This window comes from Oncorhynchus tshawytscha, linkage group LG33 (genome assembly GCF_018296145.1).
Source record: "Oncorhynchus tshawytscha isolate Ot180627B linkage group LG33, Otsh_v2.0, whole genome shotgun sequence".
NCBI lineage: Eukaryota > Metazoa > Chordata > Actinopteri > Salmoniformes > Salmonidae > Oncorhynchus > Oncorhynchus tshawytscha.
The window spans coordinates 868,602-1,004,758 of record NC_056461.1 but is presented as its reverse complement, the minus strand read 5'-3'; the positions used below and the strand labels follow the sequence as shown (position 1 = coordinate 1,004,758).

At 42.0% G+C, this 136,157-nt stretch overlaps 2 protein-coding genes and 1 pseudogene across 2 annotated transcripts; 1 reads left to right on the top strand and 2 right to left on the bottom strand.

Moving 5' to 3' along the window:
* Positions 1-11,910: 11,910 nt before the first annotated feature.
* On the bottom strand, positions 11,911-16,893 carry LOC112244567 (zinc finger and BTB domain-containing protein 43-like). The gene is made up of 2 exons (XM_024412280.2): positions 16,805-16,893; positions 11,911-15,287 (listed from the first exon to the last, which is right to left on the bottom strand). Exon 2 carries the CDS (start codon positions 15,266-15,268, stop codon positions 13,853-13,855), a length of 1,416 nt encoding a protein of 471 aa, XP_024268048.1. The 5' UTR covers positions 15,269-15,287; positions 16,805-16,893; the 3' UTR covers positions 11,911-13,852.
* A 21,046-nt stretch (positions 16,894-37,939) lies between these two features.
* LOC112247252 lies at positions 37,940-86,226 on the top strand (annotated as a pseudogene).
* A 10,595-nt stretch (positions 86,227-96,821) lies between these two features.
* LOC112247251 (serine/threonine-protein phosphatase 2A catalytic subunit beta isoform) lies at positions 96,822-124,968 on the bottom strand. The gene is made up of 7 exons (XM_024415962.2): positions 124,606-124,968; positions 103,447-103,656; positions 102,718-102,891; positions 100,786-100,875; positions 100,113-100,274; positions 99,211-99,329; positions 96,822-97,600 (listed from the first exon to the last, which is right to left on the bottom strand). Exons 1-7 carry the CDS (start codon positions 124,684-124,686, stop codon positions 97,528-97,530), a joined length of 909 nt encoding a protein of 302 aa, XP_024271730.1. The 5' UTR covers positions 124,687-124,968; the 3' UTR covers positions 96,822-97,527.
* Between the last annotated feature and the right edge of the window lie 11,189 nt (positions 124,969-136,157).

The following is a 136,157-nucleotide window of genomic DNA, read 5'->3' as shown; positions in this document are numbered from 1 at the left end:
CGACCATAACAGTTAAATATGTCATTCACCCACATACAATCAACTTCTTGGACACAACCTTTTTCCCCAGATACTGACACGTCTCTTTACAAACAAAAGTATATTTCAAGGACACAGACACACGCCCTACTCCACAAGTACAGTTATCACCCAAAAACACACATTCACTGGCATTGTCAAATCACAACTCATTCGATTTCCTCATTCGATTTTGTAGACTATGTACATAACAGAAAGACTTTCATTCAGTCACACAGACCCTCTTTAGTGAACTGGGGAAGAGGGGATGCTCAAAGCGGTCATTGAGGTATATAAAGGCAAACACACTAACAGGCTTTACCCAGAACAGAATGCTTGATCCGCCCAACCCTAACACACTGTCAGGCCTCACCCAGAACAGATTGCCTGATCCCCCTAACCTTAACCCGAACCCCAACCCTAACCATAACCCTAACCTCCATAACTTTCCCTGCAGAACTCTGGACCAGGCACTGACTTCTGACCTGGGCGAAACGCCCACATCTATTGTTAAACCTTTCCCGATTCAGGGTCCGTATCCCTATCTCCCCATCCTATCCCTGTCCTCCACCCTCAGACCTTTCCCAGGCCCGTTGTTCCCATTCCCCCAAAAGATACAGATCCTCAGATTATACCCCTCATCGCAACCTTCTCAAACATAAACAGACTCCTTCATTCCAGACTCAAACCGCATTCACCCAAACACAACATACCCACTCCAGGAATTCAGACCTACTGTATGTCAGCATGCTGCAGGAACCACAATCTAAGGGATCTCTTAGTCTATGCATAATATTCCAATAAACCACCTATAGAACGACAGTACTATAGACAATTCCCACACATTCAAAATCCACATGCACAAACCTCCAGTCCTATTCCTCAACTCATGACCATTCAGAGCACCAACATTGTATATGCCATAACATGCACATTATGTCACAACATTTACAGTGCCTTGCGAAAGTATTCGGCCCCCTTGAACTTTGCGACCTTTTGCCACATTTCAGGCTTCAAACATAAAGATATAAAACTGTATTTTTTTGTGAAGAATCAACAACAAGTGGGACACAATCATGAAGTGGAACGACATTTATTGGATATTTCAAACTTTTTTAACATATCAAAAACTGAAAAATTGGGCGTGCAAAATTATTCAGCCCCTTTACTTTCAGTGCAGCAAACTCTCTCCAGAAGTTCAGTGAGGATCTCTGAATGATCCAATGTTGACCTAAATGACTAATGATGATAAATACAATCCACCTGTGTGTAATCAAGTCTCCGTATAAATGCACCTGCACTGTGATATTCTCAGAGGTCCGTTATGGCATCCAGGTCATATTGGAGACTATAATAGTGTACATGGCATGCAGGTCATTTTAGAGACTATAATACTGTACATGGCATCCAGGTCATTTTAGAGACTATAATAGTGTACATGGCATCCAGGTCATTTTAGAGACTATAATAGTGTACATGGCATGCAGGTCATTTTAGAGACGATAATACTGTACATGGCATCCAGGTCATTTTAGAGACTATATACTGTACATGGCATCCAGGTCATTTTAGAGATGACAATACTGTACATTGCATCCAGGTCATTTAGAGACTATAATACTGTACATGGCATCCAGGTCATTTTAGAGACCATAATAGTGTACATGGCATCCAGGTCATTTTAGAGACTATATACTGTACATGGCATCCAGGTCATTTTAGAGACTATATACTGTACATGGCATCCAGGTCATTTTAGAGATGACAATACTGTACATTGCATGCAGGTCATTTTAGAGACTATAATACTGTACATGGCATCCAGGTCATTTTAGAGACTGTTTCTGTACATGGCATCCAGGTCACTTTAGAGACTATAATACCCTATATGGCATCCAGGTCACTTTAGAGACAATAATAGTGTACATGGCATGCAGGTCATTTTAGAGACTATAATAGCGTACATGGCATCCAGGTCATTTTAGAGACTATAATAGTGTACATGGCATCCAGGTCATTTTAGAGACTATAATAGTGTACATGGCATCCAGGTCATTTTAGAGACTATAATAGTGTACATGGCATGCAGGTCATTTTAGAGACTATAATACTGTACATGGCATCCAGGTCATTTTAGAGACTGTTTCTGTACATGGCATCCAGGTCACTTTAGAGACTATAATAGTGTACATGGCATCCAGGTCATTTTAGAGACTATAATAGTGTACATGGCATCCAGGTCATTTTAGAGACTATAATAGCGTACATGGCATCCAGGTCATTTTAGAGACTATAATAGCGTACATGGCATCCAGGTCATTTTAGAGACTATAATAGTGTACATGGCATCCAGGTCATTTTAGAGACTATAATAGTGTACATGGCAGCCATGCCATTTTAGAGACGACAATACTGTACATTGCATCCAGGTCATTTAGAGACTATAATACTGTACATGGCATCCAGGTCATTTTAGAGACTATAATAGTGTACATGGCATCCAGGTCATTTTAGAGACTGTTTCTGTACATGGCGTCCAGGTCACTTTAGAGACTATAATAGTGTACATGGCATGCAGGTCATTTTAGAGACTATAATAGCGTACATGGCATGCAGGTCATTTTAGAGACTATAATAGTGTACATGGCATGCAGGTCATTTTAGAGACTATAATAGTGTACATGGCATCCAGGTCATTTTAGAGACTATAATACTGTCCATGGCATCCAGGTCATTTTAGAGACTATAATAACGTACATGGCATCCAGGTCATTTAAGAGATGATAATAGTGTAAATGGCATCCAGGTCATTTTAGAGACTATAATAGTGTACATGGCATCCAGGTCATTTTAGAGACTATAACAGTGTACATGGCATGCAGGTCATATTGGAGACTATAAAACTGTACATGGCATCCAGGTCATTTTAGAGACTATAATAGTGTACATGGCATCCAGGTCATTTTAGAGACTATAATACTGTACATGGCATCCAGGTCATTTTAGAGACTATAATAGCGTACATGGCATGCAGGTCATTTTAGAGACTATAATAGCGTACATGGCATCCAGGTCATTTTAGAGACTATAATAGTGTACATGGCAGCCATGCCATTTTAGAGACGACAATACTGTACATTGCATCCAGGTCATTTAGAGACTATAATACTGTACATGGCATCCAGGTCATTTTAGAGACTATAATAGTGTACATGGCATCCAGGTCATTTTAGAGACTGTTTCTGTACATGGCATCCAGGTCATTTAGAGACTATAATAGTGTACATGGCATGCAGGTCATTTTAGAGACTATAATAGCGTACATGGCATGCAGGTCATTTTAGAGACTATAATAGTGTACATGGCATCCAGGTCATTTTAGAGACTATAATACTGTCCATGGCATCCAGGTCATTTTAGAGACTATAATAACGTACATGGCATCCAGGTCATTTTAGAGACTATAATAGTGTACATGGCATCCAGGTCATTTTAGAGACTATAATAGTGTACATGGCATGCAGGTCATTTTAGAAACTATAATAGTGTACATGGCATCCAGGTTATTTTAGAGACTATAATAGTGTACATGGCATCCATGCCATTTTAGAGACTATAATAGTGTACATGGCATCCAGGTCATTTTAGAGACTATAATAGTGTACATAGCATCCAGGTCATATTGGAGACTATAAAACTGTACATGGCATGCAGGTCATTTTAGAGACTATAATACTGTACATGGCATCCATGCCATTTTAGAGACTATAATAGTGTACATGGCATCCAGGTCATTTTAGAGACTATAATAGTGTACATGGCATCCAGGTCATTTTAGAGACTATAATAGTGTACATGGCATCCAGGTCATTTTAGAGACTATAATAGTGTACATGGCATCCAGGTCATTTTAGAGACTATAATAGTGTACATGGCATGCAGGTAATTTTAGAGACGATAATACTGTACAAGGCATCCAGGTCATTTTAGAGACTATAATAGCGTACATGGCATGCAGGTCATTTTAGAGACTATAATACTGTACATGGTATCCAGGTCATTTTAGAGACTATAATAGCGTACATGGCATCCATGCCATTTTAGAGACTATAATAGCGTACATTGCATCCAGGTCATTTTAGCGACTATAATACTGTACATGGCATCCAGGTCATTTTCATTTCTCTTGTTGTAATAGATACAGTTGACGAGTAGAAACAACAAAAAAAGTTAGATTTTTATATAGGCCATTCATTGTACGGTAGAGACACATTAGCGCCTTGGGACCCAAAAGAGTAATCAGTGCTCTTTCTCCCCCTTGTTCTGGTGTGAAGCAATGAAACAGGGTACCGTACTTAACCACAAATTACCTCTAAATCCCGCTGAATAATCTCAAAACTTTTAGTTGAGGAACCAGTAGTAGATGCAGTAGATGCAGACCCTTGGGCTTGCTGTCCCACCTCTCCTGCCACACATCTATCAGAATGGCTCTAATCTTACATTTGTCTTCATCTACCTCTCCCGGTCATACTTTATGAACTCCTCTCCTGCCACACATCTATCATAATGGCTCTAATCTTACATTTGTCTTCATCTACCTCTCCCGGTCATACTTTATGAACTCCTCTCCTGCCACACATCTATCATAATGGCTCTAATCTTACATTTGTCTTCATCTACCTCTCCCGGTCATACTTTATGAACTCCTCTCCTGCCACACATCTATCACAAGTCACCCATGGTACATGGCGGTTTTTATGTTCTCAAACACGGCCAAAGCCTTTTGTTGTCACCTAGAGTCACATTTGTTTATTCCCAAGCTACATCACACAATATTTTACATACAGCAGGTTTTTTAAAGGCCCATAGAGTTCAGTCTGCTTTGTGTTTTCTTTTTGCCATGGAAAACTCAGTGCCGTGGTATCGCAATACTGGTATCAAGACAACCCTCCATTATTTGACCGTCTCAAAATACACCACCCTGTGGTAGGGTGTCATAGGTTGTTCCATTTACACAGCATAAGAGAAATAGTCCACAGGTAATATCATTTAAATAATTCATGTAACCTAGTGAAGTAGAGATTTCCAAACAACATCACCTATGAAATGTTACACAGGGAGCAAACATTTATTGCTGAAAACATTTTGTTTGTACAAAACATTCAAAGTTCTTCTATAAGAAGAAAATATCAAAAATGGTGACAAAGAAAGTTTTAGGAAAGAGTTCTGGAAAAATGGGAGCAACTTTTGTTAGATAGTAAAAATCTAAAGACACATGCTAATTTATGTGAGGTAGTTTTAGTTTCACCGCTAATATAATGGACACGGGAGCAGAAACATCTTCCCAAACAAGCTCAATTGGTCCTATTGCTTAATCATTGTTTTTTATCCTCAAAATGAAGTTAGCTTGCTCTTTATTTTCCCAGGACACCTGTAATACAGTCACAAAAGTAGCAACTAGCTGGTGCTAAATCTCAGACTGTTCACTTGAAATTTATTTAACAGTACCTAGGCCTATCATTCCGAGGAATTTATTTTCAATTGATAATTAGATTACACTTCTCCAGATAACCTACAGAACTTCTGATAAATGTGGAAGCAAATACCGTAGCATCATTTCAGATACCATATTTTGTACCGCATACAGTAGACATAGAGGTCCTACTTTGAATCAAATTCACCAATGTTAGCTTTCACATGAAAAAGACTGTCACTCTAAAATGATTGTCTTTTGTTTCGTTAGCAGCCAATACAAAAATACAATTTGCATACTAGTAATCAAGAATCCTGAAAAATAATGAAAAATGACCTGTTCCAGACACTTGCAATACCTTTGTTGGTCCAGGTTCTTTTCACCTTACAGCAGGACAATAACTGAAAAACACAAGGCTGAACAGACACTGGAGTTGCTTACCAAGATGACATTGAATGTTCCTGAGCGGCCTAGTTACAGTTTTGACTTAAATCTACTTGAAAATCTATGGCAAGAAATGACAATTGTTGTCTAGCAATGATCAACAACCAACGTGACAGAGCTTGAATATTTTTTTAAGAATAATGTGCAAATATTGTACAATCTAGGTGTGTAGAGCTCTTAGAGATTTACCAAGACTCACAGCTGTAATCACTGTCAACCGTGATTCTAACGTGGATTGACTCAGGGGTGTGAATACTTATGTAAATTACATATTTCTGCATTTCATTTTCAATACATTTGCAAACATTTCTAAAAACATGTTTGATCATGGAACCTGATCAAGGGATACTAACAGGTGTAGTATCGTATTATTCAGTATACTACAAAATGTCATCACTAATATAAGGAAGCAAAAGCAGAAACATCTTCCCAAACAAATTCAGTTGGTCCTGTAGTTCAATCATTATGTTTTTTTTATCCTCAAAATGAAGATAGTTTGCTCTTTATTTCCCAGGGCACCCGTAATACATAGTCACAAAAGTAGCAACTAGTGCAAAATCTTAGACTGTCCACTTGAATTTTCTTTAACAATACCTAGAAAGCTATTGGTGAACAGATTGTGGCATATTCCTCATTGTGGTGGTATAAGTACCAATTGTCACCTTTTTTACAAAACATTTTAGGATTTAACGTTCATTCTACAAGGATCATATCTTAAATTCAAAATCCATTAACGCGTGCTGATTTAAAAAAATAACAATATATCAACAATGTCAGTCATAAATTATCTAAAAACAATATTTATTAGGCTATAAGAGTAGTAAGAAACCACAAACTATATTCAATATGTTGATTATCAGATGTTGTGTAACTACAAACTACAGTAATCTTGTGCATTTGTACATTTATTTATACCTACTTCCCGAAAATATAGTTAAATATTTTATGATAAATATGTTGAGGTTTTAGTATATGTAATTGAGGTTTCCAGTTAAACATATCAATTGTCGTTTGGAAATATAACATCAGTCAAATCCTGTTTGAATTGAAATAGTATAAACTGTAAAACCGACCTAGCATCACAAACCTAGCAAGTGAAACAGTCTTATGACTTATCGCAGGCATAATTTTAAAATTAGGCATACTACCTTTCTTGTATTATTTTTCACATAACTCTTTATGTGGCTGACTGTACAAAAGTGTGAAGAGACTATCTAGCAGGTAGCCTACTGGCAAAAAGTCACTAGAAAGGCATGCTCTGGTTCAAACTAGGTTTAAGTGCCTTTAAGAATACTATTTCCAAAACTGAAATGCATGACTCATTAAACTTAAAGTAACTGCCCAGGGAAAACCTAACTTTTAAAAGTATATATTCTGTTAACTCAAACCCAAATCATTTTGTTGACTCGTTTCATACTCAGATTTGTGGCCAAAGCATAAATTGGAGAAACAAAACACTTAAACTCCACCTCAAACTTGTATCTCAAACAGACCATTTATAAAATACTTGCTATTTACCCATAGAGAATGATGTCACCCTGCCTCATTGGCTGAGCAGGGCAATCTTCAGTCAACTTGCATGAACATTTTTAATGAACGGTATACACCCATACCATTCTGTTGTTGGGTTACGCACACACAATTCCAACCCAGAAAAGCTGTGTTTTAACATGCTTAATTACCCATTTTTGGAAGGAAAAGTATTTCACTCAAATTGTAATTAATTTTAGGGTCATATTTCATAGAAATCTGGAAACACTGGATGGTTACTTTAAGTATGTTCAATAAGTCAAAAACGTGTGCTAATATCATAAGTACTATTCCATTTACATAGCTCAACAGCCTCACAAGTTATATTGACCTAACTTGGGCTACACAGTACATTGGCACACCTTAACAAACCATACTCACCATCATTGAACATACCATCATTTTCTACAACTGTACAAGTATGTCAAAGATACACTGTCTCGTTTACATGATTCCACTCCCAAAACCATGAATAAATAAACTATTAATACACTATGAACAGGAGAATCCCAGATTTTCAAGGTGACAGATATGAGAAGTCATCGGAGGATAGACGAGTAAGGTTTCAAAATGGCAACTCCTCTGGGGAATGGCTGGCTAATTGACAAGATAAATGGCACTACTCTCCAACATCCAGTCCTGAGGGCGAAAAAACGCCCTACCACATAGTTAACAAAAGAAAGGCCCATATATGGTTTAAACCAAGTAAATATAATGGCTTTAGCCAGTGTGCTATTGATGTGTCTATGTGAGAACATTGAGGTAACATGGACCCCACATTAGATGTGTGACCAAACCCATTCATGCTTCAAAGTCTATTTACAGTGCCTTCAGAATGTATTCACACCCCTCGACTTTTTCCACATTTGGTTGTTACAGAATTCATTTAAACATTGGTTAAATGTAGATTTTTTCCCCACTGGCCTACACACAGTACCTGATAATGTCAAAGTTGAATCATGTTTGTACATTTTTTACAAATGAATTAAAAATGAAAAGCAGAAATGTCTTGTGTCAATAAGTATTCAACCCTTTTGTAATGGCACGCCTCATTAAGTTCAGAAGTAAACATTTGCTTAAAAGACACATAATAAGTTGCATGGACTATGTGCAATAATAGTGTTGAACATGATTTTTGAATGACTACCTCATATCTGTACCCCACACATACAAATAATTGTATGGTCCCTCAGTCAAGCAGTGAATTTCAAACACAGATTCAACCACAAAGAACAGGGTGGTTTTCCAGTGCCTCGCAAGGAACGGCACCTATTGGTAGATGGGTTCAAATAAAAAAAAGCAGACATTAAATATCCCTTTGAGCATGATGAAATTATTAATTACACTTTGGATTGTGTATCAATAAACCCTGTCCCTACAAAGATTCAGGCGTCCTTCCAAATTCAGTTGCCGGAGAGGAAGGGATTTTACCATGAAGCCAATGGTGACTTTAAACAGTTACAGTTTAATGGCTGTGATAGGAGAAAACTGAGGATGGATCAACAACATTGTAGTTACTCCACAATACTAACCTAATTGACAAAGTGAAATTGAAGGAAGCCTGTACAGAATAAAAATATTCCAAAACATGCATTCTGTTTGCAAAAAGGCACTAAAGTAATACTGCAAAAAAATGTGGTAGCTAATTCACTTTTTGTCCTGAATACAAAGTGTTATGTTTGAGGCAAATCCAATGCAACACATTACAAAGTATCATTCTCCATATTTTCAAGCATAGTGGTGGCTGCATCATGTTATGGGTATGCTTGTAATCGTTAAGGACTGGAGAATTTGTCAGGATAAAAAATAAACTAAATGGTGCTAAGCACAGGCAAAATTCTAAAAGAAAACCTGGTTCAGTGTTTTCCACCAGACACTAGGAGATTAATTCACCTTTCAGCAGGACAAGAACCTAAAACACAAGCCCAAATCTACACTGAAGTTGCTTACCAAGAAGACAGTGACTCTTCCCGAATGGCCGAGTTGCAGTTTTGACTTTAATCTTCTTGAAAATCTATGGCAAGACCTGATAACGGTTGTCTAGCAATGATCAACAACCAATTTGACAGAGCTTGAATTTTGAAAAGAATAGCACGCAAACGTTGCACAATCCAGGTGTGGAAAGCTCTTAGAAACTTTCCCAGAAAGACTCACAGCTGCTACAAAGTATTGACTCAGGGGTGTGAATACTTATGTAAATGAGATATTTCTGTAATTGTATTTTCAATAAATTTGCTAACATTTCTAAAAACATGTTTTAACTTTTTCATTATGGGGTATTGTGTAGATGGGTGAGAAGTAGAAGAAATGAAATGTTTTGAATTCAGGCTGTAACACAACAAAATGTGGAATAAGTAAAAGGTTATGAATACTTTCTGAAGGCACTGTACATGCACTCCATGTTTCTCCTGTTAAGTAGCTATAGCAGTCCACACACCACAATTTCTGAGGTTCTGATTCTGACTCGGCAGATCTGAGTAGCTGACTAGACTGCAAAGCTGGCATCCCAGGATTCTGATCTTGGATCAGTTTGTATGTGACGGTTGGCTCAGGCCGCTGCCCCGTTGTAAATCTATAAGGGCAAATCCATTTGAAGTCAATCACTTTCTGATTTAAACAACACTTTCCATACATGTTTGCCCATGGAAGAAGTGATCAGAAAATTACTTTTTGGACCTGAATGCAAAAACATTCAGAAGATAAAGGTGCTCAAAGTTGACCCATGTCACCATACCATGAGACATCCCTGTCTTCAGTACTGATTTTAAAAAAGATAAACGGTTGAGTTTGATGTCATTTAAAAGATGACAAAGTGTTATCAAACTATTTCATGATTTACTTAATATTATATTTATCCTTTTCACTTGTGAGTTCCAAATATCTCTATCGGTCACACCAGCGTGAGTTGTTTAATACACGTGATGTCCGATTTTTTAAAATTGTACCTTTATTTAACTAGGCAAGTCAGTTAACTTCTTTGGGGTAGGGGGCAGTATTTTCACGTCCGGATGAAAATCGTGCCCAGATTAAACTGCCTGCTACTCAGGCCCAGATGCTAGGATATGCATATTATTAGTAGATGTGGATAGAAAACACTCTGACGTTTCTAAAACTGTTTGAATGATGTCTGTGCGTATAACAGAACTCATATGGCAGGCAAAAACCTGAGAACAAATCCAACCAGGAAGTGGGAAATCTGAGGTTTGTAGGTTTTCAAGTCTTAGCCTATCCAATATATAGTGTCTGTGGAGTCATATTGCAATTCCTAAGGCTTCCACTAGATGTCAACAGTCTTTAGAACCTTGTTTCAGGCTTCTACTGTGACGTGGGAGAGAATGAGAGCTGATTGAGTCATGGGTCTGCCAGAAGGCCATGTGCTCAGTCAGGCGTGTGCCCGTGAGAGTTAGCACCGTTCCCTTTAATTTCTAAAGACAAAGGAATTCTCCGGTTGAAACAATATTGAAGATTTATGGTAAAAACATCCTAAAGATTGATTATATACATCGTTTGACATGTTTCTACAGACTGTAATATAACTTTTTTGATTTTGTCTGGACCAAGTGCCTGCACATTTGGATTACTGTACTAAATGAACAAACAAAAAGGAGGTAATTGGACATAAATTATGGACTTTATCGAACAAAACAAACATTTATTGTGGAACTGGGATTGCTGGGAGTGCATTCTGATGAAGATTATCAAAGGTAAGTGAATATTTACAATGCTATTTCTGACTTTTGTTGACTCCATAACATGGCGGGTATCTGTATGGCTTGTTTTGGTCTCTGAGTGCTGTACTCAGATTATTCCATGGTCTGCTTTTTCCGTAAAGCTTTTTTGAAATCTGACACAGCGGTTGCATTAAGGAGAAGTATATCTTTAATTCCATGCATAACAGTTGTATTTCAATCAACATTTATGATAAGTATTTCTGTAAATTGTATCCGGTGAAAGCTCTCTGAACTTTCACTGGATATTTTGGAGGCAAAACATAACAACGCACCAATGTCAACAGAGATTTTTGGATATAAATATGAACTTTATCGAACAAAACATACATGTATTGTGTAACATGAAGTCCTATGAGTGCCATCTGATGAAGATCATCAAAGGTTAGTGGTTAATTTTATCTCTATTTCTGCTTTTTGACTCCTCTCTTTGGCTGGAAAAATGGCTGTGTTTTTTTGTGTCTAGGTGCAGACCTAACATAATCGCATGGTATGCTTTTGTCGTAAAGCCTTTTTGAAATCGGACACTGTGGTGGGATTAACACGTTTATGTTTAAAATTGTGTTTTCTGTTTGAATTTGGCGCCCTGCACTTTCACTGGATGTTGGTCAGGTGGGATGTTAGCGTCCCACTTACCCTAGAGAGGTTAAGAACAAATTCTTATTTTCAATGACAGCCTAGGAACAGTGGGTTAACTGCCTTGTTCAGGGGCAGAACGACAGATTTTCACATTGTCAGCTCGGAGATTAGATCTTGCAACCTTTAGGTTACTAGTCTAACGCTCTAGCCACTAGACTACCTGCCACCCCCAATGAATGCACTCACTGTTCCTAAATGTGATCGTTCAGTAAGAGGACAGTTAACCCTCGCAGCCTGCTAATTATCTATCGGCTATGTTTCAACTAGTCAATGTAAAATTATTTTCTAACAAGTTTTATTTTCTAACAACAGTTTGAATTCAGATGTGTTCCACCTCCTCATTAAATTCACATAGAAGTAGCCCATTTCACTGTTGTGGACAATTTATGTTTGAGACTTTACTGAACCGGACAAACTTCTCACTTCGAGGAGAGCCCAAGCCAAGCACTTCCCCAGTGTTTCCGCAGATCAAGTGTGCAGACATTTGTGCATCTGTAGTCAGAACAGGCCTCAATCTTTCCTCAGTTAGCGCTAGGACTAATGTAGCCTACATTTTCCGGTTTGGATGATTATGTTATGCTGTTGTTACTTCTGTGAATGTCTGGACATTGCATCCAAAAATAAACTGGTCATATTCAGTACATAACTTTGTAAGGACTGTGATTGTGCTAAATGTTTCTGAGAAAAAGCAGTGTGGCCAGCTCAAACACGGACTGCTGGGTCAATCAAAACTGGATGTTCTAAATAAGCATTCTAATCACACTGGTTTGAGCATACGCTGCAAGGACCACACCCGTTTGTTGGTACGTGTCAAAGGATTAAAAAATTTAAACATTTTTTTAAACCTTTAACTTCAATTATCTAAAAATGTGTAAACTGATTTTTCTTCTTCATATTTGCATATGTAGCTTAGGCCCTATTTCACATCATCTGAGTTTTTTGTGTTTTGCCCACCAACAGTTGAGACACAACTTGCTCTAGAATACAAGGTGGGTATCATTTCAATCATAGAAATTTAATGGACCTATCCCTTCAGACCACTGCAATTTAGCTGGGTTTAAAAAATAAAACATATTTAACCTTTATTTAACTAGGCAACTCACTACTGAATAACCTCCAGGTACACCACTGAAATTATCATTGAATAAAATGTTAACTTTAACTACTGCCAGTCTACCACAAAGGTGACCGCCGGTCAACCCACCATTAAATGTACACTTAAATCGTCATATCTATTCTATTATCTATATTTCCAATTATCTATTTTATCTATGCTCCGTCAAGATTGTGGCTTTGAGTCCCACAAGGGACAAGTATTTTTATTTTTAAATTAAAAAAAGAAATAAAATGTGTGCACTCACACATAAATCGCTCTGGATAAGAGCATCTGCTAAATGACAAATGTAAAAATGTAAATTCCTATGGAGGATTGACAGTATAATTTAAAACAACAGATATTCCCATTCAAGTCAACATTCTCTGATGTCTGGACCTCCAACCATCTTTGTGGTTCCACTTGAAATGTAAATGTTATTCCCATTTTACTACATTTATTAGCCAAACCATTATAACCACCCTGTATTCAAGAGCATGTTGTGTCTCAACCGATGGCAAAATATATCAAATAGTTTGACAACCCTGTTTGTAAGCTTTTCAAATGGTATAAATCTAATCCGTTTATCTTTTCCAGTGATGAAGACATGGATGTCTTATGGTATGGTGGGGTATGAAGAATGGGTAAACTTTGAGCGCCTTAATCTTTTGAATATGTTGGCATTCAGGTAAAAGAAAAAGCTGTTTCTGAGCACTTCTACAATGGGCAAATATGTATGGAAGGTTTTGTTCAAATCAAAAGGGGTGGCTTAACCCTATATCCACCTAAACTGATTGGAGGGTGGTCATCCAAGCTAGTGTGTTAATCTGATCCAGGATCAGCAAATCTGGGAAGCCTGCTCAGTGAAACTGATACGGGACTGTGGGAGATGACGAGGTGAACTGTAGTTGGAAATCTGATCTGGGGTCAGCAGATCTGGGCAGCCTGCTCGTTGACGGCAGTCCGGGCCTGGTGGGCCCTGGTGCAGGAGGACGTGTGTCTGTTGAAGCTGTCCCGCCACATGAAGCGCTTGGCACACAGGCTGCACTCGTAGGGCTTTACACCCGTGTGAATCTTCATGTGGCCCACCAGGTGGTGCTTCATCTTGAAGCTCTTACCGCACACGGCGCAGCCGTATGGCCGCAAGCCAAGGTGCATGCTCATGTGCCGGTCCCGTTGGCTCTTGTGGGTGAAGCTCTTGCCACACTGGCAGGGGTACAATTTGTAGACCACTGAGGCAAAGCCCGAGTGGGAAGTCTCTTCCTGGAGGCCACTGGGGTTTCCTTCCAAACCACCGCCACTCTCCTCACCCCCGGTTGCACCTCCTAGCAGGTCGTTCTTCAGCCCAAGCGGGGTCCCTTCGACCTTGTCGGCGGAGAAGCCCTCCATGGATGTGCCATAAAAGTCCAGCGGGTCCTCCTCCAGGCGATCCTCCAGCTGAGATGCCAGCTTCTCGTCGATGCTGTGGCCCAGGGAGCTCTTGCTGGCCGAGGCCTGGGAGAGGTTAAAGTTCATCTGCTCGGGGTCAGTAACCGCAGGGTCCCCGCTAAACAGAGCCCCGCCGCCCCCGCAATCCTCACGCCTCTCTGACTTCACATGGACCCATTTCCTGTGGCCCATGATGCTGGGTGGGACGTAGGCTGGTCTGGAGTACTGGTAGTCCCCCTCACCAACCTCCTCCTCATCCCCGTCCTGGCTGGTGGCCTCGCTACCTGAGCCGTCGTGGTCGACCGGCGGAGAGCAGCTGCCGCCGGGTTGGGTGCTGTTGTTCTCCAGAGAGGATGGGGAGAAGCTGTTCTCCAGGAGCTGATCCATTTCCATCTTGGCAAAGCCCTCCACTGCTACTCCGCCGGCCTCCAGGCCCATGGAGCCATCCCCAGGGCTGTGGTAGCTGCTGTCCCCAGGGGAAGGCCTGTCCCCAAGCCCACCAGAAGACTTGTGCACTAATGTTCTTGCGCCGCTTCCTACCACCTCTAACAGCTCAGTGCACTTGTCCACCACGTGCCACATCTGGAGGAAGCTTGCTGCAGTGAGGAAGGCTACCACTTCGCCGGCTGGTAGGTGCAGGGTGCCTGTGTAGCAAGAGAGGAGGAGGCGTTCGAACACACATGGGTGCATGACGTCAGGTAAAACACAGCGGGCGCTGTTTTTGAGGAGGACCTGGTCGCAGAAGTAGGGCGAACTGGCGGCCAGGACGGCCCGGTGAGCGCGGTACTGGTGGCCCTGGATGACCACAATGATGTCACAAAGCTGGCCCCTCTGCCGTTGCTGGTTGAGCTTCTGAAGCAGGGATCCGGAGAAGTTTGGGAAGTCCACACGGAGCACGTTACCCTCGGACTCCATGGCAGCCAGGGTTCTAGATCTAGAACATGTAGAACATCAACAAGTCATTCATTATGTTGAAGTTAAATATGTGGGTTCTAGATCTAGAGCATAAAGGTATTACTGTACATAGGCCTAGTACTTTGCAATCCACTCATGTTTTAACTTTGCGAGCACAGTTTCTGTGATCTTCCTTATATCACTGACAAAACAGAAAAATGCACTTTCACTCCCACTTAGCTAGATGTGATAAAAACAATACTTGTGATTAACTATTCATGTCAGTTTAAAAGAAGTTAGACAAGTATTTCATAATTCTATTAATCATGAGATCACATGGAGTAGCTAGAACTTGCTAAAGATGGCCATAAAATGTACATAAGTGGGGTGTACTCACTAACCACCTTCGATCCACAGTGTTCATGTGAGCAAAGTAATACCGTACAAAACCTTTTTTTAAATTATTATTACGAAAATGAATGACAGCTGTGATGGAAACAGGAAGGTTCGGTATAATTGTATAAATGCCTACAGATAACGTGTTCATTCCACATGGTGGGACCTTTGTGTCGGTAACATGTATTATGCCAGAAATGTAGGTGGAAACGCCTTCATGCGCAAATACTGATTTAAAAACTATCATATTGAAGCAAACTTGGGAGTCAGGCGATGATATGGTGTGTGGTCCTCGCACTACGACTCGGGAAACCATGCAGTTTATTAGGTACAGATGAAGTTAGTTATGAGGAACTTCACAGGGTGCTGAAAGTGCACGCTATGAGCTTCATGGTCTTTTCCAAAAAATATCGATGGACTCATTCTGGTGACATGATGATCGATGCTTGACAAAAACAAATATCCATAATAATCTCATAATGTAGACTAGCCTACGCGCACTGTATCTGCGAACTGTTGGTTAGAACGCATGTGCCAAGACCAGAGGACGCAGGCTATTTAGGCAACAGTTTTTGTGACAAAACTATTGGTTGAGTTGAAAATGCGATGGAAACACATTTAGATTTGTATTATGTACATGAAAACGTAATAAAAATGTAATGCTGTGTGTCTACGTCATCACGCACTGTTTTTTTCTCCGCAACAAGTCAGTTTTGGTGGAAACACTCCACTTGACGGAAAATGCAAATATTTTCTTTATGCAGATTTTAGAATATTCGCATGAAATCTGTCGCCAACTAGCTAATGATACTCAATGATAGAAGCTGTCACCAAGCAAATACAATTGAATACTCACAACGAAGAAAAAACGTAGGTAAGCCATATAGGTTTGGATTTCAACATCTGCAAACTGTTATGTGCAGATTTGCATTCAGAACACTGCGTGCAAGTGTAAACATTTCCATTTCCCGTGTGATTCACAAGATGCTGAAAAAACAATGTTGCAGAAGCTGGCTAGCTGAGCTATGGCGCTAACCCAAGTAGAATGCACGGAATACATAACATTCTTACGATCATGATGAATTCCTAGGTTCTCAAGAATGACTGGCCGTACGTAAATATCTAGGTGTCGTACATGCATGAAAAATAGAGTTGTCTCACCTTTGATTTCATTTTGATCTTTTGATTTAGAATACAACAGTCACCTCTCTTCCGAGTTCCACCGGATTTCTTTCAGGTTACGTCATCACGTAGCCAGGAATCGCATGGCGCGTTATGAGCAATGTAAACAAACTCACCGGCAGCCCGCCCCCACTGTCTGGTTTCCACAAGATAACACAGCAACAAAGTCACAGTCACAAATCAAATCGAATGTAATTTGTCACATGTGCCCAATACAACACCCAACACCTTACCGTGAAATGCTTATTTGCAAGCCCTTAACCAACAACGCAGTTCAAGAAATAGAGTTAAGAAAAAATGTACTGATTAAAATAAAGTAAAAAAATGAAATAAAAACGAACACAATAAAATACCGAGGCTATATAAAAGGGGTTCCGGTACCGAGTAAATGTGTTAGTCGAGGTAATTTGTACATGTAGGTAGGGGTAAAGTGACTATGCATAGATAATAAACACATAGTAACAGCAATGCAAAATCAAATGTAAATAGTCCGGGTGGCCATTTTATTCATCGTTCAGCAGTCTTATGGCTTGGGGGTAGAAGCTGTTAAGGAGCCTTTTGGACCTAGACTTGGCGCTCCGGTAGCAGAGAGAACAGTCTATGACTTGGGGGACTGAAGTCTTTGACCATTTTTGGGGCCTTCCTCTGACACCGCCACGTTAGTATATAGGTCCTGGATGGTAGGAAGCTTGGCCCCAGTGATATACTGGGCTGTATGCACTACAATCTGTAGTGTCTTACAGCTGGATGCCGAGCAGTTCCCATACCAGGCGGTGATGCAACCGGTCAGGATGCTCTCGATGGTGCAGCTGAAGAGCTGTTTGAGGATCTGGGGACCCATGCCAAATCTTTTCAGTCTCCTGAGGGGGGAGTCAACTTTTGCTACAAAAATGTGCTTTTAGGTCTTAATTTAAGGTTAGGCATAAGGTTAGCATTGTGGTTAAGGTTAAGTTTAGATTTAAAATCAGGTCTTAACTAGTGACAACCCAACTGTCTGAGTTGCCATATCAGTTAGAATGGCAGGTGAGGGTTCCAGAAGGTTGCAAGAGGTTTATCTGACATATTCTTACTCCTGTAGATTCCTAATGTTGACCTACAGCAATGTCTTTATTGTTCATTGTAAAAGTTGAAATAATGAAAGATATGACTTTCAAATTACACGTTTCTGTTCATCTCATCCTATATTAACAAAATAAAAATGAAATACTCCCTTGTTTGTGTAATGTAGTGAGACGATGAGCTGATATTTGACAGAAAAAATAAGAGGGAAACAGTTATTTGGTAGGACTATTCTTCCAACCACATTCATACATCTTTGCAAGAAAATAAAATTGGGTTATTTATGAAATAAGGTGTGAACAACAGCAGGTGGCACTATTGACTGAACCAAGAGAGCTTTCAGATGACTGCATGTCCAGTTGGGATCTTTCACACGGCAGGCCTAACCAGTGAACTTGAACTGTACGAATGTTTTGACCCGTTAAAAGTAAAGAATGATGTCATATTTCTCTGATGACAGTTATTATGCATTATAATATGGTTTGAACACTCAACACCTTAAACCTTTGCTCCACCATTAGTCAACTAATTGTATAAATAAGAGAAGAAAAAAAAAATCCTTGCGCAATTAGCTCCAGACAATTAATGGAAATCCAAGATTCCTTGACAAGACACGTACGCACACACAAAACTGACATACACACACACACACACACACACACACACACACGCACGCCATGCCTATAAGGGTTACAGGGGCTCCCTGAGTGTTCCCTCAGATTTGTCGCGCATATACAGTTGAAGTCGGAAGTTTACATACACTTAGGTTGGAGTCATTAAAACTCGCTTTTCAACCACTCCACAAATTTCTTGTTAACAAACTATAGTTTTGTCAAGTCGGTTAGGACATCTACTTTGTGCATGACACAAGTAATTTTTCCAACAATTGTTTACAGACAGATTATTTCATTTATAATTCACTATATCACAATTCAGTGGGTCAGAAATTTACATACACTAAATTGACTGTCTTTCAACAGCTTGGAAAATTCCAGGAAATGATGTCATGACTTTAGAAGCTTCTGACATCATTTGAGTCAATTGAGGTGTCCCTGTGGATGTATTTCAAGGCCTACCTTCAAACTCAGTGACTCTTTGCTTGACATCATGGGAAAATCAAAAGAAATCAGCCAAGACCTCAGAAAAATAGTCTGGTTCATCCTTGGGAGCAATTTCCAAACGCCTGAAGGTACCACGTTCATCTGTACAAACAATAGTACGCAAGTATAAACACCATGGGACCACGCAGCTGTCATACTGCTCAGGAAGGAGACGCGTCCTGTCTCCTAGAGATGAACGTACTTTGGTGTGAAAAGTACAAATCAATCTCAGAACAACAGCAAAGGACCTTGTGAAGATGCTGGAGGAAACGGGTACAAAAGTATCTATATCCACAGTAAAACGAGTCCTATATTGACATAACCTGAAAGGCCGCTCAGCAAAGAAGAAGCCACTGCTCCAAAACCGCCATAAAAAAGACAGTTTACAATTTGCAACTGAACATGGGGACAAAGATTGTATTTTTTGGAGAAATGTCCTCTGGTCTGATGAAACCAAAAGGGAACTGTTTGGCTATAATGACCATCATTTTGTTTGGAGGAAAAAGGGGAGGCTTGCAAGCCGAAGAACACCATCCCAACCGTGAAGCCGGGGGTAGCAGCATCATGTTCAATATTATATATTGAAGCAACATCTCAAGACATCAGTCAGGAAGTTAAAGCTTGGTCACAAATGGGTCTTCCAAATGGACAATGACTCCAAGTATACCTCCAAAGTTGTCGCAAAATGGCTTAAGGACAACAAAGTCAAGATATTGGAGTGGCCATCACAAAGCACCAGAGGTATGACCAAGTCATTGTTTTACAAGTAAGTCTCAAGTCTTAGCACTCAAGTCCCAAGTCAAGTCCCAAGTCAAGACAGACAAGTCTCAAGTCAAGTCCGTCAAGTATCAAGCCAAGTCTCAAGTCCTAAACCTTGAGTTTCAAGTTCTAAACAAGTCATAATGTGCTCTTCACCAAATGTGATACCTTTTCACATTTTTAACTAGAGTAATAGTTAGTATATTACATTTACGAAAATCATGAATGCTTTAAAAATATCTCTATATTTATTACTTACCAAATAAATGTTATATTTCCATGGAACTATATGGATAGCCATGAGAAAGACTATCGAGGATCGCTATGGAGCGCAATCGGGCGATGTAGGCTTGTACACAATCTCCCAACCTTACACACACACACACACAACTGCCTAGACAGTTGTAGCTCAATCTTGGGTGCAATGATCACGTTCCCGTACTGACTGACTGTGTGGAGGCTCATTGATTTAACGTTACGTTAGTCTACATCCTACACTATTAAGTTAAAGTTATAAATTATATAGCTATCGGCTATATTAGCCATGACTTACTGCAGCTTCAAATGTCGAAGTTGGAAATTGTTGCGACTCCGTCTGCAATTTTATTCCCGCATGTTTTGCAAGTTGCAATCTGTTTTTTTGTTGATACAGCGTCATCTTTATATCAGAAAATAATAATTTGGGGTGTCATCTCTGCAAGGGCTCCATCTTAATTCACCCGCCAACGTTCCTCTGCACTGCCACGCACAACTTTTTCTCAGCTGGCACAATTTGATTGGCTGCTGTCCGATTCAAACTGTAATCCGTTAAATGAAGAGTTGATGCGCTGCACACTTTTTAAAAAGCATATTTTTTTTACATTTGGGCTTGGGGAGGGTATCAAGTCAGGTCGAGTCAAAAGGCTCAAGTCCAAGTCAAGTCAAGATTCATTGGTGTTAAAGTCAAAGTCAAGTTGCAAGTCATCATATTTGTGACTCGAGTCTAAGTCTAAGTCATGTGACACCTCTGCAAAGCACTGACCTCAATCCTATAGAAAATTTGTGGGCAGAACTGAAAAAGCGTGTGCTAGCAAGGAGGCCTACAAACCTGACTCAGTTACACCATCTCTGTCAGGAGGAATGGGCCAAAATTCACCCAACTCATTGTTGGAAGCTTGTGGAAGGCAACCCAAAATGTTTGACCCAAGTTAAACTATTTAAAGGCAATGCTACCGAATACAAATTGAGTGTATGTAAACTTCTGACCCACTGGGAATGTGATTGAAGAAATAAAAGCTTAAATAAATCATTCTCTCTACTATTATTCTGACATTTCACATTCTTAAAATAAAGTGGTGATCCTAACTGACCTAAGACATGGCTTTCACTTTAGCAGTGATGAATTCATGAACTTCTTTGAGGAAAAGATCATGATTATTAGAAAGCAAATTACGGACTCCTCTTTAAATCTGCGTATTCCTTCAAAGCTCAGTTGTCCTGAGTCTGCACAACTCTGCCAGGACCTAGGATCAAGAGAGACGCTCAAGTGTTTTAGTACTATATCTCTTGACACAATGATGAAAATAATCATGGCCTCTAAACCTTCAAGCTGCATACTGGACCCTATTCCAACTAAACTACTGAAAGAGCTGCTTCCTGTGCTTGGCCCTCCTATGTTGAACATAATAAACGGCTCTCTGTCCACCGCATGTGTACCAAACTCACTAAAAGTGGCAGTAATAAAGCCTCTCTTGAAAAAGCCAAACCTTGACCCAGAAAATATAAAAAACTATCGGCCTATATCGAATCTTCCATTCCTCTCAAAAAATTTTGAAAAGTCTGTTGCGCACCAAATCACTGCCTTCCTGAAGACAAACAATGTATACGAAATGCTTCAGTCTGGTTTTAGACCCCATCATAGCACTGAGACTGCACTTGTGAAGGTGGTAAATGACCTTTTAATGGCATCAGACCGAGGCTCTGCATCTGTCCTCATGCTCCTAGACCTTAGTGCTGCTTTTGATACCATCGATCACCACATTCTTTTGGAGAGATTGGAAACCCAAATTGGTTTACACGGACAAGTTCTGGCCTGGTTTAGATATTATCTGTCGGAAAGATATCAGTTTGTCTCTGTGAATGGTTTGTCCTCTGACAAATCAACTGTAAATTTCGGTGGTCCTCAAGGTTCCGTTTTAGGACCACTATTGTTCTCACTATATATTTTACCTCTTGGGGATGTCATTCGAAAACATAATGTTAACTTTCACTGATATGCGGATGACACACAGCTGTACATTTCAATGAAACATGGTGAAGCCCCAAAATTGCCCTCGCTAGAAGCATGTGTTTCAGACATAAGGAAGTGGATGGCTGCAAACTTTCTACCTTTAAACTCAGACAAAACAGAGATGCTTGTTCTAGGTCCCAAGAAACAAAGAGATCTTCTGTTAAATCTGACAATTAATCTTAATGGTTGTACAGTCGTCTCAAATAAAACTGTGAAGGACCTCGGCGTTACTCTGGACCTTGATCTCTCTTTTGAAGAACATATCAAGACCATTTCAAGGACAGCTTTTTTCCATCTATGTAACATTGCAAAAATCAGAAACTTTCTGTCCAAAAATGATGCAGAAAAATTAATCCATGCTTTTGTCACTTCTAGGTTAGACTACTGCAATGCTCTACTTTCCGGCTACCCGGATAAAGCACTAAATAAACTTCAGTTAGTGCTAAATACGGCTGCTAGAATCCTGACTAGAACCCAAACATTTTTTATCATATTACTCCAGTGCTAGCCTCCCTACACTGGCTTCCTGTCAAAGCAAGGGCTGACTTCAAGGTTTTACTGCTAACCTACAAAGCATTACATGGGCTTGCTCCTACCTATCTTTCTGATTTGGTCCTGCCATACATACCTACACGTACGCTACGGTCACACGACGCAGGCCTCCTAATTGTCCCTAGAATTTCTAAGCAAACAGCTGGAGGCATTTTTATGGAACGGTCTGCCTACCCATGTCAGAGACGCAAACTCGGTCTCAACCTTTAAGACTTTACTGAAGACTCATCTCTTCAGTGGGTCATATGATTGAGAGTAGTCTGGCCCAGGAGTGGGAAGGTGAACGGAAAGGCTCTGGAGCAACGAACCACCCTTGCTGTCTCTGCCTGGCCGGTTCCCCTCTTTCCACTGGGATTCTCTGCCTCTAACCCTGTTACAGGGGCTGAGTCACTGGCTTAATGGGGCTCTCTCATACCGTCCCTGGGAGGGGTGCGTCACCTGAGTGGGTTGAGTCACTGATGTGATCATCCTGTCTGGGTTGGCGCCTCCCCCCCTTGGGTTTTGCCGTGGCGGAGATCTTTGTGGGCTATACTCAGCCTTGTCTCAGGATGGTAAGTTGGTGGTTGAAGATATCCCTCTAGTGGTGTGGGGGCTGTGCTTTGGCAAAGTGGGTGGGGTTATATCCTTCCTTTTTGGCCCTGTCTGGGGGTGTCCTCGGATGGGGCCACAGTGTCTCCTGACCCCTCCTGTCTCAGCCTCCAGTATTTATGCTGCAGTAGTTTATGTGTCGGGGGGCTAGGGTCAGTTTGTTATATCTGGAGTACTTCTACTGTCCTATTCGGTGTCCTGTGTGAATTTAAGTGTGCTCTCTCTCATTCTCTCTTTCTCTCTTTCGTTCTCTCTCTCGGAGGACCTGAGCCCTAGGACCATGCCTCAGGACTACCTGACATGATGACTCCTTGCTGTCCCCAGTCCACCTGGCCGTGCTGCTGCTCCAGTTTCAACTGTTCTGCCTTATTATTATTGGACCATGCTGGTCATTTATGAACATTTGAACATCTTGGCCATTTTCTGTTATAATCTCCACCCGGCACAGCCAGAAGAGGACTGGCCACCCCACATAGCCTGGTTCCTCTCTAGGTTTCTTCCTAGGTTTTGGCCTTTCTAGGGAGTTTTTCAAATAAATTTGATTTGATTTGATTTATACAACAGGTTTCTGTGTTCTCTTTTTGACTCCCACCATATTTGCAAACATACTCTGCTTCCACTGGGCATTCCACTGATTTAAAAACTCGGTCAACTTCTTCCGTGACAACAACACTATTGATCACCATTCCACTGTCATGGAAAGTTAAATAAAAAAATATTTCCTTGTCTGATTCATTTTCAGAGTCCGCATGGCACGATCGTCCTCCAGAAAGTAGCCCACCAGAACTTTTTCCCACTGATCTTTGTCGATACCGCATGTTAAATTCAGGGCAGCAATGTTGAGAAGAGTAGTAATACTTTTGCAGTTCTTCATGATATTTTCAAAAAAGCCGCTGTAGAAATGGTTATCTACACATACAGAGCAGCTCATGTCATAGACAGAAGCCTGCTACGTGGCAGACCAATCTGAACTCATCTCTCGGCATGTCCAGCTCATCCCTTGGCATGTCCTGCTCATCCATTATCTCAGCCAATCATTGCTAGATTATACTTTCAGAAGGCTGGGCATACTCCGTCAACTCCTGCTCTGTTCCCGTGCCTCAGATTTCGTTACTGATCTTCCCCTGCCTGATGGCTTCACCACTGTTATGGTCGTTGTGGACATATTCTCCAAATCCTGCCATTTTAGCCCTATCTCTTGTCTCCCTACCGCTCTACAGGTCGCTGTTCCAGTAGGTCTTTGTTTCCGAACGTGGCACCAATTCACGTCGTGGGTATGGAAAGCCTTCATGGAGAAGCTGGGGGAGTCGGCCAGCCTCACATCCAGGTATCGGCCTCAGTCCAACGAGTAGGTGGAAAAGACCAACTAGGAGCTGTGTAAGTTTCTTAACCTCTCTGGGCCCACCTGGCCAAAAGCCAGGGAAAATGCAGGGCGCCAAATTCAAATACTATAAATATCTAACATTCATTAAATCACACATGCAATATAGCAAATTAAAGCTACACTTGTTTTGAATCCAGCCAAGATTTCAAAAAGGCTTTCGGCGAAAGGAAACGATGTTATTATCTGAGGATAGCACCTCCGTAAACAAAGAGAGAAACCATATTTCAACCCTGCAGGCGCGAAACAAAACGCAGAAATAAAAATATAATTCATGCTTTACCTTTGGCGAGCTTCTTTTGTTGGCACTCCAATATGTCCCATAAACATCACAAATGGTCCTTTTGTTCGATTAATTCCGTTGATATATATCCAAAATGTCCATTTATTTGGCGCGTTTGATCCAGAAAAAACACTGGTTCCAACTTGCGCAACGTGACTACAAAATATTTCAAAAGTTACCTGTAAACTTTGACAAAACATTTCAAACTACTTTTGTAATACAACTTTAGGTATTTTTTTACGTAAATAATCGATAAAATTGAAGACGGGATGATCTGTGTTCAATACAGGAGGAAAACAAACTGTAGCTAGCTTTCTGGTCATGCGCCTCTATCTAACAGTACACTACAAGTTACCTTCGTTCAAGATGGCCGTAACTCTTCATTACACCAAGGAAAAACCTCAACTGCAAGAGGGTCCCTTAGAAATCTGGATTCCCAATGAAAACCCATTGAAAAGAGAGTGACCTCAAAAAAAAAAATCTGAATGGTTTGTCCTCTGGGTTTCGCCTGCTAAATAAGTTATGTTATACTCACAGACATGATTCAAACAGTTTTAGAAACTTCAGAGTGTTTTCTACCCAAATCTACTAATGATATGCCTATCTTATCTTCTGGGGATGAGTAGCAGGCAGTTGAATTTGGGCATGCATTTCATCCGTGCGTGAAAATACTGCCCCCTGTCACCAAGAAGTTAAGAGTCACTGCCAGGATCGGCAGGGGAGTGGGCCTGGTTCCTTCCCTGGGTAGAGATTGCCCAGAACTCACTTTGTCACTCCTCCACCAGGCTAACTCACTTCCAGTGCGTCCTGGGATATCAGCTGGCCCTGGCCCCATGGATCTGGAGCCAGACCGAAACACCTGCAGCGGTTCCGGCGTGCGAGGAGGTTTGGAACGCTGCCCATTTAAGGCTCCAAAGTGCCGTCCGCTGCCAGAAGGAGCAGGCGGACCGCCACAGCAGCACCTGTGTTCCATCCTGGTGATCACATCTGCCTCGTAACCAGGAACTCCCGCTCTGCCTACCCTGCTGGAAGCTGAGCCCCCGTTTTTTGGGCCCCTTCAAGGTCCTCTGGAGGCTCAATAATAGAGGTTGACCGATTATTATTTTTCAACGCCGATACCGATTATTGGAGGACCCCAAAAAAAAAGAAGACGATACCGATTAATCCGCCAATTTTTTAAATGTATTTGTAATAGTGACAATTACTATAATACTGAATGAACACGTATTTTAATTTAATATAATACATCAATAAAATCAATTTAGTCTCAAATAAATAATGAAACATGTTCAATTTGGTTTATATAATGCAAAAACAAAGTGTTGGAGAAGAAAGTAAAAGTGCAATACGTGCCATGTAAGAAAGCTAATGTTTAAGTTCCTTGCTCAGAACATGAGAACATATGAAAGCTGGTGGTTCCTTTTAACATGAGTCTTCAATATTCCCAGGTAAGAAGTTTTAGGTTGTAGTTAATATAGGAATAATAGGACTATTTCTCTCTATACCATTTGTATTTCATATACCTTTGACTATTGGATGTTCTTATAGGCACTTTAGTATTGCCAGTGTAACAGTATAGCTTCCGTTCCTCTCCTCACTCCTACCTGGGCTCGAACCAGGAACACAACGACAACAGCCACCATCGAAGCAGCGTTACCCATGCAGAGCAAGGGGAACAACTACTCCAAGTCTCAGAGCGAGTGACGTTTGAAACGCTATTAGCGCGCACCCCTCGAACTAGCTAGCCATTTCACATCACATCGTTACACCAGCCTAATCTCGGGAGTTGACAGGCTTGAAGTCATAAACAGCAGAGCTGCTGGCAAAACGCACGAAAGTGCATTTTGAATGAATGCTTATGGAGGTTGCTGGTACCTACCATCGCTCAGTCAGACTGCTCTATCAAATCATAGACTTAATTATAACATAATAACACACAGAAATGCGAGCCTTAGGTCATTAATATGGTCGAATCCGGAAACTATCATCTCGAAAACAAGACGTTTATTCTTTCAGTGAAATACGGAACCGTTCCGTATTTTATCTAACGTTTGGCATCCATCAGTCTAAATATTCCTGTTACATTGCACAACCATCAATGTTATGTCATAATTACGTAAAATTCTGGCAAATTAGGCGGCCCAAACTGTTGCATATACCCTGACTCTGCGTGCAATGAACGCAAGAGAAGTGACACAATTTCACCTGGTTAATATTGCCTGCTAACCTGGATTTCTTTTAGCTAAATATGCAGGTTTAAAAATATATACCGTGGGGCAAAAAAGTATTTAGTCTGCCACCAATTGTGCAAGTTCTCCCACTTAAAAAGATGAGAGAGGCCTGTAATTTTCATCATAGGTACATTTCAACTATGACAGACAAAATTAGAAGAAAAAAATCCAGAGAATCACATTGTAGGATTTTTAATTAATTTATTTGCAAATTATGGTGGAAAATAAGTATTTGGTCAATAACAAAAGTTTCTCAATACTTTCTTAAATACCCTTTGTTGGCAACGACAGAGGTCAAACGTTTTCTTTAAGTCTTCACAAGGTTCACACACACTGTTGCTGGTATTTTGGCCCATTCCTCCATGCAGATCTCCTCTAGAGCATTGATGTTTTGAGGCTGTTGCTGGGCAACACAGACTTTCAACTCCCTCCAAAGATTTTCTATGGGGTTGAGATCTGGAGACTGGTTAGGCCACTCCAGGACCTTGAAATGCTTCTTACAAACCACTCCTTCGTTGCCCGGGCGGTGTGTTTGGGATCATTGTCATGCTGAAAGACCCAGCCACGTTTCATCTTCAATGCCCTTGCTGATGGAAGGAGGTTTTCACTCCAAATCTCACGATACATGGCCCCATTCATTCTTTCCTTTACACGGATCAGTCGTCCTGGTCCCTTTGCAGAAAAACAGCCCCAAAGCATGATGTTTCCACCCCCATGCTTCACAGTAGGTATGGTGTTCTTTGGATGCAACTCAGCAATCTTTGTCCTCCAAACACGAAAGAAAAGTTATATTTTGGTTTCATCTGACCATATGACATTCTCCCAATCTTCTTCTGTATCATCCAAATGCTCTCTAGCAAACTTCAGACGGGCCTGGACATGTACTGGCAGGGGGGCACTGCAGGATTTGAGTCCCTGGCGGCGTAGTGTGTTACTGATGGTAGGCTTTCTTACTTTGGTCCCAGCTCTCTGCAGGTCATTCACTAGGCCCCCCGTGTGGTTCTGGGATTTTTGCTCACCGTTCTTGTGATAATTTTGACCCCACGGGGTGAGATCTTGCGTGGAGCCCCAGATCGAGGGAGATTATCAGTGGTCTTGAATGTCTTCCATTTCCTAATAATTGCTCCCACAGTTGATTTCTTCAAACCAAGCTGCTTACCTATTGCAGATTCAGTCTTCCCAGCCTGGTGCAGGTCTACAATTTTGTTTCTGATGTCCTTTGACAGCTCTTTGGTCTTGGCCATAGTGGAGTTTGGAGTGTGACTGTTTGAGGTTGTGGACAGGTGCCATTAATACAGGTAACGAGTGGAGGACAGAGGAGCCTTTAAAGAAGAAGTTACAGGTTTGTGAGAGCCAGAAATCTTGCTTGTTTGTAGGTGACCAAATACTTATTTTCCACCATAATTTGCAAATAAATTCATTAAAAATCCTACAATGTGATTTTCTGGATTTTTTTTCTCATTTTGTCTGTCATAGTTGAAGTGTACCTATGATGAAAATTACAGGCCTCTCTCATCTTTTTAAGTAGGAGAACTTGCACAATTGGTGGCTGACTAAATACTTTTTTGCCCCATTGTACGTCTGTGTATTGATTTTAAGATAGGCATTGGTGTTCATGGTTAGGTACACGTTGGAGCAACGACAGTCCTTTTTCGCGAATGCGCACTGCATCGATTATTTGCAACGCAGGACACGCTAGATAAACTAGTAATATCATCAACCATGTGTAGTTATATCTAGTGATTATGATTGATTAAGTTTAATGCTAGCTAGCAACTTACCTTGGCTTCTTACTGCATTCGTGTAACAGGCGAATGCATTCGCGTAACCGTAAGGTTGCAAGATTGAATCCCTGAGCTGACAAGGTAAAAATCTGTAGTTCTGCTCCTGAACGAGGCAGTTAACCCACCGTTCCTAGGCCATCATTGAAAATAAGAATGTGTTCTTAACTGACTTGCCTAATTAAATAAAGATTAAATAAAGGTGTAAAAAAAGAAAGAAAAAAAAACAGGCAAAATTGGCGTCCAAAATTACCGATTGTTATGAAAACTTGAAATCGGACCTAATTAATCGGCCATTCCAATTAATCGGTCGACCTCTAGTCAATAAGGTAACATATCGATTACAACTCCCCATCTACTACCGTATCTCACCGTCTTTTCAGCCCGGGGGTTCCTGGTTCCTTGGCTGGTGGCGTCCCCCACGACACCCCTCCCCTGGACATCAATAGGACCCCCGCCTATGCCGTCAGTTCCTTCCTTTACTCCCAACGTCGTGGGGGTCGGTAGCTGGTAAATTCACTCTGGCTATCTACTCCGATTTCAGACCACTGGTAAGATAGTCTAGCTAGCTACATTTTCAGATATGACATGTTTTTAATTTTGACATAGTCTTTTCATTTCAAGTTAAAGTGTACTGTTAGCTAGCTAGCTGATGAAAGCTGGCTGTCTCGCTAGATAACATTACGTTTATGATCTTATTATTCATGATCTTATATCCATTTGCTTGGCTAGTTATAGCCTAATGTTAGCTAGCTAACATTGAACCTGGTTGGGTAGCTACCTGCAGATTCATGTAGGGTAGTAACGTCGTGGGTTGGGATTATGGTTCATTGTTTAGCTAGCTAGCTAGATGTCTTAACAAAAGACTCCAATATGCAAGTAACCATTTCGGGTGCATTCGTAAATTCAGTCTGGCCATCTGCTCTCGTCTGAGTGTGCTAGAGAGCAGAATAACTGATGAATTTACGAACGCTCAACACACATTGAATATGGCTGGAGTCAGTAAAAGTAAGGAAAACAAATGTAATTCAATTGTTGCCAGCAGCACAGTTACAGTCACCAAAGCTCTGGATAACAAAAACAGCCTAACCATCTCTGCTAGGGTGAGACTGCTGGTGCCTGACTGCTGTTGTTAGGTCAGAACGCTTGGATCAACCCTACTCCTCGGCCAGAGCGTCCATCGTGCGCTGTGAATGCTCCGAGATTACGAATGCCCAGAGCCATTCTGGCACTCAAGATTGAATTTATGAACACACCCATAGAATAAACCAGTATTTAATCTTGAAATATTTGGTTGTGTAGTACATGGCCTCACATGTGAATCCTTAAAGAGATGGGTGGGGCTTTAGCTTAAGAGGGTGTGAACAATACTGAATACGTGTAGACAAAGAAGAGCTCTCCAGTAGGTTTCCCAAACATTCAAGGGCCATTTTCTCAAAAGTGAGGTTACAAGTTTATCAGCTTCCAAAGCAGAATTACTTTCCCATTGTTCCTTAACTGTAGTGTATGATATACCATTTTCTAGCTCTGAGTCTCTACTTTTATCCAATGTAAGAAACACAATTTCAAATTTTATTACATAAGATCGAGCCGATCGGTCGAATTTGTGAATGGTGTGAGAGAGTTATTTGAAATCACTTGCTGCCCTTTCTCAGTTGGTGTATTTCCTTTGCAGTAGAAAAACATAAATAAAGTAGTTCTCAGTTGAAGAATATGTTTCAGAAACCACAGTCCTGATGAGTGTCACTGTGGGGTTGTCAACTCTGTCTACTGTCTTTCCTGATTGAGAAAATACAGAAACACTGTGTATGAACTTTGAACACACAGTTTGAACACACTGCGACTGACTGCAAATGGAACTCATCTAATTTAAGTGTCCATAAAAGAAGACTAATTTCTTCTAACTCAGTTTCTATTTCATTAGATTAGTGCAGTAACCTGGATGCTAGTTTGTTATCATGCAAAACTGTACAACAACACAGCCTAGTTTACTCTGCTGCTACCAGATCGCGTGACAGAGAGGCCTAGGCAAGCCCTGCAGTGAGCACATTCACTAATAAGCTTATAAAGGGAGGAGGGGAACTGGCCCTTTTGCACCAGAGCCAAATGGAGGAGTGTCTGGTTGGAGAGAGAGAGCGAAAGAATGAAAGTGAGAGGTAATGAAGAGAGCTTTGAGTGTCTTGCAAGCATCTCCAGGAAGTACAACAGAGTTGCAGCAGCATTTTATGCTGACACACAGTCAGCCTCCCTCTGCTGTGTTGCTTCCAGTCCCCTTCTGGGAGGTCTGTCATGGACCCTCTAGACCACACATTCGGGACCTCTGGCCTGTGCACCTGGACTCCTGTGCTTCCCGGCCAGGTCTTGGATCCTACAGGTAGGACCCCTTGTTGCCGGGTTGTTTTTATTGTGAAGTGCACTGTGCTCCTCTCTCGATCTAGTTAGTGATTGGATGCAGAGGAAATATATATCTTTTGGGGGGCACATTTAGAAGTATTGATTCATGTTCATTGTCCATGTCGAATAAATTGAAATCAAATCAAATCAAATCAAATACAGTCAGTTGAAGAAGTAGGGAGGCTTCTAAAATGGTACAGGGGTAATCGTGTTTCTGTGTCTCGTCTTGGTGCTCTCTTTTTTAATACAATACACTTGGTGGTACCTTAAACTAGTGCTTGTCTCTTACAATAGTCTCTTTTAACATTCAGAATAGCTTCTGAAAGTCCCCATATCACTGCTGTTGTGATGGAGTCAGAGGCCTTATTCTAGCGACAGCATGAGCCTAGCGCTGACAGATCTCTGTCCTTGCTGTTCTGGTTATGGACCACATGTTGCTGCCAAAATGCTTTTCTCAGCTTCTTCACTTCCTAAGCTCTGGTATTGTACAGCTTAGTGAGGTGAGCTCTTAGGTAGCACACTGTCCTAACAACCACTTACTACAGCACTTCATGACATTCAGGTAAACCATACAGAGCATTAAGGTACATTATGTTAGTGTGTTTATCGGCAGAGCATATCTGACTGTTTCCCAATCCGGGTCCTGGAGACCCATAGGGGTGGACAATTTTGCTATTGCTCTTGCACAGGGCTCTCCAACCCTGTTCCTGGAGAGCTACCCTCCTGTAGGTTTTTACACCAACCACAGTTGTAACAAACCTGATTCAGCTTAGCAACTAGCTAATTATTAGAATCAGCTGCCTAAAATAGGGTTGGAACAAAACCTACAGGATGGTAGCTCGCCAGGAACAGGGTTGGAGAGCCATGCTCTAGCACTAAAACTATAACATTGTTCACATTGACAGTTTGAAGTGACTCTAATCCTATTTTCTTTGCATATCCGATTCCGATCTCTTCTTTTTCCTGCAGTCTAAACAGCCAAAAAGCATATGGAATCAGATATTTCAAGCCAAAGCCTTTTAAGGGTTTTTAGACTGTTATTTGGCATATCTTATTGCTTGCAAACTACTCTGACAGTTTGACAATAACTTGTGGTAGCTACAGCAGCTAACTAGCCTGTTAAAGCTGCAATATGTCAACTTCTCGGCAACATGACCATTGAATACTTAGCATAATAGCCTGTATGATGTAGGCTGTATGATGCAATCAGATTAGATTGTCTTTTCCAGAGCGAAGTTAGGGAATAGTGATGTGTAATGTGCTACCTTATACCAACTGCATAGGGATTGCAGTCACAACTTTATGGCATTGTTGGCATCATGTTGCAACTAACTGAGCAAACAGGGCAAAACGTGTGTTTGATGATGCATTGTGAGCAGGCAAACTGAGCTTGTAAATACTGATAGTGCACGCTGATATACAGTACCAGTCAAAAGTTTGGACACACCTACTCATTCAAGGGTTTTTCTTTGTTTTTACTATTTTTACATTGTAGAATAATAGTGAAGACATCAAAACTATGAAATAGCACATATGAAATCATGTAGTAACCAAAACAGTGTTAAATAAATCAAAATATATATTATATTTGAGATTCTTCAAAGTAGCCACCCTTTGCCTTGATAACAGCTTTGCACACTCTTGGCATTCTCTCAACCAGCTTCACCTGGATTGCTTTTCCAACTGTCTTGAAGAAGTTAATTTGGCTGCTTTTCCTTCACTCTGCGCTGCATCCCAAACCATCTCAATTGGGTTGAGGCCGGGTGATTGTGGAGGCCAGGTCTTCTGATGCAGCACTCCATCATTCTCCTTCTTGGTCAAATAGCCCTTACAAAACCTGGAGGTGTGTTGGGTCAAATGATAGTCCCCTAAGCGCAAACCAGATGGGATGGTGTTCCACTACAGAATGCTGTGGTAGCCATGCTGGTTAAAAGTGCCTTGAATTCTAAATAAATCTGCAACCGTGTCACCAGCAAAGCACCTCCACACCATCACACCTCCTCCTCCCATGCTTCACGAGGGGAACCACACATGCAGAGTCCATCCGTTCACCAACTCTATGTCTCACAAAGACACAGTGGTTGGAACCAAAAATCTCAAATTTGGACTCCTCAGACCAAAGGACAGATTTCCATGGTCTAATGTCCATTGCTGTTGTTTCTTGGCCCATGCAAGTCTCTTCTTCTTATTGGTGTCCTTTAGTAGTGGTTTCTTTGCAGCAATTTGACCATAAAGGCCTGATTCACTCAGTCTTCTCTGAACAGTTGATGTTGAGATGTGTCTGTTACTTGAACTCTGTGTAGCATTTATTTGGGCTGCAATTTCTTTCTTTTTTCTTTTCTTTTTACCCCTTTTTCTCCCCAATTTCGTGGTATCCAATTGGTAGTTACATTCTTGTCCCATCGCTGCAACTCCCGTATGGACTCGGGAGAGGCGAAGGTCGAGAGCCGTGCTTACTCCAAAACACCACCCAGTCAAGCCGCACTGCTTCTTGACACAATGCCTGCTGAACCCGGAAGCCAGCCACACCAATGTGTTGGAGGAAAGACAGTACACCTGGCATCCGTGTCAGTGTGAATGCGCCTGGCCTGCCACCGGAGTCGCTAGAGCGCGATGGGACAAGTACATCCCTGCCGGCGAAAACCTTCCCTAATCCAGACAACGCTACTCCGCCCCATGGGTCTCCCGGTTGCGGACTGCTGTGACAGAGCCTGAACTCGAACCAGGATCTCTAGTGGCACAGCTCGCACTGCGTTGCATTGCCTTAGACCACTGCACCATTCAGGAGGCCCTGGGCTGCAATTTCTGAGGCTGTTAACTCTAATGAACTTATCCTCTGCAGCAGAGGATGTTTTTTGCAACTGCACTTGAAGAAACTTTCAAAGTTCTTGAAATTGGATTGACTGACCTTCATGTCTTAAAGTAATGATGGACTGTCGTTTCTCTTTGCTTATTTGAGCTGTTCTTGCCTATAATATGGACTTTTACCAAATAGGGCTATCTTTTGTATATTTTAGATTAACTGTCTTCAAAGTAATGACTCGGGACGTCGGGTTTGATATGAAAGCTTCTTTTAGTAATAATACTTGTTCACGTTACATTTAACCACTTTAGATTCTACAGAGCAATGCAAGCAAGATGCTAGCGGAAAGGTCAGCTTAATCACCTTGCACCTGCACATAACTGGCGCGTTATCTCTCTCATTCCTGTCGCAAGGCATTCTGGAACTTGCAATCAAAAGCGTAATTCAATACTAACCAATACAATTACATATGTAAATAACTGTAAAGAAATGTCTTTAGATACAGCTCAATGAATTAACTTAAACATGAACTCTGTAACACATTAAAGTTACAACATCCTCCCCCCCGATGAACAACTGTGTTCATCTAGATCTCTAGGCAGTATATCAACTGAATAGGTCTCCTCAACAAAGTCCCTGAAGCTGTACGAACTGAACATGATCTAACTAAGCCATCTCAGCCTGGAAACAGTTCCTCAATCTTTCCTAGTTTCCAGGTTTGTCTGGGTGTGTTATCTTCTCCAATGAGTACAACGTCCCCCGCTTTCAGTGGGGTGGGCTGTGGTGTGTCACAGCGGTGTGCTGACTTTAGATCCAGCAAGTAGTCTCTTCGCCAACTGTTCCAGAAACTGGTCACAAGTCTCTGCCTGTACTTCCCCCTGCGTGTCATTTCCCTCTTGTTTAACGTTGGGTGCGGAGTGTCACTTGCTCCAGAATGCATCACCTTCTCATGGTGGTACTGTATCAGCATTTCTGAGTATCTGTACTTATTGGGCAGAACCCATGAGTGCTGCTCTCTGAATGTGAAGTTGGACTGTTGCAGTCTTCCTCCTACACTGAGTAGTTTGTGCTCCTCCAGGAACGGTTTCAGTTCTCTGATTTTACAGTCAATGTTTACGCTTTTTCCTGCCTTCAGTAGTTTGAACTCCTGTCCAAAATTCTGTTGTTGTGTTACCTTAATCCAGTACTCTTCTGCATCGAACAGTTCGTCAGCAGTCAGTTCACCTTGCATCTTTATGGTTGTACGAGCATTGGCTATGAATCTCTTTATCCAGGCGGTGACTCTGAACACTCTTTTCAGTTTGCTGTACCTTTCAAGCTCCAACACAGGTTCAGTAATGTCTGTGCTGTTTGCTGCGAGTTGTACAGTAATCTGGCAACTGGACTTGAGTTCTATATTCACCTCTTCCGGAACCTTGTTATCATCAGTCTCTTCGGACTGATTGGGTGATGTCAGAATTCAGGTTCCATTCCACCATAGCTCGCTCTGTGTCAAGTTTCGAACAGTTTGTCCTCTTGTAGGGAGGTCAGCTGTATTAGTTTTCCCTTCAATATGTGACCATGACTCTGGATTGGTCAAGGACTGGATCTCCGTCACTCTGTTCGCAACAAACTGTTTCCATTTCTGAGCTGAGCTGCAAATCCAATGCAGCACGATCATCGAGTCTGTCCACATTTTGATCTGTTTTTCTTCCATTTTCAGTGTGGTCATCAAGTTGTTTGCTAGTCTCGCTCCAATCACAGCTCCCATGAGCTCCAGGCGTGGCAGCGTCATTTTCTTAAGTGGGGCTACCCTGGACTTGGATGCGACTAGACTTGTTGTTTCCCTGTCTTGTGACTCACCTTGCAAGTAAGCTACTGCACTGTAAGCCCTTTCACTTGCATCACAGAACACGTGTAGTTTCAGGGTGTTTCATGGCTGTTCTGTACCACCTTGGTATGGTAAGCTGGTGTAACTGGGGTAGTTCTGAACACCACTGTTGCCATTAAGCTACTGTAAATAACTGTAAAGAAATGTCTTTAGATACAGCTCAATGAATTAACTCAAACATTAACTCTGTAACACATTAAAGTTACAACAGCATACCACCCCTACCTTGTCACAACACAACTGATTGGCTCAATAATATTACCATGAATGGCATCTATTGCAAGATAAATCAATGTTAGAGTTTAAATAGCTAATGTTTAGTTTTATTTAATGGGTTACGAAGGCTTCTAAATCATTGCTTCCTACTTCAATACAGATACTAAAACGAGTAGGCAGTAATTAATAATTAATCAATAATTAATTATAATTACATTAAAAAATGTAACGGCATTCCTCCTCCTCTTCTGAGGAGGATTTAACGTTTATTTTAAGATAGTGTTCAGTTTCTATGAAAATGCAAAACAGTGAACATGAACGAAAACCGAAACAGTACCGTGTGGCAACAAACACCCACAACTCAAAAGTGAAACCCAGGCTACCTAAGTATGATTTTCATTCAGAGACAACTAACGACACCTGCCTGATTGAGAACCATACTAGGCTGAACTCAAAACCCCAACATAGAAAAACACACATAGACTGCCCACCCCAACTCACACCCTGACCATACTAAATAAAGACAAAACAAAGGAAACAAAGGTCAGAACGTGACAAAAAAACAAAGTCTGTCAGATTTCCAGTGATTTCAATTAATTAACTACCCTGTGATTTTCGAGAAAAGGACTTGGAAATATTGCATTTTCCAATTGTTTTACCTGAACATAAACCAAATGTAAAGGCCTTATTAGCTACTCTGTTGTTTATGTTTTTTTTGTCATGGAGGGCACGTTGCTTCAAAACATTTACATAAAATACATGCTGCTATCCTGGAATGGCATTCTTCTGAGTACTGCTGAAAATTGCTGTTTGCATGACATATGGAAAATGTAATGCCATATATTGTGTTTGCTTTAGGCCTATTTTTTTATTTTTGGGGTGACCCCATAGAATTATGAGTTAGAGTTCTTCATGTATTTTATAGGATCTCTATGGGTGACACTTTGCTATCTCAATCATTTGTAGATGTTGAAGTCTATCCAACTCACAGATTAGAGATACAGTTTCTTTTGTAATCCGTTACTCCCCATCCCTGGTTATTGTATCTTGAGTAACCATTAGGCAACTGTCACTGGAGTAGAGAGGAGTAGGCAGAAGACAGCCGCATGTTTAGAACTACATAATTTATTTATGCACCATAGATCAAAGCAGGACTAAACCCAAACGCTGTTGTGCTCAAAATATATATTCATAAACAAAAAGGCACAGGGCAAACCCAAGGTGCAAAATATAAATTAATCAGGAAATAGGAGAGATTCCTCTCAGGAAAACAAGTAACATTCACAAAAGACAAATGGCAGGAGTATATATACAGTGATAGAGTGGGGATTGGAACCAGGTGTGTGTAATGATGACGAGACAAGTCCGGTTGATGAGTGAAGGGAGTTTGCCAGCAGTTGGTTCGGGAGCAGCTGGAAAGCCGGTGATGCTCAACGCCTGAGCTGGACAGGAGGGGGAGCCGAAGCGAAGGCTGGTGTGACAGCAATTCACCTGTGTTTGTCTGTCAGGAAATTGTACACCTATTATACACTCTATTCTCCAATAGTCAGTATCCTGACCCATGTTGCTTATTATCACACTATAGTTCTACAGAGGCTATAATCAGGTTGTTCAATATGTAACTTTTACCTCTGGGTAAATGTAAAAAATGTATCCAGAAATATTTCCCATAAATTAAAAATTAAAAAGGGGCTCACCAATGAGCAAAACCATGTATTCTCAGCTTAAAACGAAAGATTGTGAATGTGAACACCTCTCCTCTAACCTTCCATCGCTGTCTCTCTCTCTTCGTAGGTTCGACGTGGATAATGGCTCGTCGTCAGGGCGCATCCCGCTGGACCCCATGGTCAGCCCGGGGTCAGGGCTCATCCTGCAGGCCAACTTTGTCCACAGCCAGCGGAGAGAGTCCTTCCTCTACCGGTCCGACTCGGACTACGACCTTTCACCCAGGTCCATGTCCAGAAAATCTTCCATCAACAGTGACATGTGAGAGCAAATCCTACACATCTCTTGTACTTAATCTCTTCTGTGTCTCACTCTGCTTACCTCTGTTGGTTGTGACTTTATTTCTGTAATAATACAAATTATAGATGTAGAATCTTCATTTGATCACCCTGTTGCAGGAGAACATTCCTGAAATGTGTAATTCCCACTATGAAATGTCAGACTTGATTTTGCCTTACCAGAAATGTATCAACCCGTACAGAAATGTCCATTAATTATAATCCATAATAATTCACAATCCCCGTTGCTGTAGGATTATTATTCTGCTGTAGCAAACTGGCTGAAATGAAGATCCTACATCTGTACAACTGAGTTTAGTTGGGTAATTTATTATGTCTAGCTAACCAGCTAAATGGTTGACCATTAACATGCCTAAGCTGTACCATTGTTCCAAAGATGTTAAAACAAGCACGTGTTCCCACCAGAAGAGGCATTTAGTTATGTTATGGGAAGTCAAATAGTGGTCTTTCACAGTGATTGAAATTATATGACTGAGGTGCCCCCCAAACATGACTCAAATGTTAAGTTCCATTTTGTCTCCCAGAGAGTTTGTTGAGGTCAGGTCGGGCCAAACGTGAAGTTAGGATAGGGCCCCTAGGAAAAGATCCAGTACTAAACTGCCCTGCAGTAATCTGGGCTAGTGACTGTCATCTCAAGTAGTAAATCTTATGCTAGTCTTTTTCCCCCTGCTACAAATGTTTGACTCCTTTCCCAGGGACATATCATGAGTCTGTTCGCACTAGTCATCAAGGTATTTAAACAGACATTACAGACCAGGGCACCAGGCCCTCTCTCTTTTACACAGCATGACGCCACACTTCATCAGTTATTGCGATAAACCGCCCTGTGCACGCCTGCTGGAGTCATCATATACTTTTAACTCAGTCACTCAGCCGGGCCTACTTCAGTAAGAGGACTTCTGATGGAGCCCCTAGAGCAGGAGTTATAAACTTAATTCAAAACCTTTTGTTCTGATTTAGAATTAGAGACCAGATTGATAAAATGTTGCCAATGAATCAATCAATGAATCAATTAGCTCAGTTGGTAGGTAATTAGTAGAGACAGGTGTGGTGCCTGGTTGGAACTCAACCCTCCAGTACCTAAGGCACTCAGGACCAGGGTTGCCTACCCCTGTCATTCTATCGCTCCGGATACAATGGAATCCTCCATTCCATCTCTTCCTCCTGCTCGTCATCCTCTCGCTCTCTATCCATCTGCCCTATCTTTAATGCCCTATAGTTACATACCAGATCACTGTCCTCAATGTTTTCCTATCTCTGTTTTGAGATCCTCACAACAGGAGGATCAAACAGGGACTGAAGTCACCCTGGCTTGTGTCTAGATATACTGTATGTTTCCTATATGTTTGTCTTAACCTCCCATAAATCAAATCAAACTCTATTTGCCACATGCGCCGAATACTGAAAGTGTAGACTTTACCGTGAAATGCTTACTTACAAGCCCTTAACCAACAGTGCAGTTCAAGAAAAATAAAATATTTACCAAGTAGACTAAAATAAAAAGTAATAATAAAAAGGAACCGCACAGTCCTGCTTTCAATGTTGCCTTCTGTTTTGCAGTTCATTCCACATGAGGATGCAAATTGGCTATTTATGTAACTGCATTCCCTTTGAACAAGGTAACAGAGTACAAGCTAGGCTCCATCTACATGACTCCTGTGTTGCACCGATGTCTAACTGGTGTTTAACTGACCTTATTTAAGACCATCTGAATGGAAAGTAATTCATCTGCCAGTGGACAAAACTGGAGAAAAGTGGGTGAAATGATGCCAGTGTGTGGTTGTAATGATGCATGACAGAGACCCTGAATGACAACTACACTACAAAACCGACTTGCTCAGTGTCCTTCTATTTGTGTCTGGTGATAAGGGTAACTGGTGGCACTCTGAAAACCGTAACGACTATGGCTCAGTGTCCTCCATTTTGTGTCTTATCTATAGGAATAACCACCTGTAGAGGTCAGGCCTGACCTCACGATGGTCTGAGCCCATCATTAGTGGAAAGTAAATGACAGCCCTGCTGATGAAGTCCAGTCGGTTACACTTAGGTTCACACCTCCTTCATAATGGCCAATGCACTGCCATGGTTATGAAACAAACAGTACCATGTTCACCTGACTACTGACAGTCATGAAACAAACTGTTGTTTAAGCAAGCTAGTTACCTAGTAGGCATGTGCTATAGTGCTCGCCAGCTTGTACAGTAGTCCTAAAAAATGGAAATTAACCTCTGGTTTGTTCAGCCATTCCTATTGGGTAAATGAATGAGGAAAGAACGGGGTTTGGTTAGCAGGACCTTTATGAATTATGGAGCCTTTATGTGTTTTATGTTTGTTTTGATTACATACATTATCAAAACATTCACAAACGTGATGCAAGCTGATGAAGATTATCTCATAGAACATACAGCGCCTTCGGAAAGTACTCAGATCCCTTGACTTTTTCCACATTTTGTTACATTACAGCCTTATTCTAAAATTGATTAAATCATTTTTTCCCCTCATCAATATACACACTGTCATGTCTTTACTATCATTAAACTGAAGACATAGTTTTTATCAAAGATTCTTTGTAATTAGTATTACACGATTAGACTGATTAATCATGTAACCGTAATTACTAGGAAGTCGGGGCACCAAGGACAAATATTCAGATTACAAAGTTATCATTTCCTAAAATAACTTATCAAATATTTTATCTGATCAATTAGTCTTCGAATTAATGAATTATTTACTTTACTTCACGTTAGTCTCATTCCAAACGTCGTAAATTGTTGGTTATCTGCACGAACCCAGTCTTCACTATGAGTCATCCATAAATCAATTGTCTTAAATCATTTATTTATTACTAACTAAGTAATTCACAGAAATGCATAAACAAACAGTAAATATGGTTACATGAAATGATAGGAGAATGTGCCCTAGTGGGCTAAACCGGAATAGTGGCTTGTTAGACAAAAGGGGAAGTGGGGGTCAACTAAGAAGTCACTACAGACTGATAATTATAACAATTGAAATGCTAATCCTTTACATATGAACGCTCACACATTCGGGAACAATTGCAATCAATATATATATATATTTACGCTCAGTGTGTCGTGTTGATCGCTGGTGAAAAGTTTGTTTCTTTTGTAGAATTGTCGGTCTCTCTCCCTCTCTCTCTATGGTGTGGTTAGAGGGGATAGTTCAGAGTGACATTCATTCGTTTCGTTATAGAATGGATGTTTCGGCGGTTGTCGTTCTTCGCGTTCAATGATACCGAATTCCTAGTAATTAATATCAAGGACTTGTTCTTATTCTGTCGGTATCGATAGTCTAAGAGTTTAACCATGTGGTATGGTTAAAAGATTCAGCAATGGTCTACAACTTTTGTCTCCTCCTAATGGAGAAAAGCATGGTCTGGTGATAATTTCTCAAAGTTGGGTTTTATTCGGAATGGCAGAAAAGGGCTGTCCCAGGATGCCTGACCCTAACTGGGCTCAGGGGCGGTCCTCTGATTTAGTTCAAATCCAATTCCCTTTTTGAGTTTTTCTTCATTAAACAGTCCAAAATCATATTACACACTTTTACAAACAGTATCATACTCACTCATTCATCTTATACAACAATTAGATGTAAACCTCATATCTGAGGCTATTATATAAACAGCGTTATGGTAATGTGACCACACCGTCTCCCATGAGCTTCCCCAAGTTGTGACAAACAGACCAGTTCGTAGCTGGATTCATCACCGACGTTTTATACTTTCTCCGGAACATGAAATTTGTTCGTACCTCAAGTTCTGTGAGGTGGAAGGAATTGCTTTGTTCTCTATGAAAATGTACTCTCTCTATACTGTGTATCCATGAGGAGATCCTCAGGAATTTACGACGTCTCTCTGACCACAGCAGCTTAGTTGAAGGAGGCAAGGGGGAGGCAGGGAGAGGGGGATGGGACTTGCTATACCCAAGAGGCCAACGTCATGACAACACAATAACCCATAATGACAGACAATTTATTTTTGCAAATATATTTCAAAAATATATTAAATATCACATTTACATATATATTCAGACCCTTTACTTTGATGAAGCACCTTTGGCAGCGATTACAGCCTCGAGTCTTCTTGGGTATGATGCTACAAATTTCTCCCATTCTTCTCTGTAAATGCTCTCAAGCTCTGTCAGGTTAGATAAGAAGTGTTGCTGCACAGCTATTTTCAGGTTTTTCCAGAGATGTTTGATCTGGTTCAAGTCTGGGCTCTGGCTGGGCCACTCAAGGATATTCAGAGACTTGTCCCGAAGCCACTCCTGCTTTGTCTTGGCTGTGTGCTTAGGGTCGTTGTCCTGTTGGAAGGTGAACCTTCGCCTCAGTCTGTGGTCCTGAGGGCTCTGAAGCAGGTTTTCATCAAGGATCTCTCTGTACTTTGCTCCTTTCATCTTTGCCTCGATCCTGACTATTCTCCCAGTCCCTGCTACTGAAAAACACCCCCACAGTATGATGCTTGGTTACATGGTTACATGGTTACATCGACCCAATCCTGTCTCAGAGCTCTACGGATTATTCCTTCGATATCATGGCCTGGTTTTTGCTCTGACATGCACTGTCAACTGTGGGACCTTATATAGACAGATGTGTGCCTTTCCAAATCATGTCCAATGAATTGAATTTACCACAGGTGGACTACAATCAAGTTGTAGAAACATCAAGGATGACCATTGGAAACAGGATGCACCTGATCTCAATTTTGAGTCTCATAGCAAAGGGTCGGAATACTTATGTAAATAAGATATTTCTTTTTTTCCACTTCTCTTTTTAAAGCTGTTTTTGCTTTGTTATTTTGGGGTATTGTGTGTAGTTTACTGAGAGTCTAAACCCCCCAAATCCTCCAGTGGTGCACCTTTCCATGGCATGAAGGGATGGATCAAAGTCTAGTTTACGGGTTTAGACTTGAGATCAGTACTGTAATCTGGGTCTCATATTTGCTCAGAAGACTGCATGGCGTGTATAGAATTAGTTTTAGAAACTTCCTTCTACTCCAACTCCATCCTGATTATTTTATATTATATGATTTATATTACCTCCTTTACAAATATTAATTTGAACAGAATTGGAGTCATTGCAATATTAGGCGTTTGGTTGCTGTGGTCCAGTGAGCGTTAGTGAGCGTTCCTTTACTAAATAGTAGCGAAGCTAGCGATAATGCCCTGGACCAAAGCTAGGCGTTTTGATGCTGTGGTCCAGTGAGCGTTAGTGAGCGTTCCTTTACTAAATAGTAGCGAAGCTAGCGATAATGCCCTGGACCAAAGCTAGGCGTTTTGATGCTGTGGTCCAGTGAGCGTTAGTGAGCGTTCCTTTACTAAATAGTAGCGAAGCTAGCGATAATGCCCTGGACCAAAGCTAGGTTTTTTTGTACACTGGTCATCTATTCAATCAGAATTCTCACATGAAAATGCAAGATACCTACAGATGTTAAACACAATTTTGCTTCGACAAACATCCACAGAATTGGAATGTGTTGCCATCAGTCTGTCAGCAGATGGGGCTACATATTGTCAGCAGATGGGGCTACATATTGTCAGCAGATGGGGCTACATATTGTCAGCAGATGGGGTTACATATTGTCAGCAGATGGGGTACATATTGTCAGCAGATGGGGTAACATATTGTCAGCAGATGGGACTACATATTGTCAGCAGATGGGCCTACATATTGTCAGCAGATGGGGCTACATATTGTCAGCAGATGGGGTAACATTAATCTAAAGCCATTACATTATCAGAACCAAAGCTACATTAAAACATATACAATATTGTGGTATGCACAAATTCATTTGAGAAGGTGACTGTGGCTTTTTGACAAAATGAACAACAGTGTACAATGTTTGTTTTATTTGACTCAGAGGAGGCTCGTTTGCTCCGTCGTGGTAAGTCAAAACCCTGTGTGCAACATGTAAAGGCCCATGGGAGCTCTGTAATCCTGCCCGATATCAGGTGATGCCATAATGACATGTAACTGATATGTCTCCAGCAGCCTGAAGGAGTTGAGGATGGACGACCTTAATTAAGCCATGTTGCACTTTAAACCTAGCCTGGGTGCCAGTGTATTGTTGCTTCAGAGCCATTGTTGGAAATCATGCAACCTTGTCGATTGCTCAAACAGTCTGGCTACGACATCCAGGCTACGTTGAACTTATTTTGCAATACGTACAGACAATTCCTGTTTAAAAGGAGAATGAACATATGGCTATGCTCAATGAACACTTTGATAGTGATATCTCATATCCTTTGGGATGGATCTTCTGAGGCAGGGTTCGTCAAACCTGGTCCTTGGGCTCTCCAGGGCATGCTGTTTTTTGTTTTAACCTAACACTGTTGAATCAGGTGTATTAGTGCTGAGCTAGAACAAAAGCCTGCATACCCTGTCTGGATCTCTGTGACCAGGACTGAACAACACTGAATCTATCTGATCTGCTCCTAACCCTCTCTCTTCCCTTACCCAACCCTGCATCTACATGCACTAATGCCCACATAAAAGCACTCCTTCCTGGGGTGGCTATCGAGAAGCTGCCACCCGATTCCGCCAGTGTGTGTGGTTCCTCTGAGTACACACATCCATGCTTGAGACAGTTTCTGTGTGTTAGTAAGGAAATGCATGCATGCTGTGTTATGGGAATCCACCCATTCATTGCAGCCTAACATGCTAAACTGAACAAGCGCTTGGCCAACCATTCATTTGTCACTTAAAGATTGATACAAGTTACACTTGTTTTGACGCGTGCGCTCCAAGGCGCGCTACGCGGTAATAACTACAAACAATAACTGATGGCCGCTCTCCCGATCACAATGATAGTTCAGATGAAAAGGTAACAGATTCGGTAGATTTAGGTGGATTCATGGACGCACAGAACTTCTGGATTAGACGGGGTTAAGGAAGAGAAAGAGGCGAGATCGGGCGATTGGTCATTTCCTCCCTTTAATGATTTGAGATCTGGTGGACATTTCCACCTGACCTAATTAAAGCGCCCCTGGACGAGCTGAGCAAGTGCCCATGAATTAAAGGATTCTTCCACCAACTCCATGGGCCTTTTCTGCAATACCTCTGTTTATTGGGTCAGATTGAATTGGACAAAGAATGGCTGTCACACCCTGATCTGTTTCACATGTCTTGTGCTTGTCTCCACCCCCCACCAGGTGTCTCCCATTTTCCCCCATTATCCTCTGTGTACTTAAACCTGTGTTTTCTGTTGGTCGGTTGCCAGTTTGTCTTGTCAGGTCTTACCAACATGTTTTCCCATTTTCCAGTAGCTTCAGTTTCTGTTTTCTAGTCCTCCCGGTTCTGACCATTTGGCCTGCCCTGACCCTATGCCTGCCTTTCATTCTGTCCCTGTTTGACTCTGCCTCGGATTACTGACCTCTGCCTGCCCTTCACCTGCCGTTTGTCTGCCCCCTGTTTTGTAATGAACATCTGTCTGCATCTGGGGCTTTTCCCGAGTCTTGTCAGTACGAAATGGCCATGACTGACCAAGAAGACTTGGACCAGCTCCGCAACGCCGTCTGCTCCCAAGGAGCCACCATTGGAAGACACAAGGAGTTACTTCAAAATCTTATGGAAGGATTCCAGGCCTTGGCGGAATGTCAGGACCACGCTTTCAATACATTGCTGGGGCAATTCCACAAATGATTTATTAGGCAGCCAGCCACAAACCTCCCAGCCTCTCAGTAACCCCACTGTCAGCAGCGCGTCTCCCCAGCCCACCCCGGCTCCCCGAGAACCCAGTTTACCTCCTCCGTAGACATTCAGGAACCTGTTAGGCGTTTCTCTCCCAGTGCTCCTTCATCTTTGAGCTGCAGCCCTCTTCTTTACCTCAGACAGCTCGAAGATAGCATACCTGATAACGCTGATGTCCGGGAGGGCTCCTGCCTGGGCTACAGTGGTGTGGGAGCAACAATCCACCATGTGCTTCAGTCTGTAGGAGTTCATGGCGGATGTAAAAAAGGTGTTTGATTCTCTGTTGACCGGAAGAGAGGCTGCTCGGAAGCTACTCCTACTTCACCAAGATGGTCGATTTCCGCACGTTGGCTCCCGAGACTGCCTGGAACCCAGAATCTCTGTTCGACATGTTACTAGATGGATTATCAGAGGAGCTTAAAGATGAGCTCTCCGCCGGGAGCTGCCCATGGATCTCGACTCTCTAATCACCTTGACAATACGGATCGTTGGGTGGCTACAGGAACGTAGGAGGGAGAGGAGATCTGATCCCAGTCACACTGATAGGAATTATGACATGGGAAATCGAGAACTACTCGCAGTGAAGGAGTGGAGGCACTGGTTAGAGGGGGCGGAACATCCATTCCTAGTGTGGACTGATCATATAAACCTGGAATATCTCTGCATCACCAAGCGCCTCAACTCTAAGCCAGCTCGATAGGCCCTGCTATTCACTTGGTTTAATGGTCCTGCTGCCTCTCTCCCCACACATCTGATACTTCCCCATTCACTGGTGGATCTGGATGACTTTTAATTTACATGATTTGATGCTGTTTGCTTTGACAGTGTATATTTTCCCCCTGCCTTGCTTTACCTTGATACACAGACAAACCCTATATTCCAATACAGAACGTCTACATTGAACATTTCCCGAAAATCTAATCATAAATATATCAAAACATAATTGTATATTGATTTCTTTAATTCTATCTCTGTATATGGTTAATCTGTGTTGACAAATGAATATGATACCTTAACATGAATGAGATTTTTCTCATTGCTACTTTTCCAATTAGAAAGGAGAGCTGTGATTGTATGTTTTCACATAGTAAATGAATCATCTTCCTCCTTCTCTTCTTCCTCTCTTACAGCCATGGGAATGACTTGAAAGTCACGCCATTTGCACAGGTCAGTGTCTTATCATTACAGTATGCTTTACATTCATGATGTTTATTAGTTATTAGACCTTTCCCACTTGGCACACACTGGTTAAATCAACATTGTTTCCACATCATTTCAATGAAATTGCATTGAACCAACTTGGAATAGACGTGGCATTGAAGTCTGTGCCCAGTGGGTTGTTACATTTTTGGGGACTGATATACTTCACTTGCATCATCAGTACCTCTTTCTATATATATCAGTACCAGTAAAAAATGTGTACATTCAAGGGGTTGTATTTATTTTTCCACATTGTAGAATAATAGTGATTACATCAAAACTAAGAAATAACACATGGAGTCATGTAGTAACCAAAGAAAGTGTTAAACAAATGAAAATATATTTTAGATTCTTCTAAGTAGCCACCCTTTCCCTTGATGACAGCTTTGCACAATCTTGGCATTTTCTCAACCAGCTTCACCTGGAATGCTTTTCCAACAGTCTTGAAGGAGTTCCCACATATAATGGGTACTTGTTGGCTGCTTTTCCTTCACTCTGCAGTCCAACTCATCCCAAACCATCTCAATTGGGTTGAGGTCAGGTGATTGTGGAGGCCAGGTCATCTGATTCAGCACTCATCACTCTCCTTCTTGGTCAAATAGCCCTTACACAGCCTGGAGGTGTGTTGGGTCATTGTCCTGTTGAAAAACAAATAATAGTCCCACTAAGCGCAAACTAGATGGGATGGCGCATCGCTGCAGAATGCTGTGATAGCCATGCTGGTTAAGTGTGCCTTGAATTCTAAATAAATCAGACTGCTTCACGGTGGGAACCACACATGCGGAGATCATCTGTTCACCTACTCTGCATCTCCCAAAGACAAAGCGGTCGTAATCTAACATTTTGACTCATCAGACCAAAAGACAGTTTTCCACTAGCCTAATGTCCATTGCTCGTGTTTCTTGGCCCAAGCAAGTCTCTTTTTCTTATTGGTGTCCTTTAGTATCAATCAATCAAATTGATTTATAAAGCCCTTTTTACATCAGCCGATGTCACAAAGTGCAATACAGAAACCCAGCCTAAAACCCCAAACAGCAAGCAATGCAGATGTAGAAGCAAGGTGGCTAGGAAAAACTCCCTAGAAAGGCAGGAACCTAGGAAGAATCCTAGAGAAGAACCAGGCTCTGAGGGGTGGCCAGTCCTCTTCTGGCTGTGAAGATTATAACAGAACATGGCCAAGATGTTGAAATGTTCATAGATGACCAGCAGGGTCAGATGGTTGTAGAGGGTGCAACAGGTCAGCACCTCAGAGTAAATGTCAGTTGGCTTTTCATAGCCGATCATTCAGTTCGAGACAGCAGCTGCGGTAGAGGGAGAGAGTACAAAACAGCAGGTCCAGAACAAGATTTAACATCCAGTGAACAGGTCAGGGTTCCATGGCCGCAGGCAGAACTGTTTAAACTGGAGCAGCAGCACAACCAGTGGTTTCTTTGCAGCAATTCGACCATGAAGGCCACGTACATGCAGTCTCCTCTGAACAGTTGATGTTGAGATGTTTCTATTATTGGAACTGTGAAGCATTGATTTGGGCTGTAATTTCTGAGGCTGGTAACTCTAATTAACTTATCCTCTACAGCAGAGGTAACTCTGGGTCTTCCTTTCCTGTGGCGGTCCTCCTGAGAGCCAGTTTCATTATAGCATTTGCTGGTTTTTGCGACTGCACTTTCAAGGTTCTTGACATTTTCCGTATTGACTGACCTTCATGTCTTAAAGTAATGATAGACTGTCATTTCACTTTGCTTATTTGAGTTGTTCTTGCTATAATATGGACTTAGGGTAATCTTTTGTATACCACCCCTACCTTGTCACAACACAACTGATTGTCTCAAACGCATTAAGAAGGAATGAAATTCCACAAATAAACATTTAACAAGGCACACCTGTTAATTGAAATGCATTCCAGGTGACTACCTCATGAAGCTGGTTGAGAGAATGCCAAGAGTGTGCAAAGCTGTCATCAAGGCAGCTACTTTGAAGAATCTCAAATATAAAATGTAGTTGGATTTGCATAACACTTTTTTGGTTACTACATGATTCCATGTGTTATTTCATAGTGATGTCTTCACTATTATTCTACAATGTAGAAAATAGTAAAATAAAGAAAAAACCTTGAATGAGTAGGTGTGCCCAAACTTTTAACTGGTACTATATACACTGCTCAAAAAAATAAAGGGAACAATTAAACAACACAATGTATCTCCAAGTCTATCACACTTCTGTGAAATCAAACTGTCCACTTAGGAAGCAACACTGATTGACAATAAATTTCACATGCTGTTATGCAAATGGCATAGACAACAGGTGGAAATTATAGTCATTTAGCAAGTCACCCCCAATAAAGGAGTGGTTCTGCAGGTGGGGACCACAGACCACTTCTCAGTTCCTATGCTTCCTGGCTGATGTTTTGGTCACTTTTGAATGCTGGCGGTGCTTTCACTCTAGTGGTAGCATGAGACTGAGTCTATAACCCACACCAGTGGCTCAGGTAGTGCAGCTCATCCAGGATGGCACATCAATGCGAGATGTGGCAAGAAGGTTTGCTGTGTCTGTCAGCGTAGTGTCCAGAGCATGGAGGTCCTACCAGGAGACAGGCCAGTACATCAGAAGATGTGGAGGAGGCCGTAGGAGGGCAACAACCCAGCAGCAGGACCGCTACCTCCGCCTTTGTGCAAGGAGGAGCAGGAGGAGCACTGCCAGAGCCCTGCAAAATGACCTCCAGCAGGCCACAAATGTGCATGTGTCTGCTCAAACGGTCAGAAACAGACTCCATGAGGGTGGTATGAGGGCCCGACGTCCACAGGTGGGGGTTGTGCTTACAGCCCAACACCGTGCAGAACGTTTGGCATTTGCCAGAGAACACCAAGATTGGCAAATTCGCCACTGGCACCCTATGCTCTTCACAGATGAAAGCAGGTTCACACTGAGCACATGTGACAGACGTGACAGAGTCTGGAGACGCCGTGGAGAACGTTCTGCTGCCTGCAACATCCTCCAGCATGACCGGTTTGGCGGTGGGTCAGTCATGGTGTGAGGTGGCACTTCTATGGGGGGGCCGCACAGCCCTCCATGTGCTCGCCAGAGGTAGCCTGACTGCCATTAGGTACCGAGATGAGATCCTCAGACCCCTTGTGAGACCATATGCTGGTGTGGTTGGCCCTGGGTTCCTCCTAATGCAACACAATGCTAGACCTCATGTGGCTGGAGTGTGTCAGCAGTTCCTGCAAGAGGAAGGCATTGATGCTATGGACTAGCCCGCCCGTTCCCCAGACCTGAATCCAATTGAGCACATCTGGGACATCATGTCTCGTTCCATCCACCAACTCCACGTTGCACCACAGACTGTCCAGGAGTTGGCGGATGCTTTAGTCCAGGTCTGGGAGGAGATCCCTCAGGAGACCATCCGCCACCTCATCAGGAGCATGCCCAGGCATTGTAGGGAGGTCATTCAGGCACGTGGAGGCCACACACACTACTGAGCCTCATTTTGACTGTAGTGTGGTTTTCCACTTTAATTTTGAGTGTGACTCCAAATCCAGACCTCCATGGGTTGATAAATTTGATTTCCATTGATAATTTTTGTGTGATTTTGTTGTCAGCACTTTCAACTATGTAAAGAAAAAAGTATTTAATAAGAATATTTCATTCATTCAGATCTAGGATGTGTTATTTTAGTGTTCCCTTTATTTTTTTGAGCAGTGTATTACTATGAGGTAAACGACAAAATGTTTGGGGTAAACTAAGACATTGTGTATAAACTAAGAAATAAATTTGTTTACATGTATTGCTGTTGACAATACTGTATCTCACATAGTGTCTGATGTTCCAAACTGCATCCTGCCCTGTGTAGATACTGGCAGGTTTGAGAACATTACAGAATAACCTTGCTGCACTAAACAACTTGCAGCAAGATAGAGCTTCAAACAAGTGAGTAGAACTATAGCCTGTGCATTATGGCCCCACTCCGACCTGAGTTAAGTATGCTTAAATTGAATGGTATTCCTTTTTATGCATTTTGCTCTCCATTTGTATTCTGACCTTGAACTTAAGCACAACAATAGCATGCTATTCACCTGCTGTTCGTTCTGGGTGGAGAGCTAAGAAATGAAGGTGTGGCTGTCTACAGATATGCCATATTCTGACCTTGACGTAACCTCTCTAGAGTACATGAGATGGTAGCTTCCCACCTCTTCAACAGCCAGTGAAACTGCAGGGCGCCAAATTCAAAACAACAGAAATCCCATACTAAAAATTACTCAAACATACATGTATTTTACACCATTTTAAAGATACACTTGTTGTAAATCCAGCCACAGTGTCCGATTTCAAAAAGGCTTTACGACAAAAGCAAACCAAACAATTATGTTAGGTGAGTGCCTATTCACAGAAAAACAGCCATTTTTCCAGCCAAAGAGATGAGTCACAAAAAGCAGAAATATTGATCAAATGAATCACTAACTTTTGATCTTCATCAGATGACACTCATAGGACTTCATGTTACACAATACATGTATGTTTTGTTCTGTAAAGTTCATATTTATATCCAAAAATCTTAGTTTACATTGACGCGTTACGTTCAATAGTTCCAAAACATCCTTTGATTTTGCAGAGAGCCTCATCAATTTACAGAAATACTCATAATAAACATTGCTAAAAGATACAAGTGTTATGCATGGAATTTTAGATCCACTGCAACCGCTGTGTCAGATTTCAAAAAAGCTTTAGGGAAAAAGCAAACCATGCAATAATCTGAGTCGGCGCTCAGAGCCCAATCAAGACACAAATATATCCGCCATATTATGCAGTCAACAAAAGTCATAAATAGCATTATATATCTTCACTTACCTTTGCTGATCTTCGTTGGAATGCACTCCCAGGACTCCCACTTCCACAATAAATGTTTGTTTTGTTCGGGGATGTCCATCATTTATGTCCAAATAGTTACTTTTGTTAGCGCGTTTGGTAAACAAATCCAAAGTCACGAAGCACGTTCACTAAAAACAGACGAAATGTCAAAAAGTTCCGTAACAGTCAGTAGAAACATGTCAAATGATGCATTGAATCAATCTTTAGGATGTTTTTAACATAAATCTTCAATAATATTCCAACCGGAGAATTCAATTGTCTTCAGAAGTGCGATGGAACAGAGCTCCATCTCATGTGAACGCGCATGGCCAGAGCATGGTCAGCTCATGGCAGACCTTACTCATTCCCTTCTCCTTCGGCCCCACTTCACAGTAGAAGCATCAGACAAGGTTCTAAAGACTGTTGACATCTAGTGGAAGCCTTAGGAAGTGCAACATTACCAATATCCCACTATATCTTCAATAGGAGCTGAGTTGAAAATCGACCAACCTCAGGATTTTGCCTGCCATATGAGTTCTGTTATACTCACAGACATCATTCAAACAGTTTTAGAAACAGAGTGTTTTCTATCCAAATCTACTAATAATATGCATATTCTAGCTTTCATGGCTTTATAGCAGGCCGTTTACTCTGGGCAAGCTTTTCATCCGGATGTGAAAATACTGCCCCCTACCCCAAAGAAGAGCGAACCTGCCGGGTTCCAAGTGGAAAAAGCATATACTTAATTTTTTTCCAATAGAAATAACATCATTCTCCATGCACTGTAATTTACAACTTGATAAGAGCTATTTATAAGAGCTAGGTAAATTAGCAATCCGTTTGGATAAAGGAATTGTATATTTAAATGACACTTGTTTTAGATCTATTTTACCTTATGGAGGCGTGAAACCAGTCATTGCCAAAAGGGTAATTAATATGGAGTTGGTTTCCCCTTTGCTGTTATAACAACCTCCACTCTTCTGGGAAGACTTTCCACTAGATGTTGGAACATTGCTGCAGGGACTTAGTGAGGTCAGGCACTGATGTTGGGCAATCGGGACTGGTTCGCAGTCAGTGTTCCAATTGAGGTCAGGGCTCTGTGCAGGCCAGTCAAGTTCTTCCACACCGATCTCGTTCAAACCATTTCTGTATGGACCTCGCTTTGTGCAAATAATGGTTTTAGCATTGTCATGCTAGAACAGGAAAGGGCCTTTCCCAAACTGTTGCCACAGTTAGAAGCACAGAATCATGTAGAATGTAATTGTATGCTGTAGCGTTAAGATTTCCCTTCACTGGAACTAAGGGGCCTAGCCCGAACCATGAAAAACCGCCCCAGACCATTATTCCTCCTCCACCAAAATTTACAGTTGGTACTATGCATTAAGGCAGGTTGCGTTCTCCTCGCATCCGCCAAACCCAGATTCGGCCGCCGGACTGCCAGATGGTGAAGCGTGATTCCTCACTCCAGAGAACTCCTTTCCACTGCTCCAGAGCCCATTGGCTGCGAGATTTACACCATTCCAGCTGATGCTTGGCATTGCGCATGGTGATCTTAGGCTTGTGTGCGGCTGCTCTGCCATGGAAACCCATTTCATGATGCTCCTGATGAACAGTTATTGTGCTGACATTGCTTCAAGAGGCAGTTTGGAACTCTGTAGTGAGTGCTGCAACCGAGGACAGACGATTTTTACGCGCCACATGCTTCAGCACGCAGCGATCCCATTCTGTGAGATTGTGGGGCCTACCACTTTGCGACTGAGTCGTTGTCACTCCTAGATGTTTCCACTTCACAATAACAGCACTTACAGTTGACCGGGGCAGCTCTAGCAGGGCAGAAATTTGACGAACTAACTTGTTGGAAAGGTGGCATCCTATGATGCCACCTTGAAAGTCACTGAGAAAGTCACTGAAAGTCACTGATCTCTTTAGTAAGGCCCTTCAACTGCTAATGTTTGTCTAAGGAGATTGCATGGCAGTGTGCTCGATTTTATACAACAGTCAGCAATGGGTTTGGCTGAATTAGCCGAATCCACAAATTTGAAGGGGTGTCCACATACTCTTGTATATAGTGTATCAACTTCCCCACAGTAAAGTTTATGAAATGCTGCGTCATTTTGCAGAATTTAAATTCTACAAGCTTTTAACTTGCAGGGTTGTGCACTCTTGAATGTCTTAATTATAGGCTGCCCCGATTTTCTCTGTTTCCGATTTCTAGCATATTAAATATTGGCCACTACCCATATCGCATGTCAGTAGTCCTAATAACAATAGCCAATTTACTGTTAGTTCAGTTGGTAAAGCCTATGTCACAGCCATTTGGTTGTTGCTGAGGATCATTTGTAACATTTGATAATATGAAAAATAAGCCATGTAGGCTGATTAAATCTTTAGGATTCAAACACACTTTCCTAACCCTGAAATTTGCCTAAATTAATCAAGATCAGAGTATTTTTAAATCAACCACTTGGTGCTGAAACAGAGACGAATATGCATATATTTACATGGCTTTCTTCCACTGATCCCTATTTTCAGAACCCGTTCTGTTGACAAAATTCTAATTGAAGGTACACCGTATTTAAAAGGATGGTTTAAGATAAATGTACTGAAAACCCTATTGAATGAAAAAGTCCACAAGAAAATCTGTTGGCCATCAATTGGGAGGGTTTTTAGAGGTTGGATTACATTTATTCAGTGTGCGCAAGGAAACCATGCCTGCAAAGTCTGTCATGCACCTACATAAGGTAAATCTGAATAGCAACTACTGAGAAGTGCGTATGAAAGGCGCGGTAGGAAAGGCATAACTTCCCGAGTTGGAATTGGGCCTGTGGTGACTAACATAGCCTATAGGCCAATATGCACAAAGGTGTCTGCAAATTCTCTGAAGAGCCAAAAATAAATCCCTGTAACGGTTTTCTTCCATTGAAGGAGAGGAGGACCAAAATGCAGCGTGGTTAGAGTTCAACATGTTTAATAAAGACCATACACGAGAACACTACACAATACAAAACAACAAATGTGAAAACCGAAACAGTCCTGTCTGGTGCAATGACACAAAGACAGAAGACAACCACCCACAAAACCCAACATAAAACAGGCTACCTAAATATATCTTCACCCTAGCCCGGCAGATGTGGGGAGCTGGGATGTAGCGCACCGGGCTAAGCACGCGTACTGGGGACTCCGTGCGTTCCACCGCATAACACGGTGCCTGACCAGTACAACGCCCGCCACGGTTAGCACGGCTAGGAGCACTGTAGCGCTGAGCTGGCACAGGATGTGCAGGGCTAGGGAGGTGCACAGGAGGCCTGGTGCGTGAGGCTGGCACAGTCTTAACCAGACGGCTAGCACGCACCTCAGGACGAGTGCCGTGCATACTGCGCCAAACCGACAGCTCTCTCTCGTCACTCTCCTCCAATTTCATCAACACCTCCTCGAATGTCTCATAATCTCCCCTCCGTTCACTCTCCACCAATTTGTCCAATAACTCTTCCACATTCTCAGACGCACACCTCAACTTCACCGACTGCTCTGATTCCATCCTTGGAAATTTTGGGGGCTGCCTCCCGGGCTTCCAGCTGGCTCCTCATAATGCAGCCTCTCTGCTTTCGCTGCCTCCAGCTCTGCTTTTGAGCGGCGATATTCCCCTGGCTCTGCCCTGGGACCTTTTCCGTCCAACTCGTCCTACCATGTCCATTCCTCCTTCTTGCGCTGCTCCTGCTGCCGCTGCCTGTTACCACGCTGCTTGTTCCTGTTGTGGTGGGTGGTTCTGTAACGGTTTTCTTCCGTTGAAGGAGAGGAGGACCAAAATGCAGCGTGGTTAGAGTTCAACATGTTTAATAAAGACCATACATGAGAACACTACACAATACAAAACAACAAATGTGAAAACCAAAACAGTCCTATCTGGTGCAATTACACAAAGACAGAAGACAATCACCCACAAAACCCAACACAAAACAGGCTACCTAAATATGGTTCCCAATCCGAGACAATGACTAACACCTGCCTCTGATTGAGAACCATATCAGGCCAAACATAGAAATAGACAAACTAGACATACAACAAAGAATGCCCACTCAGCTCACGTCCTGACCAACACTAAAACAAAGAAAACACAATCGTTGTATTTCATTGTATTTATTGTTATTGAGCAAAATAGTTAACCTCTAGCGTCGAGCAATCCCGTATCCGGTAGCGTAATCATAGCCTCAAGCTCATTACCATAACGCAACGTTTCCTATACATGAAAATCGCAAATTAAATGAAATAAATATATTGAAACACAAGCTTAGCCTTTTGTTAACAACACTGTCAGATTTTCAAAATATGCTTTAACCAAACCTACACAACCATTTGTGTAAGAGTATTGATAGCCTAGCATAGCATTAAGCCTAGCATTCAGCAGGCAACATTTTCACAAGAACAAGAAAAGCATTCAAATAAAATCATTTACCTTTGAAGAACTTCGGATGTTTTCAATGACGAGACTCTCAGTTATATAGCAAATGTTCATTTTTTCCAAAAATATTATTTGTGTAAGAGAAATAGCTCCGTTTTGTTCATCACGTTTGGTTAAGAAAAAAAAACGAAAATGCAGTCACTTACAACGCCAAACTTTTTTCCAAATTAGCTCCATAATATCGACAGAAACATGGCAAACGTTGTTTAGAATCAATCCTCAAGGTGTTTTTCACAATTCTATTTGATGAAAAATCATTCCTGGCAGTCGGTTTGTCATCAGAGGCAAACGGAAAAAATACTGCAGCTGGAGATTACGCAATAATTGCGACGGAGGACACCAAGCGACCACCTGGTAAATGTAGTCTCTTATGGTCAATCTTCCAATGATATGCCTACAAGTACGTCACAATGCTGCAGACACCTTGGGGAAAACGTGGAAAACGTAAGCTGACTCCTAGCTCCTCCACAGCCATATAAGGAGTCATTGCCATGAGGCGGTTTCAAAAAATGCGGCACTTCCTGATTGTATTTTTATCTGGGTTTTTTCTGTAACATCAGTTCTGTGGCACTCACAGACAATATCTTTGCAGTTTCGGAAACGTCAGAGTGTTTTCTTTCCAAAGCTGTTATATGCATAGTCGAGCATCTTTTCGTGACAAAATATCTTGTTTAAAACGGGAACGTTTTTCATCCAAAAATTAAAAGAGCGCCCCCTATATTGAAGAAGTTAAAACATTTGACATATATTCTTTATTTCTGTTGGGAGAAGGAAAGGCATTCCTGATCAAACACTTATTTCTCTGTGGTTTCCTTCACCAGGTGGTCCCCTATGTGTAACCAACAACCACCCATCATCAAGTCCTCTTACTCAGGTAAGACCAATACACACACACATACACATACACACACACACACACTTTTGAAGTATATTATCTATTGAGCCGTGCTAGAGGACAAAGCTTCAGTTGGCCTCAATCCAGGCTCGTGTTCATTAGGGCATGCAACAGAAAACAGAAATAAGCATTTCTTATTGGACCAGTTCAGTTAGTCTCTCCTGGTTTAAGTCTGTTTTCTTCTGGTTTGTGCCTAATGAACACGACCCACTCTTGCTGTTGTGTCTTACATCAGGTTGCATGTCTGGCTCTGTTCAAATTTCTGTTCCCTAATCCCTTTCTCCATTCCTTGAATTGATTACAGATCTGGATCTGAGAGGGTTAGATTAGTTAGTCTTTCACTTATCCATTCATGCATGAGTGAGTGATTACACCATGGAAGAAAAGAGAAAAGGAGGGATGTTTAAAGTGTATTGAGACTGTGGTGAATCTTGCAGTGCATTGGAGTTACATGGTGAGGGATGGTGGTGCAACACTAGCACCAGATATGTACAGCAGAGGAAGACAAAGGGCATGTTTTTCACATTGGTGCCCTGTGGTGGTTTGTTGTTGTGCTTTCCAAAGCAGGCCATTAGATATTTATAGATTAATGATCTTTTAAGTTAATAGTGAATATTCAAAAGATAGCATGGTCTTTAAGATTGGTTTCGTGTCTTAATTCAGCTGGTAGTTTTTCACTCCTGCACGACTGTAATATAGATTTTAGCTTGAACACCACTTGCTATGTTATACTAGGCCTATCATGAACAACTAAAGTGTGTGTACATGCGTGTGTGTGTTTTGCACATATGTGTGTGTTTGGTCGGGAAGGAGCTGGAAAGGGAGCCATTGGGAAAAATAATACCTCCATTAGATCCCATTAACTAGAGCAATCAAGACCCAGCCTGATCCTTGGCACCTGACTGATTGATCCGACTTGATTATGAGGAGGAGGTGTTCTATATTGAGAACCCGGCTAAAAATAGCCAGGGTGCAGTCCCTGTCACGAATCCCGCTGAAGATGGTGCCTCTTTCTGTTCTGACGGCGGTCGTTGTCGCCGGCCTACTAGCTGCCATCGATTCCCTTTCCTTTTGTTTCTGTTAGTTTGTTCTAATTGGTTACACCTGTTTTAAGTTTAGTTTTGTTTGTAGGCTATTTAAGGGCACTAGGCCCGCTGGCTATTGTGCGGGCTTGTTCTCTGTTTTTGGTGTTGGTTTAATTTGTGGTCTCTATTCCTCCGGACAGTTTTAGTCCTGTTTGTTTGGACGGGTTGTTTCATGCGCCCTTGTGTTTTGCATGTCCATTTTTCCGCAGTCATTGGAATAAAGATCCACGTACGGAACTAACCTGCTCTCTGTGCTTGACTCCTCCACCCACCATTCATAGAAGCCGTAAAACAGTCCCCTTTTTTTCTTTCCAAGAATAGTGGAAATATGTGGCCATGTTGCGTCGTATCAGCAATGTTGGGAATAATGAATTCATATGTTGCAATACTGGTGTATGACCACAATACTTACTGTATGTTTAAAGGTAGACAGTGAAATGAAGTTGACATGAGCTGGGTTGGGTTGGGTTCACCTCAAGCTGTTAGAGCGTGGTAATTACTGAACCATAACAGCGGAGAAGTTTAGCCTTGCGCTTCAACACTCTTAGTTGTTGCGAAAATTGACCCATTATGCGGTTTACTTTGTGCACCTACGTCATATCGCTGAGCCTACATTCAATTCGATTCATAAAGAGAAATCTTATTCTAAGTCGCATCTCTTCATGAATTCATCAGTTGATCACATGTCGCCTCATTCCATGACCCATATCCTGTTGTCTTCCATCAAACTCGGATGAAGAAAACCTTTTTTATGGTATTTTCAATCGAAAAACCAGTGGAATTGTTCAATTTATGAGGCGCACATGCTTGTCTGCGGACCACTGCTGGTTTTGAGGGGGTACTGCAGGTGTTCCGTACTTAATATTTTCAGATTATTTAATTTTGATGTAAAAAATATTTTTTTAAATGTACAAAATTATAATAACAGTTGGAAGCATAAACGGTCCTATAAGCAATTTTACATTACTTTACCAGGTCAGTTTTACATCACTTTACAATGTCAATTTTACATTACTTTACAATGTCAATTTTACATTACTTTACAATGTCAATGATAATAATAATAATAGGCCTTTAATTTGTTACATTCACTGCTAAAATGGTCCAAATTTGACTGCCAAGATATTTTATGTGTAAAGAATTCTGAGACTCCGCAAATGGTGGTCATAAAGAGCTTTTGACAGTGATTTGGTGGTCCCCGGAATGGTAAAGGTTTGGAACCTATGGTAAGGTTTCCCAAACCTCTCCTTGAGTCAACTAATCCTTGATTAGCTAAATCACATGTGCAATAGTATAGCAATAAAACAAGAGGAATTACTGGGGGTACTTGGGCAGAGATTTTGGAAATCCAAAGTTATCGTACTAGGTAGCCAAACATTTTCAGATTTGAATCTGTGACTCCCGTCCAGTCTGGGTAGCCTGGTGTGGATCATGGAGGGATGCATGACACAGATTTTCCTGCTATCCCAGATCTGGGAATATTTTGGGCTGGATAAAGCACATCTCCGTCCGGACCGTTGAAAGATTTCCACTGGATTTCATGCGTGTGTGTTTTGTTTTCTACTCGTGGAGCAGGGGGGCTGCTTTACTGTGTTTTTGGAAGGCTGGACTCATTCTATTGTGACACTATAGAACTATTTCCCCCTTAGATTCTAGAACTGTGGATACTCAAACTGTATGTTGTGGATTCTAGAACCTCTCACTCTGGATTGTAGAACTGTGCATTGTGAATACTATAACTGCCCTCAGTGGAACTTTCGCTCCTTGGGATTCTAGAACTACTTCTACTACTGTAACTACTATCAGGAGAGGGACAGATGGGTGATTGACGCTTTAGGGGTTATCAAAGACACTTAGCTGCAACTAGAGACCATCTCAGAGACAAGTTTTTCCCCCTTTTAAATCTCTCTCTGTGGAGACGCTATCATCACCATTGCCAGATTTTGCCCCCTAAGCTCCCCTTACTATGAAGAGTCACCCATGCTTCCACACTGGCAACCTGGGCATGGTGCTCATCTACAGAGTCATCACCGATGAAACACAAGAGATGACATCGCACAGCCCTGTCAAGCCCCTCAAAACTGACCACCACCACTCACCACCGCTCCCTGTCCCTGTCCCCCTGTCCCCCGTCTCCCTCTTCCAGAGGAGGCCAACCAGAAGCTGGCCACAGAGATGCTGGAGGAGCTGGACTGGTGCCTGGACCAGCTGGAGACCCTGCAGACCAGACACTCTGTCAGCGAGATGGCCTCCACCAAGGTAAGACCACTATCTACTTAGTATTAGTAGTAATAATTAAGTAGTAGCTATCTTCACAATACTTGCTATACGCTTTGGTTTAAAGAGTGAGACCAACTGCCACATGGCAGTGGGCATGGTGTTGGCTAGTGTATTTTGAGATAGCTCTTTACAGTAGGCCCACATGTTCTAGGTGCGTATGCTTTCAGTGAAAGAGTGTGAGCAACAGGGCAAAGGCATGACGTTCTAGTGGATTTGGTTGAGCTAGCGCTTTACAGCAAGCCTACATGGTCTGTGACCTAGGTCTAAGTCTCAAAACGGGATGGAGAGAGGACACAGAGTGTGATCATAAGTGACCAGTCACATCTCTCTCTCTCTCTCTCTGAGCCCAGTAAGATACTGAAATGTACAAAGAACATCAGCACCATCATGAGACATATGACAATAACACAACTACAGCTTTAGGTTATATCTCAAGGGTCAAAAATCTCCTGCATATTTAATTATTGCACTCAAATGCACAGTACTCATGTTGTGTACCAGGCACGATATGCACTGACGATTTCACCTATGAGCAATTCTCTTTTTGTCCACAGTCACATGACATATATGAAGGTTACAGGTGGATGGATTGTTGACTGTCTTGCAGAGGATGAGGTTTGTTGGAAAGAACAGTAATACTGCAGGTTGAATTCCTTATTATAGGGGTGTTTCAGTTGAACATGCGTACAGTACTGCTGTTTCTGGTTATATCACTTCCTGCTCGCTGCTTTCCAAGCGGCTGCTTATTTGATGCCGCTGTTAGTTAACCCTTGCTCGCCCTATGGGGTGTAGGTCTCTTAAGTGTAGCTAATAAATTGTCATTTTATTCAGTCATTTACCTGTGTGTTCCCCCTGGGAGCAGCTAATAACTAGCCTAGCGAGACACACAGAGTCAGACTCGCTGCCCCACTGTTGATCAGCTAACGTAGCAGCAGCTAGACAGGCTCTTGGATAGCACTTCACTTAGATCCAAGATGTCCGTTGCAGGGAGCCAGTCTCAGGGAGATGTTTTGTACAGAAACCTAGCACTGGGCTAGTGTAGCATCCTGCTCTGCTGTCTGCCATGGCTCCGGAAGTTGTCTCCAGTCGATAACTGATGTCATTAGTATGCTCGACCATGTCGAAGAGGAATGAAAGGCAGCAGAATGTGTTTCTGCCTGAGTAGTTTTGTCACTGTGTATCGCGAGGGAACTATGTTTGGGGCAGTTTGTGCGTGCAAGTGTGTGTGCTTTGTTGCTGTTTTTGTCACAGGTTCTGGTTTGACCTCTAGCGTGCTAACAACTGTTTATTCCAGTATGTGACACATATGTAGCCCATTACTGCAACACCTTGTATTTGTTAGACTGGAAGATATCAATTGAATATAGCAATAATCTACGGCCCAGTATTTTTATGGCAGTGTGTGTATATGTGTGTGTTTGTGCGGATAATAATATGTGTGTATGTAAGGGTTAATTTTTCTGACAGAGTGATTTTTTTAGCAAGTGTGTGTGTTGCCGACTGTGTGTGTGTGTGTGTGTGTGTGTGTGTGTGTGTGTGTGTGTGTGTGTGTGTGTGTGTGTGTGTGTGTGTGTGTGTGTGTGTGTGTGTGTGTGTGTGTGTGTGTGTGTGCTGGAAAGAAGGTCGGGGCCAGTCCGGGTAGCCTGGTGCACCAGTCCGGCTCTTCCTGTGTGCGGCTCTTCTTCTTTGGGCCGATGCCACAGATCTGGGCCAGAGTGTGTGAATATGCCAGTCGTGGGCTGACTGCTTTGGTCCTCCACAACATAGAAAGTGGATATGCATTGATGCATGTCACAATGGTCAAATTCGAACGCAACTGGAGAATGTCAGAATGGTAAAAAAATATATATAGAGATTTTCCCTAATTTTAACATTCTTTCATATTGTCTATATTAAAAATCACAATTAATAACAGACTTATAACATGTTTATCAATGGGAAGCAAAACCCAGCTAACAATTCTGAGAGTGTAAGGACCGACGACAGAGATGAGAAGCAGGTACGGGGAGTCAACATTTAATGAGGAACAAGGAACAAGCATGAAACAAGACAGGCACAAACAATTGGGTATACCCAGTCCCAACAAACCGGCAGGGGCATGGGAGCCTGGCGAACTGGCTGAGGCGTGGGAGCCTGGCGAACTGGCTGAGGCGTGGGAGCCTGACTACCCAGTTAAGGCGTGACAGCCTGATGATCCCGCTGGCAGGTGGGAGCCTGATGATCCCGCTGGCAGGTGGGAGCCTGATGAGCCGGCTGAAGCGTAGACGCCTGGTGAGCCGGATGAGACCTGACGTGGGATGGGCGCCTGCTGAGCCAACCGGGACAAGAAAACCTCTCGAGCCAGCTAGGGCGTGGAAGCCAGACGTGCTGACTTAGGCACCCCCGGTTCTATAGGCGGCGGCCCCCGGACCCGGCGTCACCACCAATGAAAACGCCAGCACTCCCTGATGCTTCGTTAGATGGCTGCTGTAAGGGAAATATTCCATGTATGTTAGTAAAAACCCTTTTAGAATGTTTTTTTGGTTTTAAAGTTAAAGGGGAACATTCCCTTAACCTCACTAGGGTATGTGGGACACCTGGTCAACAGCCAGTGAAACTGCAGGGTGCCAAATTCAAAACAACAGAAATCCCATAATTAAAATTCCTCAAACAAGTATTTTACACCATTTTAAAGATACAATTGTTGTAACTCCAGCCACAGTGTCAGATTTCAAAAAGGCTTTACGACGAAAGCACACCAAACGATTATGTTAGGTTCGAACCAAGTCACAGAAAAACACAGCCATTTTTCTAGCCAAAGAGATGAGTCACAAAAAGCAGAAATATAGAGAAAATTAATCACTAACCTTTGATCTTCATCAGATGACACTCATAGGACTTCATGTTACATGTATGTTTTGTTCTGTAAAGTTCATATTTATATCCAAAAATCTGAGTTTACATTGGCGTGTTATTTTCAGAAGTTCCAAAACATCCGGTGATTTTGTAGAGAGCCACATCAATTTACAGAAATACTCATAATAAACATTGCTAAAAGATACAAGTATTATGCATGGAATTTTAGATCCACTTCTCCTTAATGCAACCGCTGTGTCAGATTTCAAAAAAACTTTACGGAAAAAGCACACCATGCAATAATCTGAGTACAGCGCTCAGAGATCAAAACAACCCAAACAGATATCCGCCATGTTGTGCAGTCAACAGAAATAGCATCATAAATATTCACTTACTTTTGATGATCACCATAATGCACTCCCAGGAATCCCAGTTCCACAATAAATGTTTGTTTTGTTCGATAAAGTCCATCATTTATGTCCAAATACCTCCTTTTTGTTCGAGGGTTTAGCCCAGTAATCAAAATTCATGACGCGCGATCACTATGTGCAGACGAAAAGTCAAAAAGTTTCGTTACAGTCCATAGAAACATGTCAAACGATGTATAGAATCAATCTTTAGGATGTTTTTAACATAAATCTTCAATAATGTTCCAACCGGAGAATTCCTTTGTCTGTAGAATTGCAATGGAATGCAAGCTAACTATCACGTGAACGTGCGTGGTCAGCTCATGCCTCTTCGGCATACATCTGACTCAATCCCCTCTCATTCGCCCCCACTTCACAGTAGAAGCCTCAAACAAGGTTCTAAAGTCTGTTGACATCTAGTGGAAGCCTTAGGAAGTGCAATATGACCCCTTTCTCTTTCAACCCTTCCTTTCCCCTTTTCCCCCTCCCTTTGTTTTCTTGTGATTGTTTTTCCCACTGCACTGAGCATGCGCCTGACTCACCTGCATCGCTCTGCCCAGCTGCATACTGATGAAAGCACACACACATTCACACTGTGCACAGACCTGCAAACCCTGACATCAATTCAATCCCGGCCCTGTGCTCTGGGTGAGAGCAGCAACAGTGGCCAGAGGGAGAGAGAGACAGGGGACAAGACTGTGGGTATGCGTGTGCGTCTGTCTCTCTCTTAGCAGGCATGTTAAATATTCCTTAATGTGATTGCATTCATCACATAAGGTCACAGTTTGATTATACTACTTTATTAGAGACCATACCATAACATACACCTCTGTGCTGATCCAGTGCCCTTTTTCTCATTTGGATTCCAACTTGACTCACCTAGCATGAACTAACTCACTTTTGTACATCGTGCTGGTCCGTACAATTGACCTTATTTTAGCGCCCCAAAAACGTAATACATCCAGATCAACTGTAATGTCAATACCATTGTAAAGCACAATTTCTCCCCTTTTCCAACCCTTTTCCAACAAAAACAATGACGAGATGATGCCCATCTCTGCATGATTCAAGAAGGCAATGAGCTCCGTCTGGTCTTTTTAAAAATGGCGGGTGGGGAAGCGAAACCTACTGCGTGATAGGGAAAGGGGAAGATGAGCCATGTGGGGAAATAACTTTTTTCACCCGATCTGTCCACCTTATCACTATACTATATCACTACACTATAAAGAGTTTATATACATATTTGAAGGTTTGTGTCGAATTTGAATCAGGGTTTTAGGCCAGTGCTAATGTGATTTTCAGATGTAAACAGAGGCTTTTGAGAGTCATGATAGCTTTCAGTGATGATGCAAAAAATGACTAGGTATCCCCCCTTACCCTGTCCCTTTCTTGTTTTTAAACGGTGATTGGTACACCTGGTGGAGAGAGGATGTATGACAGAATGAGTTGCTTTATGTCATGACACGCAACAATTTAACGTACAGCGTTGGAGGGGTCTGTTTTTTCAACTTTTCTCCAATACTGTCGGGCCATTACCATGTCAATCAACGCTTGAATAGAAACCTAGTTCACACCCCAGATTTTGATGTCAACACAGTCGCTACAGTCCCATTAGTTTTCATTGCAGCCTCGTTTGAATGTCACTGTTACTCAAATTTGTACGGAATGGGGTTAGTCACCGTTACATGCATCACATCACATAATAGAGTTCATGAGTTCAGCTGTATTGCAGTTAAGTAAAAATGAGTAACTGGGGAGTGTCTCTGCAAGAATGCTCTTTACTAAACTCGGCCAAGTCATCACACACATACAGTGCATTCAGATCTACCTAATTTCTATCAACATGTTAAATGTCCAACCAGAGGGAAAAAAATTCAATATCACCTGTACTCCACACACAGAGACACGCACAAAGCTCTCCGTCGTCCTCCATTTGGTAAATCCAACCACAATTCTATCCTCCTGATTCCTGCTTACAAACAAAAATTAAAGAAGGAAGCACCTGTGACTCGGTCTATGAAAAAGTAGTCAGTAGCCCCCAGGTGGTGAGGGTAGGTCCTCAACACTGGAGCCCCCCAGGGGTGCGTGCCCAGTCCCCTCCTGTACTCCCTGTTCACCCACGACTGCATGGCCAGGCACGACTCCAACACCATCATTAAGTTTGCAGAGGAGTGGTAGGCCTGATCGAAAATGACAAGACATCCTACAGGGAGGAGGTCAGAGACCTGGCTGGGTGGTTCCAGAATAACAACCTAGCCCTCAACATAACCAAAACTAAGGAGATTATTGTGGACTACAGGAAAAGGAGGACTGAGCATCCCCCCCCCCATTCTCATTGACGGGGCCAAAAGACTAGATTGGTCCAAACACTCCAAGACAGTCGTGAAGAGGCCACAACAAAGCCTATTCCCCCTCGGGAAACTAAAAAGATTTTGGCATGGGTCCTCAGATCCTCAAAAGGTTCTACAGCTGCAACATCAAGAGCATCCTGACTGGTTGCATCACTGCCTATTACGGAAATTGCTTGGCCTCTGTCCGCAAGGCACTACAGAGGGTAGTGCGTACCGCCCAGTACATCACTGGGACTAAGCTGCCTGCCATCCAGGACCTCTACACATAGTGGTGTCAGAGGAAGGCCCTAAAAATTGTCAAAGACCCCAGCCACCCCAGTCATAAACTGTTCTCTCTACTACCGCATGGCAAGCGGCCCGACCTACCAGTGGCCCCGCACATTGGCTAACCAGGCTATCTGCATTGTCCCGCCACCCACCACCCATCAACTCCTCTTTTACGTTACTGCTACTCTCTATTTATCATATATGCATAGTCACTTCAACCATATCTACATGTACATGCTACCTCAATCAGCCCGGCTAACCGGTGCCTGTATATAGCCCCGCTACTGTATATAGCCTCGCTACTGTATATAGGCTCTTTTTCACTGTCTTTTTACTGTTGTTTTTATTTCTTTAATTACCTGTTGTTCACCTATTGCCTGTTTTGCACTGTTAGAGCCTGTAAGTAAGCATTTCACTGTGAGGTCACATTCCCAGTGGGTCAGAAGTTTACATACACTCAATTACTATTTGGTAGCATTGCCTTTAAATTGTTTGTCGGGTCAGACGTTTCGGGTAGCCTTCCACAAGCTCCCACAATAGGTTCGGTGAATTTTGGCTCATTCCTCCTGACAGAGCTGGTGTAACTGAGTCAGATTTGTAGGCCTCCTTGCTCACACATGCTTTTTCAGTCTGCCCACAAATTTTCTATAGGATGAGGTCAGGACTTTGGAAGTATGCTTGGGGTCATTGTCCATTTGGAAGACCCATTTGCGACCAAGCTTTAACTTCCTGACTGATATCTTGAGATGTTGCTTCAATATATATACATAATTTTCTTCCTCATGATGCCATCTATTTTGCTAAGTGCACCAGTCCCTCCTGTAGCAAAGCACCCCCACAACATGATGCTGCCACCCCCGTGCTTCATGGTTGGGATGGTGATCTTCAGCTTGCAAGCCTCCCCTTTTTCCTCCAAACTTAACGATGGTCATTATGGCCAAACAGTTCTATTTTTTTGTTTCATCAAAGCATGGATTCATTTTTCTGCATCATTTTTGGACAGAAAGTTTAAAATCTTTGCAATATTATGAAGATGGGAAAAAGCTGTCCTTTAAATATTATTGATATGCTTGTCAAACGAGAGATCAGGGTCCAGAGCAACGCTGAGGTCCTTCACAGTTTCATTTGAGACGACTGTGAAACCATCAAGATTAATTGTCAGATCCAACAGAAGATCTCGTTGTTTCTCGGGACCTATAACTAACATCTCTATTTTGTCCGAGTTTAAAAGTAAAACATTTGCCGCCATCCACTTCCTTATGTCTGAAACACAGGCTTCCAGGGAGGGCAATTTTGGGGCTTCTGTTACGTCTGTCGTCGGAATAAGACCAAAGTGCAGCGCGGAAAGTGTACATCTTACTTTATTTTAGCTGAAGACCCAAAAACAACAAAAGATAAACGAACATAACATTCTGCAGGCTACACAGTAACTGAACAAAAACAAGATCCCACAAACTCAGGTGGAAAACAGGCTGCCTAAGTATGATTCCCAATCAGAGACAACGATAGACAGCTGACTCTGATTGGGAAATAGAAAGAAATAGAAAACTAGAATGCCCACCCAAATCACACCCTGACCTAACCAAATAGAGAAATTAACAGGCTCTCTAAGGTCAGGGCGTGACAGCTTCAACATGTTTCTTCAAAATGTACAGCTGTGTGTCATCCGCATAGCAGTGAAAGTTAACATTATGTTTCCGAATTACATCACCAAGAGGTAAAATATATAGTGAAAACAATAGTGGTCCTTAAATGGAACCTTGAGGAACACCGAAATTTACAGTTGATTTGTCAGAGGACAAACCATCCACAGAGACAAACTTATATCTTTCCAACAGATACGTTCTAAACCAGGCCAGAACTTGTCCGTGTAGACCAATTTCGGTTTCCAGTCTCTCCAAAAGAATGTGGTGATGAATGGTGTCAAAAGCAGCACTAAGGTCTTGGAGCTCGAGGACAGATGCAGAGCCTTGGTCTGATGCCATTAAAAGGTAATTTACCACCTTCAGGAGTGCAGTCTGTGCTATGATGGGGTCTAAAACCAGACTGAAGCGTTTTGTATAAATGGTTTATCTTCAGGAAGGCACTGAGATGCTGCGCAACAGCTTTTTCTAAGAGGGAGTCTGGAAGTGCATCTAAGAATTTTTGCATGGCTTTTGATGATCCTTGGTTGGGGTCTAAGCAGATTATTTGTTGCGATTGTAAATGCAATACGATGGTGGTCCAATAGTCCAGGATTATGAGGAAAAACATTAAGATCCACAACATTTATTCCATGGGACAAAACTAGGTCCAGTGTATTACTGTGGCAGTGAGTAGGTTCAGAGACATGTTGGAGTCGATGATGACTCCGAAAACCTTTTGGAGTGGGTCTGTTGGCTTTATCATGTGAATATTAAAGTCACCAAAAATTGGAATATTATCTGCCATGACTAGAAGGTCCGATAGGATTTCAGGGAACTCTGTGAGGAACGCTGTATACGACCCAGGAGGCCTGTAAACAGTAGCTATAAAAAGTGACTTAGTAGGCTGCATTGATTTCATGACTACAAGCTCAAAAGACGAAAACGTAGTCATTTTTTTTGTGAATTGAAATTTGCTGACGTAAATGTTAGCAACACCTCTGACTTTGCTAGATGCGCGGGGGATATGGTCACTACTGTAACCAAGAGGAGAGGCCTCATTTAACAAAGTAAATTCATCAGGCTTAAGTCATGTTTCAGTCAGACCAATCACATCAAGATTTTAATCAGTGATTAGTTCATGGACTATAACTGCTTTGGAAGTGAGGGATCTAACATTAAGTAGCCCTAAATTGTGATGTGAGATATCACAGTCTCTTTCAATAATGACAGGAATGGAGGAGTTCTTTATTCCAGTGAGATTGCTAAAACAAACACCGCCATGTTTTGTTTTGCTCAATCTAGATCGAGGCACAGACACAGTCTCAATGGGGATAGCTGAGCTGACGACACTGACTGTGCTTGTGGCAGACTCCCCTAAACTGTCAGGCTGGATAACAGCCTGCTGCCTGGCCTGCACCCTACCTCATTGTAGAGGAGTTAGAGCCCTGTCTATGTTTATGTTCATAGATGAGATGAGAGCACCGCTCCAGCTAGGATGGAGACCGTCATCTTTTGGGATGGGCAGAAAACAGTTTTCATCCAGCGATTGAGATGTGAGACTGCTGTAGAGCTCATCACTTCCCCTAACTGGGAGGAGTCAGAGATAATTACACGATGCCGACACATCTTTCTAGCTGATTTACACGATGACGCTATGTTGCGCTTGGTGACCTCTGACTGTTTCATCCTAACATCATTGGTGCCGACGTGGATAACAATATCCCTATACTCTCTACATTCACCAGTTTTAGCCTTAGCCAGCACCATCTTCAGATTAGCCTTTATGTCGGAAGCCCTGCCCCCTGGTAAACAGTGTATGTTCGCTCGCTGATTATTTTAAAGTCTAATACTGCAGGTAATGGAGCCGCCAATGACTAGGGTTTTCAATTTGTTAGAGCTAATGGTGGGAGTCTTCGGTGGCTCAGACCCCGTAACGGGTGGAGGAGACTCTTAATGGGGAAAACCGGTTAAAAGTTTCTGTCGGCTGAATGAGCGTCATCGGTTGAACATTCCGACAACATCCATGAGACAATTGTCTGGCTGCGGCGACTTTGCGAGGCGATTGATAAACTCAGCAAAAAAATAAACATCTTCTCACTGTGTTTATTTTCAGCAAACAAAACGTGTAAATATTTGTATGAACATAACAAGATTCAACAACTGAGACATAAACTGAACAAGTTCCACAGACATGTGACTAACAAATTGAATAATGTGTCCCTGAACATAGGGGGGGGGGTCAAAATCAAAAGTAACAGTCAGTGTCTGGTGTGGCCACCAGCTGCATTAAGTACTGCAGTGCATCTCATCTTCATGGACTTGCTGTGAGATGTTACCCCACTCTTCCACCAAGGCACCTGCAAGTTCCCGGACATTTCTGGGGGGAATGGCTCTAGCCCTCACCCTCCGATCCAACAGTCCCAGACGTGCTCAATGGGATTGAGATCCGGGCTCTTCGCTGGCTGTGGCAGAGCACTGAGATTCCTGTCTTGCAGGAAATCACTCACAGAACGAGCAGTATGGCTGGTGGCATTGTCATGCTGGAGGGTCATGTCAGGATGAGCCTGCAGGAAGGGTATCACATGAGGGAGGAGGATGTCTTCCCTGTAACGCACATCGTTGAGATTGCCTGCAATGACAACAAGCTCAGTCCGATGATGCTGTGACACACCGCCCCAGACCATGACGGACCCTCCACCTCCAAATTGTTCCTGCTCCAGAAAACAGGCCTCGGTGTAACGCTCATTCCTTCGACGCTAAACGCGAATCCGACCATCACCCCTGGTGAGAGAATAACGCTACTCGTCAGTGAAGAGCACTTTCTGCCAGTCATGTCTGGTCCAGCGATGGTGGGTTTGTGCCCATTGGCGACATTGTTACTGGTGATGTCTGGTGAGGACCTGCCTTACAACAGGCCTGCAAGCCCTCAGTCCAGCCTCTCTCAGCCTATTGTGGACAGTCTGAGCACTGATGGAGGGATTGTGCATTCCTGGTGTAACTTGGGCAGTTGTTGCTGCCATCCTGTACCTATCCCGCAGGTGTGATGTTCGGATGTATCGATCCTGCGCAGGTGTTGTTACACGTGGTCAGCCACTGTGAGGACGATCGATCAGCTCTCCGTCCTGTCTCCCTGTAGCTCTGTCTTAGGCGTCTCATAGTACGGACATTGCAATTTCTTGCCCTGGCCACATCTGCAGTCATCATGCCTCCTTGCAGCATGCCTAAGGCACATTCATGCAGGGACCCTATGTATCTTTCTTGTGTTTTTCAGAGTCAGTAGAAAGGCCTCTTTAGTGTCCTAAGTTTTCATAACTGTGACCTTAATTACCTACCATCTGTAAGCTGTTGGTGTCTTAACGACCGTTCCACAGGTGCATGTTCATTAATTGTTTATGGTTCATCGAACAAGCATGGGAAACAGTGTTTAAACCCTTTACAATAAAGATCTGTGAAGTTATTTGGATTTTTACGAATTATCTTTGAAAGACAGGGTCCTGAAAAAGGGGCGTTTATTTTTTTACTGATTTTACTACTCTCTCTCTCTTTTCCTACACTTAAATTACCCTTAGCCTTACGAGTGCGTCTGAAGCTGGGCTTGCAGCACGGCTATCCTCACCATAAGATTATAGATTTCTTGTGTATCAAATCAAATCAAAATCAAATTTATTTGTCACATACACATGGTTAGCAGATGTTAATGCGAGTGTAGCGAAATGCTTGTGCTTCTAGTTCCGACAATGCAGTAATAACCAACGAGTAATCTAACCTAACAATTCCAAAACTACTACCTTATACACACACGTGTAAAGGGATAAGGAATATGTACATTAAGATATGAATGAGTGATGGTACAGAACGGCATAGGCAAGATGCAGTATATGGTATCGAGTACAGTATATACATATGATGAGTAATGTAGGGTATGTAAACCAAAGTGGCATAGTTTAAAGTGGCTAGTGATACATGCATTACATAAAGATGCAGTAGATGATATAGAGTACAGCATATACAACAACAAGAATTTGATACACTGCCGACTTTGCAGGTTTTCCGATTTACAAAGCATGTAGAGGTCTGTAATTTTATCATAGGTACACTTCAACTGTGAGAGACGGAATCTAAAACAAAAATCCAGAAAATCACATTGTATGATTTTTAAGTAATTAATTTGCATTTTATTGCATGACATAAGTATTTCATCACCTACCAACCAGTAAGAATTCCGGGTTCTCACAAACCTGTTAGTTTTTCGTTAAGAATCCCTCCTGTTCTCCGTTAAGAATCCCTCCTGTTCTCCACTCATTACCTGTATTAACTGCACCTGTTTGAAGTCGTGACCTGTATAATACACCTGTCCACACACTCAATCAAACAGACTTCAACCTCTCCACAATGGCCAAGACCAGATACTTGTTCTCCCCACTGTACATATGAGATGAGTAATGTAGGGTATGTAAACATTGTATTAAGTAGCATTGTTTAAAGTGGCTAGTGATATATTTTACATCATTTTCCATCAATTCCCATTATTAAAGTGGCTGAAGTTGAGTCAGTGTGTTGGCAGCAGCCACTCAATGTTAGTGGTGGCTGTTTAACAGTCTGATGGCCTTGAGATAGAAGCTGTTTTTCAGTCTCTCGGTCCCTGCTTTAATGCACCTGTACTGACCTCGCATTCTGGATGATAGCGGGGTGAACAGGCAGTGGCTCGGGTGGTGGTTGTCCTTGATGATCTTTATGGCCTTCCTGTGACATCGGGTGGTGTAGGTGTCCTGGAGGGCAGGTAGTTTGCCCCCGGTGATGCGTTGTGCAGACCTCATTACCCTCTGGAGAGTCTTACGGTTGTGGGCGGAGCAGTTGCCGTACCAGGCGGTGATACAGCCCGACAGGATGCTCTCGATTGTGCATCTGTAGAAGTTTGTGAGTGCTTTTGGTGACAAGCCTAGTTTCTTCAGCCTCCTGAGGTTGAAGAGGCGCTGCTGCTCCTTCTTCACGACGCTGTCTGTGTGGGTGAACCAATTCAGTTTGTCCGTGATGTGTACGCCGAGGAACTTAAAACTTACTACCCTCTCCACTACTGTCCCATCGATGTGGATAGGTGGGTGCTCCCTCTGCTGTTTCCTGAAGTCCACAATCATCTCCTTAGTTTTGTTGACGTTGAGTGTGAGGTTATTTTCCTGACACCACACTCCGAGGGCCCTCACCTCCTCCCTGTAGGCCGTCTCGTCGTTGTTGGTAATCAAGCCTACACCTGTAGTGTCGTCCACAAACTTGATGATTGAGTTGGAGGCGTGCATGGCCAAGCAGTCGTGGGTGAACAGGGAGTACAGGAGAGGGCTCAGAACGCACCCTTGTGGGGCCCCAGTGTTGAGGATCAGCGGGGTGGAGATGTTGTTACCTACCCTCACCACCTGGGTCGGGGCGGGGTCGAGACCCAGGGTCTCGAGCTTGATGACGAGTTTGGAGGGTACTATGGTGTTAAATGCTGAGCTGTAGTCGATGAACAGCATTCTCACTTAGGTATTCCTCTTGTCCAGATGGGTTAGGGCAGTGTGCAGTGTGGTTGAGATTGCATCGTCTGTGGACCTATTTGGGCGGTAAGCAAATTGGAGTGGGTCTAGGGTGTCAGGTAGGGTGGAGGTGATTTGGTCCTTGACTAGTCTCTCAAAGCACTTCATGATGACGGAAGTGAGTTCTACGGGGTGGTAGTCATTTAGCTCAGTTACCTTAGCTTTCTTGGGAACAGGGACAATGGTGGCCCTCTTGTAGTAACATAAACATTATGCCGTATATTATGAGTACAGAGACTGCAATTAGACGGCATAATGTTTATGTTACTACTTAGCTTTGGACTGGCGGAAGTCCTGTAAAACCATATCCAGATAAAGCGTCCGGGGTGAAAAAGATTAATAAAAAAAGTCACCTACCAACCAGTAAGAATTCCGGCTCTCACAGACCTGATAGTTTTTCTTTAAGAAGCCCTCCTGTTCTCCACTCATTACCTGTATTAACTGCACCTATTTGAACTCGTTACCTGTACACACTCAAACCTCTCCACAATGGCCAAGACCAGAGAGCTGTGTAAGGACATCAGGGATAAAATTGTAGACCTGCACAAGGCTGGGATTTATTTTTTATTTTACCTTTATTTTACTAGGCAAGTCAGTTGAGAACAAATTCTTATTTTCAATGATAGCCTAGGAACAGTGGGTTAACTGCCTGTTCAGGGGCAGAATGACAGATTTGTACCTTGTCAGCTCGGGGATTCAAACTTGCAACCTTTCGGTTACTAGTCCCACGCTCTAACCACTAGGCTACAGGACAATAGGCAAGGAGCTTGGTGAGAAGGCAATTATTAGAAAATGGAAGAAGTTTAAGATGACGGTCAATCACCCTCGTTCTGGGGCTACATGCAAGATCTCACCTCGCGGAGCATCAATAATCATAAGTAAGGTGAGGGATCAGCCCAGAGCTACACGGCAGGACCTGGTCAATGACCTGAAGAGAGCTGGACCACAGTCTCAAAGAAAACCATTAGTAACACACTATGCCGTCATGGATTAAAATACTGCACGGCACGCAAGGTCCCCCTGCTCAAGCCAGCGCATGTCCAGGTCCATCTGAAGTTTGCCAATGACCATCTGGATGATCCAGAGGAGGAATGAGAGAAGGTCATGTGTTCTGATGAGACAAAAAATAGAGCTTTTTGGTCTAAACTCCACTCGCCGTGTTTGGAGGAAGAAGAAGAAGGATGAGTACAACCCCAAGAACACCATCCCAACCATGAAGCATGGAGGTGGAAACATCATTCTTTGGGGATGCTTTTCTGCAAAGGGGACAGGACGACTGCACCGTATTGAGGGGAGGATGGATGGGGCCATGTATCGTGAGATCTTGGCCAACAACCTCCTTCCCTCAGTAAGAGCATTGAAGATGGGTCGTGGCTGGGTCTTCCAGCATGACAACGACCAGAAACACACAGCCAGGGCAACTAGTGGCTCCGTAAGAAGCATCTCAAGGTCCTGGAGTGGCCTAGCCAGTCTCCAGATCTGAACCCAATAGAACATCTTTGGAGGGAGCTGGAAGTCCGTATTGCCCAGCGACAGCACCGAAACCTGAAGGATCTGGAGAAGGTCTGTATGGAGGAGTGGGCCGAAATCCCTGCTGCAGTGTGTGCAAACCTGGTCAAGGACTACAGGAAACGTATGATCTCTGTAATTGCAAGCAAAGATTTCTGTACCAAATATTAAGTTCTGCTTTTCTGATGTATCAACTACTTATGTCATGCAATGAAATGCAAATTAATTACCTAAAAATCATACAATGTGATTTTCTGGATTTTGTTTTAGATTCCGTCTCTCACAGTTGAACTGTACCTATGATAAAATTTACAGACCTCTACATGCTTTGTAAGTAGGAAAACCTGCAAAATCGGCAGTGTCAAATACTTGTTCTCCCCACTGTATATACGCTAAGTATGCTATTATTTACCTTTTAAATTCTACACAATGTCATATATGCACAGGAGTAACCCCCCCCCCCTCTATCTCATTTTCTTTCTCTTCCCTCTTTCTGTGTCCAGTTCAGGAAGATGTTGAACAGGGAGCTGTCTAACCTGTCTCAGATGAGTTGTTCGGGGAACCAGGTCTCTGAGTTCATCTCCAGAACCTTCTTAGGTAAGACTGACTGCCCTTGCTGTTCTGTTGTCAGTACTTATAACAACAAGTACATGTAAAGAGTCTCAATCACTCAGTCCACAAAAATGTCCCCTGAAACTGAAACTCCCAATAGCCGAAAAGCCTCCAAATAATTTGGGTATTGGGCAATTCCACAATAACAGAATTACACTGAGACTGATTTTTCACTTTAAAATGTATGTTAAACAAAAAACATTGCTTTTAAAGTTTAACAAAACATACAACTCTATGCACAATGACTACTTTCAACAATTTACACAGTAAAACAAATAAACAATTACAGGAAAAATATGCAGATGCAAGTTTAGTAACAGAATGATGGTAAAATATCCCTCAGTTTTAATCTGTTACCCAACTTTGTATCTGCAGAGTTCTTCCTGTAAATGTGTTTTTGTTTTTTAAAAATCATTGAAATTGTTAAGTAGTCCGTAGAGTTCTGTGGTTTGTTAAACTTTGAAATCAATGTTTTTTGTTTGGTATACTTTTTGGTATACCATTCTCAGTGTAAATCCATTACGGAATTGCCCTATAACAATCCATATCGTTTGATAAAATGTAACCATGTTTATTTAGTCAATGAGGACCAATCCTAACTTGAGATCAGGTTGTGAAAATCAAGTCCCCAATTGACATCAATGCATGATTTATTGGAGAGTGTGATCTCAAGTTAGGCTTCAGCCAACAAGCATGCAACAACAACAAATAACTTTGTGTATTGTCTAACAGTCCCTCCCTCTCATCCTATATCTATCCCCTCCTTCCTTCACTCTTCCCCAGACAAGCAGCATAGCGCGGAGAGGCCATGCCCCGAGATGCAGAAGGTGAAGACGGACAAGAAGAATGCCAAGCCCATGTGTCAGATGAGTGGTGTGAAGACCACTAGCCTCTCCAACTCTAAAATACCCCGCTTTGGGGTCAAGACAGATGACAAACTGGCAACGGTGAAGGAGCATTTTGACATTATATTGACATTTAATCATTTTGCAGACGCTCTTAGCTTCTCTTAGCCTGAGCGACTTACAATCAGGGTATTCAACTAAGGTAGATAAAACAATCAGATATAGGAGCAGTCTTTTGGTGGGGCTTTTGTTTTACAGACTAAAGTCAACTATTTATCTGTTATGAACTTAGGAAAGAAATACTGTTGTGCCCTTGAGGAAGGAACTTAAAGATGCAGTCTGGGATCTTAAGCACTTACAAAATCCTAACATATTGTACAAATTGGAATTTGTAACATATCATACACATTTAATGTTGTTGTTACAATTTGGAACATATCATGTGGCTCAGTTGCTAGAGAATGGTGCTGGCAACACCAGGGTTGTGGGTTCAAATCCCCCGGGGGACTAGTATGGAAATGTTTGCACTCACTACTGTAAGTTGCTCTGGATAAGAGCATCTGCTAAATGATTGATGTAGTACACAATTGTGCACCACTTTAACCTCTAGCTACATAATGTCCTTTTGAGTTTTGCCTGGGCCTTTCTCTGGACTTTTGTACTTTTCCCAAGGTGAAGTGTAGCCTGACACGGGCCTCTTCATTGTTCTATCACTCTATTTTTATTCTAGTCATTTTCCCTCCTACAGTACTATAGTACTTTCCCTACTATAGTTCCGTTATAGTACTTTACGGCACCATCGTAGCTAGCTGGCGATGACCACCAGAGCTAACCCATGTTCTTGTGCTTATTAAACTTCTAGCACGGATCACCACTTCAGATTTAGGCCAAAATCAATCAAGTTGCTAGTGATAGGATGCCTAAAAGTGTCACCTCAGTAAATGTCCCATATAGTGATATCGACTAAATTGATTCTATTGAGATCCAGGTAATAGAATGGCTTTAATTAAAGGGTCACCTATATAATGCTACGCCACAGTGGATTGCTGATTGGCATACGGGGCATGTGGTAATACGGGAGATTGGCTGGATTCAACCAAACATGCTATGTGGTGTGAATACCCAATCCAGAAAAGTAACGAAGTAGCTGTGATGATACACCCTATATTATTAAGATGATACTGGCTTTGCGTTATTTGTCTCTTAATTGTCTGTTGTTAGACTGTGATACAGACATTGTCTTGAAACATCTTTACTTAGAATGTGATTTTGTACAGTGCAGTATGGATAAACTACAATGTTGTTTTGGTTGAATTCCAGACTATACTGGAGTTATGCATTTTTGTCATGGAAAATGTGTAATTGTGTATTAATGTATATCATTTCTCCTTATAATACACTAGATGTCAAAAGTCTGTGGATACCCTTTCAAATTTGTGGATTCGGCTATTTCAGCCAGACCCATTGCTGACAGGTGTATAAAATCAAGCACACAGCCATACAATCTCCGTAGACAAACATCGGCAGTAGAACGGCCCATACTGAAGGGCTCAGTGACTTTCAACGTGGCACCGTCATAGGATGCCACTTTTCCAACCAGTCAGTTCATCAAATTCCTTCCCTGCTAGAGCTGTACCGGTCAACTGTAAGGGCTGTTATTGTGAAGGGGAGACGTCTACGAGCAACAACTGTTCAGCCGCAAAGTGGTAGTCCACACAAGCTTACAAGATGGGATTGCCGAGTGCTGAAGGGCGTAGCATGTAAAAATAATCTGTCCTCAGTTTCAACACTCACTACCGAGTTCGTAACTGCCTCTGGAAGCAACATCAGCACAATAACTGTTCGTAGGGAGCTTCATGAAATGTGTTTCCATGGCTGAGCAGCCTCACACAAGCCTAAAATCACCATGCACAATGCCAAGCGTTGGCTGGAGTGGTGCAAAGCTCGCTTCCATTGGACTCTGGAACAGTGGAAACGCTGCACCATCTGAATTACGCTTCACATTCTGAAAGTCCGATGGACGAATCTGGGTTTGGTGGATGCCAGGAGAACCTTACCTGCCCCAATGCATAGTGTCAACTGTAAAGTTTGGAGGAGGAGGAATAATGGTCTGGGGCTGTTATTCATGTTCCGGGCTAGGCCCCTTGGTTCCAATGAAGGGAAATATTAACACTACAGCATACAATGACATTCTAGACGATTCTGTGTTTCCAACTGTGTGGCAACAGTTTGGGGCCCTGTCCTGTTTCAGCGTGACAATGCCCCTGTGCACAAAGCAAGGTCCATACAGAAATGGTTTGTTGAGATTGGTGTCGAAGAACTTGATTGGCCTGCATAGAGCCCTAACCTCAACACCATCGAACACCTTTGGGATTAATTGGAACGCTGACTGTGAGCCTACTGCTATTGTGGCTGAATGGAAGCAAGTCCCCGCAGCAATGTTCCAACATCTAGTGGAAAGCCTTCCCAGAGGAGTGGAGGCTGTTATAGCAGCAAAAGGGGGGACCAACTTCATATCAATGCCCACCATTTTGGAATGAGATGTTCGCCGAGCAGGTGTCCACATACTTTTGGCCATGTAGTGTATGTTTGGAGGAAAGTGGTGTGTCTAAAACAGGCCATGATGTCTGATTTCAGGAGCTTGAGGACATCAATAAATGGGGCCTTAATCTTTTCAAAGTCACAGAGCTTTCGGGGAACCAGCCTTTAACAGTAATGATGTAAACAATTTTTCAGGTAAGAACGTTTAAACAAATTTACTGTGTGTGTGTGTCGGAGTAGTATGTGTGAATAGCTGTCAGTTGACCCATAATTCTGACATTATGTCTCATGTTCTCTCATTTTCAGGAAAGACATTTATTTAAAACATTCAAAATACCATTAGACACCTTTATAACTTACCTGATGACTCTAGAAGACTATTACCATGGCGATGTAGCCTATCACAATAACATCCATGCTGCTGATGTCACCCAATCCACTCACGTGCTTCTGTCCACGCCTGTTCTAGAGGTAGGGGAATGTACCATCTCCGTTGCTTTATGGGGGGAAACTTTGTTGGTAGGATTTGATACTGTCAATATGGCCACCTCTAAACTTTTTTGCTTATGTTCTGTTAATAATATTGTGTTTTTAACACAGCAATTATATCTGTTTTTATATTTGTCTTGTTTAAAACTTGCTTTAAATGTAACCTGAGTTGTGTTCATTAGGGCAGGCAACAGAAAACGGTTTAAAACATTTTGCAATGGATAACAAAGATCATAGTTTCTTATTCGACAAGTCCAGGTAGTCCCTCTCTGTTCCAATCTGTTTTCTTCCCTTTTGAATGACCCTGGTTTTGATGGATTGAACTGTGAGATTGTGTTCATTGTTTTGTTGTGCTCATATAGTTGTTCCACCTCTTGTCTTCGCAGGCTGTGTTCACAGACCTGGAAATCCTTGCTGCCATCTTTGCCAGTGCTATTCATGACGTAGACCACCCAGGGGTCTCCAACCAGTTTCTCATCAGTACCAGTAAGTGGTCTTTCCCATGTTTTGCAGTTATGAGCTTTTCGACCTCACATGACATGCCGTTTTTGCCTTTTATCGCAGTGCTAAAGTAGATGGCTGTTTTAAGATGAACTTTTCTCTTCAAATCAATTTTTATTTTTCACACATATTTAGTAGATATTATTGCGGGTGTAGCGAAATGCTTGTGTTTGAGTGATTCTTTTACAAACATAGTGTGTAAAAGAATTGGATCCATTGCACTTCGGGGAATCCCCTTCATTAGACACGCAGACAGGAGGCGATGACTCCATATGAGTTCATTGTGGAGGACACAAAGAGACTTCTATCATTCCGAGAGAGAGAGTGTGAGTGAGTGAGTTGGCTGGGAGACTTGGTACTCACGGTTATAAATACATACAGTTATCTACCAATGGGAAAAACATGTAGCCTGGTCCCAGATCTGTTTGTGCTGTATAATCATCTCCTATGGACATGAACAACTTTAGCATGACAATGACCGTATAGTTGGCAAGACAGCAAAAACAGATCTGGGACCAGGCTAGAAAATATTGCCTTGCAAGACAAATGAACTCCGTTCAAACTAAATGGTATTGTAGATAGAATGAAGGGTACATTGATTCATATTGAAACCGGATTCATTGTCTTAGTATAAGATTATACAATGTTGGGATTGGACTGTCTGTTCTCTAGGCTGATTGACTGGGAGCGGATTTTGATCCTGACCAGTTACGCAATCCTGATATGACATAACATATGTTAGCCTAGCCACCATGGCAACAAATTAATTGGACCCATCCTTTGGAATCTGTGTGTGCGTGCGTGCGTCCATGTGAGCTTGCGTGAACACGCGTGTGTATGTACGTGCCTGTGTGTGTGATTTTATGTGTGTGACTGCGCGCCTGCGTATGTGCAATAGATAGAGATATATATTTGACTTGTCTCTGTCAAATGAGGTAGGGGTTACTCAGAGTAGTAGGCATTGTGTGTTGTGTCTGAGAGTGCGCGCTTGTGCGTGTGTGTGTAGTAAAAGTGTCCCAATATGTTTCTTTGACTACTTGATTCACTTTATTCAATATGCAACGTGCATGATTGTGGCAAAGAGAGGGAGTGAGATATCAAATCAAATCTACAGACACACACACACTCGCAAAAAGGGACGTGCTTCTCTAGAAATACCTAATGAATATTACCCTGAAGTATGTTACTCTAATATTCAAAATGATGTCCGAAAAACTGCTTTCTAACCATGTGCTTTTATCTGTGTGTTTTCTCTCCAGACTCAGAGCTGGCCCTCCTGTACAATGACTCGTCAGTCCTGGAGAACCACCACCTGGCCGTGGGCTTCAAGCTGCTGCAGGAAGAGAACTGTGACATCTTCCAGAACCTGACCAAAAAACAGCGTCAGTCGTTCCGGAAAATGGTCATAGACATAGTGAGTGGGATGGATGGGTGGTTGGGTGGATGAACCTAGCTAGTAAAGGGATGAATTAATTAATGAGTGAGTGATACAGATATGAATATTGCAAAATATTTGTCAAATGAAAGTGAGTGAGTTCCAGTTTAGCACCCAATTCAACATGTTGTTGTTTGTCCCTGTAGGTACTAGCTACTGACATGTCCAAGCGTCCAAGCTCTTGGTGGAGACCAAGAAAGTCACCAGCTCTGGAGTGCTACTACTAGATAATTACAATGACAGGATACAGGTTGGCTGCTAACTTCACATATCTTCACCCTGCAGGCAAAACTGGTCGCAACTACGTCTTTTGTAATGTCATGGTCAGGTTGTATATTGACTGTAAAATGCTAGGGCTGTCAAACGATTAAAATTATTAATCCCGATTAATCGCATAAAATTCTGTAGTTAATCATACATTTTTTTATTTGCTCAAATTCGCTCAATAAATATTTTTCCATGTAAAAAAAGGCATTATAGGTATTTAGGGACATTCTGTATCAGAATGTTTTTAATGACATATTCACCATAAACAAGTTAAGAGTTACAAAAGTCCTGGTACTTACAATTGCTCCCAGTATGCCTACTCCCTCATACATTTTCACACACACACTAAGCTTCTGCCATTCCAAATGATTGTTCTCCCAATTACTGATTGGAACGTTGGCTATAAGAAAAAATAACTGTCTCTATGGATACAAACAACAAAGAGCATGAACCTGTCCAACAATGTCATGAATTCACCGGAACATATACCTATGACCATACACTTCAGTCGTCCTCCTATTTCTTTTTACTGAGCCAGTTGCAAAGACAAACACGCCTGTCAAACAACCTCTCACAAGGTACTGATGTGGCAGGCGTTACCTGGTACCTTCGTGCAAAGCAGGCCGGTCTTGTGTGGGCCCCTGCATGCTGTGACCACCAGTGTAGTGGACAGTCCTCCACTCAGAAGAACTCAACAAGAGGGCAGCTTTCTTCTTTGGTGGCTCGGACTCTGTTGCTTTAACAGGTCGCTGTGCTTGCCTCTTCCTAGGAAGGGATATCATCTGACCTCTCCATTACCTGAATGAGATGGCTCAAAGCAGGCAACACAACTAATCAGGAAATGACAAATTTGAGGAGACCGAACGTGACACATGGACAGACAGTGTCATTGAATACCGCTTGCACACTCTTTCCTGCTTCTAGCTGAAATAGGGTGTAATCATTAGTCCAACAGTTGCAAACCAGTGTTTCTATTGGACAAATTCAGGTATGTTTATCCCAGTTTTGTTCAGTTTGCTTCCGTTTTTCAGATTTTAAAAAATAAGAAAAAATTCAACAGAATTTTTTTCAACACCCCTGATCACACGTAAACACAGTTCACTTTCATAGTAGCCACGTTGTATTCCTTCAATGCTCTCTCCTTCTCTCACCTTGTCCCTTCTCTTGTGGACTTCAATGCACAACACATCAGCTCTGTGACCAGGCGAAAACCTTTCCAAGCCAAACCGCTACACACAGCCTACAGTTTCTCCAGTTCAGCTGTGGTTGGCATGGTGATGTTTGTTTTCTGTTGGGCCAGAGCATCTCTCAGTGGTTGTTGGTTTCTGTGGACACGCTTGACCATTTCCAGAGTGGAATTACATCTTGTTGTGAGTGACCCATTTGTAACTTGCTGTTGTCCTAGCTCTGCAGAATTTGGTGGGCTGTGTTGGAAATGCATTGTTTTCTGCATTTGACTAAGGCCTTGTCGAACCCAACATTGTGATGGACCTTTGGAGACTGTGCGCAGTGCAGGACAGGTGTTCAATAGGCAGATGTCTCGCAGCTGCAATTATGTTCCGTGCACTGTCTGTAAAAAGTGTGGTAACTTTTTTTCCAATGTTTGACTGCTTTGCTACATCCATGAAATGGTCGGCACACTTTTCAGCATAGTACCTCTCTTCTGTCTTCAATACGGCCAGAGCGTGTGAATTCCTCAATGTGGTGCGCAGTAACCCCAAGCGAGTTGTGGTTACTCACCAAAGTCCAGTGCTCTCCCATGAGAGCAACAGCTGTTGCATGTTTCAACTGCTCCGCTTTCGTAGTCCTCTCGCTTTCGTACAGCTCGTGTGTTCTTGTAACGACGGTGGCTCTCGAGGGTAACTCATAAGTTGAGTCGTTTGATGCGATCAGAATGATGTCCCTCAAGCCTTTGTCCTCCACAATGTTGTCTGGCCTGCAAACTGTAGCTATCCACTTGTCTATAGCTTGTGCTAGCTTGCTGCTCGTCGATGTGTCCATAGGCCTCCGGCGCGCACACACTTCTAGCTAAGCCTGCCATAGACGTCCTCCATTGCTACTAGTAACATTACTTGTATTGCCGGCGTCAACGGTGTGTATCGCTTCTAAATGACAATGAAGACTTGGTGTACTTTATTCAGAGAGCCATCTGGGAGGGATCTGAAATTGAATTTGCCATTTAAAAGCCCCTCACTAGCATTTTCCATCATTCAGTCATACAAGTAGCTAGCCAGTGGTTGTCAAGCTGCCGGGACTTGAATTTGAGGGGGTCAAACTAAGAACATATGTTAATTTTGTGACTACATCTTTACCTGACCCTCTCCTTCTCTCTCTTGGGGCCTGCAGAATGTTTTATGTGCCGTTGATAATGCGAGAGCTTTACAGTTGATCTTTTAATCATTGCTTCTTTTGCTGTTTTATATTTGTGAGGGCTGAAATGTGATGGTTGTTAATGTGTTTGCATAAAGGGGATTTTCTATTCTAATTCTCTCTCCAGGTACTCCAGAACATAGTGCACTGTGCAGACCTCAGTAATCCCACCAAGCCCCTGCAGCTGTACCGCCAGTGGACCGACCGCATTATGGAAGAGTTCTTCAGCCAGGGGGACAGGGAGAGGGAGAGAGGCATGGAGATCAGCCCCATGTGTGACAAACACAACACGTCTGTCCAGAAGAACCAGGTAAGTACAGTCCACACATATAGTATATACACATGTGCACAAGAGCGCCCACACACACACACAACGAAAGTCAATATCTGACCTGACAATTTATTTCAGTACAAACTCAAGCTGATACACATTTTCTCTCCAGGTGGGGTTCATCGACTACATCGTCCACCCACTGTGGGAGACCTGGGCTGACCTGGTGCACCCTGACGCCCAGGAGACTCTGGAGGACAACAGGGAGTGGTACAAGAGCACCATCGCCCAGAGCCCCTTGCCCGCCCCGAACAAATCTGACCACAGCAGTGGCTGCCTCCCTGGGGCCAAATTCCAGTTCAAGCTCACACTGGAGGAGGACAGAGACGGACACAGAGAAAGACAGCGGGAGTCAACCGGAGGAGGGGGAAGAGGAGGAGAATAGTTGTGACTCGAAAAACGCTCTGCATGCAGGACTCGGAATCCACAGAGATCCTGTTGGACGAAGAGGAGGAAGAGGGTGAAGGCCATGTACCGAGTATGGTGGAGTTGGTGGAGGGAGAGGGGAAAGGGAAAGAGAAGGGCGAGGAGGAGCAGAGAGGAGCTGATACATAGCAGCAGGCAAAACGGTGCGGGTTGCCAAACTGCGAAAGAGAGACTGTCACGTTACAATAACATCAAGGGATGAGGAGAATACTAGTAATTGCCATGATGTCAGTAACACTGAGTCATCATGAGTTCCAAAGCGCACGTTGCCCTGCTCAAGCCCAGGCCTCTCCTCACTACACTCCGACTAGATGCGATATGGGGGCACAGACCCCCCCCTCCTCGCCTCCCCTCAAGACTCCCTTCCTTTGAGCTCCACACTTTTGCACTCAAGAAAATTTGTCAACTTCATTGCCTCCATTTTTGTTTACGTTCTTGTTTGTTCGGCCTGTCGGGAGTGAGGTGTATGTCTGTCGATGCCCGGTGGATTCGAGTTCAAAGGCCAAACTCCACCTCCCACCTCTCCTCTAGCTCCTCCCACTTCCAGTCAGTGCAGGAAGTGTTCTTTGATTCCCTGACTGAGCACATGGGCAACAAATAGGATGCTTGGAAAAGTCCCAACTGTAGCATCATTGGAGGACAGACAAAGATGGGGAAAGATGGACTGCAAGGTGACCCCAGTCCACTAAAATGATCTGAAAAACCTATATTAAAACCTATATAAAAACCTATATTATAAGGAGAGACAAAGACATATGTTGTGAGATGATTTTAAAGATACGTTTTTTCCTGAAGTTCGACTTCCTTGAAAACGTACTGGTACAAAATCAGTTTTGTACGTAAAACAGATATTTTTCTAGATTGTACTTTTGCTAACAGAGAGACAGAAAGAGAAAAAGCAGAGGAAGATGTTCAATTGAGAATCTTCGTCATTTATTGCAACCATTTTGAGAAGAGGTGTGTAGCATCATAATGGGTGTGGTCTTTCCTGCAATGTGTGCTTGTCCTGAGTAGATATGACTAAGGTCTTTACACTCACTCTGCTTTTTTGTTGTCTTTTATAACTTCTCACCCAGGTATTTCAGATAGTGGTATCTTATATGAACGTGTGGTATTCTGCTTGAGAGCTTTGGGGTTATTCGTGTAACTTTACTGCAGGTTTAAATTTACCACCTGTTTTTATTTTTCAAAACAGAAAGAAGCTGGTAACTACTGACCTTTAGAATATTATAATAATTATGAATAATGTGCGTATGTCATTTGAATATGATATGTCTTGTAAAGATCCTGAGTATGATGCATGTAGCGATCAGTTCTATCCAATCAAACTCTCAGCAATATGACATATATTTATTTATCCAGGTAAGATGACTGAGCACACATTCTCATTTGCAGCAACAACCTGGGGAATAGTTACAGGGGAGAGGAGGGGGTATGAATGAGCCAATTGTAAACTGGGGATTATTGGGTGACTGTGATGGTTTGAGGTCCAGATTGGGAATTTAGCCAGGACACCGGGGTTAACACCCCTACTCTTACGATAAGTGCCATGGGATGTTTAATGACCTCAGAGAGTCAGGACACCCTTTTAACATCCCATCCGAAAGACAGCACCCTACACAGGGCAGTGTTCTGGGGGGGTTGGGATATATTTTTTTTTTAGACCAGAGTAAAGAGTGCCTCCTACTGGCCCTCCAACACCATTTCCAGCAGCATCTGGTCTCCCATCCAGGAACTGACCAGGACCAACCCTGCTTAGCTTCAGAAGCAAGCCAGCAGTGATATGCAGGGTGGTATGCTGCTGGTAATATGCAAAAAGTAAACAGCAAGGTGGGTTAATTTCCGTAACAACTAAGAGTGTTGAAGCGCTGTTTTGGTCGCGTGGCTACCACGTTGTGAATTCGTGAAGCGAACTCGTGGGGATGCGCCAATAATATGTGTGACTGTGCGAGAGCGAAGTCATGCATCTTGCTCATCGCAATATCTGTGGTGCTGCTCATGGCAATGTCATTTCGCCGACTCTATCTTTAAGGTTTATGAATAACCCCCATTGACTAGCCTCCATAAAAATGTCTAGTTCTCAACAGCATTGGGGAGTAGTGAACTGCATTTAGTTCAACTAGTAATTTAACTACAATTTGCAGTATAACTAAATTCAAATCTAGGTAGTATTTTCAGCAGTTAATTACTTTTTTGCCATGTAGCGGTGTAGCAAACTACTGGAATTACACACTACTTGTTTAGCTAAAATAAAATATATTTTACTTAACTAAAATTACTTTGAAAATGTAGTTCACTACATCCAAACTCATTTGTGAAAGATGATTGATCATATGTAAATCTAAATTGCAAGGTCAGTTCACCTTGGGTTCATGTGTTAACAGAATGTGTAATTTTGCCTATTAAACACAAAAACAATGTTTAAAGTGGGAATTGTGCAGATCTGATGACGAAAAAGAAAGGAAATTGTAGTTTACATAATTTGTAAATGTTTTAAGTCAAATCAAATTTTATTTGTCACATACACCTGGTTAGCAGATGTTAATGCGAGTGTAGCGAAATGCTTGTGCTTCTAGTTCCGACAATGCAGTAATAACCAATGAGTAATCTACTGCAAAACCTAGTTAAATTACTAAATGAATTACATATAGTTCACTATTCTCTACAACCGGTTAACATATGACCCCAAAGTGATCTATCCTTGCAATTTGTTGTCTATGAAATTTCAGATTTACATAAGTTTTCACCAAGTAGTTTGGATGAACTGAATTACTTTTTCAAAGTAACTATTTTTCTAAAAGGGTAGCTTTAGTGCAGCTTAATTATTCCATTGTGAAGTAATTGTTAGCTTGGTAAACTATATTTTCAGTGTAGCGTCACAAAGACTGGTTATCAATTATACCTGTTACACTTTAGAGTACAGTCACATGATTATATTTTTTATATTTCGTCATTTTAAAACTTAAGTACAAAGGGATTTGAGCTAATGGTTTATTTAGTGTAAAACGTAAATAATAAGGGTGTAATAATATTTATGTATATATTTACACATACATACATACATACATACATACATACATACATACATACATACATACATACAGTGCCTTCGGAAAGTATTCAGACCCCTTGACTTTTTCCACATTTTGTTAGGTTACAGCCTTATTTTAAAATGGATTAAATTGTTTTTTTCCTTAATCAACCTACACACAATAATGACAAGGCAAAAACAGGTTTTTATAACAATTTTAAAAAGGATAAATTACATTTCCATAAGTATTCAGACCCTTTACTCAGTACTTTGTTGAAGCAACTTTGGCAGCGATTACAGCCTAGAGTCTTCGTGGGTATGACGCTTGGCACACCTGTATTTGGGAGTTTCTCAATAATATTAAGGGATTACAAATCTGTGGCATAAAAACTAAAGTGTCATTGTACGCTGAGGATTCATGTTTTATTTTAAAACCACAAATATAATCTCTCCACGGCCTCATAGAGGATCAATATAATTTTGCTAACTTCTCTGGATTAAAACCAAATTAACTATATTAAGTATTGGATCACAAAAAAATGTACATTTTACATTACCGTGTAGTTTAGCAATTAATTGGTCTGATGGAGATGTGGACATACTCTGTATACAAATCCCAAAAGGAAGAAATGATCTCACTCCAATACATTTTTATTGCTACCATTGATGGAAACTACCTGTCTATTTGTGGAAAAATCTTTAGTCATATCACAGTTTACCTATTTGCTTATGATTTTTGCCTACACCTAGTGACATGCTTTTTAAATTATATGAACAAAAAAGACCTCTCACTAAAGGCATCAGTCATACAAAAGTTATACTTAAATCCAAAATGGTTCTCTAGTAAATTAGTAAGAATGTCTCACCCCATGTTCAAGAATGGCCTTTTCCCTTTATACAGACTACAACCGCTCACTTTCAGTTTTTTGAAAAGGAAATAATCTCCAAAATATCGTTATTTTTTAAACAAGCCTTAGAAAGTTGGTTGCAATTTCAGTTTAATCCACCTATAAAGACAAAACAAATAATATAACAAATATTGTGGTTGAACTCAAATATACTCACTGATTTAAAAAAACAACGTATTTTTCAAAGATTTAAAAAAAAAAAAAAGGTATAATTTTAGTGAATGATGTCATAAATAGGACTGGTGGAGTTGTCACACATGCAGCTAACACAGACATATGGAAATGTCTGTTCTACCCAAAATTACAACCAACTAATTGCAGCATTACCACAAAAATGGAAGAGGCAAGTGGAAGTGGAAAAAAGTAAGGAACTTGTATGTCGGCCCTGTATTAAAGAACATAAATGGTTAAAGAAAAGTGTGATTAATAAAAACACATACCAATCTCATTTAAGGACCAAAAAACTGACAGCTGTCAGAAGAGATTTTCGATGTACCCATTCCATGGCACATGGTTTATGAATTGACACGCAAAACACTGGATTCAAAACTTCAAATTTAACCATTTTAATTATTATACAAAATTCTTGCAACCAATAGAATGCTATATTAATGGGGGATACAATCTTCCCAGCTCTAAAGATTTTGCTGTCATTAGATGACTTATTTTGGTATTGTCCATGTGTAGCTCGTTTTTGGTCACAGGTCCAGGAATGGCTGAAGAATTGCAACATTTGCCTAGAACTAACGCTGCAGATAGCAATACTGGGTGGTTTGAAAAGTCATAGTCAATCGATCAATAATATAATAATTATTTTAGAATCTGTAGAAGCTATGAGAATAGAAAGGTTCAGTACTTTTGTCAAGCATCACAGCACAGTTGAAAAATATATGGCAAATAGAAATCCAATTTGGATGGTGTTGAGAGACAGATGGGAGGGGTTGAACGGAACTGAAAGGTGGGACTAATAACAAGATAACAAATGTAAAACATACGGGGTCTGTAAAATGTATATAGGTTCAGAAATGTTGTGAAATAGCACAGTTTCAAATAGAAATCAAACTGGACGGAAAAACAGAAAAAGAGGAAGGACTAAAAACAAACAAAATATAACTATTGTAAAATAGATTGTGTCTGTAAAATGTGTATAAGATGTATATACTGAAGGTAGAAGCCTAAGTGTTATTGTTTATTAGTTTACTCCAATTGGGGGAAGGGTTTGCAGGGAATAATAAAGGTATATTCTAAAAAAAAAGTATGTATATCTATATAGTTGTGTGTATATGTATGCATATGTGTATGTATATGGATATATATATATTTACAAAAAAAATATGGGGGATTGGAAATGATGCAGACAATTACATTGATGGAAGCAACAATCTTTCCGCAATATTAAGCTGATCTACCCCTTAAAAATTCAATATAGAATTGAACAAGGCTTTCAAAGTAAAACTCTTAAGATTTTATTCTTGGATAATGCTCAATTTCTTTACGATTTAAATGACGGATTCTTACTCTATCCTCCTTAATGCCGTATTTGGAAACGATTGTGTTGATTGAATGTTTTATTTCTTATCCAACGGGGAGTGAGCCAAACTATACCAGGGTAGTATTCACTAGGCATCAAATGAAAGAAAACTGACTGCAACAGGGAATATTAATATTACAATATAACTACATGTGTGATTGGATGTATAATATTTAATCAAAGGGTGGATATGTTAAGGGAATTTCTATCAATGATGACTAATTATGTATACATTTCAATCAGGACTGACTAATCAGAATACTATTATGTTACTGTATATGTACTAATCCGAATACTATTATGTTACTGCATATGTACTAATCAGAATACTATTATGTTGCTGTATATGTATGAGTTTTCTTTCTTGATCCCAGTACTGACTATAATGTGTGTGAAGGTGGTCAAGAGTTAGAACAATGACTGTCTGTTCCTTGGTAGAAATGAATGAACAATATCTTCAGACTGGCTAGAATGCTTATCTACACGAGAAGACCTTGGCTCGTAAATTATATTAAATTGGTAGGGAGACAGATGTGGGAAGGCTTGAGATACAGCCTTTGTACTGGAACGGAGATGGCACGGGTTGGTGCTGAAACTAATGATGTCATTTTCAGTTTATAACCTGCGGTAAACTGTATCGTGTTCAGTACTCTCGTGAATAAACTCTGTTGATTGACTTTAAGACTGGGCTCTGTCCATTATTATAGAATTAGGGTCTTACAAATCCTTATGAATTGACAGAGTGTTTAATTTTAATTGGGTATTAAAACATAGAGCAATTTAATTCCTGTAACACTACTGAAGCCCTGCTTCCAATTCATCTGATTGCATTAGCAGAAAAGGATAATTACATATTAACAAGAATTATGAGCAAAACACATGGGATCTAACCTGGAATGCTGTCTAGCAGCACCACCAACTCCTCTTTTGCCTCGGTTTCCTCCTTTAGGACCTTCTGCTGACAGAGTTGTATTGCTGGTACTATAACATATGAAGGTGAACATACATTTCATAGATTGTTTAAAATACATCAGAGTCATTTTTTTGCAAAATGATATAGAACACAATCCTGAACAATGGGTCTTCTCAACACTTAACTGATTTTCAGTTATACATGTATACCCTGACCCGGGCTGCATAGTAGAGGAGGGCATCACTGAGGGTGTCAACACGATGAGATGGTGTCATCTCTTTTGTGATCTTCCTAAAGTTTCTAAAGGTAGGTCCATAACCTCTCCATCTGTTCTCCATCAGCAAGCCCACTACCAGTCACACACCTGGTTCCATCATTGACCTGAAATGTAAAGTACAATCAGAAACCATAATGAGCATTACAATGGGTGGTGATGATTAATTAAGAGACTAGGACAAATTACAACTAGCTGTTTCTTAATACTGTTAGGGCCACTGTCTGTAATGAATTGTTTTTTAACAGAATATATTATACCTTTAAATGAGTCTTCAGCTGGCATGCAATGTCAAAGTGAAGAAACGTTGTGATGTTTGGTCCCTGCATTGCTTTCAGGTCCCCCAGCAGGAACACAGCATTTGCAAACCTGACATGAGTTCAAAATCAGTCATCGTAGCCAATGTTATATAACTAAAATACGTCAGCTACACATCTGAGGCATCAATCTATCCATCCATCCACATGTATCCATCAACATACTTCTCTCCTCTCTTCAGGTTCAGGAACTTCAGCGGATGCTCGTGCCTGCACGCCATCCCAAACACAACAGTTATGTCCAGGTTTGGATCGCAGCGGATCCCCGGCTTGAAATCCCGGGCACCCCTTTAAAATGAAGTGTATAAGCATGAGTGAAAAAAGTCACGTTCACTAAGCAATTCAAGTTTCATCTAATCTGTTCAACTTCCCCCCCTAAAAAATATGGACAGAATAGTTCAATGCTAGAGTCGCATCACCAAGGATAAATGGCTTCTCCTGATTTCAATCCAACCATTTAACTTCTCCAACATTAGCCCAGCTGATGGTTATACACACACACACGCCACACAGAATAGGGCTAGCGATACTAACTGATTGTGAGATACATCCAATTCTTCAAAATCCAGTATACCTCAGTTGGCGTATCTGATGCTGCACCTACAAAGCAGTCGACTTTGTCACAAAATAACCACCCAGCATGTTCGGGACACTCAATGCTGGTCCCAGACAATCTTTTTTCTAGGAAGTCCAAATAGGGCATCACCTGCAATAATTTGATGACAGTTTTCCTTTAAAACAATAATGCAAATCATTAATTATACAAAATTATTAGGGATACAGGGAATGGACATTTGCAAGGGGATTACTTAAACCCTTGTGCTCTTTGGGAAACATAGATCATTCATGCTGTAGTTTCGTCGTGAATGCATCTGTAATTGGTATTATCCACTAAGCAGATGATTGGTCCACAAAGCTTTACAAGAGACCCGTTATTTAGCGTGTTGTGGATCCAGACAGGCCTTCATGGCAACCGTAGTGGCCTGGGTGGGAAAGCCACTCACAAAACTTTGCCCTGTCTGGCAGACCCCCCTCAGCTCCCAGATGTGCCCTGGACACCATATGTGAATTGATTGCCCCCCATCTGTCTTCAGAGTTCGTTCTGTTAGGTGACCTAAACTGGGATACGTTTAACACCCAGGCCGCCCAACAATCTAAGCTAGATGCCCTCAGTCTCACACAAATAATTAAGGAACCAACCAGGCACAACCCTAAATCCGTAAACATGGGCACCCTCATAGATATTATCCTGACCAACTTGTCCTCCAAATACAACTCTGCTGTTTTCAATCAGGATCTCAAACGACCACATCTCATCACTATCAAACTCTCCCCAAAACACTTCTGCGAGCAGGCCTTTCTAATCGACCTGGCCCGGGTATCCTGGAAGGATATTGACCTCACCCCGTCAGTTGAGGATGCCTGGTTGTTCTTTAAAAGTAATTTCCTCACCATCTTAAATAAGCATGCCCCTTTCTAAAAATATAGAACTAAGAACAGATATAGCCCTTGGTTCACTCCAGACCAGACTGCCCTCGACCAGCACAAAAACATCCTGTGGCGGACTGCACTAGCATCAAATAGTCCCCGCGATATGCAACTTTTCAGGGAAGTCAGGAACCAACACACACAGTCAGTTAGGAAAACTAAGGCTAGCTTTGTCAAACAAAATTTGAATCATGCAGCTCTCTCCAAAAAGTTCTGGAACACTGTACAGTCCATGGAGAATAAAAGCACCTCCTCCCAGCTGCCCACTGCACTGAGGCTAGGAAACACTATCACCACCAAGAAATCCATTATAATCGAGAATTTCAATAAGCATTTCTCTACGGCTGGCCATGCTTTCCTCCTGGCTACCCCAACCCAGGCCAACAGCTCCGCACCCGTCTCAGCTACTTGCCCAAGCCTCCCCAGCTTCTCCTTCACCCAAATCCATATAGCAGATGTTCTGAAAGAGCTGCAAAACTTGAACCTGTACAAATCAGCTGGCCTAGACTATCTGGACCCTCTCTTTCTAAAATGATCCGCCGCCATTGTTGCAACCCCTATTACTAGTCTGTTCAACTTCTCTTTCGTATCATCCGAGATTCCTAAAGACTGGAAAGCTGCCGCGGTCATCCCCCTCTTCAAAGAGTGAGACACTCTAGACCCAAATTGCTACAGACCTATATCGATCCTGCCCTGCTATTCTAAAATCTTTGAAAGCCACGGTAACAAACAGATCAATGACCATTTCGAATCCCACCGTACCTTCTCCGCTGTGCAATCCGGTTTTCGAGTTGGTCATGGGTGCACCTCAGCCACGCTCAAGGTATGAGACGATATTATAACCGCCATCGATAAAAGACAGTGCTGTGCAACCATCTTCATCGACATGGCCAAGGCTTTCGACACTGTCAATCACCGTATTCTTATCGGCAGACTCAACAGCCTTGGTTTCTCCAATGATTGGTTCACCAACTACTTCTCAGATAGAGTTCAGTGTGTCAAATCGTTGGGCCTGTTGTCCGGACCTCTGGCAGTCTCTGGGGGTACCACAGGGTTACATTTTCGGGCCGACTCTTTTCTCTGTATATATCAATGATGTCGCTCTTGCTGCGGGTGATTCCTTGATCCACCTCTACGTAAACGACACCATTCTGTATACATCTGGCCCCTTCTTCGGACACTGTGTTAACAAACCTCCAAACAAGCTTCAATGCCATACAACACTCCTTCCGTGGCCTCCAGCTGCTCTTAAATGCTAGTAAAACTAAATGCATGCTCTTTAACTGATCACTGCCCGCACCCGCCCGCCTCACTAACTTTAAGCATCAGCTATCTGTGCAGCTTACCGATCGCTGCAGCTGAAAGTTTGCTGGGCCAAAGTGCCTAAAGTTGCAGAATCAGTTATGTCAATTATTATTATTATTTTTACCTTTATTTAACTCGGCAGGTCAGTTAAGAACAAATTCTTATTTTCAATGACAGCCTAGGAACAATGGGTTAACTGCATGTTCAGGGGCAGAACGACAGATTTGTACCTTGTCAGCTCGTGGATTCAATCTTGCAACCTTGCAGTTACTAGTCCAATGCTCTAACTACTAAGCTACACTGAGCCTTGGATACAGCTAGTATTGCACCAAATGCACATCACTCATTCGCTTACAGCCAGTTGTGATCCAAAGTCCCACCCCCAAACTTTTCTCATTGGATCTATACGAATCACATAGATCACCTATTTTGGATTCGAAACTGAGAATTTCACCTAAAGGTGACTAGCTTGCATCCCTGAATAATAAAAATAAAAATAAATTGCAAATATTGTACAATCCAGGTGTGCAAACCTCTTAGACTTACCCACAAATACTGTAATCGCTGCCAAAGGTGATTCTATACTGAACAAAAATATAAATGCAACATGCAACAATTTAAAAGATTTTACTGTGTTAGAAGGAAATCATTGAAAAAAAATAATTAGGCCCTAATCCATGGATATCAGATGACTGGGAATACAGATATACAGTGGGGCAAAAATGTATTTAGTCAGCCACCAATTGTGCAAGTTCTCCCACTTAAAAAGATGAGAGAGGCCTGTAATTTTCATCATAGGTACACTTCAACTATGACAGACAAAATGAGAAAAAGAAATCCAGAAAATCACATTGTAGGATTTTTTATGAATTTATTTGCAAATTATGGTGGAAAATAAGTATTTGGTTACAGACACCTTAAAAAAAGGTAGGGGCGTGGATCAGAAAACCAGTTAGTATCTGGTGTGACCACCATTTGCCACATGAAGCATGACACATCTCCGTCGCATAGAGTTGATCAGGCCGGTTGGACGTACTGCCAAATTCTCTAAAACGACGTTCGAGGCGGCTCATGGTAGAGAAATGAACATTTGATTAATTTACAATAGCTCTGGTGCACATTAATGAAGTCTGCATGCCAATTACATGCTCCCTCAAATCTTATATCTGTAGCATTGTGTTGTGACAAAATGTACATTTTAGAGTGGCCTTGTATTGTCCCCATCACAAGGTGTACCTGTGTAATGATCATGCTGTTTAATCAGCTTCTTGATATGCCACACCTGTTAGATGGGTGGATTATCTTGGCAAAGGAGAAATGCTCACTAACAGGGATGTAAACAAATTTGTGGACACGATTTGAGCATATGGAACATTTCTTGGATCTTTTATTTCAGCTCATGAAACATGGGACCAACACTTTACATGTTGAGTTTATATTTTTGTTCAGTATATAAACCTGTTAAATAAATCCATATTGCCAGGATTTTACAGCTTAATGTCAGGACAGTCTACAACCCTAGTGTCAGTGGTGTAAAGTACTTAAGTAAAAATATTTGAAAGTATTAGTCATTTTCTGGGGCTACTTTACTTTTAATATTTTTGCCAACTTTAACCTCACTACATTCCAAAATAAAATGTACTTTTTACTCCATACATTTTCACTGACACCCAAAAGTACTAGTTACAATTTGAATGCTTAGCAGTACAGGAAAAAGGTCCAATTCACACTTATCAAGAGAACGTCCATGGTCATCCATACTGCCTCTGATCTGGTGCTCACTAAACATAAATGCTTCGTTTGAGTGTTGGTGTGCCCTTGGCTGTCAAAAAAAGTAATTAAAAAGTCAATTGTGCCATTTGGTTTGCTAAATATAAGGAATTTTATGTATAGCATTTACTTTAAACTTTTACTCAAGTATAACAATTGAGTACTTTTTCCACCTCTGCCTAGTGTACTCTTGCCAATGCTCAAACAGTGGTTCCCAAGCTTTATTAAAACATTTTGCTACACAGATTTACTGTATGAGTGGACCATTTTGATTGAAAATATCCCTGGGAGTCAGCGATTTGGTGTCATTTACAATTAAAAGTACTTTATTAGTTCAAATGCATCAGAGGCAATCATTTCATGACAAATATACAGAAGAAAATAAACAGGTAGATTAGCCCAAGGGGAAGAGTAGGAAGAAGTTTGGTGAAGAAGAGTGGGCTGGGGATGTAAGCTTGTGCATCTGTATAAAATACCGTTATTCACATTCCAGGCATTGCCAATGGAAAATGTATCATTGTCCAGTGATATTTGGGTGGGGAAAGTAAGCAAGTTATCACATTTTTTGTGCAGAGCAATGTACAGTTGCCCCCCCCCGTTGGAAATCATGGCCAACCGGGTAATCAGGAGAGATCAGCCAATCGTGAAGAAAATCGACCACTTCAAAATAGAGATTGCCTCAATGGCAGTGCCTGTGCGCTCAGACGCAATAATGGGAAATACTGTATATAGGGATGCTTTCTCTCTGTGTGTAGAGCCCATGAACAAAATAACATTACGATCAATATTATACAGCAGGCAACTACAGTAAAGGCTCAAACGGAACACTGTGTTGCATTACTGAGACACAGGGCAATTTGTATTATGTACTAAATGCTTATATGGCACATTTTGGTCCATGTCAGTGCTTTCATATTTTAACAGGTCATATGCACACAGGTTTTGGGGGTTTGTTGCTTGCTGTAGCGGTCTTGCAGTCTTCTTCCTCCACCACCAGGCCAGTGGGTGTTTATAAGAAGTAGTCGGGGGTACGGCGGGTGACATGGGGCTCCCCGCGTCGAGGTGCAGGGTCAAACTGAAGGCTGGAGGAGGACGGGAAATACAACATTAGGATGACTCCAATGAAGACCATTACAGAACAATTACAATCAATTACAATAATGCCGGCATTTTTACCCATCTACCAATAGGTGCCCTTCTTTGCGAGGCATTGGAAAACCTCCCTGGTCTTTGTGGTTGAATCTGTGTTTGAAATTCAATGCTCGACAAAGGGACCTTACAGATAATTGTATGTGTGGGGTACAAAGATGAGGTAGTCATTCAAAAATGATGTTACACACTATTATTGCACACAGTGAGTCCATGCAACTTAAGCAACATTTGTTTTACTCTGGAACTTATTTAGGCTTGCCATAACAAAAGGGGTTGAATACTTGCCTCAAGACATTTCAGCATTTCATTTGTAATTACATTTGTACAAATTTCAAAACACCTAATTCCACTTTGACATTACGGGGTATTGTGTGACAATACCAGTGACAAAAAAATCTCAAATGAATCCATTCTACATTCAGGCTGTAACAACAATATCTGGAAAAAGTCCAGGGGTGTGAATCATTTCTGAAGGCACTGTATATATTTTTTATTTATAATATAATCACTGAGAACTAAAAATCACCAAAATAAATGCTACACAGCTGAGAAACAACAACTATGAATTCAGCAGCATTGATAGTCATGTTTGTGCATTGATTGTTATGTGCATTGATAGCAAAAGAACACAGCATTCATGGAAAAATGCATCAAACTTTGGAAAATTAGCACAAATCAAACAGACTTATTGCGGATACAGGACTATGCGTGTAGACGTACTGCAAATAAAAATAATGTAGTGTCACAAATACTGTTGCATTAAACAACAAATGTATCCACTCTGGTCTTGGCACGTGCACTATAGCAAACAGCTGGCAGATACAGTGCAGGTACCTGGACGAGATTATTAAGGACAATATGTATGTCAAACGGCAGCCATGCATTGATAAATAAACATCACCAGAATAAGAAAGGTGCATCAAGCTCCCCACCATGCACTTTCACCACTCTGTGCAGTTCATTATCATTTATTTAATCTGTGGCCTAATAAACTGCATGCTTTCCCGAGTCGCAGTGGGAGGACCACACAACATATCACGTTGACTTCAATATGATGGTTATTATACCAATATTTGCGCATAAAATGCATTTCCACCGCCATTTCTCACTTTATACATTTTACAGACACAAAAATGCCGCCCTGACGTTACTCATCCATGAATGTATATATTCTTATTCCATTCCTTTACTAGATTTGTGTGCATTAGGTATTTGTTGTGGAATTGTTAGATATTACCTGTTAGATATTGCTGCACTGTTGTTACTAGAAGCACAAGCATTTCACTACACTCACAATAACATCTGCTAACCATGTGAATGTGACCAATAAAATTTGATTTGAAAAGATCCCGTGTCGAACCAACAAATTGTCTGTCGACATTTATACAATTGTACCAGCATATCCTGTTTCCATCAGTCTGGTAGTGACTCTAATGCATCAGGTAATTAATCTGTATGAACTGGTTGGATGGAAACCTGGTTATAAACACTCATCTGAGTTCACCTGTCCTTAGAGCCTCAGAACCTCAATGTCACTTACAAAGAGTATTTAAGAGTATCGTCCAGTTCCATGATGGCAGCTTGGTTGCCACAGCGATAGCAGTAGTTTGGTGCACTGAAGATGGTGACAACGTTTCGGTCATGACACCAGTTGTAGCCCTGGAAAACAAAAATCAGCATCACCATAAAAAGTTAAGTGAACCTTAAATTGCTTATTCTAATCATTAGTTAGATCTTTCTGAGGGAATATGCCATGTATGTATTTTAGGTACTTAAACCCTTCACTTACAAGAAGTAGTTATATGTATACAGTACACAGCTTAATTCCCAACTCTACATTCTGGCCCTGGAATTCTGAGCCAGGTGAACTCCCAGGATGCGTCCCAAATAGCAATCTATTCCACTCAGCAAATGTTCAAAAACAGTGCACTACGTGCGGGATAGGGTTCCATTTTGGGCACAAGCCGCCAGCTCCTCCCTCAAAGCCGGTAGTGGATAATACTATAAATGAAAACGGCGTACACAAGACTCCTGAATTTTTTATCCATGTTAAACAGCTAACATTTGCACAGTAGCTTCCAGCTGAAACATCTACAAAGACATGGAGGGCAAGCTAACTCAAGTGTGTGTAGGCTACATCTGCTCTTACCGCGATATCTGTTCATTTTGACATCTCAAATTCAATTCCCCCTGAGCAGTCTTAACAGACCTTCAGGTTCCATGTACAGAACGGAAGTACTACAATATTTGACTTGAAACATTTTGAAAAATTGTCCTTTCTTCCATGGGAGAATTCAAATTCTAAACCATCTACAGAAGCATTTTACTCCCAGAATCACTGTAATTGCTACATGCTTTGATACTAAAACTACACCAACCAAGTATATAAAGACACTGAGCATAAACATTAACTGACTAAACTAAAAGCATAACTGGGGTTACCTCCATGACAAGTTGGTGGGCACGGGACACAAGGGTAAGACCGTTGGCATGGTTGAAGGTTTCCGAGATGTCCTGCCCAAAGGTGTAGCCAGCACCTCGGGGGGAGATGCCCCAGCCCCCACGGTCATCTGGGTCTGACCACAGCAGGTCACACATGGGCCCCTGAAATACACACACACACGAAAAGCAGCCCTCAATAAATTGCCGCACAGGGATTCTGACCTTATGGAGGACGGCTTGAACACAGAGATCATATTAAATATGTAATGGGCAGTAGGATTGCAAAGGAGAGAAATAATCCTAATATTTGTCATAAAACTGCAGCCATCAATGACAGTGATGCATTGGAACCTGAATAGCCTAAGCCTCGAAAAGAGACCAGGGCCATGTTCATTACGGCACGACGTAGCAAAACAGACAGAAAATAAAAAGGACTATTTCACCGTGTACAAGTCCAGTTAAGGTCTCCCTATTGTACTCCATTTGGTGCCTACTGAACACAACCTGGGGCTTAGCTCGAACACTGCGGTAGGTCAACACCACCACACCATGCAGTCGACCTCATACCATCTGACAGCCCCTCTCGGTGCTGACAGCTAGCTAGTATCCTACCCCCACTGTCTGCGTGGTTGACAGGGCTGACTAATTAGGTCCTCTGTCAGACAACACTGACCTCGTGTGGAACTTCCTGCAGGCGATCCAGTGCCCGGATGTGATCCAGTGTGTCTATGGAGGGGGAGAGGCCACCGTGCAGGCAGAAGATCTACAGCATAGGACGAAAGAATAGACGTGATTTACCTTTACGTGAGACAAGTCACTTTGGATAAGAGGGTTGTTCCCTACATGTAAATCACAAACATAATTAGGAAGGCTTCCTTTGAACTTATGCATAACATTCAATGTATATCCCAAATTGCACCCTATTATGTACAGTTGAAGTCGGAAGTTTACATGCACCTTAGCCAAATACATTAAAACTCAGTTTTCCTGACATTTAATCCTAGTAAACATTCCCTGTCTTAGGTCAGTTAGATTCACCACTTTATTTTAAGAATGTGAAATGTCAGAATAATAGCAGAGAGAAGGATTTATTTCAGGTTTATTTCTTTCGTCACATTCCCATTGGGTCAGAAGTTTACATGCACTCAATTAGTATTTGGTAGCATTGCATTTAAATTGTTTAACTTGGGTCAAACATTTCAGGTAGCCTTCCACAAGCTTCCCACAATACGTTGGGTGAATTTTGGCCCATTCCTCCTGACAGAGCTGGTGTAACTGATTCAGGTTTGTAGGCCTCCTTGCTCGCACACACATCGTCAGTTCTGCCCACAAATTTTCTATAGGATTGAGGTCAGGGATTTGTGATGGCCACTCCAATACCTTGAGTTGGTTGTCCTTAAGCCATTTTGCCACAACTTTGGAAGTATGCTTGGGGTCATCATCCATTTTGATGCCATCTATTTTCCTAAGTGCACAAGTACCTCCTGACGCAAAGCACCCCCACAACATGATGCTGCCACCCCTGTGCTTCACAATTGGATGGTGTTCTTTGGCTTGCAAGCAGCCCCCTTTTTCCTCCAAACATAACGATGGTCATTATGGCCAAACATGTTTGTTTCATCAGACCAGAGGACATTTCTCCAAAAAGTGCGATCTTTGTCCCCATGTGCAGTTGCAAATCATAGTCTGGCTTTTCTATGGCGGTTTTGGAGCAGTGGCTTCTTCCTTGCTGAGTGGCATTTCAGGTTATATCGATATAGGACTCATTTTACTGTGGATATAGATACTTTTGTACCCGTTTCCTCCAGCATCTTCACAAGGTCTTTTGCTGTTTTTCTGGGATTGATTTGCACTTTTCGCACCAAAGTACGTTCGTCGCTAGGAGACGGAACTTGTCTCCTTCCTGAGCGGTATGACGGCTGCGTGGTCCCATGGTGTTTATACTTGGGTACTATTATTTATACAGATGAACGTGGTACGTTCAGGCATTTGGAAATTGCTCCCAAGGATGAACCAGACTTGTGGAGGTCTATTTTATTTCTGAGGTCTCGGCTGATTTTTGGGGATTTTTCCCATGTCAAGCAAAGAGGCACTGAGTTTGAACGTAGGTCTTGAAATACATCGACAGGTAAACCTCCAATTGACTCAAATGATGTCAATTAGCCTATCAGAAGCTTCTAAAGCCATGACATCCTTTTCTGGAATATTCCAAGCTGTTTAAAGGTTCAGTCAATTTAGTGTATGTAAACTTCTGACCCACTGGAATTGTGATAGCGAATTATAAAGTGAAATAATCTGTCTGTAAACAAATGTTTGAAAAATTACTGGTGTCATGCACAAAGTTGATGTCCTAACCGACTTGCCAAAACTATAGTTTGTTAACAAGAAATTTGTGGAGCGGTTGACAAAACAAGTTTTCATGACAACCTACAAGTATGTAAACTTCTGACTACTTTTGACCACAGCACTATGGACCCTGGTGAAAATCAGACCCTGGTCAAAAGTAGTGCACTATAAAGGAAAAAGGGTGCCATTTGGGATGCACATAATGACATAAAATAACATTGTCTTTGACAATAATAATAACTTTATGCACTTGTGTTACCTGTTCGTCGACAAGGGCCGTCAGGGGGAGATAGTCGAAGAGGTCTGTGAAGTATTTCCACACGTTGGCATTGCCGTACTTCCTCAAGCACTCGTCGTAGAAGCCATACACCTGGGTGATCTGTCTGCTCTCGTGGTTCCCCCGCAGTATCGTGATGCGCTTTGGGTAACGGACCTGCGGAGCAAGAGAGAGTTTAGCTCCAAAAGCTCTAGGCCTAAAAAACTTGAGTAAAGGCATTTTTCATTACAAAGAATGTGACAGCAGCACGGTGCCACCATGTGAAAACTAAACCGCATCGTAATCAAAACCATTTACAATTATGCACTCTCCACCGCATTCGGAAAAACACACTTTTTTTCTACCAGTCTATATTTCGGAGGTGGAGGGGCAGGTAGCCTACATGCACTGGCAAAGATTTTTAACTGGCAGATAGAAACTTATTTGAGTGACTGAGTGAGGGCTTTGTATAGGCGCTTTGTTGCGCTTTTTTGTGTGACTGAAAAAAATGCCTGGAACGTAAAATAACATTATTAAGTGGTTCCCATGTGGAAAAAAATAAAAATCGCACTTTCGCCCCTGGTTGTTTCAGTTCCTCTAAAAAATTGTAATTTTCCGGTTTTTGGTCCTGTTCACTGAACCAGTTCCAACCCCTGGCAGCAAGACAGACTTTATACTAGAAACTGAAATACTGTGGTTTCAGCCCACTCATCAAGTTCAGAGTTCACTTGCCTTTAGTGCGACAAGCAGCGAGACTGTTTCCACCGAGTAGTAGCCTCGGTCTACGTAGTCCCCCATGAATAGGTAGTTGGTGTCGGGCGATTTACCCCCGATTCTGAAAAGCTCCATGAGGTCATGGAACTGGCCGTGCACATCTCCGCACACCGTGACAGGACAGCGCACCTCCTGCACGTTGGACTCCTTGGTCAGGATCTCTTTAGCCTGAAGAGGGGAACAAAAAGTGGATTACAGAAAACATCAGTGACTGGTGTATACAAATGTAAACATTTATTCAAGAGGGTGAATGAAAGGCTGCAAGACAAGTAACCCGACAGAGGGTTCCCCCGCTTCTTGCTCTTAGGAAACTTTGCAGTATTTTGGTTTATTAATGTATTTTTATTTCTTACATTACTAACGACATCCAAGATGACAGCAGTCAGACGTCCTTTGTCCTCGTCTTATATATTATACAGTGGGGAGAACAAGTATTTGATACACTGCCGATTTTCCTACTTACAAAGCATGTAGAGGTCTGTAATTTTTTATCATAGTTACACTTCAACTGTGAGAGATGGAATCTAAAACAAAAATCCAGAAAATCACATTGTATGATTTTTAAGAAATTAATTAGCATTTTATATGCAATGAAGGCTGCTCCATTATCACCATGGAGACAATGCAAGTTTGTCCAAAAATGAACAGACAAATTACTGAAGAGGGAGCCAGAGATTAATATACCCTAACCAGAAGAAGAAGATTTGACACTCTTCCTCCCACTGCCTACTGCTGCTGGCCCTCACAGATTCTGCCTTATGCTCCTGTTGGTTGACACCCAGTAGATGATCTACTGCACATGACCAACTTTAGTTATGGTGTCTGGTGAAGCGGTTCTTGATTTTTAATCCAAATTTTGTTTTATCAAGAATAATGAAACTGTTAGAACTTATACTTCCCATTGTGTTTAATTTCTCATGGTTGTATCATTGTAACATTTGCATTCTTTGTAAGAAAAATAGTGTAGGCTTTCACATGGAATAATAGAACTCTTGAAGCTCAAATTAAGCCTGAAGCGGAATATACAAGCCCTTAAACAACAATGCAGTTAAGAAAAATACAAAATAAAGAAAATAAGTAAAAGTAACAAATAATTAAAGAGCAGCAGTAAAATAACAATAGTGAGGCTATATACAGGGGTACAGAGTTAATGTGCGGGGCACCAGTAAGTCAAGGTAATATAGTAAAGTTGAGGTAATATACACGTGGTTAGAGTTATTAAAGTGACTTATGCATAGACAATAACAGCAGCATAAAAGAGGGGGGTAATGCAAAAAGCCATTTGATTAGATGTTCAGTAGTCTTATGGCTTGTTTAGAAGCCTCTTGGACCTAGACTTGACACTCCGGTACCGCTTGACGTGCGGTAGTAGAGAGAACAGTCTATGACTGGGATGGCTGGGGTCTTTGACAATTTTTAGGGCCTTCCTCTGACACCGCCTGGTACAGAGGTCCTGGCTGGCAGGAAGCTTGTCCCAAGTGATGTACTGGGAAGTACGCTCTACTCTCTGTAGTGCCTTGCGGTCAAAGGCCGAGCAGTTGCCATACCCGGCAGTGATGCAACCATGCTCTCGATGGTGCAGCTGTAGATGCTTTTGAGGATCTGAGGTCCCATGCCAAATCTTTTCAGTCTCCTGAGGGGAATAGGTTTTGTCATGCCCTCTTCATGACTGTCTTGGTGTGCTTGGAACTTGAAGCTCTCAACCTCCACTACAGCCCTGTCAATATGAATGGGGGCATGCTCAGTTCTCCTTTTCTTGATTACGTTGAGGGAAAGGTTGTTGTTGGCCAGGTCTCTGACCTCCTACCTATATGCGGTCTTGTCATTGTTGATCAGGCCTACCACCGTTGTGTCATCGGCAAACTTAAATTATGGTGTTGGAGTCGTGCCTGGCCGTGCAGTCATATGTGAACAGGGAGTACACAGGAGGGGACTGAGCACGCACCCCTGAAGGGCCTCCATGCTGAGGATCAGAGTGGCAGATGTGTTGTTCCATACCTTTTTTTGTAGCATTGAAGGTCCCCAAGAACACAGTGGCCTCCATCATTCTTAAATATAAAAGAAGTTTGGAACCACCAAGACTGTTCCTAGAGCTGGCCGCCCAGCCAAACTGAGCAATCAGGGGAGAAGGGCCTTGGTCAGGGAGCTGACCAAGAACCCAATGGTCACTTTAACAGAGCTCCTGAGTTCCTCTGTGGAGAAGGGAGAATCTTCCAGAAGGTCAACCATCTCCGCAGCCCTCCGCCAATCAGGCCTTTATGATAGAGTGGCCAGACGGAAGCCAATCTTCAGTAAAAGGCACATGACGGCCCGCTTGGAGTCTGTCAGAAGGCACCTAAAGACTCTCAGACCATAAGAAACAACATTCTCTGGTCTGATGAATCCAAGATTGAACTCTTTGGCCTGAATGCCAAGAGTCACATCTGGAGGAAACCTGGCACCATCCCTATGGTGAAGGATGGTGGTGGCAGCATCATGCTGTGGGGATGTTTTTCAGCGGGAGGAGGAGTCAGGATCGAAGAAAAGATGAATGGAGCAAAGTACAGAGAGATCCTTGATGAAAACCTGCTTCAGAGTGCTCAGAACCTCAGACTGCGGCGAAGGTTCACCTTCCAACAGGGCAATGACCCTAAAGCACACAGCCAAGATAATGCAGGAGTGGCTTCGGGACAAGTCTCTGAATGTCCTTGAGTGGCCCAGCCAGACCTGAGACCTGAAAATAGCTGTGCAGCTAAGACCCTGGATCATTGTTACTCTAACTTCCGCGATGCATATAAGGCCCTGCCCCGCCCCCCTTTCGGAAAAGCTGACCACGACTCCATTTTGTTGATCCCTGCCTACAGACAGAAACTAAAACAAGAAGCTCCCACGCTGAGGTCTGTCCAACGCTGGTCCGACCAAGCTGACTCCACACTCCAAGACTGCTTCCATCACGTGGACTGGGAGATGTTTCGTATTGCGTCAGACAACAACATTGACGAATACGCTGATACGGTGTGCGAGTTCATTAGAACGTGCGTTGAAGATGTCGTTCCCATAGCAACGATTAAAACATTCCCTAACCAGAAACCGTGGATTGATGGCAGCATTCGTGTGAAACTGAAGGCACGAACCACTGCTTTTAATCAGGGCAAGGTGTCTGGTAACATGACTGAATACAAACAGTGCAGCTATTCCCTCCGCAAGGCTATCAAACAAGCTAAGCGCCAGTACAGAGACAAAGTAGAATCTCAATTCAACGGCTCAGACACAAGAGGTATGTGGCAGGGTCTACAGTCAATCACGGACTACAGGAAGAAACCCAGCCCAGTCACGGACCAGGATGTCTTGCTCCCAGGCAGACTAAATAACTTTTTGCCCGCTTTGAGGACAATACAGTGCCACTGACACGGCCTGCAACGGAATCATGCGGTCTCTCCTTCACTGCAGCCGAAGTGAGTAAGACATTTAAACGTGTTAACCCTCGCAAGGCTGCAGGCCCAGACGGCATCCCCAGCCGCGCCCTCAGAGCATGCGCAGACCAGCTGGCCGGTGTGTTTACGGACATATTCAACCAATCCCTATACCAGTCTGCTGTTCCCACATGCTTCAAGAGGGCCACCATTGTTCCTGTTCCCAAGAAAGCTAAGGTAACTGAGCTAAACGACTACCGCCCGTAGCACTCACATCCGTCATCATGAAGTGCTTTGAGAGACTAGTCAAGGACCATATCACCTCCACCCTACCTGACACCCTTGACCCACTCCAATTTGCTTACCGCCCAAATAGGTCCACAGACGATGCAATCTCAACCACACTGCACACTGCCCTAACCCATCTGGACAAGAGGAATACCTATGTGAGAATGCTGTTCATCGACTACAGCTCGGCATTCAACACCATAGTACCCTCCAAGCTCGTCATCAAGCTCGAGACCCTGGGTCTCGACCCCGCCCTGTGCAACTGGGTACTGGACTTCCTGACGGGCCGCCCCCAGGTGGTGAGGGTAGGCAACAACATCTCCTCCCCGCTGATCCTCAACACTGGGGCCCCACAAGGGTGCGTTCTGAGCCCCCTCCTGTACTCCCTGTTCACCCACGACTGCGTGGCCATGCACGCCTCCAACTCAATCATCAAGTTTGCGGACGACACAACAGTGGTAGGCTTGATTACCAACAACGACGAGACGGCCTACAGGGAGGAGGTGAGGGCCCTCGGAGTGTGGTGTCAGGAAAATAACCTCACACTCAACGTCAACAAAACTAAGGAGATGATTGTGGACTTCAGGAAACAGCAGAGGGAACACCCCCATCCACATCGATGGAACAGTAGTGGAGAGGGTAGCAAGTTTTAAGTTCCTCGGCATACACATCACAGACAAACTGAATTGGTCCACTCACACAGACAGCATCGTGAGGAAGGCGCAGCAGCGCCTCTTCAACCTCAGGAGGCTGAAGAAATTCGGCTTGTCACCAAAAGCACTCACAAACTTCTACAGATGCACAATCGAGAGCATCCTGGCGGGCTGTATCACCGCCTGGTATGGCAACTGCACCGCCCTCAACCGTAAGGCTCTCCAGAGGGTAGTGAGGTCTGCACAACGCATCACCGGGGGCAAACTACCTGCCCTCCAGGACACCTACACCACCCGATGCTACAGGAAGGCCATAAAGATCATCAAGGACATCAACCACCCGAGCCACTGCCTGTTCACCCCGCTGTCATCCAGAAGGCGAGGTCAGTACAGGTGCATCAAAGCTGGGACCGAGAGACTGAAAAACAGCTTCTATCTCAAGGCCATCAGACTGTTAAACAGCCACCACTAACATTGAGTGGCTACTGCCAACACACTGTCAATGACACTGACTCTACTCCAGCCACTTTAATCATGGGAATTGATGGGAAATTATGTAAATATATCACTAGCCACTTTAAACAATGCTACCTTATATAATGTTACTTACCCTACATTGTTCATCTCATATGCATACGTTGATACTGTACTCTATATCATCGACTGCATCCTTATGTAATACATGTATCACTAGCCACTTTAACTATGCCACTTGGTTTACATACTTATCTCATATGTATATACTGTACTCGATATCATCTACTGTATCTTGCCTATGCTGCTCTGTACCATCACTCATTCATATATCCTTATGTACATATTCTTTATCCCCTTACACTGTGTATAAGACAGTAGTTTTTTTTTTTGGAATTGTTAGTTAGATTACTTGCTCGTTATTACTGCATTGTCGGAACTAGAAGCACAAGCATTTCGCTACACTCGCATTAACATCTGCTAACCATGTGTATGTGACAAATAAAATTTGATTTTGATTTTGATTTGATTTGATTTGATTTGCAGCGTTTCTCCCCATCTAACCTGACAGAGCTTGAGAGGATCTGCAGAGAATGGGAGAAACTCCCCACATACAGGTGTGCCAAGCTTGTAGCGTCATACCCAAGAAGACTTGAGGCTGTAATCACTGCCAAATGTGCTTCAACAAAGTACTGAGTAAATATTCCGAATCCTCATGTAAAATGTCAATTCAGGTTTTTTTTGCAAAGAAATCTAAAAAGTTGTTTTTGTCTTGTCATTATGGGATATTTTGTGTGGATTGATGAAAACAAACAATGTAATACATTTTAGAATAAGGCTGTAAATGTAACAAAATGTGGAATAAGTCAAGGAGTCTGAATACTTTCCGAAAGCACTGTTTTGTAACTATGTGGTCAAGTTTGAAGCTACACAATACAATGAAATGCCTACTCGCAATAAAGTTGTCCTCGCAAACAGTGCAATGATATTTACATTTATATTAGGCTATAGCCTATAAATAGCTATATCACGTAGTCATAGGCATATTGTTGTTTGTTCCTGAACTGGTCGAATGTGCAGAGCTATCCTTCAGCACCACAAGCTTGTTCAACTTCTTTAACCCAATGAGTCCCACCGTATGGCTGGAGCATTTTGGACTTCCAACCACTTTTAAACAAGGTGTGTTTGAGCTACAGACTTTAAATAGTAGTACACTTGGATTTGTCCATTTCTTCTGCATCCGTAGATACCAAACATTAGTCTGCATGATTAACGGGGGCTGAGCAAGTGCAGTTTGTGAGACTGGGGCTTTTATACAAAAACGTCTGTTGAGTCCGAACTGGAGCCCGAATTCTCACTGCATAACAATCACCATGAAAAGGCATAATTCTTGCCTACCCCAGTCACGGTTATTTAAGTCTTAAATGTGAACAATGGGTCTGGTCACCTCTCTTGGCAAGGGCATCAAAGTCTGGTGTCATCTTTGATGTAGAGATTCTTTGAACAGCTGACAAGTGGTCATTTGTTAAATTTGACCTATGACGGGATTGTAATTCATGACTGAGAACAACACACATAAGGGGACCCCAATAAAACAAACGTCCTTTGTGTGTGCGCTTTTTAACGTTTGGAAACTTTGTTTCATTCAGTGAGCCATAGAACTGGTCTATTGTTGCTGTTTTGTACTTCTCCTTCAAAGCACTGTCACGTTGGATGTCAATGAGCTCCAATTGTGGTGTGTGGCTGGTGGTGCTTTCTCACTGTCGAAAGATACAAGCTCCAGCTCAGGTCTCTATCTTGGTGAAGCGGGGGGAAAACTCAGCATGCAGGTCGATTAAAGTGCTACTGTATGTCTCAGTCCGGCACTGCAATGTGGGCGCGTTCAGTGCAGGCAATGTTGGAAAATGAGTGAGACCGGCTGTTCATTTGTCTAGATAACAACATAAGTTTGGCCTTGAATGCTTCCACATTGGAATACCATTCATGCACAAAAACACAATTTCCCTGCAGTTTCACATTCAGATCGTTCAGATGCCCCAATATGTTCGCACCGAAAGCTAAGTCGCCCAGCCAGTCAGCCTCAATTCGGAGAAGTCGTCAGCTTTACCAACTGTATCAAGGAACATACCCATTTCCTATACCCCCTCTCAAAATCGTAACTCAAATATAATATTTAATGCATAAAAATAATATATAAATTTGCGGGCTGGATTGAAGTAGATCATTGGAAATCCCAGGACATGGTGTCTATAATAGAGGTCGACAGATTAATCAGGGCCGATTTCAAGTTCTCTTAATCAGTAATCTGCATTTTTGGACACCGATTGTGGGCGATTACATTGCACTCCACGAGGAGATTGCGTGGCAAGCTGACTACCTGTTACGCGAGTACAGCAAGAAGCCAAGGTAAGTTGCTAGCTAGCATAAAACTTATCTTATAAAAAACTATCAATCTTAACATAATCACTAGTTAACTACACATGATTGATGATATTACCAGTTTATCTAGCCTGTCCTGCATTGCATATACACAAGTATATATTTGTAAACCTGCATATTTAGTTAATATTTCCTTGCTAACATTAATTTCTTTTAACTAGGGAAAGGGTGTCACTTCTCTTGTGTTCGTGCAAACAGAGTCAGAGTATATGCAGCAGTTTGGGCCGTCTGGCTCGTTGTGAACTGTGTGAAGACCATTTCTTCCTTACAAAGACCGTAATTAATTTGCCAGAATTGGACATAATTATGACATAACATTGAAGGTTGTGCAATGTACCAGCAATATTTAGACTTAGGGATGCCACCCGTTAGATAAAATACGGAACGGTTCCGTATTTCACTGAAAGAATAAACGTTTTGTTTTCAAAATGATAGGTCATTAGGTTTAGGTAATTAATATGGTCAAAACCGGAAACTATTTGATAGAGCAGTCTAACTGAGCAGTGGTGGGCAGCAGCAGGCTAATAAGCATTCATTCAAATAGCACTTTCGTGCATTTACCAGCAGCTCTTCACTGTGCTTCAAGCATTGAGCTGTTTGACTTCAAGCCTATCAACTCCCGAGATTAGGCTGGTGTAACCGATGTGAAATGGATAGCTAGTTAGCGGGGTGCGCGGTACTAGCTTTCCATTGGTGACGTCACTCGCTCTGAGACCTTGAAGTAGTTATTCCCCTTGCTCTGCAAGGGCCGCGGCTTTTGTGGAGCGATGGGTAACGATGCTTTGAGGGTGGCTGTTGTCGATGTGTCCCTGGTTCGAGCCCAGGTAGGGGCGAGGAGAGGGACGGAAGCTATACTGTTACACTGGCAATACTATAGTGCCTATAAGAACATCCAATAATCAAAGGTATATGAAATACAAATGGTATAGAGAGAAATAGTTAACGTCATAATTCCTATAATAACTACAACCTAAAACTTAACGGGGAATATTGAAGACTCATGTTAAAAGGAACCACCAGCTTTCATATGTTCTCATATTCTGAGCAAGGAACTGAAATGTTAGCTTTCTTACATGGCACATATTGCACTTTTACTTTCTTCTTCAAAACTTTGTTTTTGCCTTATTTAAACCAAATTAAAAACATATTTCATTATTTATTTGAGGCTAAATTGATTTTATTGATGTATTATGTTAAAATAAGTGTCCTTTCAGTATTATATTATATTATATAATTGTCATTATTACAACAACAAAAAAGGGCGATTAATCAGTATCAGCTTTTTTTGGTCCTCGGCGTTGAAAAATCATAAAATCGGTCGACCTCTAGTCTATAATACAGTAATAAGCTCACATAGTTGCTGTCCCAAACGCCACGCAGTTGTCACCGACCAGTATATTCATTTCCCAGTGAGCAAACAATTTCTGTACTTACAGAATTCATAAACATTTATATTTAATCAGGTTTTTGCTTTGGCAGACTTTTTGTTGTTGACATTTGTCAATAAAACTCATGAATGTAACTGTTTATGTCAAATTGTTTTGTGTTCTACTTCTACGGTCCTGAAAAGAAAATGGTAAAACACTTAATTGTAAGCTAAATGTGAGGGCTGGACATGCAGATACATTAAAAGCAGATTTTTGCTGGGGTCTCAGGACTGATAGGGTTAACATCATTGCATCAAGATCTGTTACCTATGCCTAATAGTCACTCAACACTTATTATTGGAATAAATATAAAATTCATCACTTCTCACAATGGTGCTTGTTTAGTAAAGTTGCAAGATCACAATGATTAATTTGTATTTTACATAACAGAATATAATATCAGAGCATAGTAGACCTATAATGTTACTGTTCATTTCTAACAAGATTTTAGGGTGGTTAGCTGAAGCTGAATAGTCCTCAAAAAATACAAGGCTAATAGTTAACACCTGCTCTAATTCGTTCACAAACACAGTAATTCAAGATCTAAATGCATATTCCATGAAACTGATTGAGGTCAAACAATCAAATGACTGGCCTGGAGATGTAGTTTGTACATTTGTCAAATCCTTTCGGGCTAAATTCCAGGTAAACTTGGTGAAGACAATTAATTACAAAAAGCATGCTTCTAAAAAAGAGCTACAAAACTAAGTAAAAATACATATTAGGCTGAAAGATATTTGCCTGGCTACCCATCCACATCGCGTCGGCCAACTGATGTTTCTTTCCACAATGAATGCATGTAGCGATCGATTGAGCAGCGGAATTAATTTCAGGGTGAGTCGCCAGGCAAGAAAGTTATAAACCTAAAGGATTTTGACAAACTTGCTCATTAGTTGCTCATTCAACATATTTGCTGCTACTTCACTTAATCCCGTTTTAAAAATTTCCCTTCCTAACGGTTTTACATTCCGAGACCAACCAGAAATGTTTCCTTTGCCAAATAGCCAGCAAACACGTTACGTAACCACGACCAACCCCCACGAAATGGATTGATAATGTCATGACCTTCCCAAAACATTAAGGCAACGTAATCTGAAGGTAATATCTCAACCACTGCATTTGGTGATCTTCATTATCTCAACACATGACAGCAATGTATATTCATAACATTAGATATTGGCCACGATTCCTGATTATACCCAAGGAGAATGTCACAGTATGACTAATATGTTTTTCAAGGTTGCATGCACATTTGTATTGCTGTATTTATGAAATCATTCAGTATTCCAATTGCTGTATAGCTCACACTATTTGAGATGTGAAGAATGCACCGCATTTTGGGGGGAATGCATAGATGTACGATTTCAGTCAATTCTATGTTTAGATTGTTTTTAACAAGAAATCTGTGGAGTGGTTGAAAAACGAGTTTTAATGACCCCAAACTTCCGACTTCAACTGTTTATGCTGTGTATCGTATGGAGAGAAAATATAGCATTTTGGCTTGTATAACAATAAGACACTGGAGTGTCCACTATAAAAATAGACTTCTGCTATTGGCCCAGATCATCTGAGAGAGAGAGAGAGCGAGAAAAGTGTTTTCTGACTGGATATTTTCCTTTGCTTTGGTGAGACTCTTAGCTCTGTCTGTATTGTTCTCTCTCTTTGTGTAAATATAACATATTCATTGAAATGGCCTATATCAAATAGGAGTCTTGACAATTTACTCAATGTCAACCATGCACTGCCCTGCTGTGCACTGCCTGATCCAGTTCAGCAATATTTTTTGTCAATTGGACAACGCTCTGTGTTCTTCCACACGTATTGTGTGGAAGGAAATTTGCAACACAAACAAACATGGAGGAGAGTGAATGTGACACAGAGCTTGTACCTAAGAGGTGCTACTTCGGTCACATGGATGTGGTTTGGGTATGAAAAGTCTGACGGACCAGAAAACCGTCCTCTGCAAAATATGCTGCAGGCCAGTCCCGACAACAGGCTCAAACGCCACGAACCTCTTTTACCACCTACGCAAGTATCATGTGAAACAGTACGGAGAGAGTCTACGGTCGAGTGCTCAAAACAAACCCCCGACTCAGACGTTGCAAGAGGCTTTTGCCCTCGTCACACCATATGTCAAAGACTCACGAAGTTGGAAGGAGATAACAGCTGCCGTTACAACTTACATCTGCAAAGACATGGCCCCAATTTACACGGTCAAGAAACAGGGGTTTCGTGAGTTGGTGCTAACACTCGACCCAAGGTACCAAATGCAAATTGATGTGACACGTATTAATGCCAAAAAAACATGCAAAACAGGCAAGCCGCTAAATATATATTTTAGGACTATATTTATATTCTTTACAACTATAGTTACCTTTTATACATTCATATTGTATTACATGCTTAATTGAAAATTTGCAAAGGTTCTAAATAAAAGTACCTTTTATTTGTTGAGCATTATCAACAATGTAATAAGAAATAGGCCTTTACACGTGGTCATTTAATACATTGACAGAAAATGTGCTATATCATGATATGTATCGTTATCGGGATATGAAATGACCTATATCGGGACATGAGATTTTGGCCATATCGCCCAGCTCTAGTTATTGGTACCCTTTTTTTTTGGCAAGGAAAATACCCGATATCGGTATTGGCCAAAAATATCATATCGGTGCATCACTAATACTAAATAATGTGTGTGAATTTAGTTTTGATTTAGAATGGACCATTATCATGCACCTGTCTAGAAACAGTGGCCGGGTGGGAAAAAAAAGACTTGTCATATGCACTTAAACAGCAAATGGAGGATGCGTTTTCCTGTGGTTCATTTTCATACCAACCAGGTAGGCTTTACTCCTGTTGTAAAGCAAAGCAATGTGCTTAATATTAGGAAATGATAAATAAATATAGTAGGCCGAGCCTATAGAAAGCTGATGGTACCTCTTTTTAATAGAGGTCATCACTCAGTTCTCAAACAATTGCATAGCCTATAGAAATATTGCGCAACATGAGCATATGGGCTCTGATTTTCGATAACATTTGCATTGATGTCAGAGTAACTAGAGGGACAATAGAGTGCTGAGTACCAAGTAGTTAGCAAGTTTGGTTGGCTACTCATGAGCATCAGCAGCATCAGCTTGGAGAAGCCCAGTTACTGTAACTAAACGGTCACGTGGAATTTGACTGCGGTCATGATTCGTGAACGCTGGTGTGACAGTAATACGGTTACCGTAACAGCCCTGTGTTGACTATACAGCTTTTACGGTTATAATTGGACCCTGCTGGTCATCCATGAACGTCTTTGTGTGCTCTATCCTGTCTGATCATCCATCCGTCAGAGAGGACGAGTGGAAGGAGAGGGGAGTAGAGAGGAGGAGCATCTATGGGGAGCAACAGCCCAGCCTGTTGTGTCTGCCCTGTGTCTCACCATTCCTTGCACAACCCAGCCTGGGCCTAAAGTGACATTGGCATGAGGTTTTGAAGTGTTTTTTGAAAGCAGTAAGAGTCTGTTTTTTCCCACCAAATATGGTGTTTAACCCATAAGAGTCAACGCCCCATCTAAGCAGGGGGAGGAGGGGGGGTTTTACTAAGCTACATGGAATTGTTTAAAGAAGGTTATACTAAGGATGATTTTTCTATTTGATTTAGAATTTTACGACCCCTTAAAATATTTTTTGCAGGGATACTTCATGTAAATTTTATTTGACCTTACTGCTATTAGCCCACACCAAAAAATTCCATAGGTATGTCCTTCTGAAGTGTCTGTCCTATATTTGAGAGATACAAGATCAGGAAACATTTGCTTTCCTTGTATTTAAAAAAAAATACATGTATGTAACCACTTATTTTTGGCATTAAACAGTCTACATTTATACTTCCAGTACAGGGGACCTTCAGACCAGTCTTGTGAGGCCTGTGGGCGTCCTAGAGAAAAACATGTACGTGAGAGTCTCACCTTTCCACAGAGGGATCATACTAGTGTGTAGCCCAAACTGTTTGGACGCAGCAGACGGAAGTTGGCAGATCGGCTGTACCGACTTCAGACAAGTCCTAAGACGCTTGTTGTAGAGCGCCATCGTTTTGAGTCTCATCTTTCCATAGATGTGTTTGTAATCCATACCGTTCCGACGATCCAGACGATTTTGTGAGAAGACCGATTTTCAAGATGTCTCATGGTCTGACAAACAACGCTCTAACTCTGTCACCTTTCAACGCAGATATGGAAGTGTGACATAGGCGGATGCAGACACATCCAATCGGCCAATATTAGCTAAAAATGCCAATAGCGGCCAGATGTCTAGTCTAACTAACTCTGATGTGCAAAACCGATGTCAAAGCTGACGTGCATACCTATATAAAAGTAGGTAGATGACGTAACGATGCCACAAAAAAATACAGCGCTACACAGAACAAAAGCTGAAAAATACTAAGTGCACACTTCCAACAACTAAACAAGTTAAAGTCAAGCAGTCATTTGAATTTTTTTTTTTGCCCTGGCGGAGTTACACATTATTATTATTGAAAAGCACATCCATGAGCTACTTGTTATGGGCGTCACTGCTATTAGCTTCACAACTGACATTTGGACCAGCGATGTCAGCCCCATGAACATGCGGAGTCTGACAGTACAGTGGGTCGACGAGGATTTAGTACTGAGGAAAGCACAAGACTGTGCTGGGTCTCATACCGCTGCTGCCATTTCAATGGCATTTGAGAACATGTTTGAAACATGAACACACTCCTAGCTCCATTCAAATAACTGACTGGAGAAATAAGCTTATCAACTGCGCCTGCAGCAGACGTGATGCCCTGTCATGGCATTGAAACGCATGCTCAACAAAACTGCCGACACAGACCGTGGGGTTAAACTTACAAAAGTACCGAACAAGCGATTCGGTGGCATTCTCTCTGAGCCTCCACTGTGTCACCACCATGCTCAATGCTAGGTACAAGGACTGCTACTTCGATGCAGACAAGAAACAGGGTTTATGTGAAATATTAGATACAGCTGGACAAGATGGAAACAGACACAGTGACAGTGGGACTGAGGAAGAGAGGCCACGGACTGACAGAGCTGAAACTTCACTGCTTGACAGGTATGATGAAATCCTGGTTGAGACTGAACAAATGAACAAAACAGCAAGTAAGTGAAAGAAATAGGTTTTACTGGAAATGGGGACATACGTAGATGGCAACAAAATAACCTTTTGGTCAGTGTGTGTTTCAACTATTTAACTGTACTATAATACTTAAAAAGGCCACAATTATTTAAATATCGGTTATCGGTACCGTTTTTTTGGCAAGGAAAATATCAGTATCGGCCAAAATGACATATTGGTGCATCCCTAGTAAATACATGTACTTCTTCGATCCAAATTCAGCCAATGTGACAGAAATTACAAAGTCAGGCTTTTTATCAGAAAACTGCAAGAGAATTTCCCCAAACTACTTCAACTACTACGTCATCTACCAACGGTAGGCTACTGTGAAAGCAGTAAATGCCACAAAAAAAGTGGGGGATAAAAATATGGTGTGACTCCTTGACTGGCTACTGCCTTACTTTCAGTGTGTACACAGATCAGGGGGATGAAGCAACAGAGCTTGGCTTAGCCTTAGTTGTCATAGAGCTCATGTGGGGCTCTCTCTCGTCAGATCACCAGGTCTATGATGACATCTTATTTTCCCTCAAACCCCTGGTGAGAGATTTTCTTGGCACTAACACATACTATTGTGGCACAGTAAGGCACAATAGGAAGAATTCCCAAGGCCATTATGGAGGGCAAGCTCCACAGAGGTCAGATTCTAAAATGGTCTGTGGATAATGTTATGGTGTGCTGCGGGAGGGACAAATGAGGTGTACTTTCTATGTTCTAATAGCTCAGAGAATGACACCCTAAAACCAGTATCAAAATACAGGAACAACATTCAGTTCTGTGTTACAGAGCTGGTCCTGGATTACAACAAGAAAGAAAATGGTTGGGGTTGACCATCAACCAGTTCAGGAGCTACTATAATGTTGGACGCACAGCCAGGAAATAGTGGAAGTAAGTGTTTTGGGGGGGATGCTCAAAATTGCTATTATCATGCTTACATTGTGTGGGGGACCCTGCAAAGGCTTCTTCCCAGAAACCACAGGTGCATGTCCCTGAAGGCATTCAAAATGCAGCTTCGTGATTCGCATTCGCTTTGTGATGGATATAGTGGCAGGAAGCGGGAAGCCAAGAATGTGGCACCAGGGGGTGTAGACAGAGTTGTTTCTCATAATTTGAAAGCAGCCACTCCCTGGTGAAGTTTAAAGGGCGCAAGAGAGGGTGTGCTGTGTGCATCCAGAATGGAAGCAGGGCAAAAAGTGGGAGATGTGTAGAAACCTCCATTGGGTGCGCTACGTGTTCTGTGCCCCTTTGATGGATGGGGCCGTGCTTCCAGAAGTTCCATGACACGTTGTAGGCTAAATGCAAACACTAAAGTGACCCGTGTGAAATAGGCAACAAAAAAAGTCTTAAGCTAGCCTAACATGGGATGCAGGTAGCCTGGCGGGTAGGAGGATTGGGCCAGTAACCGAAAGGCTGCTGGATCTAATCCACAAGCTGACAAGGTAAAAATCTGTTGTTCTGTCCATGAGCAACACGCTTCAGCAACTTCCATGACATGTTGTTGACTAAATGCAAACACTTGCGTGACATTCATTTTTACTACAAATCTTATCAGAAATGTCTATGTTTAAAATTAGTCTCTGAACAGTTGTGTTTATCTAATACTTGTTGCATTCTCTAAATTGTTGTCAAAGTACTATTTCTATATTTTGTGTCAGGCCTGGTCTCTACTAAATTGTGTTGGGAGAGGTTTTTTTTATATTTTGAAATTGTCTGAATAGTCATTTGCATTTTTACACTAACAGAAGTAAGAATCTTTGCCAATCCAATGGCCTACTTTGTGTGGGTTTGGAATTAATTTCTGAATATTGTTTTGATACATTTTTGAATATGTACAGTACCAGCCAAAAGTTGACACACCTACTCATTCAAGGTTTAACAAAAATAAAATAATTACAAATATTTTCTACATTGTTGAACAGTGAAGACATCAAAACTATGAAAATAACACATATGGAATCATGCAACCCCCCAAAAAAGTGTTCAACAAATCAAAATATATTTAATATTCTTCAAAGTAGCCACCCTTTGCCAATACTGTGCAAAGCTGTCAAGGCATTATCTCAAGCAGCTTCATGAGGTAGTCACCTGGAATGCATTTCAATTAACAGGTGTTCCTTGTTAAAAGTTCATTTGTGGAATTTATTTCCTTCTTAATGCATTGGAGCAAATCAGTTATTTTGTGACAAGGTAGAGGTGGTAAACAGAAAATAGCCCTATTTGGTAAAAGACCAAGTCCATATTATGGCAAGAACAGCTCAAAAAAGCAAAGAGAAATGACAGTCCATCATTACTTTAAGACATGAAGGTCAGTCAACGTGGAAAATTTCAAGAACTTGTGCCCAAAAAATGTATTCATGTTGGATACACTGTTCCATGAATGTCCCACAAAATCACCCTGTTATCCGCATTTGGGTATTTTAAATGTGGTCACCCTATTTGCACTGCGTGAGGAGGCACCTCGGGCAACTTGCCATCTTAGCTGCCGCACATCTAGCATTTCACAGCAAAACGAGTCGTTTTATGTAACGCAGACACGTGTAGAAGTGGACGACAGTGCCACACAGTTCGCCCAAAACAAAGATCTGCACAACATGGAAGATGCATTTCTCACTCTAAACTATACAAAATATGGATTTAATATAAGAGTTCTCTGTTTTTTGTAGAATCACCTGCAACTGGACACGGATGTTTATAAGATACATTTTTCCCCCAAATCGAGAATATAAACAGATTATTAAACTAACCTGCTCTGGGCGATACTATGTTGGCATTTTGGATAGCTAAACTAACCTGCTCTGGGCGATACTATGTTGGCATTTTGGATAGCTAAACTAACCTGCTCTGGGCGATACTATGTTGGCATTTTGGATAGCTAAACTAAACCTGTAACGCCCAGTAATGGAAACATAGAGTGCGTTCATAAATTCACTCTGTCTTGTAGGCTGTATCTCGGTCGTGATTGGTCACAATTGGCCCAGTGTCGTCCAGGTTTGGCCGGGGTAAGAATACGATTTTTTTTACGGACTTGCCTAGTTAAATAAAAGGTTACATAAAAAATGTATTAAAAAATATACTTAGATTTCAGAGCGCTCTCATCTGAGTGTGCCGGAGCGCAGAATAACTGATGAATTTACAAACGACCAGAGCGCACTCCAGATTGAATTTACGAACACACACCCATAGTTATGAAATCGTATGTGCCAAATACCATGAAAAGGTAAGGTCTACAGACCTTACAAGCCCTTAACTCATTCTTGAACTGCATTGTTGGTTAAGAAAATATTTACAAAATAAACACAAAAAAATAAACGTAACACAAAAATAATAATAATAATAATGAGGCTATATATATAGGGGGTACCGGTACCGATTCAATGTGCGGGGGTACAGGTTAGTAGGTAGGGGTAAGGTGACTATGCATATATAATAAACAGCGAGTAGCAGCAGGGTAAACATTTTTAAATAATTTGGGGCCTTCCTCTGACGCCGCCTAGTATATAGGTCCTGGATGGCAGGAAGGTTGATCCCAGCGATGTACTGGGCCGTACGCACTGCCCTCTGTAGCATTTTAAGGTTGGATACCGAGCCGTTGCCATACCAGGCAGTGAGGATGCTCTCAGCGGTGCCGCTGTAGAACGTTTTAGGATCTGGGGACCCATGCCAAATCTTTTCAGTCTCCTGAGGGGGAATAGGTGTTGTCGTGCCCTCTTCACGACTGTCTTGGTGTTTTTGGACCATGATAGTTTGTTGGTGATGGGGACACCAAGGAGTTTGAAACTCTCGACCCGCTCCACTTCAGCCCCGTTGATGTGAATGGGGGCGTGTTAAGCCCTCCTTTTCCTGTAGTCCAGCTCCTTTGTCTTGTTCACGTTGAGGGAGAGGTTATTGTCCGGTCACCACACTGCCAGGTCTCGGACTTCCTCCCTATAGGCTGTCTCATCATTGTCGATGATCAGGCCTACCTGTGTTGTCAGCAAACATGATGGTGTTTGAGTCGTGCTTGGCCACACAGTCTTGGGTAAACAGGGAGTACAGGAGGGAACTAAGCACGCACCCCCGCATTGAGGATCAGCGTGGCAGATGTGGTTGCCAACTCGTACCACCTAGGGGCAGCCCGTCAGGAAGTCCAGGATCCAGTTGCAGAGGGAGGTATTTAGTCCCAGGGTCCTTAGCATAGTGATGAGCTTTGTGGGCACTATGGTGTCGAACGCTGAGCTGTAGTCAATGAATCCCTGCACATTGACTCGGTACCGGTACACCTGTATAAAGCCTGATTGTTATTTTATTGTTACTTTAGTTTATTTGGTAAATATTTTGGTAACTCTTCCTTGAACTGCACTGTTGGTTAAAGGCTTGTAAGTAAGCATTTCACAGTAAGGTCTACACATGTTGTATTTGGTGGATGTGACAAAGTTTGGTTTGATTTGAACAGCATTCTGGGGGGGGAGGGGTGCAAATTGGAGTGGGTCTAGGCAAGGGTTTGAGGGATGATGGTGTTGATGTGAGCCAAGTTCTTAGCTAACGACGTGAGTGCTAGGGGCGGTAGTCATTATTTTTAAAAACATTTTATTTCACCTTTATTGAAGCAGGTAAGCTAGTTGAGAACAAGTTCTCATATACAACTGTGACCTGGCCAAGATAAAGAAAAGCAGTGCGACACAAGACAGAGTTACACATGGGATAAACAAACAAATAGTCAATATCACAATAGAAAAAAAGGTCTATGTACAGCGTGTGCAAATGAGGTAAGATAAGGGAGGTAAGACAATAAAAAGGCCATAGTGGCGAAATAATTACAATTTAAAAACTGGAGTGATGAATGTGCAAGTAGAGATACTGGGGTGCAAAGGAGAAAAGAAGAAAAAAAATAACAGTATGGGGATGACATAGTTGGATGGGCTATTTACAGATGGGCTATGTACAGGTGCAGTGATCTGTGAGCTGCTCTGACAGCTGGTGCTTAGTTAGTGAGGGAGATATGAGTCTCCAAACAGTGATTTTTGCAATTCGTTCCAGTCATTGGCAGCAGAGAACTGGAAGGAGAGGCAGTCAAAGGAAGAATTGGCTTTGGGGGCGACCAGTGAAATATACCTGCTGGAGCATGTGCTACGGGTGTGTGCTGCTATGGTGACCAGTAAGCTGAGATAGGGCGGGGCTTTACCTAGCAAAGACTTGTAGATGACCTGGAGCCAGAGGTTTTGGCGACAAATACGAAGCGAGGGCCAGCCAACGAGAGCATACAGGTCGCAGTGAAGGGTAGTATATGGAGTTGTGACAAAATGGATGGCACTGTGAAAGCAAATTGGATGCAGTCTGAGTAGAGTGTTGGAGGCTATTTTGTAAATGGCATCACCGAAGTCAAAGATCAGTAGGATAGTCAGTTTTACGAGGGTATGTTTGTCAGCATGAGTGAAGGATGCTTTGTTGCGAAATAGGAAGTCAATTCTAGATTTAATTTTGGATCGGAGATGCTTAATATGAGTCTGGAAGGAGAGTTTACACTCTAACCAGACACCTAGTTATTTGTAGTTGTCAACATATTCTAAGTCAGAACCGTCCAGAGTAGTGATGCTGGACAGGTGGGAAGGTGCAGGCAGCGATTGGTTAAAGAGCATGCATTTAGTTTTATTTGCATTTAAGAGCAGTTGGAGGCCACTGCCAACTTCGTCTGGAAGTTAGTTAACACAGTGTCCAAAGAATGGCCAGAAGTATACAGAATGGTGTCGTCTGCGTAGAGGTGGATCAGAGAATCACCAGCAGCAAGAGCGACATCATTTGATGTATATAGAGAAAAGAGTCAGCCCGAGAATTGAACACTGTGGCACGCCCAGAGACCGCCAGGGGTCCGGACAACAGGCCCTCCGATTTGACACACTGAACTCTATCAGAGAAGTAGTTGGTGAACCAGACGAGGCAGTCATTTGAGAAACCAAGAATGTTGAGTCTGCAGATAAGAATGTGGTGATTGATAGAGTCGAAAGCCTTGGCCAGGTCGATGAATACAGCTGCACAGTATTGTCTCTTATCGATGGCGGTTATGATATCGTTTAAGACCTAGAGCGTGGCTGAGGTGCACCCATGACCAGCTCGGAAACCATATTGCATAGCGGAGAAGGTACAGTGGGATTCGAACTGGTCAGTGATCTGTTTGTTAACTTGGCTTTTGAAGACCTTAGAAAGGCAGGGAAGGATAGATATAGGTCTGTAGCAGTTTGGGTCTAGAGCGTATCCCCCTTTGAAGAGGGGGATGACCGCGGCAGCATTCCAATCTTTGGGGATCTCAGACAATACAAAAGAGGTTGAACAGGCTAGTAACAGAGGTTGCAACAATTTCAGCTGATAATTTTTTAGAAAGAGGTTAGGCAGGTTACCTTCACTTTCTTGAGTACAGGGACTATTGTGGTCTGCTTGAAACATGTAGATATTACAGATTCAGGCTGCGGTTCAAACTCATAAAAGACATACCCTCGTCCACTTACCCTTGACTTATTCCCTTGGGGGAATCCCCATCACCATCTTGGAGGGCGGTACAAATGATTAGCCAAGCAAGGGAGGTTTGCAACTTAAGCTCCACAGCCCACGTTTTTAGTTGAGTTTGCAAGTGTACAATTATGTTCACTCCGGGGCCTGAAATCCCCCATAATACAATTTGTGACAATTGCACAACCGCTAAGAAAAGCCTGACAAAACTTTAAAACAACATTAATAGAGGAGTCTACATACAAATTGTAAGTAAAAACAAATGCAAATATTTAGAAATTGTGCTACTAATGCACATGACTACACAAACACATCTCGTAAAAAGCAAATATGTTTTTTTTTGTTATCTTTTGGAAATTTTCCTTCTGAAGTTTCAGATAGGCAGGCTATCGTTAGTTAGCTAATTAATTTGCTAGCTATCATACAGTAGGCATATATTAATAATAATAATTATTAATAAATAATAGCTAATATAAGTAGACATGCACTCATAATTGACTGTAGCGCATATAAAGCACCACCGGTGGCTGAAAACACAACCGTCGCGGGATGAACTAGTGACACATTTCCGGGCAAGGGCGGTCCATTTAAAAATCACTCCTCCCTCGCCCTGCAACTGTATACTCGTCAGACGTCATGAAACGTCATCAGAAGTGTCCACTTCCTTTGAGGGCTGAGGGGGTAGGGTGTGTCTTTGTGTTTGGATTGCAGCCTCGGCAGGGAGAGCTATCTGACATACAAATTGTCCGCTAGTTATCGGTGAGAAGCTAGCGTTGAAGAAACGCACTCAGTTGGATGTCCTTACCTTTTCGCAGAGCGTTCTCACTTGATTCTCCGATAGTTGCTTGCATTCATTCAGTTGCTCGACCCATTGGTCTAATTCCATCGTAAAGACTTTATCGTCTTTTAGCTAACTGGTGGATATGGTGAAGTAATGAAATAACGTCAACCGGAACTATGGGTGGCGTTGTAGCTAACTTAACGATGCGCAGCTCTCTATCATCAACGAGCTAATCACTGATTATTGTCGGTACCGATATCCTCAATACAAAGCTAGTTAATCTTCCTGGTATTTGTATGTCCCACGTATACACCGTGTGGGACGGCACTGTTAGTTCCCTGTCGCCCCCTACAAAGGAAACTCACTGTATAATGGCCGCTCTGATCGACGTTTTCTTCATCGATGAGGCTTAACGGCAGTTGGCATCCAATAAATGTTGCATTACCGCCATCTACTAGACTGGAGTATAACTCCCTTATACTTTGCTTAATTAGTTACAAAAATATATATAATACAACAAATACCCTACCATATAACACTACACTCACAAAAAATAAAATGATATAATAATAAATACCCCACTCCACAATTTAAATGTATTTAGTCCTACTTCAGGCCAACAGCCTGAAAGGATGGGACATCACTGCTAAACACACTGTAACACTTCCTTCTAATGTCAAGTCTCGCACACCCAAATACCTCTCTGCAGCTGCCAACACAACCTTTATTTTCTGCGACTTTACGTTCCATCCATGGAGTATAGTCAATAATCATTGCTGTTAATACAAAAAAATCCAATATTGCTGAAACATATCACTTGTTGGAAGTGGCGGAGTTAGACATAGGCAACATGGGCAGCCACCCAGGGCGGTATTTTGCCAGGGGCGGTATTTTGCCAGGGGCGGTATTTTGCCAGGGGCGGCATGGGGCGCCCACACAAAAAAAATATATAAATTCCAGAATGGTGTCATTTGTGCAATCGGTTTCACTCATTTGCATGTCACCGTGTGGGACTGTGGGTCAATTAACCTTTTCGGAGAGGGTGCCTTGATTCAAATCAAAGTTTATTTGCCACGTGCCCTGAATACAATAGGTAGTAGACCTTACAGTGAAATGCTTACTTACAGGCTCTAAGCAATAGTGCAAAAAAAGGTAAGTAAAGAAATAAAAACAACAGTGAAAAACCGTAGCGAAGCTATAAAAGTAGCGAGGCTATATACAGACACCGGTTAGTCAGGCTGATTGAGGTAGTATGTACATGTAGATATGGTTAAAGTGATGCATATATGCATATATGATGAACAGAGAGTAGCAGTAGCGTAAAGAGTGGGTGGTGGGACACAATGCAGCTAGCCCGGTTAGCCAATGTGTGGGCGCACTGGTTGGTCGGGCCACTTGAGGTAGTATGTACATGAATGTATAGTTAAAGTAAATGTGCATATGATAAACAGAGAGTAGCAGCAGCGTAAAAGAGGGGTTGGGAGGGCACACAATACAAATAGTCCGGGTAACCATTTGATTACCTGTTCAGGAGTCTTATGGCTTGGGGGTAAAAACTGTTGAGAATACTTTTTGTCCTAGACTCCCGTAACACTTGCCATGCGGTAGTAGAGAGAACAGTTTATGACTGGGATGGCTGGGGTCTTTGACATTTTTTAGGGCCTTCCTCTGACATCGCCTGGTGTAGAGGTCCTAGATGGCAGGCAGCTTAGCCCCAGTGATGTACTGGGCCGTACGCATTACCCTATGTAGTGCCTTGCGGTCGGAGGCCGAGCAATTGCCATACCAGGCAGTGATGCAACCAGTCAGTGATGCACTCGATTGTGTAGCTGTAGAACTTTTTGAGGATCTGAGGACCCATGCCACATATTTTCAGTCTCCTGAGGGGGAATAGGCTTTGTCGTGCCCTCTTCACGACTGTCTTGGTGTGTTTGGACCATTCTAATTTGTTGTTGATGTGGACACCAAGGAACTTGAAGCTCTCAACCTGCTCAAATATCAAGCTCGAGACCCTGGGTCTCGACCCCGCCCTGTGCAACTGGGTACTGGACTTCCTGACGGGCCGCCCCCAGATGGTGAGGGTAGGCAACAACATCTCCTCCCCGCTGATCCTCAACACTGGGGCCCCACAAGGGTGCGTTCTGAGCCCTCTCCTGTACTCCCTGTTCACCCACGACTGCGTGGCCACGCACGCCTCCAACTCAATCATCAAGTTTGCGGACGACACAACAGTGGTAGGCTTGATTACCAATAACGACGAGACGGCCTACAGGGAGGAGGCGAGGGCCCTCGGAGTGTGGTGTCAGGAAAATAACCTCACACTCAACGTCAACAAAACTAAGGAGATGATTGTGGACTTCAGGAAACAGCAGAGGGAACACCCCCCTATCCACATCGATGGAACAGTAGTGGCGAGGGTAGCAAGTTTTAAGTTCCTCGGCATACACATCACAGACAAACTGAATTGGTCCACTCACACAGACAGCATCGTGAAGAAGGCGCAGCAGCGCCTCTTCAACCTCAGGAGGCTGAAGAAATTCGGCTTGTCACCAAAAGCACTCACAAACTTCTACAGATGCACAATCGAGAGCATCCTGGCGGGCTGCATCACCGCCCTGTACGGCAACTGCTCCGCCCTCAACCGTAAGGCTCTCCAGAGGGTAGTGAGGTCTGCACAACGCATCACCGGGGGCAAACTACCTGCCCTCCAGGACACCTACACCACCCGATGTTACAGGAAGGCCATAAAGATCATCAAGGACATCAACCACCCGAGCCACTGCCTGTTCACCCCGCTATCATCCAGAAGGCGAGGTCAGTACAGGTGCATCAAAGCTGGGACCGAGAGACTGAAAAACAGCTTCTATCTCAAGGCCATCAGACTGTTAAACAGCCACCACTAACATTGAGTGGCTGCTGCCAACACACTGACTCAACTCCAGCCACTTTAATAATGGGAATTGATGGGAAATGATGTAAATATATCACTAGCCACTTTAAACAATGCTACCTTATATAATATTACTTACCCTACATTATTCATCTCATATGCATACGTATATACTGTACTCTATATCATCGACTGCATCCTTATGTAATACATGTATCACTAGCCACTTTAACTATGCCACTTTGTTTACATACTCATCTCATATGTATATACTGTACTCGATACCATCTACTGTATCTTGCCTATGCTGCTCTGTACCATCACTCATTCATATATCCTTATGTACATATTCTTTATCCCCTTACACTGTGTATAAGACAGTAGTTTTGGAATTGTTAGTTAGATTACTTGTTGGTTTTTACTGCATTGTCGGAACTAGAAGCACAAGCATTTCGCTACACTCGCATTAACATCTGCTAACCATGTGTATGTGACAAATAAAATTTGATTTGATTTGATTTGATGATGAGCTTGGAGGGTACTATGGTGTTGAATGCTGAGCTGTAGTCAATGAACAGCATTCTTACATAGGTATTATTTTTGTCCAGAGGGGATAGGGTAGTGTGCAGTGTGATGGCGATTGTGTAATCTGTGGACCTGTTGGGGCGGTATGCAAACTGAAGTGGGTCTAGGGTGACAGGTAAGGTAGAGGTGATATGATCCTTGACTAGTCTCTCAAAGCACTTCATGATGACAGAAGTGAGTGCTACGGGGCGGTAGTCATTTAGTTTTCTTTGCCATCTTGGGTACAGGGACAATGGTGGCCATCTTGAAGCATGTGGGGACAACAAACTGAGATAGGGAGCGATTGAAATATGTCTGTAAACGACCCAGTCACCTGGTCTGCGCATGCTCTGAGGACGTAGGTCGGGATGCCCTCCGGGCCAGCAGCCCTGCGAGGGTTAACAAGTTGAAATGTTTTAGTCACGTCAGCCACGGAGAAGGTGAGTGGGGTGATGCAGTCTTTGTTAGCGAGCCGAGACGGTGGCACTGTATTATCCTCAAAGCGGGCAAAGAAGGTGTTTAGTTTGTCTGGAAGCGTGACGTCGGTGTCCGTGACGTGGCTGTTTTTGTTTTTGTAGTCCGTGATTTCCTGTAGAACCTACCACATGCACCTCGTGTCTGAGCCGTTGAACGCACATGCTCCGGTATTTGAGGATTATTATTGACTGAATAATTAATAACAAAGGCCGCTCCGTCTGCCCCTTCTGCAGCGCCATTGTTTTGGGTCGCCTACTGGGGTCAGATCCATTGTCCTGGGTGGTGGTCCGAACAGAAGATCCGCTTCGGGAAAGTCGTATTCCTGGTCGTAATGTTGGTAAGTTTATGTTATTTCCAATAGTTTTTCCCGGCTGTATGTAATAAGTCTTCAGATTTCCTGGGGTAACAACGCAAGAAATAATACATAAAAAAACGAAATACTGCATAGTTTCCCTAAGAATGCAAAGCGAGGCGACCAACTCTGTCGATGCCATTTCTCTAGTTGTGTGGTCAGTAATTGTGTGGTTGTGATCAGTACTTGTTTGTCTGTGGTCACTAGATGTGGTCAGTAGTTGTGTGGTTGTGGTCAGTAGTTGTGGTCAAGTGCTCAGCTTTTGTGCGGTTGTGGTCAGTAGTTGTGTGGTCAATAGTTGTGTGGTTGTGGTCAGTAATTGTGCTCACCTCTTCATCCTCATCATAATTTTTGCGCTCTGGGTCTGTGAGTATCCATAGCAACGGATCCATTTGGGCTGCTCAATGATGACACAGAGAGCTGTTAGCTGATGTTAGCTAGCCTTTTTGTCACTCTAAACTCCGACAAACAGCTCTAACTTTTTATTGGTAAAAGCTATTCCTAATCCACTCTATATAATTGGGGTACAGCCCACCCTTCTCTTTACAGACAGGCAAACTAGACAGTTAAGCTTTTTAGAGCACGGAGCATGATCCTGAGAATGAGGATGATGCTGGTGAGCATTAGAAATGTTCACTATAACCTTCCAGGTTGTCTAGAGCGGGGGACACATTAGAAATCTTAATGCTAGCTGTTTGGTCTGAAAAAGTCTCACAAATCATGGGAATCTGTCGAGCTATGAAGACATTCTCTCCCTCCCGAGTCAAGCATTGCTAGGCAACAGTAGCCTTGGCAACACAGCTGCCTCATGGCTAAAGCCAGTATGAGAAACATGCTAGATAACAACAAACTTTAATTTTTTTTAAACTAAATAAATACTGCACTCTGACCCACAAAACTACATTCATGATAGTGTTGTTAATCAAAGCAAGGAAAGTGAACTTCAAAACGTGATGTAGTTTTATTCTGCTAACTTCTGACATGAAAAGAGAGCAGTTGATGGGTTACTAAAACAGCTTGTTCTATTGATTGGTACCAGCTATTCCTCAATGTCTCAATGGGGAGCTTTAGAATGCTGAGGAAATCCCATAAAAGGTGAAAGAGGACAAAAAGAAGGACAAAAAGTTGTATATTTTAACAAGTGAGACAATTCTTCACGTTTTAAAGTTTGAATCGCGTTTCTAGCTTAAACAGTGTAGGGGGAGTAGCGCGCTAAAAATAACTAGATTGTAACTTTACAAGTAAAGTTGTGGGGCTTGCTAAAGCTCTTTAAAATTATTTTTGTGGTAGTGCAAGCAGTTTAAAAAGTTGTACTTCAATTATGTTATTCAAACAGTGAAATAATTTCAAATGCCCATCCCTTCTCAGTAGTTTTGGTCAGTAGTTGTGTGGTTGTGGTCAGTAGTTGTGTGGTTGTAGTCAGTTGTTGTGTGGTCCATAGTTTTGGTCGGTAGTTGTGTGGTTGTGGCTAGTAGTTTTGGTCAGTAGCTATGTGGTTGTGGTCAGTAGTTGTGTGGTTGTGGCCAGTAGTTGTGTGGTTATGGTCAGTTGTTGTGTTGTGGTCAGTAGTTGTGTGGTTGTGGTCAGTAGTTGTGGTGATCAGTAGTTATGGTGATTAGATGTGTGGTCGGTAGGTGTGCAGTCAGAAGATGTGTGGCTGTGCTCAGTAGTTGTTTGGTTGTGGTCACTAGTTGTGTGGTTGTAGTTGAGTGGTCAGTAGTGGCTGGGTGTTCCCTCTGCTGTTTCCTGAAGTCCACAATCATCTCCTTAGTTTTGTTGACGTTGAGTGTGAGGTTATTTTCCTGACACCACACTCCGAGGGCCCTCACCTCCTCCCTGTAGGCCGTCTCGTCGTTGTTGGTAATCAAGCCTACCACTGTTGTGTCGTCCGCGTGCGTGGCCACGCAGTCGTGGGTGAACAGGGAGTACAGGAGAGGGCTCAGAACGCACCCTTGTGGGGCCCCAGTGTTGAGGATCAGCGGGGTGGAGATGTTGTTGCCTACCCTCACCACCTGGGGGCGGGGGCGGTAGTTGTGTGGTCAGTAGTTGTGTGGTTATGGTCAGTAATTGTGGTCACTTCACCCTCATCATCATTTTTTGTCCTCTGAGTCTATGAGTATCCATAGCAACAGCTCTGTTTGGGCTGCTCAATGATGACACAGAAGGCTGTTAGCTGACGTTAGCGAGACACTTTTTGTCAGCCTAAACTCAGACAAACAGCTTTAGCTTTTTATTGGTAGAAACTATTCCTAATCCGCTTTATCCAATCAGAGGGGTACAGCCTACCCTTCTCTTTAGACAATTGAGTAATTTAGAGCATGGAGGATGATCCTGAGTAGGAGATCAAAGCTAGTGATCGTTAGAAATCTTCTCTTTATCATTCCAGGTCATCCTATTGATTAGTACAAGCTATTCATAATCCATTATTGGATTTGAATAGCAGAGAAGCAGAGGAAGATTTCATGTCCTTTGTTTTTGTATGACTTGTTGGGGGAATGTTCAAAACGGCAGTTGTTCGCAAAAAAAGTTACAGAAAATGTTGCGGTTACTAAAACAGCTGTATTGTTAGATCCCTACTGGATATTTCTGTTATTTTTACAGATTTGGGTAACTTTTAGAAAAGTGGTCAACGTACAGTAGCTGATTCGTGTCTAAAGTTGTATTGTTGAATTGACAGTAAATGGAAGTTGGAAGTGATCCCATACAGGGGGATGGAGGACTATAAATAGTTACATATTTTTAAGATGTCAAGCAACTCAAGCGTGACCATTCTAAATGTTTTAAAGTTTGCGTTTCTAGCTTAAATGGTGTAAGAGGAGTAGCGTGCTAAAGAATAAGAAGAAAATAAGAAGTATGTCGAAGATGGAAGCTGGGGCTTTTGCTTCGCAAACCCCACAATAATAATGAGAATAGGTATGTTGAAGATTCATGTAGGGGCTTTTGCTTTAAGACACAATTTCTTAATTCTGTACATGTTTCTCTACAGCTGACATATTTGGTTTCGACTGAATCTACAATCAATTGCTCTTTAATAGTTTTTAAATAGTTTTCTTACTGCATAATGAATTACGTGATGAATCATGGAAAGGGTACTGATCAGAGGGATAAAAACCTGCACTGCTGGTATGATAATGACAAACAACTACAGATGTCTCTTTATAGTGTGACCGGGGAAGCAGGTAGCCTAGTGGTTAGAGTGTTGGTCCAGTAACCGAAAGGTTGCTGGACTGAATCCCTGACCTGACAAGGTAAAAATCTGTCATTCTGCTCCTGAGCAAGGCAGTTGACCCACTGTTTCCCGGGCGCTGAAGACGTGAATGTCGATTAAGGCAGCCCCCCTCTGATTCAGAGGGTTGAGTTAAATGCAGAAGACACATTTCAGTGTAAGGCATTCAGTTGTACAGCTATCCCCCTTTCTGTGTGTTGACGTGGTAGTTTATAGGCAGGTACATGATGTGTACCTGTACATATAATTAGTGTGGATAGGTACACATTATGGTGGGTACTACAACCTTTGGTTGCTGCACACTGACTGCTATCGGCATAGAATACCACCTTAGTCCTGCACTGAAGCTGGTACAGAGCTGATCAAGATGGTTAAACTGGTCAACCTGGATTTTCCAGCAGGGTATGTATTAGGGACACTTATTCTAAAGTGGTACCAAGCTTAACATTGAGATAGCGCACAGGAAACTTCACAACTACATTCATCTGATCAAACTTTTATTGAAAAATAAAATAAAAGGAATGGTTAATACAACTGTAAAACTACCACATTTTCCTGTAAAAGCTGTTCAAAGACATAAACATTTGAATCAAAAGCATAAACAAACAAATAATTAGATTGTCTATAGATATTTTGGTGCATAATCACAAAGGGAGCGTAACAGTAAATTGGCATCACTGATGCAATCCCTATTTCCTTTACCGAAAGTATCAGCCACCTTGGGACTGACTGCCTCCAAAGCTGCTGGAGATACAGGTCTCTGTCTGTCTGTCTGTCTGTAGGGAAGTGTTTTGTTGATAGAAAAACACAACTTGATCAATGCTGTAGTAATGACAGACTGGGGCCAGTGTAAACTGGTGGCCAAGTGTTGGTAGTAAATGTCTTGATAGGTGATGAGGCTTCCATTGTCAGTATTTACAGTTACACCATACCATTTGTGTTCTGGGAGGACATCTTGCGAGTCATTTGATGACTGCACAACATGTATAAACATGACATTTCCTCTTTGAATGCATGCATCTGGGGTCCATATAAGCACCTTCATATGTTATAGCACCTTTTTTAAGTTCATTTTTGACCGTTTTCCGTTTCGGACCCAACTGTTGTCATGCATACACTTGGGTTTTTTCAGATTGGTTTTCTAAAAACATTGTAACCTTTTACAAACATTACAAGGCATTGAATGAATATTCATACAGTACATACATGTAGAACATGAAATAATACAGTGCACATGTTAAGGAAAGTTCTAGAACACAGAACAATTGCTTTCTTGTTTTGAGTCATCTAATATTCTATATAACTACAGGACACGTTTTAACATGGCATTTATCCAAAGATACACTCAACTTTTTAGCTTCACCATTTCATTTTTATATCACTACCATAGACATTTAGTTTAAAATTCTACTGCAAAAATGGCATGATAAACACACCAACAAAGCTTCTTCAATACCCATACTTCTCACAGCACACTACATACACAACAATAAATTAGTAACATATTTAAAGATGTCCTTACATTTCCTTAGTGAAGCCTGAACTCTTTTTGTCTCTTCTTTTAGTTGATACTACTGCAGTTAGGTGGTTAATAGTGTTTTGTGGAGCTTGAGTGCTAAGTAGCCTATGCTTCTGAAACTATAATCTCCTAAACATGCTTGAACATCATTGGTGTTTCATGCAATAGAAATCTGTTGCAATAAACATCTCCCTCTTATTTCATTCACCAGACTGACAGGTAATCTTTTCCATTTTCTAAACAAACCTTTTGTTCTAAAAACTAATAAAAATCATAATGCAAATCAAAACAACAGAGTCAAATTGTAAAGGAGTTCCAAAGCTTAAAGGGTAGAAACCTTTTGCTTAGATGATAACAGTCCAAATTCGAAACATTCAACTTATTTATAAGAGACCAACACAGCCCTCAGTGAGGACCTTGCTTGCTCTTACAAGGACTTTGAGACCATTCACACTCCTGCCCAGGTCTAGTTGGATATTAGGCCTAGTATTACTTTCTTGTACACATTTCATAATAATTTATCCTATATTTTAGTTTGGAAGATAAATAAGGGGCAAGATAACCTGTTCGCACGTAATCTGAAATGCTTATTTGATCATGTTGGGTTGATAGTTCCTGGGAATTTTTTGCAGCAAGAGTTGGAGCATTTTAGGTTTTGTCAAGACAATGTGTTTGGCCTATACGTGATTAAGTCCAAATGCACAACAATTTAGTACCTTGCATTGAAAATGTTAACCCTTGTTACAACCATAAAGATACACTAAATTAATTCCATTTTCTGATCATCACTACACCTGTACAACATGGTTGAATCCTTAAACTTGACAATCAAAAAAGATAAATTGCACTCAAATAAAATGTGTGTTAAACATGTGTGTCTTCAGCAGTCAGAAATGTAGGACATTTCATTGTGTTCAATTTCACAAGAAAACAGAGATATTTTTATTTAACTAGGCAAGTCAGTTAAGAACAAATTATTATATACAATGACAGCCTACCAGGGAACAGTAACTGCCTTGTTCAGGGGCAGAACAAAAGATTTTCACCATGTCAGCTCGGGGATTCGATCCAGCAACCTTTCGGTTACTGGCCCAATACTCTAACCACTAGGCTACCTAACACCCCTCAAAAAGCTCAAGTCTATTCACTTAAATTGTGAAAAAAAAATTGAATTTAGGGTAGATATCAACTCCATTTGACATTGCTAGCTGCCGTTATTACTACAACAAAACAATCCAAGTAGATAAAACAATAGCATCGGAAAGCCATAACACTAAGACATTGACCTTATTTCAAGTGTCACAGTGGTTCAGGTAAAACTAAACTTAAAGATGAAGGGTAGGCTAGTGACTTCAGGGACAATATCTGGATCAGTTTATCTCAAGGTGGAGCTCTTTTGAGATTAACATGGATGATATCAACATCTAGGCAAAGATTAGCTTCATGGTATGGCAATTTAAGTGCATGATTGTCACTTCAAAGTTTAAACCAATGCATGGGTCATGTGGTTGCTCCATATGAATTGAGTAAGAAGCAGCAGAGTAAAGTGCTGTTTTTTAAAGTGCTTTCTTAGGGAGGCTTGTGTTTCGAAGAGCAAATGAGCTGTGCATCCCCCTTCATATTCTCTCTCCATCTCCAAGATAGGAAAAAGGCCTTTGTTTTTAGAGATATTCATGATGCAGGCAAAATTTGCCCCAAATGTTCTGTGATCATCATTAAAGCCTTAATCTGAAACACAAAATCACTGGGCACTCTAAAATATTGATATAAATTAAAACATGTGGGAACAAACCAATTTTGAAGGAAAGTTGTGCTTTGAATGATTTTTCTATAATGAGTTGTTAAACTTGTCCTGTTAGACTAAATGAAATCAAATGGAATTTCCATACCACACAATAGATCATTCAAATAAAACACACTGAAAAACCTTGTGCTTTACATGCACTTCTTTTTTATGCCTCTCCCTAATGTCAATATGCCTTGTCTAGTGCTGTTTTGGTTAGTAATTTTTGTCTTATTTCAATGTAGAGCCTTCAGCCCTGCTCAATATGCCTAAACTAGCCCTTATGTTACACCCCCCACACACGCGGTGACTGCACCTGGCTTAAATGGTGCCTCTAGAGACAAAACCTCTCTCATCATCAAATCAAATCAAATGTATTTATATAGCCCTTCTTACATCAGCTGATATATCAAAGTTCTGTACAGAAACCCAGCCTAAAACCCCAAACAGCAAGCAATGCAGGTGTAGAAGCACGGTGGCTAGGAAAAACTCCCTAGAAAGGCCAAAACCTACATCTATGCGCAAACAGTTTGAGCTTCTAATTTAAAAAATGAATCTCTCCAGAAATAAGTCTCACCTTTGCCGCTTGTTATAGACCTCCCTCCGCCCCCAGTTGTGCCCTGGACACCATATGTGAACATCATACAACACTCCTTCCGTGGCCTCCAACTGCTTTTAAATGCTAGAAAAACTAAGTGCGTGCTCTTCAACCGATTGCTGCCCGTACCCTCCCGCCCGACTAGCATCACTACTCTGGATGGTTCT

What these genes read in the sequence shown, in the direction of transcription:
- LOC112244567 (XM_024412280.2), bottom strand. Translation starts at nt 15,268, where the DNA reads ATGGAGTCCGAGGGTAACGTGCTCCGTGTGGACTTCCCAAACTTCTCC.
- LOC112247251 (XM_024415962.2), bottom strand. Translation starts at nt 124,686, where the DNA reads ATGGAATTAGACCAATGGGTCGAGCAACTGAATGAATGCAAGCAACTA. An exon ending in CGCTGCTTGTCGCACTAAAG is followed by an intron (nt 102,892 to 103,446) that starts GCAAGTGAACTC and finishes CTTGCTCCGCAG; the next exon opens with GTCCGTTACCCAAAGCGCAT. An exon ending in GATACTCTTAAATACTCTTT is followed by an intron (nt 97,601 to 99,210) that starts GTAAGTGACATT and finishes GTCCTCCTCCAG; the next exon opens with CCTTCAGTTTGACCCTGCAC.